General features: G+C 37.5%; 1 protein-coding gene across 3 annotated transcripts; it reads left to right on the forward strand.

The window, feature by feature from the left end:
* The first annotated feature begins 3166 nt into the window (after positions 1 to 3166).
* On the forward strand, positions 3167 to 91633 carry GKAP1 (G kinase anchoring protein 1). Of its 3 annotated transcripts, XM_082611959.1 has the most exons (14): positions 3170 to 3493; positions 3941 to 4074; positions 5204 to 5335; positions 12334 to 12586; positions 14894 to 15037; positions 24089 to 24166; positions 27433 to 27556; positions 29957 to 29979; positions 72730 to 72886; positions 80514 to 80611; positions 84120 to 84183; positions 87892 to 87962; positions 88466 to 88543; positions 91298 to 91631. In XM_082611959.1, the coding sequence occupies exons 4-14, from the start codon at positions 12377 to 12379 to the stop codon at positions 91343 to 91345; spliced, it is 1095 nt and encodes a 364-aa protein (XP_082468085.1). In that variant the 5' UTR covers positions 3170 to 3493; positions 3941 to 4074; positions 5204 to 5335; positions 12334 to 12376; the 3' UTR covers positions 91346 to 91631. The 3 variants fall into 3 exon arrangements, with proteins under 3 accessions (XP_082468086.1, XP_082468085.1, XP_082468084.1); XM_082611958.1 differs by lacking the exon at positions 5204 to 5335; XM_082611960.1 differs by lacking the exons at positions 5204 to 5335; positions 72730 to 72886 and having other exon boundaries at positions 3167 to 3493; positions 80510 to 80611; positions 91298 to 91633.
* The last annotated feature ends 46800 nt before the right edge of the window (positions 91634 to 138433 follow it).

Consider the following 138433-nt stretch of genomic DNA (forward strand, 5'->3'; position numbering starts at 1 on the left):
TCTTTTCAGGTCATTCTCTATGGTACCTAAACTCCAACAATTCTTCGACCTGATCAGAAACACCATTCCATTCACCCTCCCATCTTTTCACAGTTCCCCATCCCTCTCAAAGCCTTATTTCCTACCACATCTGAAATTATAATGCCTCCTTTGCATCTACCCTCAACTACCCTTTGCCAATCTCTCCCCATCCTACTTGCCCAGCCAAATCTCAGTCCTGGGTAATCCAAAACTGCCTACTCAGTGCTTGCGCATCACATGAGCAACTAAATCTGTCTGGAGAAAAATGCACAACCATACTGACTGGTCTCTATAAATTCATGCCCACTGACTCAGGTGGGCTCTTATTAGTGCCTGGAAACCTTACCATGTTTCCCTCATCAATTCCCTCTCCCACACTGACAGACTAGTATTTCATCTCTCTTCTTCTCTCCCTCCCCCGCTAACTCCCCCCTCATTACTTTCAGTTCATAACTACATGAGCCACAGTAGGCTAAACTGTTATAACAAACAAAAATGTTATGGCTCCCACTCAATAGAAATTTATACCTTGCTCACAAAATAATCCAGCGTGGGTGTTCCAGGTCAATGGGCAGCTCTCCTTCATCCCTGCACGTTCTTTCTTGTGGTTCTGCCAACCCCAGGGACTTGTAGTCATCTGCATAATCCAGCTGTCAGGAAGGAAAAACGCATGAAGGAGGCACACTAGCCTGGCAGTGGCCGACATCATCTCTGCCCCCATTCCAGTAGCAATAACTTCACATTTGACCATACCCAACTGAAAGAAAGGCTGAGAAAAATAGTCTCTGTGGTCAGGAAGAAAGAGAGAATACATTGTGATGGACAATTAGCAGTCTCCCAAAATGATCTTGTTTCTTATTTCACTGAGAAAATAGAAGCAACTAGAAAAGAACTTCTACTTTGTCCCACTATCAAATCCACAAGCCTACTTTGATATGTCCCATATATGTGGGGACTGGAGGGATTATATTTCTAGGCTGTCCCCAATCACAAAGGGGCAGTTTCCAAGCTTTCAGTTAGAACAACATGGTCATAATGACCACACCACCTAATCACAAAGTTCAAAAGTTCCTTGCACTTTTCGACCTCTGTGGTTTTGGATATTGTGATCAACCCTCCTTCCTGCCCCTGTCTTTGTGAAACTCCAATGTATCTTGCTTTGGTGATTCTGCGTTTCTCTGGTTCTCCTCCCACTTCCTCCTCTCTTTCTTTGCTGGCTTCTCTATCTAGATTAGATCCCTTCTTTATTTGTTGGCTTTTCTCATCCAGGCCTGAGCTTCTTAAACTTTAACGTGATACAAATCACTTGGGGTTCTTGTTAAACTGAAGACCTGATTCAGCAGGTCTGGGGTGGGGAGGGCTGAGATTCCACCTTCCCAACAAACCCCCTGGTGATGAGCCAATGCGGGGCCAATGCAGCTGGGCCATTGACCATGCTTTGAGTAGCAAGGTTCTAAAGATGTTCTCCAAGATTCTGCCCTTTGTTTTCTTCTTTTCTCTCACAGTGATATCACTGCTAGGCTGATAACTTCCCAATCTATTTTCTAGTTCAACCCTCTTACTCTTACTTCAAAACCTTTACATCTAACTTCTCAGTGTCCACCTCTATCTGGCTGTCTCAACAATCTTTTAAACCCTTAAAATGTACAAGTCTAAATTGATTTCTCAAGAAGCAGTTCCTATTCCTATCTCTAATTTTCTTTTTTCTATCTTCTATAATTATCTCCAAACTCAAAACCTCCATTACCTTTTATTCTTCTCTTCCTCCTTCATGTATGTTCTCAAGCAATCCCCTCTTACTGGAAAACCAAGTAATCAAATGCCAAATTCAGTAGATTCTGCTTCCACATCATCTTTTAGCCAAGCTCTTTTAAATTCCTCCTGCCTTACCTTTAGTTCAGATTTATCATTACCTTTTACCTGGCCTATCGCAAGTCTATCTGACCATTTTCCCACCTCTGATTTCTGTATCCATTCACAGAGAGATCAAAGAAAAGCAAGGTTTTTAAACCCCCAAACTTTTAAACCACAAAAACTAAGTAATGATTTGAATACAAATTCTTCCACTTGGCATCCCAGGCCCTATTCTCCTGTGTCTGCCACTTCTCAACATGCCCTAGAGCCTTACCATTTGCTTTTCCTGAACACAATTTCCATTGATTCACCTTCATATATGTTCTCATGCTGTCTCTTCTTGCTGTAAAACCATACCCCATCTCCTTCAAGGTCAATCCCAAATGCCTTCTCCTCCTTACTGTCTTTCTTTCCTGATTCCCCAGACAGGTCTGAGCAGTTCCCTGATATTCTGCTGTACTCTGTATTTTTCACATGGCATCTGTCATGGTTTGTTTTTTAACTGTTTTTTCCTTGTTTTATTTCTCAGTTTGAAGGCAAGGATAACAGCTTTAACTCCCCTCTGTAACCCTGCAGCGTCTTACCTATGGGGGCGTCTACTATTAGTTGTAACAAAGTGATTTAGGAAGATAATGTGACGCAACGGTAAGCAGCACAGAATTTGAAGTCAGGACAGCTGTGTTCCGGCTGTGCCGTTTATGAGATGTGAGGCTTTGGGTAAGTCACTTAACTTGGCTTGTAAAATAAGACTCCTACTACCTGGTGGAGCACCAAGGGAGGTAACGTAAAAGTGCTGTAACTCTACAGACAACTGAGCAATGTTCATTACTCTCCTTACAGAGAACTGATGCAGTCTTTCTATTCATATCTTGTTTGCAGGACCAACCCTACTTCACTAACTGGAGGTAGAGCCCGGAGGGGCTGGGAATTCGGGCCCCCACGTTCCACTGGCCCTTTTCCACTGCAGGGCTCTCTAACTGCTCTCCGCGATGCAGGTGAAGCCGCCGAACTGCGGGGGAATAGCCTGGAGTCCTATTCCCTCGGGAGGCCTCCGTCCTTCCACCTACTCCGGGTAAGTCCTTCTCTTCCCGGTAACCCCGAAGACCGCGGCGCCGCCGCCTACGTGAGACGTTTGGACCCTGCCCGGCCCCCGTAGCTCCCCTTCTCCAGCAGGTGGGTCTGGTCTTTTCCCCCAACTCCGGGCGCTCAAGTCACCCGCGAACCCCTACCCACGCGACAGCGCCGCAACCAACCTAGAAAATAAACAAACCCCCGCGCGCGGCGGCTGGCGCTCCAGGCCCCTCCCCCGCTCCGCCCCGCGGCTCTCACGCCGCCCCCTCCGCTGGGACTTCCCTCCCGCCCTCAGCTCGCGGCCGCGTTTTCCCCGCCCCTCACCGCAGCCCGCAGCCGCGCTCCCCGCCGCGGTCCGCCCGGCCCGGCGCCCCGGGGCCCGTTAGTGCTCCGCGCCCTCTCGCGGGGCCGCCTGCGACCCTCACCCGGCGCTAGCCCGCCCCTGCCCCCCGACACTTGACCCAGTGCGGCCGCCCCAGGAGCCGCGGAGCGGCGGCGGCGGGGGGAGGAGGGAGAGGAGGGCCGTGCCGGCGGCCGGGGAGGCCCGGTGAGTACACGGAGGGCGGGCCGCCTCGCGGGGGACCGCTCCGGGGCCCCTGAGGCGGTCGTGGAGGCTCGGCCGCGCCGCTCCGTGCGCCCCGGTCTCGGCAGTTGGGGACTCGGCCTGAGGCGATGGGCCCCGCTGTCCGGAGCCGCTGGGCAGAGTGCGCGGGAGGGCCGCTCCTTGGGAAGGGCCGCGGCCCCGACGCTCGGCGCTGGTCTCGGGGGCGGCGGAGAGAGACCCGCGCCGACCTCAGGCCCAGGCGCCCGGGCGGTGCCTGCGGCTCCCGAGACCCCGCGGGGGCCGGGGCCGGGGTCGACCGCGGTCGCTGGGCCGTCGAGTGACAGGTGCCGCCGCCCCCTCCCCGCCGCGGGCATCGCGCTCCCGCCCGGGGAGCCAGGCGCTCGGAAATTTCTGGAGCTTCGACCTGACTCGCTGTTTTCTCCCTTTCAGGTTTTGAAGCCGCTTCTCTGCCCGAGTTAGGTCTCGCCCAGCTCTGTTTCCTTCTCTATGTACTTTGCACGAATAAGTTTTGGAGCATCGGTTAACAGCCTGTGGGTGAAATTTGGCTTTCATTCGTGAATGAGGTATAGTGAATTACTTTTTGAGTAACGTGCTCCTCCTCCTCTCCGCTAACTATTGAAGAGTAAAAGGGAGAAGGATTTTGAATTTTGTTTGTTTTTTGTAGTTATTGTTTGGAACAAGAAGTCTTCCAGAATTTTTGTCATCTCTAGCACTTTGGGTGCTTGGTAGATATTGAACAATGATAAAAAATGACTTATTAAATTGTTTTTTCTCTCCGCCTTGTTTTAGATTTTTCATTCTTACCTTAGCTAGATTCTACAATTGAGTAGGTGCTATGGCTTTCATTAGAAGCACTAATGAAAGATCGTCTTTCCTCTACTGAAAAGCCAGTGAAATTTTCTCTGCACTGTTCAGTACTATTTCTTTACATAGTAAACGTGCTTGTGATTGTAACCTGAATCATCAGTTTAATAAATTTGACTTGCAGCCTTAAGAATATTGAACTTTGTGGCAATTAAAAAGTTTTTAAATCTTTAATCTGTGGAAACGTAGATTTTTTTTCTCAACAGGTTCATAACACTTAAGTTCTCATCAGTCAAATCCTAATTAATGGAAGGTATTGTCATAAATGGTTACAACAAACTTATCTATAAGATAATCAGTCAGGTGGCTTCACTCTTTAAGAGTGAAGAACTCAGAAGTTGACCAAGAGATCACTGGGGCAAATGAAAATACATGTGCTTTATTCATGGGCGAATCCCTTAGGTCCTCAACCGGTACCTGCTTGTACTTTTTGCCTAGGTTTTTCAACCCACAGAAATTAGGTGATGCAGATTGGAGAGGGGAGGCAGTATTTAACTATGAAGAAAAAAAATGGAATTTAGGGCATACCCATTAAGTTTATATGGTTTGTTTGCATTGTTTGTTGCGAGCAAAGTTTTGGTAGGCTCTTGGCACTTACTGGTTGTGAACCTTACTTTATAAGAAGCCAAATTGAAAGATATTGTGTAGTTGTGTTATTTGAGGAACAGAACGTGAAATAATATGATAAAAAAATTTCACCAGGTATTAAGTCACTCATACTCAATGCCATTTCATTTTATGGTTTTTTGTTTTTTTTTAATCTAAGCTACATTTCAGTGAGACCACACTAGTTGGTATCTACATGGTATTCACTTCTTTTTTCATCAGGCTTACTGGTCGATAGTGTTAATGGAAGACGACTATCATTCCATTTTATAAAAGGGATATATTTGGTCTTGATTGAGGAACTTATACATATACCATTTTTGAAGTGCCCTAATTGAGGTTCCCTGGACTGAGGTATGGCTACTCCTACCATCTTTCTTGACCTTAGAGAGATCATAGTCTAAAGGGATTACATCATAGTGGCACTGGTCCTCAGAACCTTAGTAGAGGAGCCCAAGAGGATCAGCTGTTTATAAATCCTTCTGCTTGCAGTTTAGGCTATTCATTTTAAAAAGTAGTTTACTTAAGCTCCTCATGTATCCTAGTTCTTTTTAATCAATACTTTGAAACCAGTTGTGTTTCCTAAACGAATATGTTTCCTAAACAAAATTAGTTGTGTTGATAATCAGTTAGTAGAATGGCCCTTACAATGAAGCAACTTTGAACTGCTAATAATCACTGTTAACTCACATTTGCATTCTCGGAATTGGGGATTATCTCTAGCGCAATTTGCATTTTCTTTTGCTCCATTCTGTTTTAGAGCATGTCTTTGAATGCATAGATAGCTGTGTACTTGGGGAATGTAAATATTTTTTAAAAAACCAAATTCAATAAATGTATCTTCTGTGTGCCAGGTCCTGTGGTTTTGTTAGGGGTGGAAAGAAGAAGCTCTTGCCTTTCAGGATGTTGAAATCAGGATTATAAGGGGCTAGGCACAACAGAAAACAGATAATTTTAATTAAATCTATTCAGTAATAAAAGTAAATATAAACTACAGAAATATTACAAAGGAGGGAATGATTAAACAGGCAGGTCAGAGAAAGCGTTATAGAGATCCTAGCATTTGAGCAGGATTTTAAGGAACAAATACAAGTTGTAAGTGGAAGAGATGGAGGGCATTTTAGGCAAAAGGCACAGCAAAAAGATTTGAACAAGTAAAACTAAATGTGTGGTCAGGAAATTTTAAGTAGTTTGTTTTGCTGGAGTACAAAATCTGAGGAAGGACAGTTGCTATAGAAAGCCCTAACATATGCTCTAATATTTAATAAGTAATTGGCTTTTCTAGTATTGAGTATATATAAAGTGGAGACTTCACTATAATTTGATTTTGCTGCGATTTTAAGTATAGAGGAATTAATAGTTTTTACTGATGGATTCATTAAGAAATTATAGAATGTTGCACTTATATGTGATGAGCTGCCTGCATATTTATATTTGTAAACTTGTTTCTTGTGCATTTGACCTGAAACATTTGTTTTCAAATTATCTTTCAAATTTTCTTTTGTCTTCCTTCAACTACTTAAATTAGCCTTTAAATTATTTTTTATTTATTTATTTATTTATTTATTTATTTTTTTTGCGGTATGCGGGCCTCTCCCTGTTGTGGCCTCTCCCGTTGCGGAGCACAGGCTCCGGACGCGCAGGCTCAGCGGCCATGGCTCACGGGCCCAGCCGCTCCGCGGCACGTGGGATTTCCCCGGACTGGGGCACAAACCCGTGTCCCCTGCATCGGCAGGCGGACTCTCAACCACTACGCCACCAGGGAAGCCCCTAAATTATTTTTTAAAAGGAGACTCAGGATTTCCCTGGTGGTCCAGTGGTTAAGACTGCAGGTTTGATCCCTGGTCGGGGAACTAAGATCCCATATGCTGCGGGGCGTGGCCAAAAAATAAATAAATAAATAAATAAAATAAAAGGAGACTCAAAGGGAAGAGGGAGAAACATAGGAAATAATCATTAAATTTCTGGACTAAAAACCTAATTTGTGTAGTATTTTAGTAATTTGTAACTATTTAACATAGAGCACTAGCCACTGCATTCATAGACTGACCAATGTAGGTAGCTTGGATGTCCACTGTATTTTTGTTTTGTGTACCTTAATTATGTCCTTGTTATTTAAGTGTATGTTTATAAATGAGCATTTATATATACTCAAGTATCTGGATTTTAAAGACCATGTGATGGAGAAAGAAAGGGAAAATAACAGGGGGAGGGAGAAGAACTCTGAATCTATTTATCCAAGTATCTCTTAGATATGACCATAGGTGGAGATGCAGAAGTTTAGGACACAGGACCTCTAACCTTAGCCTCACAAGAATACTAACCCTAGCCTTTCCCTGAAATAGCATCTTTACAAGTCTAATGTTTTTGTGGTCTGCTTATTTATCTCTTTTTCTCTTCAAGATTTTAAAGCAGTTTCAAATGAATTCCTGGATTGTATAACATGATTATCTTTTTGCAAATTCTGAAAAATTTGTTAATGAAGGCAACGTTCTCTTAAAAACATGCACCATAATCAGTCTTTGACAATTGCTTTGTGTCATTTATCTTCTCAATCACTAACATAAAAGGACCTGAGGCATGTCATTGTTACTTCTGACCTGTAGTTGCCCTTTTTAAGTTTTAACACAGGGCAGAAAAATCAATATTGCATTGATTACATTATGTTTTTCTTTTTTGAATTTGGGTATAGATGACCATTTTTCCTTTTCACGATGAGAGTTTTTTCTTATAGAAGGAATATGGTCGTTACAGAATATTTGGGGAAATAGTGAAAACTATAGAAAGGAAAAGGAGTAGTCCCATGCATTTCCTTCTTTTGGTATGTAAATAAATAATACACATATTTACAAATTGGGGATTATTTTTATATTTTTATTCCCTTCTTTCATTTAAAATTTACATTTCCCCCCTCTTCCACCTCTGAAATACTGGTTAGTGTATGGTATATAGATTTTTGACATAGTATACAGATTTCTCTCATGGCTAATGAGGTAGTTGTGTTGGCTGTTTATCACTTTTTTTTTTTTAAGTACAGCATGAGTACAGATGATGAGCCCTTCCAGTTGTCCCATCTCCTTACTCCCTCAGCTGCTGAGTAGAGCTATTTTTGGCCTTTAATATTTACTATTATGTAGAGTATAGTGCAGGTGGCTACCAGTCTCCTATTCTCCTACCTGTACCCCCTACAGAACAAGGGATCATTGGAGGTGAGCATTTCCCCTTTCCATTTACCCTTTCATTAGTTAGAGAAAGTATTTTAACACATGGGTTGCTAAGATGTAACATAGGTAGCTGCCTCAGAAAAATAATTATTTTGAGTGTTTATCACTGATTCTTTTCTCAGTTAACAGTATTTGTTCTAATGCTTTCTTTTCACTTTGTCATTCTTTTATTCTTTTCATTCATTCAGGAAACATTTATTACTTGTTGTGTGTGTCCACTGTATAAGACATAGTCTCTACTATGATTCTTGGGTTTCAGGTAGATTGGTGTTTTCCTTATGCATTATGTTAGGTATAATCTTTAGGTCTCTGACTCTTCAGTGGCCGACTGCTCAACCACAAATTCTCAATGCCTAAAAACTTTTTTCTTTTCATTTCAAAGAAAAAAAAATTCTGTGAGCTTTGGAGACATGTTTAGAACAACTGTGAACATTTCACTCATGCAGAACAATCCAAATATGAAATTCACAGTTTTGTTATCAGTCCTGAAATGGAGAGGAAATGTATTTGTGTAAGCTATCAGTGATGATAAGGTTAGATTATATTGCAATAACAACCTGAAAACCTCAGCAGCTTAAAGCAGCAAAGTTGCTTTCTTGCTCAAGCTACATGTCCATTACAGGTTAGTAAGGAGATTTTGTTCATTGTAGTTTTAGACTCCATCGGACTTGACTGTAGGAGGCTTCATCTCAGCATACACTTCCACAATAACAGAAGCAGAGAAAAGAGAACACGGTGAACCATGTTCTGGCTTTTAAAGCTTTTTAAAGCTTATATTTCACTGGTAGTCACATGGCCAGCCTGCATTCAACATGAGAGTGATACGCAATTCTCTTTCAGGGAGGGGCAGTGAATATTTGTGAACAGCTATCATATGCAATTTATAGTTGCGACAGTTAAAATTAAATACAGTAGTTGTAGAACAACTGTGTAGGATTAGTGTACCGAAAGTGGTCAAAGCTACTAAAACTTACAGGATTTTAACATGGCATGTTGAAGTTGAAGCAGAATTAATGTTTTCCATAGTATTTTTGAGCCTGGAATTTCCTTTTCATTTTGTAATATTTTCTTCCTTATAGTAACTTACAGAGCCTTAATTCTCATGTCTGTGGGAAAGATTTAAGCCTAAAAATACGTCATAATTTTAATGGTGTGATGTCATCTCTGTGTGTTGTGGTATTTTATCTTAATCCATATGCTTCTGAACATAGGAGCAATAGGTATTAACGTGGTATTGTAATAAAAATACTTTTATTTCATAACTGTTAGATGACATCTTCAAATCTCAGTTCTTCTTTTGATTTTTTTTCATTGTTTAACAAACAATTGAAAGATTTCCAAATAACTTTCTAGATTCTTAGGTTAAGATGGAAGATTGAACGTATGCTTCTCATTTTTGTTCCCTCCTGAAAACATGCAAACTGTAGTGTGTGGTTAGCTTTCAAAATGGACCTCAGTGATCCTCACCTCTTAGTATTCGCACTTTTACACAGTCCCTTCCCACAATGAATAGGGTGGACCTGTGTAAACAGTAGGATATTGTGGAAATAACAGTAGCTAGTTCAGATATGAGCACTGTGACTCGAGACAGACATGATAAAACTATAAAGAAAAACAAAGGAATAAGTAACAAATCAGGATAATAATTATCTCTGGACAGAGTGGGAGTTGGGGGGTTGCTACTGGGGAGTGGCATGGGGTGGGTTAACATTTTGTTAATCTTAGTGCTAGGTACTTGGAGTGTTCCTTTTTTTAAAAATACTTAATAGTTTGTTCAGTTATGTACTCAATACATTTCAAAATAAAAATAAACAAGTTTCTCAGTTTCACAATTTATTAAGAGAATCTGTTTCTTTTGAATTGAGAGAGTACTTAGTCTTCTAGTAGTTACAAGGCTTCTTACTTAGAAATTGCAGAGTAAGGTTCAGCAAATCTAGTTTCAGGTCCTGACTTTGCCAGTAACTTGCAGAATGACCTAACCAGTCTAAGTACCAGTTGCCTCATCTGTAAAAAAAGGATTTGGGTTAGATATTACTAGAGTACCTTTTTTGTAAAAAAAGTTTTTAATTGGTGTATAGTTGATGTACAATGTTGTGTTAGTTTCTGGTGTACAGCAAAGTGATTCAGTTTTATATATATATATATATTTTACTAGAGGACCTTTGCTATCCTGTCTTAAGTTTAAAAGGCTCTTAAAAAGCTGAAAGGTACCAACAAGGGATTAATTTCCAAAATATACAAACAGCTCATATAGCTTAACATAAAAAAAACCCAATCAAAAAATAAGCAGAAGACCTCGGGCTTCCCTGGTGGCGCAGTGGTTGAGAGTCTGCCTGCCGATGCAGGGGACACGGGTTCGTGCCCCGGTCCGGGAAGATCCCACATGCCACGGAGTGGCTGGGCCCGTGAGCCATGGCCGCTGAGCCTGCGCATGCCACAACAGTGAGAGGCCCGCGTACTGCAAAAAAAAAAAAAAAAAAAAAAATAGGCAGAAGACCTAAATAGATATTTCTTCAAAGAAGACATACAGATGGCCAACAGGCGCATGAAAGATGCTCAATATTGCTAACTATTAGTGAAATGCAAATCTAAACTACAGTGAGGTATCACCTCACACCAGTCAGAATGGCCATCATTAAAAAGTACAAATGATAAATGCTGGGGAGGCTGTGGAGAAAAGGGAACCCTCCTGCACTGTTGGTGGGAATGTAAATTGGGGTAGCCACTATGGAGAACAGTATGGAGGCTCCTGAAAAAACTAAAAATAGAGTTGCCATATGATTTAGCAATCCCACTCCTAGGCATATATCCGGAGAAAACTCTAATTCAAAAAGATACATGCAACCCAATGTTCATATCAGCACTATTTACAATAGCCAAAACATGGAAGCAACCTAAATGTCTATCGACAGATGAATGGTTAAAGAAGATGTATATACATACAATGGAATATTACTGAGCCATAAAAAGAATGAAATAATGCCATTTGCAACAACACGGATGGACCTACATATGATCATATTAAGTGAAGTAAATCAGAGAAACTCAAATATCATATGATATCACTTACATGTGGAATCTAAAATAATGATACAAATAAACATTTACAAAACAGAAATAGATTCACAGACATAGAAAACAAAGTTACACTTACCAAGGGGGGATAGTGGGGGGAGATAAATTAGGAGTTTGGGATTAACATATACACACTACTATATATAAAATAGGTAAACAACAAGCACCTGCTGTATAGCAGAGGGAACTATAATCACTGTCTTGTAATAACATATGATGGAAAAGAATCTGAAAAAGAATATATATGTATATATATGTATATAAATAACTGAATCACTTTGCTGTACACTTGAAACTAACACAACATTGTAAATTAACTATACTTCAATAAAAGAAAAAAAAGCTAAGAGAGGTAGGGGACACTGAGACTAGTGAACTAAAAGATAATTGTGGAAGGTGATTTTGAAAAGTTTCCTTTGGTTGAGAGAATTTAAGTTCTCTATTTTGCTGTCACTTCTCTAGAATCAAACTTAAGGCAGAATTTGTACACGGTAAGAATGTTCTTTGTTTCCTACTCCTTTTCTCCTGTCTTGGAAGTTGGGGATAAGCATGTAGTTGGACCAGTGGTCTCTGTGTGCGGTGAAAAATGTTATTCTTACTCTTCCATTGTAAACCATATTGATTTAGGATGTTCTCCATAAATACGTATATATTAATCAGATTGAGGATGTTCTTCATAAATATGTATATATTAGGATATTCTCCATAAATATATAAATATACAGCAGTGTATTTAAAAGAAAGAGGAAAATCATTAATTTTTGGAAACTGTATATGGAAAATCAATACACTGTATTGGTGGTATTCTTGTAATAATTGTGAAATCTCAGTATATCATTTTTCTTTTTTATATTATACAATCTTATGTTGTTTACTTAAGTTTAAAAAGTATGTTACTGCCAATAGAACTGTGTGTATGAATCCAACTGTTACTAAATTCAGTGTCAGGAGAAGTGTATGCGTGTGTGTGTATATATATATATATATTTGTTCTAAAATCTGAAGCAAATTTTACTGTGTTTATTCATCTTCCTCCTTTCTCCCTTCCCACAGGAATTATTCTTGACAGAAGTATTTTAAAAGAAAAATCCTTACAATGGCCTCAGCGGTACTTAGTTCTGTTCCCACTACTGCTTCTCGTTTTGCCTTGTTGCAAGTGGATAGTGGCAGTGGCTCTGATTCTGAGCCTGGAAAAGGCAAAGGTCGGAATACTGGAAAGTCTCAAACAAATAAATCAACTACAAATGAGAAAAAAAGAGAGAAAAGAAGAAAAAAGAAGGAACAGCAACAGAGTGAAGCAAATGAGGTAGCAATTATAATTATTCATGTCTGCTTTCCCAGTAGATTGTATGCGTCATGAGGGCAGATACTATCTTGTTGACCTATGTATCCACAGTTCCTGGTCCATAGGTACTTGGTAAATACAGCTTGAATGAATGGATATAAATTTGTGTGTATTTGAAGTCAGATGTAATGAACATATTTTAAATTGCCTTTTTTTTTGTTGTTGTCTATGGAAGCTTATGTGCTCATTCCAAAAAGTTTCTGAAAAACAAGAAAGTCTGAAAAGGAAACAAAGGTCATTTGTAAATATAACTAGAGATATAAATTAATATTTTTGTATGTGTTTTCTGTATACATATATGTTTACTTGAATATATTTAGATACATTCATATATACATTCATATTTTACTTAAATGAAAATGAGACTATATAATAGACTTTCATAATTGGCTTTTTTAAAATTAGCATGAGCAGTTTTCCATATGAGTAAATAAAGATCTACATTATTTTATCCACATTATTTAAAATTATGTGGCTTTGTCATAGTTTACTTAATCAGATTGTTGTGATAAACATTTAGGTTGTTTCCCCTTTTCTTCTTTTTTTTTTTTTTTTTTTTTTTTTTTACTGTTACAGGCAATAATCCTATGACTACACAATAAGCCTATGACTAGCCTTGAACATACATTTTTATGCATTTGATGGTCATCTGTTTCTTAAGGGTAGTAAACAGGCCCTTCTCCCCTAGACATGCCTAGCCTGAGTTACATGACCAACATTTAATGCGCCCATTTATTTTGAAAAGAAACGTTGAAAAACACCTCTAGCCTGTGTCTGTTTGTCTTTTAACAGAAGAAGCAGTCAGGTATTAAGGACTTTTCTCAATATCACTTAATGAGAGAAGTAGTAAAAGTGTTTTTTCCCCCCATATTCATTTTATAATATCCCAAGACTTAGAAAAAGCCTTTTCAATTTGTTTATTTCCATCACCATTGCTTTCTAAGTATCTCTTTAAAATGCTGCCACACAGAGTCACTTTAAAAGACATTTTTCTCACCATACAACCTTTCAGAAGTCCAGTCTTACAGAAGTTTTGATTGCCCACCATTTTCTTTTTGGTAATAGATGTGGGGAACAGAAAATAAGGTAATAGTGGGGTTTACATTACATTACTGAGAATGAGCCTGAGGATCCTCCCTTCCCACTTCCACAGCTATAGTTCTGTCAGTCTACTTTCTGTAATAAATCAGTAGTGTACCTGCCATGGCTTTGTCTCTAGCAGCATCCCCTCTACTCTGTCTTTTCCACAGCAGAAAACAGCTGCTTAAAGCGATGTTTGTATCTCATCACTCTTGCAGAACAGTCTATTGATTATCAGTTAAATTGTTGATCCTTGATATAAAGCCTCTTCATTGGTTTCCTAGGGCTGCTGTAACAAAGTACCACAAACCAGGTGGCTTAAAACAACAGAAATTTATTCTCTTAACAGTTTTAGAGGCTGGAAGTTCTACCCATGGTGTCAGCAGAGCCAGGCGCTCTCTGAGACTGAGTAGACTCCCTCCTTGCCTCATCCTAGTTTCTTATGGTAGCTGTCAGTCCTTGACATTCCTTGGCTAGTGGCTGCATCTTCCCAGTCTGCCTCTTCTGTTACATGGTGTTCTCTTTGTCTATACCCTTCATTGGATTAGGGGCCACCCTAATTCAATATAACCTTAATCTTAACTTGATTATATTTGCAAAGATCCTATTTCCAAATAAGGTCACATTCACAGACAGCAAGGGTTAGGCCTACAACATATTTTTTGAGAGAATACAGTTTAATCCATAGTAGCCTCTCAGTATTTTTCTCCCTGTTTCAACCTCTGTGACTAAGATTTTTCTTATTGTTGGAAGTGGCTTGGCCAGTACAGTTTTAGTTCATTATGTTACTTTGTGGACTAGGCTTTAATCTTTAATCTTAATCTTTAATCTTTAAACTTTAATCTTATTGAACCCTGTTGTTTTGCATTTTAAAAGCATACTTGTTATCCTGTTCTCTACTCCTATAAACTTCCCTTTAGTAAAGCAGACTCATTAAAATGGTGGTATAGTAGAGTATAATCCATTCTCACTTACTAATCTTTTCATCTGGAAATCCACCAAAATTATCTCAAATGCTGGTGAAATTAGCATTCTACAAAGACTACAAAAAATTCAAATAGTGACTTTGTGAGTTAGCATAATGAGTATTTAGAAGTATAAAAATATTGATTTCTTAACTTTCAGAAAAATCATTTGTATCCCAGGATTGGTAAACTGAATTTAATTTTTTGTTTGTTTGTTTCATAGCTCAGGAATCTTGCTTTTAAGAAAATTCCCCAGAAATCCTCCCATGCCATTTGTAATGCTCAGCATGAGCTATCATTACCAAACCCGGTACAGAAGGATTCACGGGAAGAAAATTGGCAAGAGTGGAGACAAAGAGATGAGCAGGTACGGCTAAGTAAATCAGATTGTTTTGCTTTGGTTTTCAGTGAATTTTTGCATTTTTAAGATAGCAGTGCATCTGACCATGACACCACTGTTCTGAGGAGCATTTTATATTGGATTAACTCATGTGTTTGCTACTTTTTATAAGAGGTTCTGTTTTTATCTACTAGGAAAGCAGATTGACACATTTATTATATTTGTTAGTTTTGGCAATTTCAAGCAGTTATTTTCTGAGTTTTAAATTCATCTGCCCTAGGGAGGGAGGGTGGAAAAAAAATTCATCTGCCTTTTTACAAATGAGGGAGAGATAGGGAAGGGAGAAAAACAGGATTAAATTATTTCAAGTAAAAAAATCACATTTGTAAGACCAGAGGTCTCATTAAAAGTAAGAGAAATCATTAGAGAAGTGCAAATCAAAACTACAATGAGGTATCACCTCACACCAGCCAGAATGATCATCATCAAAAAATCTACAAACAACAAATGCTGGAGAGGGTGTGGAGAAAAGGGAACCCTCTTGCACTGTTGGTGGGAATGTAAATTGATACAGCCACTATGTAGAACAGTATGGAGATTCCTTAAAAACTAAAAATAGAACTACCATACGACCCAGCAATCCCACTACTGGGCATATACCCTGAGAAAACCATAATTCAAAAGGAGTCATGTACCACAATGTTCATTGCAGCTCTATTTACAATAGCCAGGACATGGAAGCAACCTAAGTGTCCATCAACCGATAAATGGACAAAGAAGATGTGGCACATATATACAATGGAATATTACTCAGCCATAAAAAACAAGTTATTTGTAGTGAGGTGAATGAACCTAGAGACTCACACAGAGTGAAGTAAGTCAGAAAGAGAAAAACAAATACCATATGCTCACACATATATATGGAATCTAAAAAAAAAAAAAAAAGGGTTCTGAAGAACCTAGGGGCAGGACAGGAATAAAGACACAGATGTAGAGAATGGACTTGAGGACATGGGGAGGGAGAAGGGTAAGCTGGGATGAAGTGAGAGAGTGGCATGGACATATATACACTACCAAATGTAAAATAGATAGCTAGTGGGAAGCAGTGCATAGCACAGAGAGATCAGCTCGGTGCTTTGTGACGACCTAGAGGTGTGGGATAGGAAGGATGCGAGGGAGACGCAAGAGGGAGGAGATATGGGGATATATGTATATGTATAGCTGATTCACTTTGTTATAAAGCAGAAACTAACACACCATTGTAAAGCAATTATACTCCAATAAAAATATTAAAAAAAATACTCAGTGACAGTTTTACTTAAAGAAAGAAAGACTTTGAGGGGAAACTTTTCCTTTTCAACCTTGTTGTAAAATAGTTTATGACATTTGTTTGTTTTTTTTAACCTATTTATACAATGTTTTGTTCTTTTATGCCTCTATTAAATAAATGTCAATAATAACCAAATCAAAGAGATAATTTAATAAGACCAATTTCTTTTTGTGTGTTTGGTATCCAGGAAAATAACACACTAAGCCTGGAGTGTACTCTAGGAGGTGCTGTATGTATGGGAAATGAATAGTTATTTTCTTATCTGTTAAACTGCCATTTGATCTATTGGGAATAGGTATTGTCTTAGCAGATGTTTGGCTTAATGGAGTGGCTATACCTATCATACTTGGGTTACCAGTTTTAAAAGAATTAGACTAGGGACTTCCCTGGTGGTGCAGTGGTTAAGACTGCCTGCCAATGCAGGGGACATGGGTTCGATCCCTGGTCCAGGAAGATCCCACATGCCGTGGAGCAACTAAGCCCATGTGCCACAACTACTGAGCCTGTGCTCTAGAGCCCACGAGCCACAACTACTGAGGCTGTGTGCCACAACTACTGAAGCCCACACACCTAGAGCCTGTGCTCCACAAGAGGAGCCACCGCAAAGAGAAGCCCGCTCACTGCAATGAAGGGTAGCCCCTGCTCGCCACAACTAGAGAAAGTCTGTGTGCAGCAACAGAGACCCAACACAGCCAATAAATAAATAAGTAAATAAATGTTCCTGTAAAAAAAACAAAAAAAAGAATTAGACTTACTAAACTATGCTCTTAACATAAACTATGTTAATTATAACATTTTCTATAGAATTTTGTAGTGCCTCAGGCTCATCTTTACGAGCATCAGTTATTACACTAGGGCTGTGCAAAAATGATATTTCCGAGCATTGGTGAGCTGGATAAATCATCTTGTATTATTCTAGAGGGGTTATTTGATTCTTTTTTCCTTCTATAGCATTCATTATGACAAATTTTTTCTGGTTTACAAGTATTACTAACATAATGATCTACTTGTTTAGACAGTAATAGAATTTGCTAGTGACCTCACCAGAGAATTTCTCCCAGTGGCCCAAGAGGCACTGGAAAATTAATAAAGGAAAACTACTCAGTTTTGCACCAAAATAAATGCCACGTAATAGGGGAACTTAAGCACAGATATTTGATTGCCCTTCTTCCTGCTGCCATTGATTGCTGCCAAAATGACCAGGTAATTATGAGAAGGAAATAGTCAACTTGGCCCCAACCCTATATAAAAATATCATCCAAGGCTGAGGAACTTTGAGGAATTTCTGCTGGATATACTATTGATGGGTCACTTAGGAAAACCTGGTACCTTATTTGGAAGTCTCACTTGTAGGAAAATAATCAAGGTCATGAGAAGTAAAGTAGTTCTTGGGGTAATTACAGTGACAAGTGAAGAAGAGATAAGGGCAAGCTTTGGGACTGATGGACAGTATACCACCTGGAATCTATTTTACTGTGTGGAATAATTTTAAAAGTAGGGACCAGACAGTGACTGTACTAGGCAGAAGGTATACAGTTGTGGTGGGTGTTCTCCCTCACACAGGGAAACAGCACTATGAGAAACTCCACATGTTGAGGGCTGAGCCAGTCAAAAAGCTGGATATAGAAATCCTGTGTGTTATGTGGCTGCTTATTTTAAACACAAAAGAGAAATGCTAAGACAAAGTTTACTACTCCTAAATTATCAAAGAGATAATGTAAATTTACATTGGCTAAGCCTCAGCATAAAATCTGAGAGCTGGCGTTAAACAGCAACAAGATAGACAGTAAAGAAACATCCACTCCACTTACTTAGAAGCAAACACTGGATCTTAGTTGATCTCATGTCAGCTGAAGAAAAGTTTCTGCCACATAAAAGGAGAAGAACATTGTACTTAATGTCCAAAGTGAAAGTGTACTTTGAAAAAGGTTTGCTACAGGGAACAGAGAAATTGATTTTAGACAGCACCTATTTTTTGCTTTAATAAAAACCAAGGAGCTAGAACATTTTGTAAAAGTCAAGGTGACGGTAATGTTATATAAAAGGGTGAAATAATAGACTGAGATGAAAAATCGGGTAAGAGAGATTGAAGATGAGCAGAATACAATATTTCTTTGCACAGTTGTATACATCAAAGGAGGTATATGTTTCACACTTGAAGTGGGTAGATTTTATGTGATATGTGATACATAAAATATGTGAATTATATCTCAGTAAAGCTGTTCATAAAAAAGTAGAATAGGCCATGACTTTGATTTGATTGTATTCAGAATTTTTACCATTTCTTTTTAATATTGAGTCAAGATCAAGAGACATATTGTTCACCATCACTTGTTGCCTGGGAATAAATCTCATTGTAGATGTTGTTCAGGTATAACCTCTTATATTTGTGGTGGTGCATTGATAATACTGATTCCAGTATTACCTTTTTAAAATTTTACATCATGGCTCAAAGATAATGAATGAATAGAAAAATCTCTTCTCGTGGATATTCAGTGATAAATAGATCAAATTTTATTGTGTATTTCTTACTCCTGTTGTATTGATTCAGACTCCACATATCACTGGTTTTGTCCAACTCTGAAGTTGAATACCTGCTAGCATGTGCATAGTTAATTGTTTTTTCACATTGTAGCCTCTAGTACATCTATCTGATAAAGGCATTTTGCCAATAGTTCTGTTTTTTGTTTGTTTGAGAGTGTGATATTTCTCATTAACCTTGTGGCTGGTATAATAAGTCTATTGTTTATAGTTTGACTTGCACCTGGTTTTACTATAAGCAGTACTCTTTGTTTTTTTGGCTTTTTCTTTAGCAACAAAATTCATCACTTTTGTTCTGGAAAGCATTACTTGGTACTTGTTCTGTTCTGGAAAGACTCATACAGGTCATTGTGCTTTGCAAGTGAAACAAAAACCATAATGTCTTTAGGCCACTGGTCTGACCATGTTTCATAGCAGGAAGCCAGGAACAAATAGATTGATGACTCAATAAATTGAAATTTCAAATATTCACTATGTTAATTTTCTATTTATAATTTTCCTTTTCATTTGCTTATGTGACAGTCACTCTTGTGCTGACACAGATTTATATTCTGTATTCACTGTATTAGAGTCCTCTTCATTTTAAAATTTATGTGTTTTTTTAAGTTGCATTATTTACTATTTTCATTACTACTTTTAATCCTTCAGTGAATCATTGAACCATTTTTATTACTTTGAGATATAATTAAAGCATACAACTTAATAAATGTAAACAGCACTCAAAAGATATGAAGATGCATTAATTGAGATGAACCGAACCTGATCATTAATATGAACACGTAGATACAGTTTTTGTAGAATATTTACAACCTTTATAATCATAATGTTCAATAAGACTACTGGAAGATTTCTGGGAAATGATTCTGCTTTCCAAATTAGTGAAGATATATGTTCCACACTTTGAAAATCACTGAGTTAGAGGACCAGAAGGTGCTACTGCTACTGTGGCTAAACACTTGGCTGCAAGTCTTAAATGTCCTCAGAATGTTGTTGTGTGTTGTTTTACAATAACCCTGTTCCCCTGAGAAATGAAGATTAATTCTTCATTTGGGATTTGTTTTACTTGGATTTAAAGTGGGTAAGATTTTTATGGTACTTCAATTTACAAATTTTTAAAAATCTAGTTACAAAATATTTACTGTCCTTCTCATTTTTCATTGGTTCTTCATACTCTTTAACTGATCATAAACCCTTGAGCTATAGGTTTAATTATTTAAATAGAAAAAAATGTTTTACTACTAGATGGGGATAGGAGGCAATGAAGGAAGCCAGGAGGAAGGGGATCTGAAGTACTCCATCTTGGGCACATGTAAGTATCTTCTCCAATCCTGTAGGTATTTTAGTGCCTACTATTTCCTCTTTTTCTTCCTTTCCTCCTCCTCCCATAAGTACAAAGAAAATGATGAGGAATTCTCAATTTGCAAACTTAACATATAAGATACTTTTTAAAAATCATGGTTCTATTTGCATTTTCATGTCCAGTGCCTGTCTTTCAGGCCCAGACTCTCTTTTTCCCTCCCAGTTCTACCTCTACATGTACTGATTAATTACATTGACAGCAGTCTTATGATTAACTAATTCTCTAATGAAGGCATGTTTAGGGAATTTGGAATCATGTTTTCTTTCTCTTTCCTGGTATTGTAGTCTTGTGTTAACCTTTCTCCCTGTTATCTGGAGTAAAAAATCTTATCTTTGATTCATTCCTCTTTCATTCTTCATATTTAATCAGTGTTCTGAAACTTGGTCATTCTTTGCTGAGAAAGAGCCTTCTTTGTTTCCTGCATTGCTATGTTCAGGTCCAGGTTCCTGTATGCTGAGACTACAGTGGTTTAGCCAGACCCATTGATTCTAAGTTCTCATTCTTCTAATATGACAGTTTATTTCTTTAAAATTACTCTTATCAGTGTTCCTCTTTCATCTATCCTGAATCTGTAATTTTTAGGGAGTGTCTGGAACCTAATTTTACCCTACCTAAGCAATCTTATTTTCTACTATTCTCCAGCATAGAGAAGGGGAATTCTAATTTATTGTGTGTAACTCTTGGGCCAGGTAGGCACTGTGCTAGGTACTTTACATATATTATAGCTTTAAAATTTCAAAACTACACTGCAAGGTTGATATTTCTATTTCCTTTTTATTATGAAGAAACTGAGATTCACAGAAGTTACATAACTTGCCCCAGATCACAGCTAGAATGGGTGGAATAGAAATTTAAATTATCCACCTGTGTGATCTCCCGAAGCCTGGGTTTTTTCCACATCTTTCTTGTATTGCATAGAATTTATCTTTTATCATTTATATTTATCATAATATATATATTCTTGATATCATACTTTTTGTTCACGTGACTCTTTCGTCCTAAAATTCTTCCATTCATTTTGCTACCTATCCAAATTATATCTCTCCTTTAAGGACCAACTTAGTTTCTTTTCCGTATGCTTTTTTGAATTCTATTTCTTGTTTACCTTTTTTCTGTCAACTTTTGTAGCACTTTTAATATCTTATTCTATTTTCTGTATGTCATGTGTGTTAGTTTTTTATTCCCAACTGGAATAGAAATTCTTTGAGGGCAAAAGCCAAATTTTTGCTGCTATTTTAAAGGACTAGAGGCAAAGCACATAGAGGATTCTCTGTGAATCCTTATAGGCTGAAAGATCATACAGTGACATTTGGGAAGTTTTTCCTAGTTTTCAAAGAGTTAAATTGAAATTTAAATCATTTTTGCCTAATTGTATTTCCTTGTATACTAGTTTTTGTTAATAATTAAAAGGTAAATGTAAGCTGTAAACTACTATATTTAGAATCAAATGCTGGGGAGAGCTGTATTTTTCACTTTTAAAAGTTCCATTTCATTCAGTTTTTATCATTTTCTTAGAATCAGCTGTCCTAATATCTAAGTTACTTGAGATAATTTGAAAAAAAAAAATGGCATCTTGCAAGACTCGCAACTTCGTCTCCTCTTCTCCTGCCCACTAATTTATTTTTGGAATATCAGTCAGAATATGTGACATATTGGAAATAATCTTAAATGTGTTTTCTGTAAATGTTAAATGTCATTAATATGGATTAAAAGCTTAGTGGTAAATTTAACCAACTTTTCAGAATAAACTTAAGTGTTTTTGTTACTTTTTCTATGTTGGGATGACTGCTATGCTCTAATTATATTGAAGTATTTTGTACTCAGTTTGCTTTGAGTTTAGGTGGAGAAATTGATGTAAACTTCCGTTTTTGTGTAACACTAACATGAATCCACTTCCTTTTTACCTTTTAACTGTATATTGTTTTTTAATATACATTTATATAATAAAGTATTTAAAAGGTTAACCTTTTAAAAAAGGTTACTTTTTCCTGATTGTTACTAATTTGGATTGAATTAATTCTTCAGTTCTTTTCAGTTACTCCATAGAAAAAGTATGTACAGCTTACTTGGGGCTTAACTAGAATTTCTAGTGCTATATGCCCTTATTTACCATTTTAATTCTAACTATTTTTCTCTGAGTTAGATTAATTTTTTTCTGTGATACACCTATTTTTCCCCCTCTTTTTGTTGTCTTAGTATAGAATTGGATGAAATGCTTTGATTAGAAGTAAAAGATTTATTAGTTCATGGTGTCCAGTGTTAACATTTTTCTACTTTTTAAGGTGTCCCTTTGAAACAGATGACTTCTTTTTGGAATTGGTTTCTGTTTTCGTTTAGTTTTTTTTTTTAATCGTTAAACAACAGAAACAATTCTGAATAACTTCGGCAAAAAATAATTTGACAAAAGGATACTGAGTGATTCACAGATTTGAATTAAAAACTAAACAATGAGACCTTGGGAAAGATGGAAATAAAGGAATTCTGGGGTGCTCAGAGGCATGAACTAGTACACTCACTTTTAGAGGCTATCATCAGCTGATTGAACCCCACTTACTTTGTGTTTGTTCTCAAATTTTAGTTCCTAGGAGAACAAAAAAGAGATAGGTCCTTTGCCCCCATCCTGTTGTTGGTGATACCATACACATATTTGTGTGGGTGTGGTAGTGGGTGGTATATAGAATTAGGTGATTGGCTGTCTTGCTAGAATCCTGGGACACTGGATTGAATTGTAGTTATTCAAAGGAATAAAGGAAGGGATTATGGACAGACAAAAACAAGCGATGCCTACTAAATTTATGCTTTTCTTACACAGTATGCATAGGTCGACACATACATGTAAACAAATCCAGGATGTTTACATGTGGCAGCTATCCTATTCAGCTGCAGATACACCTTATCCCCAAAGGTAGACAACCCAAAGTCCCATCCAGCCACTGTACCAATTCTGTTTGGCAATTAGGAAAAGTAATTCTTAGAGAGTAATTTGATTGGAGGGTGGCAGAAGCTAGATTATAAGAAGTTAAGGTGAGACTGAGTGGTGAGAAAGAGGAACCAAAAATACAGATCACAAAGAATCATTTTATTATAGTGTTAGAGGAGTTTAAAGGTAGGGAAGTCATACAAAAGGAATAAAAAGATAGCAGTAAAAAGATGCACTACAATTTTTCTGTAACATCAGGCATATACCAGGACAATTGGTCCCTTATTTATTTATTTATTTTTTTGTGGTATGTGGGCCTCTCTGTTGTGGCCTCTCCCGTTGCTGAGCACAGGCTCCGGATGCGCAGGCTCAGTGGCCATGGCTCACAGGCCCAGCCGCTCCGCGGCATGTGGGATCTTCCCGGACCGGGGCACGAACCCATGTCCCCTGCATTGGCAGGCGGACTCTCAACCACTGCGCCACCAGGGAATCCCGGTCCCTTATTTAAAGGTTCTATACCTGTGAATTAGTCTGTATTAAGTAAATGGTATGTTTTATAATGCTTATTGAGTTTTCAGTATTCTTATATTTTTGAGTAATAATCTGTTATATTTTCTGTGTCCAAAACTAGATACCATCTTTAATATCTATTACGGTGTCAATTCCTTTGTGAGATTTTGTTTATTACAGTAAAAAGATTATGTATTATACAACAGATAATTGACAATGAGGAAATAAAAATATCAAAATAGTAAGTTTTTGCTTTGGTATCTTCTATAAAACACAGAGTTCTCTACTTTGGCATGGATAGATAACTTTGGAGGACCCAGACTGTTTATTAAAGTATTTGTTTTCTTATCCTGTATGTATTGTCGTGTTGTATAATGCTATTATCTGTTTATCGTTAAACTTTCTTTTTATTTTTAGCTGACATCTGAAATGTTTGAAGCAGATCTTGAGAAGGCATTGTTGCTAAGTAAATTAGAATATGAAGAACACAAAAAGGTATTTACACATTTATGGATTTAGATGTTTTAGGTTTAAGTGGTCAAAAGTTAGAACCACCCTTCCTGAATTTTGTATAAAAGTTCTTTAAAGTTTGTCCTAAAAATTTATCCTTGTAACAAAATAATTAACATAAAGTTTTCATGAGATTTCTCCTCAAGTTCTTAGAGATAACAGAAACACAAGCACTAAGCTTTGTCTGGTGATTTGGAATGTTCAGTTAAGAAATTTCTCCAACCAAGATGAAGGGGAGAGAGGAAATGAGGCTAATAGCAGATGATTTATTTTAACTTATTTTAAATGAACATAGAAAATAGTTAAATTTTAAAAATTTAAGTAACTGTGAGTACAGGGGCATTAAGAGACCATCTGCTAGAGATACACTGCTAATTAACTGAAGTAAATAGAAGGACATTTCTGATAATTTGGTGTTGTGAATTCAGCATTTATCACTTTGATATTGGGCTGTATGTTGAAATGCATTCTACAGCTTGTAACTGTAGGGACATTTACGCAAAAAGTGTTTGTTTCCATTTTCTGTGTTTAAATTGAGCATTTATATCATCTCCATATTATTTAACATTTTAGTCCTTTACATATATTGGGAATTTTTTTTGGTCTGTAAAGTTTATTCAACTTGTGATTACTCAGTGGTTGATCATAAATGGCCTTTGATCATGCTTAAGGGCCTTTATACTATGTCATTGTACACTAGCTTTTTCACTCAAGAGGAAGGGAGGAGAGGAATTAACATTTACAGTAGATGATTTTGCTATTTATTTATAGCTCAAGGGAAGAGGATGAAGGTTGCCGTTAGACTGGACTTGGTCCACTATGTGTGTTAGTTTCATTTTCCATGTCCGTATTCCTTTTATCCAGAATTATCAAGAATAACTGTAATCCTTGTTGTTACTTGTCCGTTTAGACACAAAGCTGGCAATTACAAAAGTGGATACAGCTAGCTTTACTATGATTTAGTCATTTAAATGGACTTTCACATTACACTGGAAAAATCCTTCTGACTTGCCCAGTTTGAAGATAAAATTTATGAAAAAGAATATTATACAATGATGATTTGTTGTTGTTAGATATATGTCTACATTCTAAAGTTAAAAGGATTAGCTGTACCTATAGAGAAGGAGTAGAGTAGACGGTGTTGGTAAAACATGCTTGCAGCCAGTTTTCTTGGCGCATAGGCCTGGTACCTAAAAGCACAGGTTTTATCAGGCTATAATGACTCTCAGAGAATGGAGAAACTCCTTTTGTATGTGATGGCTAGTTTTGATGTGATTACATTCATGTAGTCATTGAGTTTTAAGTCAATATTCCAATAAAATAACTATAATTATTTTAGCCTAAGGATTTTTATTATAGCTAAAGTGTGGGATGGCATTTTCTATCCTGTCACTCATTCACCAATTATTTTTTTGACTAGCTAAAATTTGCTAGGCATACAGTACAAAGATAAAGACATGGTCCAAGCTATTGAGTTCAGTGGAGGGAGACACACCCATAATTGTAGTGTATAGTATTGAGAGATTTTATGTTTTCAGTGCAGTGGGAATTCAGGAAGATAGAAGAATTTTCTGTGCTTTTGATGGGGGTGGCTTTTAGGAAAGGATTCTTTTTTTTTTATTTGATAAATTTGAATGTTACAATTTGTAAATTTAAGGTGTACAGTGTGTTACTTTGATACATTTATATATTGTAATACGATTGCCAGTGAAGCAATATTTATCATATTACAGCATTGTAGTATAGTATTATTGACTATATTCATTATATTGTGTATTGGATCTCTATGGTTTATTTATTACTCATTATAAGTTTGCATACTTAAACACCATACCCCCATCCCCATCCCCGTCCCCATCCCCTGGTAACGCCATTTTACTCATTTTATTTTAACAAGTTTGACTTTTTTTTTTTTAAAGATTCCACATATAAGTGATATCATACAGTACTTGTCTTCCTCTGTCTAACTTATCTCGCTTAGCATAATGTGCTCAAGGTCTATCCATGTTGTCACAAATGGCAGGATATCTTAGGAAAGCATTCTTAAAGAGGAGTCTTACTCAATATATTAGAAGTTCAGCAGTAGGCAAGAGAAAGTAGGCATTCTCAGGGAAGGAGAGACAAGTATATAAGACACGTACACATGAAAGAGTAGCATTTTGAAAAACTATAATTTACGGACCTAGAGTTGCTGGAGATACTGCTACCAGAATAGAATATAAAGAACCTCGTGTACAGGCTAAGGAGATTGAGTTTTATACATTTGTTGGCAGAGAGCTATTGAATATTTTTAACTTTCAGATTGATTTCAGGTTTTCATTTTAGAAACTTATGCCGTAACAGTGTAGAAGATGAATGGAGGGGCTAAAATTAGAGAGTGTTGCAGTGTCAAGCTAGAGAAGACAGGGGAAGTGACAGAAGGTATGAATAAACGAGAATAGATATAAGAGATCTTTAGGAGATAAACTCAACAAGACCTAGGGACTTATTTGCATATGAAGTGTATAGGAAGAATAAGCAAGGATGACTGAGGTTTCTAGCCTAGACAATTGTGTAGATGATGGTGGCATTAAGCAAGGTACTTACTAGAAGATCAAGCAGGGAAGGCAGGGTGAACGTATTTAGTTTGCAGATGTTTATTGAACATTCTGTTTGAGTTGTCTGTACATACACAAATCATCAGGTAGAACTTTAAATTTTGAGTTTGAGGAACAACAGGTATAAAGCATAAGAAGAATGGGTTAAGAATGGAATAATGGTAAACAGCGGCTGCATTTTTAAGAATATAGTTGGGTAAAGAGAAACCAGTGAAGGAGACTTAAGAATAGAAGTGTATTGAGAAAACCAAGAGATGCTTGAAAAAATAATGTCTTTGGGTTTGGCATTGAAGAGGAGGTTGACTTTAATTTTAGTGTCAGAGACTAGCAGAATCCAGATTTCAGTGTGGTTAAGAAAGGAAATTGACTGTAGATTACTGTGTTAAGTTTGGTCCTGAAATGAAGAAGAGGGTGGCAACTGGGAGTTATAGACCAAGGAATAGCTTTTTATTTTTATTTTAGTGTTTAAGAGGGAAGAGATTGAGTGTATAAATAAACAGGTGTCTTTTTATACGGTTTGGCTAGCCTATGTTTTGATTTTCTTATTTGCCTCTTATCTTTAAAAAATAAAACTTTAAGAAACATATTGCCCATTGGTTAGTTGATTTTACTAGTGTTAAACCAAGCTTAATTATTGTTGGTAATTTTTTTTAGGAATATGAAAATGCTGAAAATGCATCAACTCAGTCAAGGGTTATGAATAAAAAAGACAAAAGAAAGACTCATCAGGGAAAAGACAAACCTCTCACAATATCACTAAAAGAGTTTCAATCTGAAGGTAATATACGTATGAAATCTACTATACTAGAGAAGCTATTCTTAGTCCTTGTATAATTTCATTTTAAGTACCTCTCTAATTTTTAAAATAAGCAAAGATTGTTTTATTAATATGTTACTTAGAATGTAAAAAATGTAAACCTGCTTGAAAATAAACTATTTGGGGGTTAAAGTAATCTAAAATCAGTCATTAAAACCTCATAAAATTTCAATAAGAATTTATGTATTTCTGAATTTGTTCCTTTTCTAAAACTCACTGAAAATAAAAATTGATATTTGTAGTTTTTGAGTCATCTTGAAACATATTGTCCTTATACATAAATTGATTTGGCTTACACTAGACCAGGAATAGTATTTTCAGATTTCATCCATTATTGGTCAACCTCTTCAAGTTATCTGGAACTATATCTTAGAAAATTAAAATGTAAATTTTTAGAATGAGACTTACTACCAGAAATCTCTTTATAATGTCATTTGTATTGGTTTTGTTGAACAAAGAAGACAGAAGGAAATTATACCATCCACTGAACTTTTGAAGACAGAGCACAAAGCACATTATTTTTGAATTGGGAAATGGTGAAAACTCTAAGGCTGTGCTGTATAATATGGTAACTACTATTCATGTGTGGCAGTTTAAAGATAAGTTAATTAAAATGAAGTAAAATTTAAAATTCCTTAGTTGCATTAGCCACATTTGGTGCTCAGTAGCCACATGTAACTAGTAGCTTCAATGTTAGACAGCACAGGTATAGAACATTACTGTCATCACAGAAAATTTTAATGAAGAGTGCTGTGCTTATACCAATCAGAATAGTTGCTAACCGGATAAACAACAAGGTCCTACTGTATAGCGCAAGGAACTGTATTCAAAAAGAAAAAAGAATAGTTGCTGACCAAATGAACAGCTGTTTCTTCATTGACCAAGAAGTCAGTTTGACTCATGAATTTAAGCTTAATACATGGGGCATCTGTTCCATGAGGATTAATAAGACCATAGCAATAATCTAAAAAAAACCAAAACCCCAAAATACTTTGTTTTCAGAAACAAGCCTACCTGTGAAGTTAGGAATAAATTTAGAGGATCGTGTTATTTTCATTTAAGGATGAGGAAACTTTTCCCTATAGTCTGCTTCTCTAAGTTGCTTTGTTTCGGGGTTAAAAAGAACAGATATATGCTAAATTTCCAACTTTAGTAAGAAAGATTTTAATATAAGAATTATGTCATTAAAAACTAGGCAGAGACATAAAAAGAATGCTTTTTAAAACTTCTTTATTTTTCATATGTTTAAGTACTATGTACATTTATTAGATGCATTGAGAAAGACATTAGTATGATACTGTTAAAGGGAAGCTGTACAACTATTTCAAAACATGATTAACACAGTCATAGTTCTTCCTTGGGTTTCTGGCATCACATTGTATACTACGTAGAACGTGCTAGAAGAATGACTGGATAACCCACCAGAATTTGGTAGTTTGACCTGAAACATGTGATTTTGACATTTACTGGGTTTAAAGATTCTATTCTGATCAACAGATGCTTTAGAGAACTGGACCAGCTTTTAGATTCTCAAATAGATTTCTCCTAAGAAGCTATGCTATTAAATTATTTTTAGTCCTTGAGAATGGAAAATTTCTGCTGTGCATGAGAAGCATTGTTAAATATTAGATATCCTGATCATCTCCAATTTAAGAACACTTGCTACCTATTTGTACTTTAGTTCAACCTTATATTTATGTGGATTCCCTATATCTTACTTGTAATCACTTCCCAGAAATACTGTGTTGTTACTAAGTCAATGATTTGTTTAATTTGGATATAGTTATGCCATCTTTTTTGTATTCATTTATAAACATACATTAATTTTTAGGATTTTTTTCACAGTATTGTCAAATCACTGATATGATATGTATTTTTAAAATTAAAAAAACTAGGTAATAGTTTTGAAGGACACAAATTACTGTTCTACCTTTTATTTTATTCCACAAAGGCAGTGATCTGTACAATTTTTACAGTAACAGTATCCTGTGATTGATTTTAGACATACTTACCCACCTGCAAGTTCTGCCCCCCCAAAATTATGTGAAACCACAAATCTAAAATATATGGGATTCAAATGTTTAAAATTTAATAATACCCCTTAGTATGGGTGGCATTTACTGGGATATAAGTCTTTTAAGCTGAGCAAATTAGTAATTATATGGTAAATTTTAACATCATATCCCTAGAAAAGTAAATTCTGATGTGAGTCCCAGACAACCCCCAAATGTCTTCTGTAACTCTTATTATAATTTTGAAATTCTTTTCAATAACTTTGTTTAAATATTTTTTACATACTGAAATATTTTATATGTTTATGTCATTCAGTGAAGTCTCACCATTTTTTTTTTCCATTTACAGATCACATTAGTAAAAAGACTGAGGTAAGTAGTAGTATAACCATCTTTATTCTAGAAAACACTTGGTGGTTTTTTTTCTTAATTAACTAATTTATTTATTTTTGGCTGCATTGGGTCTTCGCTGCTGCGCGGGGGCTTTCTCTAGTTGCAGTGAGTGGAGGCTACTCTTCATTGCAGTGTGCGGGCTTCTCATTGTGGTGGCTTATCTTGTTGCAGAGCACGGGCTGTAGGCGCACGGGCTTCAGTAGTTGTGGCTCGCAGGCTCTAGAGTGCAGGCTCAGTAGTTGTGGCGCACGGCCTTAGTTGCTACGCGGCATGTGGGATCTTCCCAGACTCGAACGCAGGTTCCCTGCGTTGGCAGGCAGATTCTTAACCACTGTGCCACCAGGGAAGCCCACTTGATGGTTTTAAGAATGATACTTTAGTGTTTAGCAGTAAGTCTGTTTTGAGACATAGCTATTTAACCCATTAGCTTGTCATGAATGAACTCAGTCCTGTCTCTGGCAATTAAAAGGATATAAAGTACATTACAGTAGAATAAAAATACTATTTGCATGCAGTATAATATCGTTTGACTTTAGCATCCTAATTGTTGTGTGTCCGAAGGTTACCACATGTAAGCTTAAAATTTTAGGGAAAAGTGGTGTAACACTTCAATCTTTACTAAAAAACATCCTGAAACCATGACTCAAGATATTTTGGAATTATGGAAATTGTGAGGTAAGCTGTGATTTTATAGTTTATATCTGTGGATAAGATAACCTGATCATATACTTCTCTTACCATTCACCATTAGAGGGTAGTGCAGCCTACACATAATTTCCTAGTGTTATTGGTTACTTTTTTTCTTTTAAGACTCTAATACAGCCTCTATAAACCTTTTAGAATTGGAAGATACTACTATAAAATCTCTTCTAATATTGAGGAAGGTACTAATAAAATGTTAGAGTTCTTTTGACTTCTTTAGGTAATAATTGAAAGTTTCATTATTCTTCTGTTACGTATTATTCTTGTTAGTAATTCCATTAATTGATTTTTTTTAATGGTCAGATGTTCCTTGATTTCACTTTAGAATGCATACATGGTTTTGAGCATTTTTTGTTGTTTTAGGTGTTTTCTTGACAGGTCAGGGAAATGAAATCCATCTCTAAGAAAACCACATCTAAATAACTCTTTGACTGTATTAATGATATAGTCCTCAACTGTGCACACAAGCACAAAATTGATTTGCTGTTAGACAGATGATAGAAATTTTTAAAGTTATTTAGAAACCACTGTCACTGTGTTTATTTTTATTTTTATTTTTTATTATTTATTTATTATTTTTTTTTGCGGTACGAAGGCCTCTCACTGTTGTGGCCTCTCCCATTGGGGAGCACAGGCTCCGGATGTGCAGGCTCAGCGGCCATGGCTCACGGGCCCAGCCGCTCTGTGGCATGTGGGATCTTCCTGGACCGGGGCACGAACCCGTGTCCCCTGCATCGGCAGGCGGACTCTCAACCACTGCGCCACCAGGGAAGCCCTGTCACTGTTTTTAGATTAAAATTTAAATGACTGCACATATAGGCTGAGTATTAATTATATGTTTGAAAGTGGAAAACATGTACTTTTGGACTGATTTCAATTTTTTTTTACCCATTGATTTATTTGGAGGATAGTTTTATGCAAATGAGAAAGCAGATACAAATGGTACACCCTGTTCTTAAGATACTACCAGCGACTGGTAGTGGAGGGAAAAATAATTTTTATAAACTATTCATGCTTGCTTTTTCTTCTTCACTGATTTGAAAGAAAAAAATGCAGACTGACAGGATCTCATCTATTTAGTATATTTAACCCAAGTTGTATTTAAACAAGCATAGGTTTGTGACATAGCATATGTTTTGTCTCTCATTATAGTTTTAGAGCTGTTTTCTATTATTAAATAATTTGATGTAATAAAATTCACTTTGAGTAATCCTGATGATTAAGACATTTTAAACATTTGTAAATGCATTCTAATTATAATTTATTTCCTACATAACTATTTTAATTAATTGGTCAAAAGAATATGTAATTCACATTATCCTATGACACTTGTTAAAGATATACCAAAGTTATGTTGTATTTCTGTTAGAATTATTACTCATTTTCTTGGGACTTGGATATTTAGACATGCAATGGTTATGCCATTGTTCTAGGAATTTAGAAAAACTTTTTTCTGGAGAGTTAAAATAAGTCTGAAAAAAATTCTCATTTCAACTCTAAAATGAGATATGTTTTCTACTCCTAAAAATGTACCAATTTTTGTCACCTTGTATGCTCAATAATTGACTTAGTTCTTTCCATATTTAATATGTCACTTATGCCAAGAGATTTTTTCCCATGGGTACTCTAAAATTCCTAACCTCTGTGGAGAGCAATATGCATGGTATCTTAGCCATCCCCTTTTAAGTCAGGAGTTTACTGTGTAAAATTCAAAAAAGAAGAGATATTTACTTTATTGCTTGGTGAGGATGAGTACTTGAACTGCCTGTATATTTCTGTAGCTGCTAGCTAAATGTGTTCTCAGGTTAATTTCGTCATTCCCCCTTTTCTTTCTCCATCCATCTTGGTTATGTGTTATTAATCTCACTGTTTTCTTTTCAGTCCCAGTTCTTTTTAATCTCTCTCACCCTAAAACAATTGGGATAAAAATGACACTTGTAGGAGTAGAAGGTGTGAACAATTAAATTTTCTTTGTTAGATGTCCAGGAGATGTTACACTGTTAAATCAGTACCCTCCCCATTATTTGCTGCAATAGTCAAGAAGATCCCAAGAGAATTCTAGACAAGCAGAGTGAATAATAGAATAGGTGCTCTTAAAAACCTCAACTAATCATGCCTTTAAGGAATATTGCTTGATCCTTAAAATTTTTTTGTTTTTAATTTTAACTTGTTGCTTTTTTAAATGTCAGTGCTTCTGGATAGAGTATCACATAGCTACTCCTTTCTCTTTAGCCCCACTTTTATCAGGCCTTCCCAACTCCAGTCCTTCTAATGCCACTGAATAACTTTAAAAACTTTAGTGATCATCATATGTCTTGCAGTCTAAAAGGTCAAGTCTTCAATAAGCCTAAATAGACTACTTCTAGAAGAGAATGTAAGAAGTTGTAACAGTGGTTGCCAAAGGGTGGGGAAGAAGGGGTTCCTGGGACAGGGATAGGAGAAAGGCTTACTTTTCACAATATAAGCTGTTGAATTTTCTATCTAGTCTATGTATTACCTATTAAAGTTTTATATTAAACAGAAAAAGCACTGGGTGAGAGAAAGAACCGGGGAAAAAACCCAGTCCTATGTGGCTCCACAGCCTATTTCTTTTTTATTGCACTGTGCTTTCAGCATGTCTGCCTTGGATATATGAGCTTGTATAAATAATTTATTCATTTTAGATCCTAATTATATTAGCTAAAAAGTAAGATGTGGGATCTGTTGATTTCTAAAATTATGATAAATGGTCAGTGTGTGATTGAAATTATTATATGCTAAAAAATGAACCCTGTAGTTAATACTACCAAAACACAGAATAGTAATAATAGATCATTAAATTCTAAAAACAAATAAATTCTCCCTAGCTTTAAAAATTCTCACCTAAAATCTGACTTTACCTAAGGAATTCAGCCTATATCCTACCCCTCTCAGTGTCCTGAATCCATTTTTCTTCCCATGCCTTTTGTTATTCATGTTTATTATATTTGTTAGCTCTCCTGGTTATAAGTAACAGAAGCTGAACTCAGCTGAGCATAAGCAAGAAAGGAGACACTTATTTGGTTCATATAGCCAAACCATGGAAGAATAGGGAAAGAACTGGCCTCATAGTTAATGGAGCCATGGATTTTATATAGCCTTAGGATAGTTCATTTTTCTCCCAAGTCTCAGTTGCCATTTATGGCCTCACCTCATGGCAGTTCACATGGTTACTGGGGGACCTCAGGGTTACATCTTTATAGGATTTCCTATAAACTATTAATTAGCTCTTGAGGCTCAATAGAGTGAAGTTCAGGTGTTTTTTGTTGTTGATGGTTTGTTTTTTGGAAAAGAAGGGAGCAAAAGTATTTCCTGGGCGGTACGTCACACTTCCTGTCATCTCAGCATCAGGAGGCATAGAATGTCTGGTTATTGTTATGTTAAAATTGATCAGTGGTTCTTTTATTCTCCAATATAAGGAACCACAATTTCTTGGAGAAATGGCTCTGCTTCTAGGGCTGCAACAGGGTATATATAAGATGAGCCCGGAGCATCTTGTAGTGCCAGAAAATAAGGAAGTGCTCAAAAAACAAAAGAATAGGCTTGGGGCATATTAGAGAGACATAGGAACCAACCTGAAATACTTTGCAATGGCCAGAGCTGGGACAATATGAGAAACAAAATAAAATCCCTGAGTTGATACTAATATAAATAAGTTATTTGAATAAATGAGAGACAAGAGACAAATCTCCCATACAGAAAATTTGCAGTAACTTATATGATTTATTCCCCCTCCAGGAGAGGGAGCTTAACTCCCTCCACTCCCCTTGAGTGTGGCCTGTATTTAGTAACTTGCTTGCAAAGATAGAGTACAGAAAGGGAGGGAAAATAACTACACTGGAGAAACCTGGCAAACACAGCCTTGACCAGGTGATCAATGTTATATCATTAGTGATAAATCATGTTGATAGCATCTACCCTTGATACGATGTGAAGAGAATGGCCTATTCCTCTGTGGGTTTCCCCTGAAAACACGTCTAATCATGAGAAAAACATCAAACAAACCCATATCAAGGGATGTTCTACAAAATACCTGACCAGTATACCAGTATGACTTGAAAGTATCAAGGTCATCTAAAACAAAGTCTGAGAAAATGTCATGGATCAGAGAAGGCTAAGGAGACAGGGTAACTAAATGTAACATCCTGGATGGGATCTTGGAACAGAAAAAAGACATTAGGGAAGAACTGTTTCTAGGGAAGTCCAGATAAAGTGTGGAGTCTAATTATAGTAATATACCAATGTTGGTTCCTTAGTTGTAACAAATGTACCATAATAATATAAGAAGTTATCAACAGGGGAAACTGGGTGAGAGAGATATATGGGAACTTTGTACTATGTGAAACTTATCTGTAAATCTAAGACTATTCTGCAATTAAAAGTTTATTTTAAAAATTAATTAGTGGGTTCAGGTTTGTGAGCCAATAAAAAGTTTCCCATCAGACTTTCACGTGATGCTTTTAGTGGCTATTAATGATTATTTGCTTGATCCGTTATTTCTTTAGAGCTTGTTCTTCATTAAATTTAAACTTATTACTTCAGGAATACATGCATACAGTAATAATTGAATGGTAGAGTTTATGAAACCAGTAGTATCCCAGCTATTGCCATTCCCTTACTACGTTTTAAAGTCCTTCTCATATTTCAAGATTGACTCTGTGTCAAGCCATTCAAGAGTATTTAGAGTTCTGAACGTGCTGTATTTTTTCATACTACTTTGCCTCCCATGCATTCTTCCCTTCCATCTTTCTCAGTGGTGTCTTGTCCGTGGATAGTTGTTAGTTCTTGTGAGGGGGAGTGAAATCAGGAACAACCTATGTCACCATCTTGGTGATGTCACACCCTTTGCATCTTTTTTTATTTGGCTAACTATGCGTCAGAACTTGGCCAAAGAGTCACTTTTTCCTGGAAGGGTTGGTTCACTTATCATGGTCTTATTTAGATGCCCAGACATCCTGTGTATTCTTAATATCACTCAACACCCTGTTTTATCATTGTTTTGTTTCTTCACTAGAATTTGAGTTCTTGGAAGTCTGCGACCGTATCTTACTGCTTTAATTTCTTTCGTAGTCCTAACTCCTTTCACATAATAGGTAATGTAAATGAATGTTGGTTGATGAGTGAATGTTCTGCTTTCTTTCTAAAACTTTCTCTAGCCTCTTTTGGTCTGCTGCTTCTGTGTATTTTTATCACACTATAACAGAAGCATATAGGTTTTAATTCCTCTGCCAGTTCAACTACATTGTTAGGGCCTTCATGGAGTTCTGCATTAAGAAGAATTTTAAGACTGCATCCTTGCTCAGCAAGAAAAAGTGCCACACTATCAGTTAATTATGTTTGCCATTTATAAAAGAGGAAGAAGTGGCTGCATGCTTTACAGGTATTTGCCATCCCTGACATGTATAGAAGAGTGCTTAATTATTGTGTTTATTATATCATGTGTTGGTTTTTGTCTTTCGCAGTAAATTGTGAGTTCCGTGAGAGTAGCTGATACATAGCATAGTACTAATTGCATAGTAAGGGTTTAACAAATAATTATTTCAAGTCAAATTCAAGACTTGAGTTCTTCAGGGTCTGTTCTAGGGGAGAGAAGAAAGTAGACTTATCCTATATATACTGTCATCTTTAATACTATGCTTATATAAAGAACACCATTATTTTGATTTCCTCTTGGAATAAAGTCAAAGCACCTGGGATAAATTCAAAGTGTGGCAAAAGAGGAATAACATACAGATGGAACATTCTGAGGTTTACATGTTACTGTATATTAAGGTATCTTAAAACTATTTTGGGGGGTTTTTTCTTTGTTTTTTTTAACTATAAAGCTGGGAGGCTATTCTTCTAAGAGTTGGCTTGGAGCCCTTAGAAATATGAAAAGAATTGTTAATCAGTGCATTTATACTTGTCAGTTTACTCTATAAATGATGTGTTCTTCAGATAGGAAAACAGGTACTCAGTGGGAAGCTAGGTTTGTTTATTAATTGAAGTATAATTTGCACACAATAGAATGTACTAGTCTTAAGTGTGCAGTTTGATGAGGTTTGACACATACATAAAGTTATATGACCTACATTTCTATCAAGATAAAGAACATTTTCATTACATTACAAAAAATTCCCTTCTGGCCCATCGCAGTCATTGTCTCATGCCCTCCCCTGCCCCCCACATGCAACCACTTTTGTGATTTCTACCATCATAGATTAGTATTGCCTCTTTATTTAAAATAAAGCATACAGTATGTTATTCTTTGGTCTGGCTCTTACCCTCAGCAAAATGTTTGAAGATTCATCCTTGTTGTTGTGTAGGAGTAGCTTTTTCCTTTTCATTGTTAAATTATATTCTGTGGTGTAAATGTATCACAATGTGTTTGTTTATTCATCCTGTTGATGAACATTTGGTTTGTTTCCATTTTTTGACAGTTATGAATAAGGCTGCTATGACATTTTAAAAAACAGCTTCATCAAGGTATAATTTATGGATACTATAAAAGCTATCCATTTTAAGTGTACTACTATTCAGTGGATTTTCGTATATTTACAGAGTTGTGCAGCCATTTCCACAATCTAATTTTGGATTATTTCCATCATCCCCAAAAGAAACCTCGTGCCCGTTACCTATACCCCTTTTGCCCTATCCTCCCCTCTCCCCTGGCCTAGGCAACCACTAATCTATGTTCTGTTTCTATATATTTGCCTATTCTGGACATTTTGTATGAATGGAATCATAAAATATGTAGTCTTTTGTGACTTCTTACACTTAGCATAATGGTTTTTAAGTTCATCCATGTTGTAGCATGTATCAGGACATGCTACACTTCCTTTTTATTGTTAATAGCATTCCATTGTATTTAATTTTATTTCTGTATTCATCAGTTGGACATTTGGGTTGTTTCCACTTTTTGGTTATTGTGAATAATGCTGCTATGAACATTTGTGTACAAGTTCTTTAGTGAACATGTGTTCAATTTCTCTTAGGTAAAAACCTAAGAATGCAATTGTTGTGTCATGGGGTAGGTGTAACTGTAAGAAACTACTAAAGAGCTTTCCAAAATGGCTCTGCCATTTTACACTTGTGGAAGTATAGGTGGGAGTTTGTGAAATAAAGAAAGTTATTTTCGCATTCCTTACAGGGAGGCTGACAAAAGGTTTTTTATGATGCTAGTCTTAGTTCCTTGCACTAACTTTAAATGAAAAAACATTTTCAATAATTATTTGTATTTCTCTGTGCCAGTAACAGCAGAAAGTGTAATTTAAAAGCAAAATGCGGGACTTCCCTGGTGGTCCAGTGGTTAAGACTCTGCGCTCCCACTGCAGGGGGCCCAGGGTGAATCCCTGGTCAGGGAACTAGATCCTGCGTGCTGCAACAAAGATCCTGCATGGGGCAACGAAGATCCCATGTGCCGCAACTAAGACCCAGTGCAGCAAAATAAATAAATAAGTAAATAAATACTTTTTTAAAAAGCAAAATGCTTTTTACAATAATAGATTATAATAATACTTAGAAATAAATCTAATAAATGATCTGTGAGACGTATATTGGGAAAATTATAAAACTTAATTGAAAGATAGTAAAGACTTAAATGGAGAAACATACCATATTCATGGATTGGCAGACTTATTATAAAGGGGTCACTTTTCCTCAAGTTAATCTATAAAATCAGTGTAATCCCAATCAAAATCACAATTTAGTTTTTAAAATAAAAATGAAATCACTTCTAAAAATTAATGTGAAAGTGCAAAGGACCAAAAATAGCCAAAATGCTCTTGAGGAAGAAAAAGATAGGAGGACTTGAGCAATCACATATCCAAGATTTTTCTTTATAAAACTAATAATTAATACTGTAAGGATTTGGCACAGTGATGGACAAATAGACCATTAGAACAAAATGGTCCATAAGCAGACCAACCATGTATGTACCCTTGATTTATAACAGAATCATGTGGAGTATTACTGGGAAAAGGATGTACTTTTTAGAATAAGTGGGTTTTGGGGACCAGGTGAATATATATATGGAAAAAAGGGATTGGATTATTACTTCACATGATACACAAAAATTCATCCACAGTGGATCAAAGACCTAAAAGTCAAAGGCCGTGTTCCAACTCTTTTAGGTGCAAATTTAAGAAGAATATGTTTATGATTTTAGGGTAAGGAAGACACAAAACCCACTAGATTTAAATTTATACACTGAATCAAGGACTTCTTTTCATCAAAGTATATTCGAAAAGTGAAAGGATGATCTCCAGAGTAGGAAAAGATTTTTTTCCAAAGAAGAATTCAATTGAAGAATGGGTGGAAAAACAAGTACTCACAAAAGAGGATATTTACATGTCCTTAAAAACATACAAAAAGATGTTCACACTCTTTTGTGATCAGGGAAATGCAAATTAAAACCACAGTGAGAATATTATTCTCCATGTTGGCAAAAATCAGAGTCTGATGATTTGAAGTGTTGCTGAGGATACAGCATAATGAATAGTACACTGCTTATGAAGAGGTAACCGGTTATAAACAGTTTGGTCCAACATAGTATTGGATGTCCTAGTCAGGGCAGTTAGTATGAAGAGGTAACCTGTTTATGGTTATGAAGAGGTAACCTGTTATAAACAATTTGGTCCAACATAGTATTGGATGTCCTAGTCAGGGCAGTTAGTCAAGAAGAAGAAATAATAGGCATCCAAATTGGAAAGGAATTTATAAAACTGTCATTGTTTGCAGATGACATGATATTACAGTTGACCCTTGACCAATGCAGGGGTCAGGGGTGACAATCCTCCGCGTAGTCAAAAATCCATGTATAATTTATAGTTGGCCCTGCATACACAGTTCCTCCATATCAGAGGTTCCTCTGTGTTCGGAGTTCCACATTCACAGATTCAGCCAACAGTAAATCATGTAGTACTATAGTATCTACTATTGAAAAAAAAATTCACATATAAGTGGACCCATGTGATTCAAACTCGGATTGTTCAAGGGTCAACTGTAATATAGAAAACCATAAAGACTTCACCAAAAAACTGTTAGAACTAATAAATGAACTTTGCAGGGTACAAAACCAAGATACAGAAATGTCTTTCATTTCTATGCGCTAATAACGAGCTATCAGAAAAATTAAGAAAACAATCCCATTTGCAATTGTATCAGAAAAATAAAATACCTAGGAATAAATTTAACCAAGGAGGTGAAAGACCTGTACACTGAAAACTACAGGAGTACCCCAGGAGCTACTGCTGGTTCGGTTCCAGACCACCACAATAAAGCAAATGCTGCAGTAAAATGAGTCACAAGAATTTTTGGTTTCCCAGTGCATATAAATTATGTTTACACTATACTGTAGTCTGTTAAGTGTGCAATAGCATTATGTCTTTTAAAATGTTCATACATTAATTAAAAATATTTTACTGATAGAAAATGCTAAACATCATCTGACAATACAGGATTGCTATTAACTTTCAGTTTGTCAAAAACGCAGTATATGTGAAGCGCAATAAAGCAAAGCACAATAAAACGAGGTATACCTGTATGCTATTACACGGGTCCATTTATTCCTGTGCTAATATTGCAATGTGCTCATCACATCATAATGTCTTATATATGAAAGAGCAAGGAACAGTTGCTAGTCATTAGAAAAATCAAATTGGATTTCTACCTTCCATCATACGTTAAAATCTGTTCCACACAGATTAAATACTTGTATATGAAATCCAAATTATACCACCCTTAGAACTATAAAATATAGGGGAATATGTTTCTGACCTGGGGGTAGGGGAAAACAACAAAAACACTATAAAATGAAAGATTGTTAAATTGGATGCTGTTCAAAATAAGTAACTTACTTTCCACAAAAATACTAAAAAGAATTTAAAAGACAAGGCACGAATTGAGAGAAGCTATTTTCAAAACACGGAACTGATCTCTCTCTATTAGTGTCCAGATACATAACAACTGTCACATGGTTAAAAAAGAGATTGTTGTCTTGTTTTCTTACTGTCTCATAGGATAAAAATTTTTTAAAATAGGTAAGAGACATCAGGCACTTTACAGAACAGGGAAAAATTAATAGCAAAAAACATGAAAAAAATGTCCAACTTTGCTACTCTTGGAGAAATGCACATTAAGACCACACTGAGATACCATTTTTTTCCCCACTCAACAGGTAGGCAAAAATTATGAAGTTTGGAAATACCGAGATTCAGAGGTTATAAATCAAGGGAGTTATGGATCAGTTTACATTGGTGGAAGTGTAAATTAGTACAAATATTTTGTATAAGTTTGGTGTTCTTGGAAATTTGGATATACATTATAACCCCAGAGTCAATAAACTTCTGTAAAGGGACAGGTAGCAAATATTTTAGGCTTTGGGGCATATCAAATCTTTTTCACAACTACTGAACTTTGCTACTGTAGTATAAAAGCAGCCATAGGCAATACATAAATGAGCATGGATGTGTTCCAATAAAATTTTATTTACAGAAAACTGCAACAGGCCCCTTTTGGGCCATAGTTTGCTGACCACTGATAAGACTTACCAGTTCTCATATAGGTATACATGACCTAGAGAAACTTTCCCATGTGTCCTGGGAACTGTACTTGAATGTTTATGAATGTGTAATAGCCCAGCAAAAAAAAAAAAAAAAAAAAAAAAACCATGGAAAGATCCAAATGTTAATCTTCAGTAGAATGAATAAATTTTAAATATAATCACACAATGGTTTATGCAGTAGTGAAAATTAATGTATAGCTCTAGGCAGCAAAATGGATGAATCCAAAAGAGAATGTTAAGTGAAAATGTCTTAGAACTATGTCAAAGTGATACCAATTTTATAAAATGTAAAATCAAGCAAAACTAAACACTCCTGCCAAAAATGTTTAAGCTATATATAAATCAAGCCTGAAGATCTGACTTCCATTTTACAGGAAATATAGGGATTAGACGTACAAGTTAACTGATACCTAATGGAAGCAATTAGGCAAATCTAGAAGATGGACATTTTGTAGGACAACTGGCCTGGTCTCTTCAGCAAGAAAGTATTATGGAGAAGAAAAGGTGGACTGTGCAGAGGAGAGGTTCTGGATTAAAGGAGATTTAAGAATGACCAATGTAATGTTTAGACCCAAATTAGATTAGTGATAGAAGACATTTTTATACAATTGAATAAATTTAAATATGAAGTAGGTATTAAGGAGTATTTTTGTTAGGTGTGATGACATTATGGTTAAATTAGAAAATTTATTTTTTGTAGCCAGCTGCATGTGAATTTTAAGATGAAATGTCGTGATGTCAATACTTTAAAATACCTAAGCAAAAAAGGGGGTGGGATAAATTGTTAAGGAAGATCTTAACAATTGTTAAAACTGGGTGTAGAGTATTGGGTGAAAAATTTCATAATAAAAAGTAAAACAAGCAAAATGAAAATATATTCTTTCCTGTTACATCTATAAGACAACAATAAAAGATGGAAATGATAAACACTAAATTTGTTACTCTTTTGGAGGGCACATGGTATGGGTAATAGTCTAGTTTTTAAGTAAAATAGTGGAATCATGGGTGTCCTTTTTAAAAAAAAAAGCTCTACTGAGTTATAATTTACATACTATAAGATTCACCCATCGTTAAGTATATAATTCAATAATTTATAATAAATTTAAAGAACTGTGCAACCATAACTATAGTCTAAATTTAGAACATTTCTATCATCCCTCAAAATTCCCTTATATCGATTTGTAGTCAATTTCTACTTCACCTTCAGCCCCTGGCAACTGCTGATCTACTTTGTGTCCCTATAGATTTGCTTATTCTGGTATCTAATGTGAATGGACTCATACAACATGTATTCTTTCATAGCTGGCTTTCACTTAGCATAATGTTTTTGAGGTTTGTCTGTGTTATAGGATGTGTCAGTAATTCATCTCACTTTATTGTTGAATAGCATTCCATTGTACACATGTTATTTATTCCCCAGTTGATGGACATTTGCCATCAACATTTGATACATGTCTTTGTGTGGAGGTGTTTTCATTTCTCCTAGGTGGATACTTAGGAGTGAAGTTGCTGGGTTGTATGGTAATTTATGTTTAACTTTTATTTAAGTGTCTTTTCAAGCTGTTTTCCAAAGTGGCTGTACTATTTATCATTCCCAACAATATATATGAGGGTTCTTCCAGTTTCTCCACATCCCTGTCAACACTTGATACTGTCTCTTGTTTTGATTATAGCCACACTAGTTGCTATGTGAGTGGCTGTCTCATTTTAACTTGCAATTCCATAATGACTAGAGATTTTGAACATCTTTTTTTTTTTTTGTGGTACGCGGGCCTCTCCTGTTGCGGAGCACAGGCTCCAGACGCGCAGGCTCAGCGGCCATGGCTCACGGACCCAGCCACTCCGCGGCATGTGGGATCCTCCCGGACTGGGACACGAACCCGTGTCCCCTGCATCGGCAGGCAGACTCAACCACTGTGCCACCAGGGAAGCCCCTGAACATCTTTTTATTTACTCATCAGCTATTCTTACATCTTATTTGGGGAAATGTCTATTCATACCTTCTGCCTATTTTTATATGTGTTGTCTTATTATTTTGTAAAATTCTGGATACAGGACCTCTATCAAATATATGACTTGCAAATATTCTCTTCCAGACTGTGACTTGCCTTCTTTTTTTTTTTAATTAGTTTCTGCATTATAACAAAGTGAATCAGTCATACATATACATCTGTTCCCCCATCCCTTCCCTCTTGCATCACCCTCCCTCCCACCCTCCCTATCCCACCCCTCCAGGCGGTCACAAAGCACCGAGCTGATCTCCCTGTGCTCTGCGGCTGCTTCCCACTATCTATCTACCTTACGTTTGCTACTATATATATGTCCATGCCTCTCTTTCGCTTTGTCACAACTTACCCTTCCCCCTCCCCATATCCTCAAGTCCATTCTCAAGTAGGTCTGTGTCTTTATTCCCGTATTACCCCTAGGTTCTTCATGACATTTTTTTTTCTTAAATTCCATATGTATGTGTTAGCATACGGTATTTGTCTTTCTCTTTCTGACTTATTTCACTCTGTATGACAAGCTCTAGGTCTATCCACCTCATTACAAATAGCTCAGTTTCGTTTCTTTTTATGGCTGAGTAATATTCCATTGTATATATGTGCCACATCTTCTTTATCCATTCATCCGATGATGGACACTTAGGTTGTTTCCGTCTCCGAGCTATTGTAAATAGAGCTGCAATGAACATTTTGGTACATGTCTCTTTTTGAATTATGGTGTTCTCAGGGTATATGCCTAGTAGTGGGATTGCTGGGTCATATGGTAGTTCTATTTGTAGTTTTTTAAGGAACCTCCATACTGTTCTCCATAGTGGCTGTACCAATTCACATTCCCACCAGCAGTGCAAGAGTGTTCCCTTTTCTCCACACCCTCTCCAGCATTTATTGTTTCTAGATTTCTTGATGATGGCCATTCTGACTGGTGTTAGATGATATCTCATTGTAGCTTTGATTTGCATTTCTCTAATGATTAATGATGTTGAGCATTCTTTCATGTGTTTGTTGGCAGTCTGTATATCTTCTTTGGAGAAATGCCGACTTAAGTCTTCTGCCCATTTTTGGATTGGGTTGTTTGTTTTTTTGTTATTGAGCTGCATGAGCTGCTTATAAATTTTGGAGATTAATCCTTTGTCAGTTGCTTCATTTGCAAATATTTTCTCCCATTCTGAGGGTTGTCTTTTGGTCTCGTTTATTAATTAATTAATTTAATAATTAAGTCCATCTTGTTTAATGTATCATTTAAAGCTTGTGTTTCCTTATTTATTTTCATTTTGGATGATCTGTCCATTGGTGAAAGTGGGGTGTTAAAGTCCCCTACTATGAATGTGTTACTGTCGATTTCCCCTTTTATGGCTGTTAGTATTTGCCTATGTATTGAGGTGCTCCTATGTTGGGTGCATAAATATTTACAATAGTTATGTCTTCCTCTTGGATCAATCCCTTGATCATCATGTAGTGTCCTTTTTTGTCTCTTCTAATAGTCTTTATTTTAAAGTCTATTTTGTCTGATATGAGAATTGCTACTCCAGCTTTCTTTTGGTTTCCATTTGCATGGAATATCTTTTTCCATCCCCTTTCAGTCTGTATGTGTCTCTAGGTCTGAAGTGGGTCTCTTGTAGACAGCATATATATGGGTCTTGTTTTTGTATCCATTCAGCCACTCTGTGTCTTTTGGTGGGAGCATTTAGTCCATTTACATTTAAGGTAATTATTGATATGTATGTTCCTATTCCCATTTCTTTAATTGTTTTGGGTTTGTTTTTGTAGGTATTTCCCTTCTCTTGTGTTTCTTGCCTAGAGAAGTTCCTTTAGCATTTGTTGTAAAGCTGGTTTGGTGGTGCTGAACTCTCTCAGCTTTTGCTTGTCTGTAAAGTTTTTAATTTCTCCATCAAATCTGAATGAGATCCTTGCTGGGTAGAGTAGTCTTGGTTGCAGGTTTTTCTCCTTCATCACTTTAATTATGTCCTGCCACTCCCTTCTGGCTTGTAGAGTTTCTGCTGAGAGATCAGCTGTTAACCTGATGGGGATTCCCTTGTGTGTTATTTGTTGTTTTTGCCTTGCTGCTTTTAATATGATTTCTTTGTGTTTAATTTTCGACAGTTTGATTAATATGTGTCTTGGCGTATTTCTCCTTTTATTTATTCTGTATGGGACTCTCTGTGCCTCCTGGACTTGATTAAGTATTTCCTTTCCTATATTAGGGAAGTTTTCAACTATAATCTCTTCAAATATTTTCTCAGTCCCTTTCTTTTTCTCTTCTTCTTCTGGAACCCCTATAATTCGAATGTTGGTGCATTTAATGTTGTCCCAGAGGTCTCTGAGACTGTCCTCTGTTCTTTTCATTCTTTTTTCTTTATTTTGCTCTGCATCAGTTATTTCCACTATTTTATCTTCCACCTCACTTATCCGTTCTTCTGCCTCAGTTATTCTGCTATTGATCCCATCTAGAGTATTTTTCGTTTCATTTATTGTGTTTTTAATCGATGCTTGATTCATCTTTAGTTCTTCTAGGTCCTTGTTAACTGTTTCTTGCATTTTGTCTATTCTATTTCCAAGATTTTGGATCTTGGAAATAGAATCTTGGATCATCTTTACTATCATTATTCTGAATTCTTTTTCAGGTAGACTGCCTATTACCTCTTCATTTGTTAGGTCTGGTGGGTTTTTATCTTGCTCCTTCTCCTGCTGTGTGTTTTTCTGTCTTCTCATTTTGCTTATCTTACTGTGTTTGGGGTCTCCTTTTTGCAGGCTGCACGTTCGTAGTTCCCGTTGTTTTTGGTGTCTGTCCCCAGTGGCTAAGGTTGGTTCAGTGGGTTGTGTAGGCTTCCTGGTGGAAGGGACTAGTGCCTGTGTTCTGGTGGATGAGGCTGGATCTTGTCTTTCTGGTGGACAGGTCCACGTCTGGTGGTGTATTTTGGGGTGTCTGTGGACTTTTTATGATTTTAGGCAGCCTCTCTGCTAATGGGTGGCGTTGTGTTCCTGTCTTGCTAGTTGTTTGGCACAGGGTGTCCAGCACTGTAGCTTGCTGGTCATTGAGTGAAGCTGGGTGTTGGTGTTGAGATGGAGATCTCTGGAAGATTTTCGCCGTTTGATATTATGTGGAGCTGGGAGGTCTCTTGTGGACCAGTGTCCTGTAGTTGGCTCTCCCACCTCAGAGGCACAGCACTGACTCCTGGCTCCTCAATTTGGGATGATTCGTTGTTTATTCATGTATTCCACAGATGCAGGGTACATCAAGTTGATTGTGGAGCTTTAATCTGCTGTTTCTGAGGCTGCTGGGAGAGATTTCCCTTTCTCTTCTTTGTTCTCACAGCTCCCGGGTCTCAGCTTTGGATTTGGCCCCACCTCTCCGTGTACGTCACCGGAGGGTGTCTGTTCTTCGCTCAGACAGGACAGGGTTAAAGGAGCAGCTGCTTCGGGGACTCTGGCTCACTCAGGCCGGGGGGCAGGGAGGGGCACGGAGTGCGGGTGGAGCCTGCAGCGGCAGAGGCTGGCGTGACGTTGCACCAGCCTGAGGCGCGCCGTGCGTTCTCCCAGGGAAGCCGTCCCTGGATCCCTGGACCCCGGCAGTGATGGGCTGCACAGGCTCCCCGTAAGGGGGGCGTGGACAGTGACCTGTGCTCGCACACAGGCCTCGCGGCGTCGGCAGCAGCCCCAGCGCCCCACGCCCGTCTCTGGGGTCCGCGCTTTCAGCCGCGGCTCGCGCCCGTCTCTGGAGCTCCTCCAAGCAGCGCTCTTAATCCCCTCTCCTTGCGCACCAGGAAACAGAGGGAAGAAAAAGTCTCTTGCCTCTTCGGCAGGTCCAAACTTTTTCCCGGACTCCCTCCCGGCTAGTTGTGGTGCATTAGCCCCTTCAGGCTGTGTTCATGTCGCTAACCCCAGTCCTCTCCCTGCGCTCCGACTGAAGCCCGAGCCTCAGCTCCCAGCGCCGCCCGCCCCAGCGGGCAAGCAGAGAAGCCTCTCGGGCTGGTGAGTGCCGGTTGGTACCGATCCTTTGTGCGGGAATCTCTCCGCTTTGCCCTACCCAGGTATGTGGGGAGTTTCTTGCCTTTTGGGAGGTCTGAGATCTTCTGCCAGCGTACAGTAGGTGTTCTGTAGGAGTTGTTCTACGTGTAGCTGTATTTCTGGTGTATCTGTGGGGAGGAAGGTGATCTCCGCATCTCACTCTTCCGCCATCTTCCCCGGAAGTCTCGTGACTTGCCTTCTTACTTTCTTAATGGTGTCTTTTGAAACAGAAAAATTTTTAATGTTGATGAAGTCTAGTTTGTCAGTTTTTTCTTTTATGGGTCATGATTTTGGTTAATAACTCTTTGCCTAACCCAAGGCCACAACAATTTATTCCAGAAGTTTTATGGTTTTAATTCTTCCTTTAAAGTCTATGATCCATTTTTTTCTTTTTTTCATTGTGGTAAAATGCACATAAAATTTACCATTTTAACCATTTTTAAGTGTACAGTTCAGCGGTATTAAGTACATTCACATTGTGCTGCCATCACCACCATTCATCCCAATAACTCTTTTCTTCTTGTAAAAGTGAAAAATCTGTACCTATTAAACAATACCTCATTCTCCCCTCCGCCCCAACCCCTGAAAACCACCATTGTACTTTCTATGCCTTTGAGTACTTTTAAGTACCTAATATAAGTGGAATCATACATAAATATTTGTCTTATTGTGACTGACTTATTTCACTTACCATAATGTCCTTAAGTTTCATCTGTGTTACAGCATATTGCAGAATTTCCTTTGTTTTTAAGGCTAATAGTCCATTTTTTGTATATACCACATTTTGCTTATTCATTCATCTGTTGTTGGTCACTTGGGTTGCTTCCATGTTTTAGCTGTTGGGAATAATGCTGTGAACGTGGGTGTACAAATACCTCTTTGATACACTGCTTTCAGTTCCTTTGGGAATATACCCAGAAGTAGAATTGCTGGATCATATGGTAATTCTATTTAAAAATTTTGAGGTACCCCATACTATTTTATACAGCAGCTATACCATTTTACATTCCCACCAACAGTGTGCAAGGGTTCCAGTTTTTCCACATCCTTGCAAACACTTGTTTTATTTATTTATTTATTTTTACAGTACCCATCCTAGAGGGTCTGAGGTAGCATCTCATTGTAATTTGATTTGCATTTCCCTAATGATTAGTGATGTTGATCATCTTTTCATGTGATTATTGGCCATTCGTATATCTTCTTTGGATAACTGTCTTTTCAAGTCCTTTGTTCATTTTTTAATTTGGTTGTTGTTGTTACTGAGTTTTAGAAGTCTCTATATATTCTGGATATTAATCCCTTATCAGATATATGATTCAAAGATACTTTTTTCCCATTCTGTGGGTTGACTTGGTCACAGTGTGTAATTTTTTCAGTATGCTGCTGAATCCTGTTTCCTAGTATTTTGTTGAGGATTTTTGCATTGATGTTCATAAGGGATATTAGTCCGTAGTTTTCTTGTAGTGTCTTTGTCTAGCTTGGATATCAGGGTTATGCTGGCCTCATAAAGTGAGTTAGGAAGTGTTTCTCCTCTCCAGTTTTTTAGAAGAGTTTGAGAAGGATTGATTTTAGTTCTTTAAATGTTTGGTAGGATTCACCAGTGACACCATCAGGTCCAGGGCTTTTCTTTGCTGTGAGATTTTTCATTACTGATTCAATCTCTGTACTAGTTTTAGGTCTATTTAGCTTTTCTGTTATTTGTGATTTAGTCTTGGTATGTTTTGTGTTTCTAGGAACTTGTCTATTTCATCTAGGTTATCCAATTTATTTGGTGTATACCTGTTTATAATGCTCTCTTATAATGTTCACTTCTATAGAATCAGTAGTAATGTCCCCATTTTCATTTCTGATTTTAGTAATTCGAGTCTTCTTTCTTTTTTTCATAGCTCATCTGGATGAAGATTTGTCAATTTTTAAAAATCTTTTTGAAGAACCAACTTTTGGTTTCATTGATTTTTCTCTATTATTTTTCTGTTCTCTGCTTTATATCTATGATTTCCTTCCTTCTGCTAGCTTTGAATTTAGTTTGTTCTTTTTCTAGTTCCTTAACTTGTAAAGTTAAGTTCTTGATTTGAGATCTTTCTTGTTTTTTAAGGTAAGCATTTATAGCTATAAATTTCTCTAGCACCATTTTCACTGTATCCCGTAAGTTTTGGTATGTTGTGTTTTGGTTTTCACTTGTCTCTACATGATTGTCCTTGTGATTTCTTCTTTGATCCTTTGGTTGGATAAAATTGTGTTGTTTAATTTCCACATTTTGTGAACTTTCCACTTTTCTTTATGTTGTTGATTTCTAACTTCATCCGACTGTAGTCAGAGAAAATACTTTGTATGATATCTGTCTTTTAAAATCTATGGAGACTTAATTTGTGGCCTAATGTGGGCTATCCTGGAAAATCTGTGTGCACTTAGAATGTGTATACTGTTGCTGGTTAGAGTGTTCTGCATGTATCTGTCAGAATTGGTTTATTGTGTTAAGTACTCTATTTCCTTACCCATGTCTGGTTGTTCTGTTCATTATTGTGAGTGGTGTATTGAAATCCCAAACTCTTATTGGAGAACTGTCTATTTCTCCCTTCAAACCTGTCAGTTTTTGCTTAATATATTTTTATGGTCTGTAGTTAGGTGTGTAAATGTTTATAATTATATTTTCTTGCTGTATTAAACCTTTTATTAATATATCCTGTCCTTCTTTATCTCTTGAAACTTTTTTTGATGTAAAGTCTGTTTTGTCTGATACTAGTATAGCCACTCTTGCTCTCTTTTGGTTATTATTTTCACATAATGTATTTTTTCATCCCTCACTTTCAACCTGTTTGTGTCTTTGGATCTCAAGTGAGTCTCTTGGAGAGAGCATATACTTGGATCATGTATCTTTATACATTCTACCAATCTCTGTCTTTTGATTGGAGAGCTTAATCATTTTCATTTGATGTAATTACTGATAAGGAGGTACTTCTTTTTTTAGTTATAATTAACATAAAATATTATGTTAGTTTCTCAGATTTAACATAGTGATTTGATATTTTTATGCATTGTGAAATGATCACTGCAATAAAACCAGTTACATCCATTATCACACAAAGTTGTTTTTACAGTATTTTTTTTAATTAATTAATTAATTAATTTTTGGCTGCATTGGGTCTTTGTTGCTGTGCACAGGCTTTCTCTAGTTGCAGTGAGTGGGGGCTACTCTTTGTTGCAGTGTGTGGGCTTCTTGTTGCAGTGGCTTCTCGTGGAGCACAGGCTCTAGGCATGTGGGCTTCAGTAGTTGTGGCATGTGGGCTCAGTAGTTGTGGCTCGCGGGCTCTAGAATGCAGGCTCAGAAATTGTGGGGCATGGGCTTAGTTGCTCTGTGGCATGTGGGATCTTCCTGGACCAGGGCTCAAACCCATGTCCCCTGCCTTGGGAGGCGGATTCTTAACCGCTGTGCCACCAGGGAAGTCCCCTGTTTTTACAGCATTATTGACTATATTCCCCATGTGTACATTACATCCCTGTGACTTATTTATCTTACCGTTAGAAGTTTGTACATCTTAATTCATTTAGCCTATTTCATCCGTCCCCCTCCCCTAATCTGGCAACTGCCACTTTGTTCCCTGTATCTGTAAGTATGTTTGTTTTGTTTTTTAGATTCCACTTATAAGTGAAATCATATGGTACTTGTTTTTCTCTGTAGGACTCATTTCACTTAGCATGATACAAGGAGGGACTTCTGTCATTGTGCTATTTATTTTTTATATGCCTTATAGATTTTTTGTCTCTCATTTCCTGCATTACTGTTTTCTTTTGTGTTTAGTTGATTTTTTATAGTGAAATATTTTAAATTCTTTCCTGTTTCCTTTTGTGTATATTCTCTAGCTATGTTCTTTGTGATTACCTTGGGGGTTACATTTAACATTCTAAAGTTATAACACTAATTTGAATTTATAGCAGCTTAACTTCAGTAACATACAAAAATTATTCCTTTACACTGCTGTCCCCACCCCTTTCGGTTTCTTTTAATTGAAGTATAGTTGATTTACAATGTTTCAGGTGTATAGCAAACTGATTCAGTTATATGTGTATATACATACACACACATGTATTTCAGATTCTTTTCCATTATAAGTTATTACAAGATACTGAATATAGTTTCCTGTGCTATACAGTAGGTCCTTACTGTTTTTTCTGTTTTATGTATAGTAGTGTGTATCTGTTAATCCCAAATCCCTAATTTATCCCTTTCTCCCTTTCCCCTTTGGTAGCCTTACGTTTGTTTTCTATGTGAGTCTATGTCTGTTCTGTAACTTCCTTTATATCATTTTTTTAAGATTCCACATATAAGTGATATCATTTGTCTTTCTCTGTCTGACTTCACTTAGTATAATAATCTCTGGGTCCATCCATGCTGCTGCAAATGGCATTATCTTATTGTTCTTTTATGGCTGAGTAATTTTCCTGTGTATATGTGTATGTGTGTATCTTCTTTATCCATTCATCCGAAGATGGACATTTAGGTTGCATCCATGTCTTGGCTATTGTAAATAGTACTGCTCTGCACGTTGGGGTGCATGTATGTATTCAAACTAGAGTTTTCATCTTTTCTGGATATATGCCTAGGGATGGGCTTGCTGGATCATATGATAATTCTATTTTTAGTTTTTTAAGGAACCTCCATACTGTTCTCCATAGTGGCTGCACCAGTTTGCATTCCCACCGTCAGTGTAGGAGGATTCCCTTTTCTTCATACCCTCTCCAGCATTTATTTGTAGACTTTTTGATGATGGCCATTCTGAACAGCATGAGGTGATAACTTATTGTAGTTTTGACATGCATTTCTCTAATAATTAGTGGTGTTCAGCATCTTTTCGTGTGCCTGTTGGCCATCTCTGTGTCTTGTTTGGAGAAATGTTTATTTAGGTCTTCTGCCCATTTTTTGATTTTTTTTTAAAATTGAGCTGTTTGTATATTTTGGAAATTAATACCTTTGTTGGTTACATCATTTGCAAATATTTTTACCCAGTCCACAGCTTGTCTTTTTGTTCTGTTTATGGTTTCCTTTGCTGTGCAAAGCTTATAAGTTTAATTAGGTCCCATTTGTTTATTTTTGTTTTTATTTCCATTACTGTAAGAGACGGATCCAAAAAGCTTTTGCTGTGATTTATGTCAGAGTGTTCTGCCTATGTTTTCCTCTAGGAGTTTTATAGCATCTGGTCTCACATTTAGGTCTTTAATCATTTTGAGTTTATTTTTGTGTATTGTGTTAGAGAATGTTCTAATTTCATTCTTTTATATGTAGATGTCCAGCTTTTCCAGCATGACTTATTGAAGAGACTGTCTTTTCTCCATTGTATATTCTTGCCTTCTTTGTCATAGATTAATTGACCATAGATGTGTGGGTTTATTTCTGGGCTTTCTATCCTGTTCCATTGATCTATATTTCTGTTTCTGTGCTAGTACTATACTGTTTTGATTACAGTAGCTTTGTAATATAGTTTGAAGTCAGGGAGACTGATTCCTCCCCATCTCCATTTTTCTTTCTCAAGATTGCCTTAATTATCCTGGGTCTTTTGTGTTTCCATAAAAAGTAAAAAAATTTTTGTTCCAGTTCTGTGAAAAATGCCATTGGTAACTTGATAGGAATTGAGTTGAATCTGTAGGTTGCCTTGGGTAGTATAGTCATTTTGACAATATTGATTCTCCCAATCCAAAAACACAGTATATCTTTCCATTTGTTTGTGTCATCTTTGATTTCTTTCATCAGCGTCTTATAGTTTCTGGAGTACAGGTCTTTTGCCTCCATAAGTAGGTTTATTTCTAGGTATTTTATTCTTTTTGATAGTGGTAAATGAGATTGTTTCCTTAATTTCTGTTTCTCACCTCTTGTTGTTAGTGTATAGAAATACAACAGATTTCTGTGTATTAATTTTGCATCCTGAAACTTTACTGAATTCATTGATAAGTTCTGGTAATATTTTGGTGGTATCTTTAGGATTTTCTATGTATAGTATCATAGCATCTGCAAACAATGACAGTTTGACTTCTTCTTTTCCCATTTGGATACTTTTTATTTATTTTTTTCCTCTGATTGTTGTGGCTAGCACTTCCAAAACTATGTTGAATAAAAGCGGTGAGAGTGGACATCTTTGTCTTGTTTCTGATCTTAGAGGAAAAGCTTTCAGCTTTTCACTGTTGAGTATGATGTTAGCTGTGTGTTCGTCATATATGATCTTTATTATGTTGAAGTGTGTTCCCATTGTGCCTACTTTCTGGAGAGTTTTTAATCATAAATGGATGTTGAATTTTATCAGAAGCTTTTTCTGCATCTGTTGAGGTGATCGTATGGTTTTTATTCTTCAAGTTGTTAATGTGGCTCATCAAACTGATTGATCTGTGGATATTGAAAAATCATTGCATCCCTGTGATAAATCCCACTTGATCATGGTGTACAACCCTTTAATGTGTTGTTGGATTCAGTTTAGTAGTATTTTGTTGAGGATTTTTGTGTCTACATTCATCAGTGATATTGGTCTGTAATTTTTTTTGTGATATCTTTGTCTGATTTTGGTATCAGGGTGATGGTGGCCTCATAGAACGAGTTTGAAAGTGTCCCTTCCTCTGCAGTTTTTTGGAATAGTTTCAGAAGGGTAGGTTTTAACTCTTCTCTAAATGTTTGGTAGAATTCGTCTGTGAAGCCATCTGGTCCTGAACTCTTTTTGTTGAGGGTTTTAAAATCTGTTTCCATTTCAGTACTTGTGATTGGTCTGTTCATATTTTCTATTTCTTCCTGTTTCAGTCTTGAAGATTGTATAACACCTTTCTAAGAATTTGTCCATTTCTTCTAAGGTGTCCATTTTTATTGGCATATAGTTGCTCATAGTAGTCTGTCATGGTCCTTTCTATTTCTGTGGTGTCGGTTGTAACTTCTTTTTCATTTCTGGTTTTATTGATTTGAGCTCTCTCTCTTTTTTGATCAATGAGTCTAGCTAAAGGTTTATCAATTTCATTTTTCTTTTCAAAGAACCAGTTTTAGTTTTGTTGATCTTTTCTACTGTGTTTTCAGTCTCTGTTTCATTTATTTCTGCTCTGATATTTATGATTTCTTCACTTACTTTGGGCTTTGTTTGTTCTTCTTTCTGTAGTTGCTTTAGATGTAATGTTAGGTTGTTTATTTGAGATTTTTCTTGTTTCCTGAGATAAGCTTGTATAGCTATAAATTTCCCTCTTAGAACTGCTTTTGCTGCATCCCATAGGTTTTGGATCATGTGTTTGTGTGTGTGTGTGTGTGTGTGTGTTTAATTTAATTAATTAATTTATTTATTTAGACTGTGTTGGGTATTTGTTGCTGTGCTCAGGCTTTCTCTAGTTGTGGAGAGCAGGGGCTGCTCTTTGTTGTGGTGCGTGGGCTTCTCATTGTGGTGGCTTCTCTTGTTGCGGAGCATGGGATCTAGGCATGCGGGCTTCAGTAGTTATGGCTCGCGGGCTCTAGAGCACAGGGTCAGTAGTTCTGGTGCACAGACTTAGTTGCTCCTTAGAATGTAGGATCTTCTCGAACCAGGGCTCGAACCCGTGTCCCCTGCATTGGCAGGCGGATTCTTAACCACTGCATCACCAGGGAAGTCCCTGGATCATTGTGTTTGCATTGTCATTTGTCTCTAGGTATTTTTTGATTTCCTCTGTGACTTCCTCTGTGACTTCTTCTGTGACCCATTGGTTGTTTAGTATCATATTGTTTAGCCTCCAAGTATTTGTGTTTTTTGCAGTTTTTTCTTATAGTTGATTTCTAATCTCATAGCGTCGTGGTCAGAAAACACACTTGATGCTATTTCAATTTTCTTAAAGGCTTGTTTTGTGACCCAGCATATGATCTATCCTGGTGAATGTTCCATGTGCACTTGAAAAGAATGTGTTTTCTGCTGCCTTTGGTTGGAATGCTCTATAAATAAAGTCCATTTGGTCTAAGGTATCATTTAAGGCCTATGTATCGTCATTAATTTTCTCTCTGGATGATCTGTCTATTGATGTAAGTGGGGTGTTAAAGTCCCCCACTATTATTGTGTTACTGTTAATTTCTTATTTTATTCCTGTTAACATTTGCCTTGTATATTGAGGTGCTCCTATGTTGGATGCATATATTTACAATTGTTATATCTTCTTCTTGGATTGATTCCTTGATCATTATGTAGTATCCTTCTTTGTCTCTTGTAACAGTCTTTATTTATTTTTTAACATGTTGATTGGAGTATAATTGCTTTACAACGGTGTGTTAGTTTCTGCTTTATAACAAAGTGAATCAGTTATACATATACATATGTCCCCATATCTCTTACCTCTTGCATCTCTCTCCCCCCTACCCTCCCTATCCCACCCCTCTAGGTGGTCACAAAGCACCAAGCTGATCTCCCTGTGCTATTATGCAGCTGCTTCCCACTAGCTATCTGTTTTACATTTGGTAGTGTATATATGTCAGTGCTACTCTCTCACTTCGTCCCAGCTTACCCTTCCCCATTCCTGTGTCCTCAAGTCCCTTCTCTACATCTGCATCTTTATTCCTGTCGTGCCACTAGGTTCATTAGAACCATTTTTCTTTTTAGATTCCATATATGTGTGTTAGCTTATGGTATTTGTTTTTCTCTTTCTGACTTACTTCATTCTGTATGACAGACTCTAGGTCCATCCACCTCAGTACAAATACCTCAATTTCATTTCTTTTTATGGCTGAGTAATATTCCACTATATATGTGCCACATCTTCTTTATCCATTCTTCCATCGATGGACACTTAGGTTGCTTCCATGTCCTGGCTATTGTAAATAGTGCTGCAGTGAACATTGTGGTACATGTCTCTTTTTGAATTATGGTTTTCTCAGGGTGTATGCCCAGTAGTGGGATTGTTGGGTCATATGGTAGTTCTATTTTTAGTTTTTTAAGGCACCTCCATACTGTTCTCCATAGTGGCTGTATTAATTTACATTCCCACCAACAGTGCAAGAGGGTTCCCTTTTCTCCACGCCCTCTCTAGCATTTATTGTTTGTAGATATTTTGATGATGGCCATTTTGACTGGTGTGAGGTGATACCACATTGTAGTTTTGATTTGCATTTCTCTAATGATTAGTGATGTTGAGCATCCTTTCGTATGTTTGTTGGAAATCTGTATATCTTCTTTGGAGAAATATCTATTTAAATCTTCCACCCATTTTTGGATTGGGTTGTTTGTTTTTTTGATGTTGAACTGCATGAGCTGGAGTTGTATATTTTGGATATATAGAAGCAACTTCGTCAGTTGCTTTGTTTGCAAATATTTTCTGCCATCCTGAGGGTTGTCTTTTCGTCTGTTTATGGTTTCCTTTACTGTGCAAAAGCTTTTAAGTTTCATTAGGTCCCATTTGTTTATTTTTTTATTTTTATTTTTTATTATTATTTTTTACATCTTTATTGGAGTATAATTGCTTTACAGTGGTGTGTTAGTTTCTGCTTTATAACAAAGTGAATCAGTTATACATATACATATGTCCCCATATCTCTTCCCTCTTGCATCTCCCTCCCTCCCACCCTCCCTATTGCACCCCTCTAGGTGGTCACAAAGCACCGAGCTGATCTCCCTGTGCTATGCGGCTGCTTCCCACTAGCTATCTATTTTACGTTTGGTAGTGTATATATGTCCATGCCTCTCTCTCGCTTAGTCACAGCTTACCCTTACCCCTCCCCACATCCTCAAGTCCATTCTCTAGTAAGCCTGTGTCTTTATTCCTGTCTTACCCCAAAGTTCTTTATGACATTTTTTTTCTTAAATTCCATATATATGTGTTAGCATACGGTATTTGTCTTTCTCTTTCTGACTTACTTCACTCTGTATGACAGACTCTAGGTCTATCCACCTCATTACAAATAGCCCAATTTCGTTTCTTTTTATGGCTGAGTAATATTCCATTGTATATATGTGCTACATCTTCTTTATCCATTCATCCAGTGATGGACATTTAGGTTGTTTCCATCTCCGAGCTATTGTAAATAGAGCTGCAATGAACATTTTGGTACATGGCTCTTTTTGAATTATGGTGTTCTCAGGGTATATGCCCAGTAGTGGGATTGCTGGGTCATATGGTAGTTCTATTTGTAGTTTTTTTTTTTTTTTCTTCTTTTTTTTTTTTTTTTTGCGGTATGCGGGCCTCTCACTGTTGTGGCCTCTCCCGTTGCGGAGCACAGGCTCCGGACGCGCAGGCCCAGCGGCCATGGCTCACGGGCTCAGCCGCTCCGCGGCATATGGGATCCTCCCAGACCGGGGCACGAACCCGCATCCCCTGCATGGCAGGCGGACTCTCCACCACTGCGCCACCAGGGAGGCCCCTATTTGTAGTTTTTTAAGGAACCTCCATATTGTTCTCCATAGTGGCTGTACCAATTCACATTCCCACCAGCAGTGCAAGAGCGTTCTCTTTTCTTCACACCCTCTCCAGCATTTATTGTTTCTAGATTTTTTGATGATGGCCATTCTGGACTGGTGTGAGATGATATCTCATTGTAGCTTTGATTTGCATTTCTCTAATGATTAATGATGTTGAGCATTCTTTCATGTGTTTGTTGGCAGTCTGTATATCTTCTTTGGGAGCCTGATTCCTCCAGCTCCGTTTTTCTTTCTCAAGATTGCTTTGGCTATTCAGGGTCTTTTGTGTTTCCATACATATTGTGAAATTTTTTGTTCTAGTTCTGTGAAATATGCCATTGGTCGTTTGATAGGGATTGCATTGAATCTGTAGATTGCTTTGGGTAGTATAGTCATTTTCACAATGTTGATTCTTCCAATCCAAGAACATGGTCTATCTCTCCATCTGTTTCTGTCATCTTTAATTTCTTTCATCAGTGTCTTATAGTTTTCTGCATACAAGTCTTTTGTCTCCTTAGGTAGGTTTATTCCTAGGTGTTTTATTCTTTTTGTTGCAATAGTAAATGGGAATGTTTCCTTAATTTCTCTCTCAGATTTTTCATCATTAGTGTATCGGAATGCAAGAGATTTCTGTGCATTAATGTTATATCCTGCTACTTCATTAAATTAATTGATTAGCTCTAGTAGTTTTCTGGTAGCATCTTTAGGATTCTCTAGGTATAGTATCATGTCATCGGCAAACAGTGACAGTTTTACTTCTTTTCTGATTTAGATTCCATTTGTTTCTTTTTCTTCTCTGATTGCTGTGGCTAAAACTTCCAAATCTGTGTTGAATAATAGTGGTGAGAGTGGGCAACCTTGTCTTCTTCTTGATCTTAGCGGAAAGGGTTTCAGTTTTTCACCATTGAGAATGATGTTGGCTGTGGTTTGTTATATTTGGCCTTTATTATGTTGAAGTAGGTTCCCTCTATGCCTACCTCTGGAGAGTCTTTCTCATAAATGGGTGTTGAATTTTGTCGAAAGCTTTTTCTGCATCTGTTGATTTTCATATGGTTTTTATACTTCAGTTTGTTAATATGGTGTATCACATTGATTGATTTGCATATATTGAAGAATCCTTGCAGTCCTGGGACAAACCCAAGTTGATCATGGTGTATGATCCTTTTAATGTGCTGTTGGATTCTGTTTGCTAGTATCTTGTTGAGGATTTTTGCATCTATGTTCATCAGTGATATTGGCCTGTAGTTTTCTTTTTTTGTGACATCTTTGTCTTGTTTTAGTGTCAGGGTGATGCTGGCCTCATAGAATGAGTTTGGGAGTGTTTCTCCCTCTGCTATATTCTGGAAGAGTTTGAGAAGGATAGGTATTAGCTGTTCTCTAAATGTTTGGTAGAATTCACCTGTGAAGCCATCTGGTCCTGGGCTTTTGTTTGTTGGAAGAGTTTTAATCACAGTTTCAATTTCAGTGCTTGTGATTGGTCTGTTCATATTTTCTGTTTTTTCTGGTTCAGTCTCGGAAGGTTGTGCTTTTCTAAGAATTTGTCCATTTCTTCCAGGTTGTCCATTTTATTGGCATAGAGTTGCTTGTAGTCATCTCATGATCCTTTGTATTTCATCAGTGTCAGTTGTTACTTCTCCTTTTTCATTTCTAATTCTGTTGATTTGAGTCTTCTCCCTTTCTTTTCTTGATGATTCTGGCTAATGGTTTATCAATTTTGTTTATCTTCTCAAAGAACCAGCTTTTAGTTTTATTAATCTTTGCTATTGTTTCCTTCATTTCTTTTTCATTTATTTCTGATCTGATCTTTATGATTTCTTTCCTTCTGCTAACTTCGGGGTTTTTTTTTTCTTCTTTCTCTAATTGCTTTAGGTGTAAGGTTAGGTGGTTTATTTGAGATTTTTCTTGTTTCTTGCAGTAGGATTGTAGTGCTATAAACTTCCCTCTTAGAACTGCTTTGCTGCATCCCACAGGTTTTGGGTCATTATGTTTTCATTGTCATTTGTTTCTAGGTATTTTTGGATTTCTTCTTTGATTTCTTCAGTGATCTCTTGGTTATTAAGTAGTCTATTGTTTAGCCTCCACGTGTTGGTATTTTTTACAGTTTTTTTCCTGTAATTGATATCTAGTCTCATAGTGTTGTGGTCAGAAAAGATTCTTGATACGATTTAAGTTTTCTTAAATTTACCAAGGCTTGATTTGTGACTGAAGATATAATCTATCCTGGAGAATGTTCCATGAGCACTGGAGAATTAAGTGTATTCTATTGTTTTTGGATGGAATGTCCTATAAATATCAATTAAGTCTTTCTTATTTAATGTATCATTTAAAGCTTGGGTTTCCTTATTTATTTTAATTTTGGATGATTTGTCCATTGGTGAAAGTGGGGTGTTAAAGTCCCCTACTATGATTGTGTTACTGTTGATTTCCCCTTTTATAGCTGTTAGCGTTTGCCTTATGTATTGAGGTCCTCCTATGTTAGGTGAATAAATGTTTACAATTTTTATATCTTCTCTTGGATTGATCCCTTGATCATTATGTGGTGTCCTTCTTTGTCTCTTTTAACAGTCTTTAAAGTCTATTTTGTCTGATATATTGTTATTCCAACTTTCTTTTGATTTGCATTAGTATGGAGTACCTTTTTCCATTTCCTCACTTTCAGTCTGTTTGTGTCTTGAGATCTGAAGTGGGTCTCTTATAGACAGCATATATATGGGTCTTGTTTTTGTATGTGTTCAGGAAGTGTATGTCTTTTGGTTGGAACATTTTATCCGTTTACATTTAAGGTAATTATCAATATGTATGTTCTTATTGCCATTTTGTTAATTGTTTTGGATTTGTTTTTGTAGGTATTTTCCCCCTTCTGTTCTCTTCTCTTGTGATTTGATGACTTTATATTTAGTATTTGTATTCCTTTTTCTTATTTGTGTGTATATCTGTCATAGATTTTTGGTTGGTGTTTACCGCAAGGTTTTTGTATAGCAGTGTTTGTATATACGTGATTGTTTTAAGTAGCTTAACCATTAATTTCAAATGTCTTTTAAATACCTTGCATTTGTATTCTCCTCCCCTCATGATTACTGTTTTTTATATCATATTTTATGTCTAATTGTTTTGCACATTCCTTAACTGCTTATTGTGGATACAGATGATTTTACTACTTTTGTCTTTAAATCTCCCTACATGCTTGGTGTGTGGATGATTTCTTACCTTTATCGTATGTTTGCCTTTACCAGTGAGCCTTTTCATTCTGTAATTTTCTTGTTTCTAGTTGTGGCCTTTTCATTTTTGCCTAGATAAGTTCCTTTAATGTTTGTTGTAAAGCTGGTTTGGTGGTACGGAATTCCTTCAGTTTTTGTTGGTCTGTAAAGCCTTTGATTTCTCTGTCAAATCTGAATGAGAGCCTTGCTGGGTAGAGTATTTTGGTTGTAGGTTTTTCCTTTTCATCACCTTAAATATATCATGCTACTCCCTTCTGTCCTGCAGAGTTTCTGCTGAAAAATCAGCTGATAACCTTATGGGAGTTCACTTGTATGTTATTTTTTGCTTTTCCTTTGCTGCTGTTAGTATACTCTCTTTATCTTTAATTTTTGTCATTTTAATTACAGTTTATCTTGGTGTATTCCTCTTTGGGTTAATCTTGTATGAGACTCTCTGTGCTTCCTGGACTTGGGTGACTGTTTACTTTTCAGGGGAGTTTTTTAGCTATTATCTCTTCAGATATTTTCTCGGGCCCTTTCTCTCTTCTTCTTCTGGGACCCCTGTAATGTGAATATTAGTGCTTTTGATGTTGTCTGGGAGGTCTCTTAAACTGTCTTCATTTCTTTTCATTCTTTTTTCTTTTTTGCTGTTCAGTGGCAGTGATTTCACTGATCCATTCTTCTGAAGTATTTAGTTTACTATTGAGTCATTCTAGTGTATTTTTCATTTCAGTTATTGTATTCTTCATCTTTCTTTGGTTGTTCTTTATGGTTTTGTAGCTGTTTGTTAAAAACTTCTGACTTCTTGCTCTGTGCGTCCATTCTCCTCCTGAGTTCTTGGATCTTCTTTATGATCCTTACTTTGAACTCTTTCTCGGGTAGATTACCTATCTTCAGTTCACTTAGTTCTTCTGGGGTTTTATTTTGTTCCTTTGTCTGGAACATATTCCTCTGCTGCCTCATTTTGTCTATGTTGCTATTCATCTCTGTATATGTGATCGGTCAGCTCTGATTCTTGACCTAGGAGAAGTGGCCTTCTGTATGAAGCATCCCGTGTGTCCCCACTGTGCACTCTCCTCTTGGCACCCAAGCTGTGTGCTCTAGGGCTTCCCACTAAGAGAGCTGTGTGGTCCTTCTTTTGCAGCAGGCTCACTATGTGAGCAGTCTGGTAGCCTTGATTGGCCCCTAGTCTGCTCAGCTGCTAGGCCCTGCCTTGTGCAGATGCTGTTGGCTGCTGTTTAGCAGGGCCTGGTCATAAAGTGACTGGATTGGATGCAGAGTCCTAGGGAGCCCGGGGGCTAATACTGGCTTACTGGTGGGCAGAGTCAGGGTCCTGAATACTCTGTGGCTGTTGCCAGTCCACCATTGCCAGATCCTGTGGTTAGTGCTGGGATACTGGCAGGCAGAGCTTGTCCTAGAGTCTGGCTGTAGGTCCCAGGGATCTCAGAGCTCATTTCAGATTGTTTGCGGGAGGCAATTCCTGATACAGTTTTTGGGTCCATGGTGTCCCAGAGGTTGCTTTGGCCAGCTAGTGGGCAGGATCAGGGCCTGGCTGGTCCCAGGGTTGGGTCTGGCCTGCATTGCAGGATCGTAGTTTTCTTACTTCTGGTGTCTTCCCGCAGTGGGTGAGGCTAATCTAGAGCTTGTGCAGGCTTGCTGGTGGGAGGGGCCGATGCCTGGCCACTGGTGAGTGGAGCTGGGTCTCGGCCCTCTGGTGGGAAGGGCCATATCTAGGGGCATGTTTAGAGTCAGCTGTGGGCTCAGGAAGTCTTCAGGCAGCCTGTTTGTTGATGCCAGGGGCTGTGTCCCTGCCCAATTAGTTGTTTGGCCTGAGGTGTCCTAGCACTGTAGCCTGCAGGCTCTTGGGTGGTGCCAGGTCTTGGAGCTAATAAGCCCAGATGTCAGCCCCCATAGCAGTGTTCACACAGCTGAATGTTCCCCAGTATGTCTGTCACCAGTGTCTGTGTCCCCAGGGTGAACTGCATCCACCCCTCACCTTTCCAGGAGACTCTCCAAGACCAGCAGGTAGATATACTCCAGTCAAATTACTGCTTTTGCCCTGGGCCCTGGTGTGCATGAGATTTTGTTTGCAACCTTTAAGAGTGAAGTCTCTATCACCCCCAGTCCTGTGGGGCTCCTGGAGTTAAGCCCCACTGACCTTCAAAGCTGAATGCTCTGGGGGCTTGTCTTCACAGTGCTGGACCCCTGGGCTGGGGGGCCTGACATGGGGCTCAGAATTATCATTCCTGTGGGAGAAGTTTTGCAGTGTAGTTATTCTCCAGTTTTTGGGTTGCCCACCTGGGGGGTATGGGTTTTGACTATGTCACGAGTCCACCCCTCCCACCCATCTCATTATGTCTTTAGTTGTAGAAGATCTTTCCTTGTAGGTTGTAGTCTTCTTCATCAGTGGTTGTTCTGCAGATAGTTGTGAAGTTGGTGTGCCTGTGAGAGGAGGTGAGCTCTTGGTCTCTGTACTCTGCCATCTTGACCACTCTTCCCTTTCAGTTGCTGATGTCACAAAATTACATCTTTATGCATTGCATGCCCCAAAACATAAACTGATAATTATTTTAAGTGCATTAGTCTTTCAAGTTATGTAGAAAACAAGATTTGGAGTTACAAATCAAAGTTATGTTAATGTTAGCATTTACAGTAATAATTGTTTTTGTTCCTTTAAACATATTAGTCTCTTAAATCATGTAGAAAACAAAAAGTACAGTCACATGCCATTGTTACAATAATACTTGCTTTTATAATTACCCTTTACTGAGATGTTTATTTCCCCACGTGGCTTTGAGTTACTGTCTAATGTTCGTTTTTTTTACCTTCCCAGCACTACCGTGAGTATTTCTTGCAGGGCAGGACTAGTGGTCACAAACTCCCTCAGATTTTGTTTTTCTGGGAATGTCTTGATTTATCACTCACTTTTGAAGAGAGTTTTGCCACATATAACATTCTTGGTTGAAAGGTTTTTTTCTTTTAGTATTTTTAATATTTCAGCCCATTGTCTTCTGGCCTTCAAAGTTTCTGATGAGAAAACTGCTTATGATCTTACAGAGGATTCCTTGTATATGATGATTTGCTTCCTTTTGCTGCTTTTATGATTTTATTTTGTCATTGTCTTTTTTTTTTTTTTTAATTGGCTGTGTCAGGTCTTCGTTGCAGTGCGCGGGCTTCTCTCTAGTTGTGGCATGCGGGTTTTTTCTCTCTAGTTGTGGCGCATGGGCTCTAGAGCACGTTGGCTCTGTAGTTGTGGTGTGCAGGCTCCAGATCATGTGGGCTCTGTATTTTATGGCACGTGAACTCTCTCTAGTTAAGGTGCATGGGCTCAGTAGTTGTGGTGCGTGGGCTTAATTGCCCCACAGCATGTGGTATCTTAGTTCCCCCAACCAGGGATTGAACCTGCATCCCCTGCAGTGGAAGGGGGATTCTTTACCACTGGGCCACTGGGGAAGCCCCTTGTCATTGTCTTTTGAAAATTTATTATAATGTGACTTGCTGTGGGTCTTTTTGAGTCCATCTTACTTGGAGTTCTTTAAGCTTCTTGGATGTTTATAGTCATGTCTTTCGTCAGATTTGGGAAGTTTTTAGCCATTATTTCTTCAGATATTCTCTCTGCCCCTTTCTATCTCTTTTCTTCTTCTAAGACTCCCACAATTTGTATGTTGGAGTGCTTGATGGTGTCCCACAGCTCCGTTAGGCTCTGTTTGCTTTTCTTCAATCTTTTTTTCTTTCTGTTCTTCAGCCTAGATAATTTCTGTTGTCCTATCTTTTTTTTTCAGTTTCTGCTTTATAACAAAGTGAATCAGTTATACATATACATCTGTTCCCATATCCCTTCCCTCTTGCGTCTCCTTCCCTCCCACCCTCCCTATCCCACCCCTCTAGGTGGACACAAAGCACCAAGCTGATCTCCCTGTGCTATGCACTGCTTCCCACTAGCTATTTATTTTACGTTTGGTAGTGTATATATGTCCATGCCACTCTCTCACTTCATCCCAGCTTACCCTTCCCCCTCCCCATATCCTCAAGTCCATTCTGTACATCTGCATCTTTATTGCTGTCCTGGCCCTAGGTTCTTCAGAAACTTTTTTTAGATTCCATATATATGTGTGAGCATACGGTATTTGTTTTTCTCTTTCTGACTTACTTCACTCTGTATGACAGACTCTAGGTCTATCCACCTCATTACAAATAGCTCAGTTTCGTTTCTTTTTATGGCTGAGTAATATTCCATTGTATATATGTGCCACATCTTCTTTATCCATTCATCCGATGATGGACACTTAGGTTGTTTCCGTCTCCGAGCTATTGTAAATAGAGCTGCAATGAACATTTTGGTACATGTCTCTTTTTGAATTATGGTGTTCTCAGGGTATATGCCTAGTAGTGGGATTGCTGGGTCATATGGTAGTTCTATTTGTAGTTTTTTAAGGAACCTCCATACTGTTCTCCACAGTGGCTGTACCAATTCACATTCCCACCAGCAGTGCAAGAGTGTTCCCTTTTCTCCACACCCTCTCCAGCATTTATTGTTTGTAGATTTTTTCATGATGGCCATTCTGACTGATGTGAGATGATATCTCATTGTAGTTTTGATTTGCATTTCTCTAATGATTAATGGTATTGAGTATTCTTTTATGGGTTTGTTGGCAGTCTGTATATCTTCTGTGGAGAAATGTCTATTTAGGTCTTCTGCCCATTTTTGGATTGGGTTGTTTGTTTTTTTGCTATTGAGCTGCATGAGCTGCTTATAAATTTTGGAGATTAATCCTTTGTCAGTTGCTTCATTTGCAAATATTTTCTCCCATTCTGAGGGTTGTCTTTTGGTCTTGTTTATGGTTTCCTTTGTTGTGCAAAAGCTTTGAAGTTTCATTAGGTCCCATTTGTTTATTTTTGTTTTTATTTCCATTTCTCTAGGACATGGGTCAAAAAGAATCTTGCTGTGATTTATGTCATAGAGTGTTCTGCCTATGTTTTCCACTAAGAGTTTGATAGTGTGTGGCCTTACATTTAGTTTTTTAATCCATTTTGAGCTTATTTTTATGTATGGTGTTAGGGAGTGATCTATTCTCATAGTTTTACATGTACCTGTCTAGTTTTCCCAGCACCACTTATTGAAGAGGCTGTCCTTTCTCCACTGTATATTCCTGCCTCCTTTATCAAAGATAAGTTGACCATATGTGCGTGGGTTTATCTCTGGGCTTTCTATCCTGTTCCATTGATCTATCTTTCTGTTTTTGTGCCAGTACCATACTGTCTTGATTACTGTAGCTTTGTAGTATAGTCTGAAGTCAGGGAGCCTGATTCCTCCAGCTCCATTTTTCGTTCTCAAGATTGCTTTGGCTATACGGAGTCTTTTGTTTTTCCAAACAAATGTTGAAATTTTTTGTTCTAGTTCTGTGAAAAATGCCAGTTGTAGTTTGATAGGGATTGCATTGAATCTGTAGATTGCTTTGGGTAGTAGAATCATTTTCACAATATTGATTCTTCCAATCCAGGAGCATGGTATATCTCTCCATCTATTTGTATCATCTTTAATTTCTTTCATCAGTGTCTTATAATTTTCTGCATACAGGTCTTTTGTCTCCTTAGGTAGCTTTATTCCTAGATATTTTATTCTTTTTGTTGCAGTGGTAAATGGGAGTGTTTCCTTGATTTAACTTTCAGATTTTTCATCACTAGTGTACAGGAATGCCAGAGATTTCTGTGCATTAATTTTGTATCCTGCTACTTTACCAAATTCATTGATTAGCTCTAGTAGTTTTCTGGTAGCATCTTTAGGATTCTCTATGTATAGTATCATGTCATGTGCAAACAGTGACAGCTTTACTTCTTCTTTTCCATTTTGGATTCCTTTTATTTCCTTTTCTTCTCTGATTGCTGTGGCTAAAACTTCCAAAACGAAGTTGAATAAGAGTGGTGAGAGTGGGCAGCCTTGTCTTGTTCCTGATCTTAGTGGAAATGGTATCAGTTTTTCCCCATTGAGGACGATGTTGGCTGTGGGTTTGTCATATATGGCCTTATGTTGAGGAAAGTTCCCTCTATGCATTCTTTCTGCAGGGTTTTTTATCATAAATGGGTGTTGAATTTTGTCGAAAGCTTTCTCTGCATCGATTGAGATGATCATGTGGTTTTTCTCCTTCAACTTGTTAATATGGTATATCACATTGATTGATTTGCATATATTGAAGAATTCTTGCATTCCTGGAATAAACCCCACTTGATCATGGTGTATGATCCTTTTAATGTGCTGTTGGATTCTGTTTGCTAGTATTTTGTTGAGGATTTTTGCATCTATGTTCATCAGTGATATTGGCCTGTAGTTTTCTTTCTTTGTGACATCCTTGTCTGGTTTTGGTATCAAGGTGATGGTGGCCTTGTAGAATGAGTTTGGGAGTGTTCTTCCCTCTGCTATATTTTGGAAGCGTTTGAGAAGGATAGGTGTTAGCTCTTCTCTAAATGTTTAATAGAATTTGCCTGTGAAGCCATCTAGTCCTGGGCTTTTGTTTGTTGGAAGATTTTTAATCACAGTTTCAATTTCAGTGCTTGCAATTGGTCTGTTCATATTTTCTATTTCTTCCTGATTCAATCTTGTCAGGTTGTGCATTTCTATGAATTTGTCCATTTCTTCCAGGTTGTCCATTTTATTGGCATAGAGTTTCTTGTAGTAATCTCTCATGATCTTTTGTATTTCTGCAGTGTCAGTTGTTACTTCTCCTTTTTCACTTCTAATTCTGTTGATCTGAATCTTCTCCCTTTTTTTCTTGACAAGTCTGGCTAATGGTTTATCAATTTTGTTTATCTTCTCAAAGAACCAGCTTTTAGTTTTATTGATCTTTGCTATCGTTTCCTTCATTTCTTTTTCATTTATTTCTGATCTCATCCTTATGATTTCTTTCCTTCTCCTAACTTTGGGGGATTTTTGTTCTTCTTTCTCTAATTGCTTTAGGTTCAAGGTTGTTTACTCGAGATGTTTCCTGTTTAAGGTGGGATTGTATTGCTATAAACTTCCCTCTTAGAACTGCTTTTGCTGCATCTCTGTTGTCCTGTCTTTAAGTTTACTGATTCTTTCTTCTGCCTGCTCAACTCTGCCTTTCAGTCACTCTAGTGAATGTGTTGTTTCAGTTATTGTACTTTTTAGCTCCAGAATTTCCTTTTGGCATCTCTTTAGGTTTCTTTTTTTAATCCCTAATTACATTTCCATTTTGTCCACACATTATTTTCTTGATTTTCTCCCCATCTTCCTTTAAATCTTTGAGCATCTTTAAGACAGTTGAGTTGTTTTAAAGTCTTTGTCTAATACAACTGCCATAAATAAGTCTTTTTCAGGAACAGTTTCTATTGATTTCTTTTTACTTTCCATGGGTTATACTTTCCTGTTTCTTTGTATGCCTTGTGATTTTTTGTTGAATATGAGATATTTGAGCCTAGTAATATGGTAACTCTGGAAATCAGATTCTCCTCCTGCTTCAGGGATTGGTGTTTTTTATTACTGTTTTGGGGTTTGTTTGTGTTGTTTTTTGATTGTCATAAACTTAATATCTTAGGTCGTTTCATAGCCTTTCCTTGGGCATTCATAGTCACTTTCTAATCTTCCCCTTATAGGCAGTTGTTTTTGAATGGCCTATTTTTTTTTAATAAGCTGGTCTTTATTTTATTTTTTCAAACATTAATATATATTTTTAATTTGTTATTTATTTAATTTTGGCTGCGTTGGGTCTTTGTTGCCGCGTGCAGGCTTTTTCTAGTTGTGGCAAGCAGGGGGCTACTCTTTGTTGAGGTGTACAGGCTTCTCACTGCAGTGGTTTCTCTTGTTGCAGAGCATGGGCTCTAGATGCGTGGGCTTCAGTAGTTGTGGCCTGCAGCTTTGGTAGTTGTGGCTCGCAGGCTGTAGAGCACAGGCTCAATAGTTGTGGCTTACAGGCTTAGTTGCTCTGTGGCATGTGGGATCTTCCCAGACCAGGGCTCAAACCTGTGTCTCCTGCATTGGCAGGTGGATTCTTAACCACTGTGCTACCAGGGAAGCCTATGAATGGCCTATTTTTTAAAGTCTGGCTCTCAAAAGTGGAAAAGCAAAATATGAAGGGGGAGGAGAAGGGCACTAGTTCTTTAAATCCACTGGAAGTTACTTCAGCTAGAGGGGGAGGGGCTTGCAACAATGAGGGGAGGTACAGCAGCAAGGGCTGCCTGCCTCTTTGTCTCTTGGTCTGCACCTCTGTAATCAGAAGCGGCAATTAGTGACCAGAACACAGATCCCCATTATTTGGAGGAGAGGCTCCTTGCTGCCCACCCTGGCTCCCATAAGCTGTGTACAAGCTGCTCCAGGAACATGTACACAGCTGCCTGCCACATCACTGAGGGTGGTGGATGGGTAGTTGCTACTGTGCTAAGAGCTGAAATTGACCAAAATTTACTGCAGTTTACCATCCAAGAGTTTCCCTGGAAGTTTCAAGCCTTCAACAGACTTCAGAGTTCCAAAATAGTTGTTCCAAAATCAGACAGATTCTGCCAGTGCGGTTATTGTCTGTGTGAGGACACAGGTTCCTGGTGCTTGCTACTCTGCCATCTTCACAGAATCTTCTCCATGATCTGATTTTGAGTTAATTTTTGTGCATAGTGTGAAGAAAGAGTTCAAATACACTTTTGCCATGTTTATATCCAGTTCTCCCAGCACCATTTGTTGAAAACAGTATTGTTTCTTTAATGAAGTAACTTGACACCTTCATAAAAAAATAAATTGACCATAAATGTGAAGGCTTATGTCTAGTCTCCTAATTATGTTCCAGTGATCTATAAGGCTATACTTACACAAACACCGTACTGTTTTTTTCATTATATTCCTGGCACATAATAGGTGCTCAGAATTTGTTAAATTGAAATTGAATTGGCTAGACTTATTAAAGAATCTGTGTTCTTAACACTTGGTGCATTTTAATCTTTTTTCTGTTGAGGTGTGTGTGTTGGGGGAGAGGGGCCTTGTTGGTTCATTTTTGTTTCATTTCTCTGTAGTTTCCTGTCAAGGTATTTTTTGAAAACTTCTATCCTTAGGCTGAAAAGAAATTTTATGCCTCACTAAAGAAAAAATATCAAGGACAGAATACCCTTTGGGATAGGCATGCTGGTAATGGTAGCAGCTATAAAAAAACAGAGGACAGGGCTTCCCTGGTGGCGCAGTGGTTGAGAGTCTGCCTGCCGATGCAGGGGACACGGGTTCGTGCGCCGGTCCAGGAAGATCCCACATGCCGCGGAGCGGCTGGGCCTGTGAGCCATGGCCGCTGAGCCTGCGCGTCCGGAGCCTGTGCTCCACAACGAGAGAGGCCACAACAGTGAGAAGCCCGCGTACTGAAAAAAAACCCCCCAAAACAGAGGACATTAGTTGGAACTGCACTATTTAAAGTAGTGAAATCCAGAGGTCATTAGTTGCCATCATCATGCTATACCTTCCATAGAAGCTCAGCAGTATTTTAAGCATTGTTGTATTCATTGCTTTAAAATGAAGTCTTATCAGAATATACTGGGAGTATTTTATGAAGCAGTAGACTTTGAGTTATAGCTGTAGCACTTGGCAGTAGAATCACTCATGAGCAAGTTATTTAACTTTCCTGTGACTATGATTACTTTGTGGGGAAAATATTCTTGCTCTATCAATTTCTTACAGTCTTACTGAGATTCAACTAAAGGGATGTTTCTGTAACTGCTTTGCAAAATATAAAGTGCTCTACAAACATTTTAAATATTATTTGTATATTAAGCACTGATACACACTTTTTTTTTCTTTCAAACACTTTCTAAGACAAGGTGAAAGGAAAAGGATGAACAGTCATTGAACTGTTGGGTCATTTGCTGACAAATACAGTTGAAATGGGTAAAATCGGGAATATTAAAGCTCAAGAATGTGGGACATAGGGAAAAGCTATGAGAGTGAGAGGAACATTTTCCTCAGTCTCTGTCTTGCGACAGGAAGTTGGAAAGGAAATGATACTTTTCTTGGAAAACATATAAAATCTCTAACTTTACATAATTGAGTAGATTGTGATACAGTCTTATCTCCTTATCATTTGTGTGTAGAATTTATGTAAAAATTGTTTTTAAATATACTGTAAAAGTTTGAGCAATACAAGGCTAGAGTAGTTAAGGCAGTGTGTTATGGCATAAGGGTAGACATATAGGTTGAAAGAATAAAATTGAGAGTCCAGAAAGAAGCCTTTATATTTATGTTCAGTTGATTTTGGACACGGGTGCCAAGACAATTCAATGGGAAAAGAATAATCTTTTAACAAATGATGCTGGATAGCCACATGTAAAAGAATGAACTTGGACCCCTTCTCACACCATATGCAAAAAATAACTCAAAATGGCTTATAAACTTAAATGTAAGAACTAAAACTATAAAGCTCTTAGAAGAAAATATAGGAGTAAATCTTGATGACCCTGAGTTAGGCAGTGATTTCTTGGATAAATTGGACTTTGTCAAGATTAAAACCTTTGTGATACTAAGGATACTGTCAAGAATGTGAAAAGACAACCCACAGAATGGGAGAAAATATTTGCAAATCATGTATTTGATAAGAGACTTGTTTCTAGAATTTCTAAAGAACTCCTACAACTCAAAAATAAAAAGTAACCTAATTAAAAATTGGGCAAAGTGGACTTCCCTGGCGGTCCAGTGGTTAAGACTTCATGCTTCCAATGCAGGGGGTACAGGTTCGATCCCTGGTTGGGGAACTAAGATTGCATGTGCTGTGTGGCGCGGCCAAAAAAATTTTTTTTAATAATAAATTCACATGTAGTTTAAAAAACAAAAAAACAACAAAAATTTGGGCAAGCTATCTGAATAAATGTTTTTTCACAAAGATATACAAATGTCCAGTAAGCACATGAAAAGATGCTTAGCACCATTAGACATCAGGTAAATGCAATTGAAAACCACAATGAATCTCATTCACACCCACTTCGCACCCACTAGGGTGTTTATAATTTGAAAAGATGTATAATAACAAGTGTTGGTGAGAATGTGGAGAAATTAGAAGCCTCATACACTGAATACGTTGACAGGTTGTAAAATAGTATGGTCACTTTGGAAAACTATTTGGCAATTTTTCAAAAGGTTACACATAGAGTTACCATATGTCCCAGCAATTCTACTTCCAGGTATATACCCAAGAGAACTGAAAACATGTCCACACAAGACCTTGTTGCATGAATGTTTACCGGAGCATTATTCATAATAACCAAAAGGTAGAAACAGCTCAAATGTCCATCAGCTGATGAATTGAGAAATAAAATATGGTGTATCCATCAGTGGGATATTATTTGGCAATAAGGATTGACGTGCTGATAGATGTTATAATATGGATGAATCTTGAAAACATTTTACAAAGTGAAAGAAGCCAGTCACAAAAGACCTTATACAGTATGATTCCATTTATATTAGATGTCCAGAATAGCCAAATCTATACAGACAGAAAGTAGATTGGTGTTGCCTAGGGAACATCTGAGGGGAGGGATTAGGAGGGAATGGGGAATGATGCTAATAAGTTCTGGGTTTCTTTTGGGGCTGATGTAACTTTATAAATGGGTTATGGTTGTACAACTCTGTGAATATATTAAAAATCATTTAAATGTGCAAATTAAATGGGTGAATTGTATGGTATATGGATAAAAAATAATTTAAAAATCAAGCAATACCCAACTCAAAAAATATGAAGTAAAGAAAAGGACATTTGCACATGTATCTCTACTGGTTATATTCTGGAGATAGAGAAGAATCAGATGGTTGATTGTCTCTATGTTATTTTTTTTTTCATTCTCTATCCTAGTGGCTGACCAGGTTTATTAAATGCATGCACTTTTGTGTTGATTGATAGTAAATCTTAATTCATTTTTGACAGGAATTGAGTTCTTCTCAGACTTTATCACATGATGGAGGATTCTTCAATAGACTGGAAGATGATGTTCATAAAATTCTTATTAGAGAAAAAAGAAGAGAACAGCTTACAGAATATAATGGAACAGATAATTGCACAGCTCATGAACACAACCAGGCATGTAAAATAGAAAATTCTCTTAAAATCACAGTGAAATTATTTTTCTTTTTTAAAAAACCTAAGCAGTGGAACCCAATTATGATTGTATAAAGTTACAGTTTTAGGATTTTATCTTAGTCATTATTACACATAGGTACTTATATTAAAAAGTATGAAGTACTTCTTTAGTTGATGAATATTTATTGAGCATGTACTATAACGCTAGGTATTGTTAGGCATCAATGTAGGGGAGTGGGAATATCAAGATAGATAAGACCATCCATGCCTTGGACAGAGTAGTGGGGATAGGAGGAGGGAGACTGTAAAAATATCATTCAGCATGATGAAGGCTTTAAGAGAGATACGAACAATATAAAAGAGGTTTTTGAATAGAAAAGGTAATAGATCACTCCTTGGGTGAATTGGGAAAGGTATATAAAGAAGTGACATTTGGGATGGATTTTGAATGGTGAATAACTGTATAAACTGAGAAATGGAGAAAACCTAAGGGAGCTGCAAGAGCAATAGCCCAGAGCTATGAAAAGCCTTAGACTGAATATTCAGGAAACTGAAAAATTCTGCATCTAAGAAGTATAGACTTAAGTGAGTGTGGGATAACATGACTAGAGAAATAGATTGTATTTAGATTATAAAGGTCTTTTTATGTGAAACTAAGAAGTTAGAATTTTATCCTGCAGACCAGGGGTTGCAAACTATGGCTGGTCAGCAGTCTGTTTTTGTAAGGCTCACAAGCTAAGAATGGTATTCACATTTTAAAATATTGTTTGGAGAAATACAGAAAGAAAGAAAAGATCTTATCCTATAGAGACCTCTAAGTCTGCGTTTATTTTTCTCACCACAACCACCAGTCTTCTCTTTTACTTCCTCTTAAACTGTGAATCTGTTCTTTACCTTATATTGACCTCCAATACTTAATGGTCAGTCATTCAACAAATTAAACACTTGCTGTGTTGTGTTATATAGGACACAAAAGAAGCCAGACTCTTACGAACTTGTCACTCCAATGCAGCAATAATATTGCTTTATAAAAACACTATACCACATGAAAATCTATTTTCAACTTAGTATGGGAAATCCTTGCCTGCCCTGAGGTACTTGTGAGCTTCTTCCTTTCTGGCATTGAATTAAATTTTGTGTTTTCCTGTCTTGTCTTGACTGTCAAATTTTATGTACAGTGCAAGCAACTGTGTTAACATTTATAGTTAGCATATTTGTTTCCCCTTTTTACATTGATTATGATTTTCCCCGTTGTGGTTCGTATCTTCTTATTTTTCTAAGTCATCTCAGATCATTGTTGGATAGTAAGAATGATATTAATATACTTGAGCAAATAGATGTTTCAGGGCAAAGTTGGGTACACATAAGTTTAATTAAATTATTAAGTAATGTTAATGATATTTTAAAACCAAAGTGACAGTGCAGTATAGTAGAAAGAGAACAGTCTTTGAAATCAAACCTAATAACACAAAATATAGCACTGCAGCTTATCAGCTGTGTTACACTGGAATGAAATTACCTGCCTTTCATGCACTGTTATTATGAAAATTAGCGATTATGATGTAAAATGTTTAGCAGAGCATGTTGTACACAGCATACACTTGATGATTGTTTTTGTACAAGGTGGAAAGTGGTAGATCCAGAAAAGGTAATTCATAGGAATGGAGATGAGAGATGGCTTTCTTAGGAGAAAATAGCTTTTGGTTTTTGTGGGGTTTTATTTATTTATTTATTTGGCTGTGCCAGGTCTTAGTTGTGGCGTGTGGGATCTTAGTTGCAGCATGTGCGATCTTTAGTTGCAGCATGTGGGCTCTTTTAGTTGTGGCATGTAGACTCTTAGTTGCAGCATGCAGGATCTATTTCCCTCACCAGGGGTCGAACCTGGGCCCCCTGCATTGGGAGAGTGGAGTCTTAACCACTGGACCACCAGGGAAGTTGGAAAATAGCTTTTGAATTGGAATTTAAGGGACAGTAGAATTTGAACGTGAAGAAGTGAGGGAGAAGAAACTGGAATGTCAGAGTAAAAGAATGGAGGCAGTAAAGAATAAACTAGTTTAATTAAGACAAAATTCAAAGAGGACCATAGTATAAATTTGGCACAGTGGGTTTGGAGGGATTGTGGAGGACTTAAAAGCCTGATTTATGATTTAGTCAGGAGATAATAAAGAATTTTTGAAAGTTTTTGAGCAGAGGACTAAGTTCTACATGGTAATACTAATTTCACTGCAGTGCCTAGGAAAAACTGAAGGAAGGTGAAGACTAGTGATAGGAATTGGACAGTATTCCATATGGTAAGGATGTAGAACAACAGTAACAAATTACTAGTCGTAATGTAATTTGGTATGACCATTTTGGAGAACAATTTGGCATTCACTTTTAAAGTTGAAGATGATGGGGAGACTGTGTTTTAGAAATTCTATGTTAGATTAAACCCTGAAGACATCTTCAACAAGAATGATTCAAACTCAGTTGTTTGTGACAACAAAATCAGTAGGAGAAATGAATGATCTACAGCAATACATAGCAACATGGATGAAAATCAAAAACATAATCTTTAATGAAAAAAGCAGGTCACCAAATAGTAATAGTTTGATGCCATTTTTATAAATTTCAAAAAATAGAAAATTTAATATATTACTCAGGGATATTGTTCTAAAAGACTAACAAAGGAAGAGAATAACAAACACAAAATTCATAATAGTGGATATTTTTTGGGGGGGAAGGGATGTATTGGGGAGAGGCACATGGGGGATGCCAAAATACTGGTAATGTTCACACAATCTGCATATTGGTTTATTTTTTTTACCTTACTTGTGTCATTCCTTTATATATTATTTTGCACGTGCAAAACTTTTCATCATTAAAAAAATTAGGATTTTTGTCATGTCATTGAGTGTAGTGGGGAAAAAAGAAAGATTGAGGCCATTAAAAATAATCTTTTTATCTACCTCCTTCCTCTCCCCCTTGCACTCCTTTTTCAGAGAAAGAAAGCCCTTCTTTTTGCAAAGGTTAAAATTCTTTTAAACTGTACATTAATATACCAGAAATTTTTAAAGGTGAAAAATAAATCCATCCTAGTTCAACCAGTCTTAACATTTGGTTTCATTTTTAAATAGTACTTTTCTAGGAAAATGCCACATGTATAGGTATTTAAAAAATAGCTAATGATAAGGACTATAGTTTTTGGTAGCCCCTTATGTAAACCATGGTTATAGTCTGTCAAATCAACATGCTGTAATTTGTTTAAGGTCATTACCCTAATATTGAACATTTAGGTTGTTTAGAATTGGTCACTTGATATTCACTGAATATATTCATATATTTAATTTTTTGATGAATTTCTCCTTGGAATACATTCTTAAAAATAAACATCTGTGTTGCTTTTGATGTGTTACCAACATTGTCTTATTGCAGCAGGATATGAGTTTACTAACTTTTCCACAGCTTCACTGGCATTCCCTCTAATGGCCTTCGGGGCTCTATTTTATCAATTGTCTTTGTGGCATATTTCACTCTCTTGTTCTGTGAATACCTTATACTTACTATGTCCAAACTCGAGGTCATCATTTACTCTCCAAACCAAGAATTTGGCTTGACTTCATCATTTCTGTTTTTGGTTTTATCATTTTATCCAGATATTCAGACTCTGAACCTCCTGTTTCACTTTTCTGTTTTTCAAGGTTTGGGAGTTTTTAATCTTTGAAATAGTTCTCAGATCTATCTTCTCTTCCATTCTTATTAACATTTCTCTAGTTTAGGCTCTCATTATCTTTTACTGGTATTATTTCAGTAACCTAATAAGTCTTTCTGCCTCCTGCCTTCTAGTTCTAGGTAATTTATCTTATACATTGCTAACAGATGACTTTAAAAAAATTTTTTTTGGCCGCACCACATGGCACATGGGATCTTAGTTCCCTGAGCAGGGATCGAACCTGTGCCCCCTGCACTGGAAGTGTGGAGTCTTAACCACTGGACTGCCAGGGAAGTCCCAACAGATGACTTTTTGAAAAGCAAGACTTCCATCCTGCCACACCATGTCCCTAAGCTTCAGTGTCTGTTGAATCAAGTGCAAATGTCCTTGACCTGACATTTAAAGCCCTCAAGCTTTTCAAACTGAGAGTCTCAACCCATTTAACCAGTCCTGAAATCAATTTAGTAGATTGCTACCAGCACTAACCAAAAAAAAAAGTTATCAGTGTATATGACATCTGTTCGTATTTTATGAAATTTGTTTCTGTGTATATATATATGTATATAACATACAAATATACGTACATACACTGACATGTATGTGCATTCTGGGTCATGATATAAAACATTCCTTAACATGGGTCACTGTCAAGTAAGTTTGAAAGCATTGTTCTACAGTGTAGCTTCGGCCTAAGTAACTTCAGCTGTACTCTTTCCAGTTTTTTCTCCTAGCTAGAGCAGAGCACTCCTATCACAGCGCTGGATCCTTTCCAGCTTTGCTCAAGGTTCATTTCACATGCCATCTCCTCCCTGAAGCTCTCTCATTGCCCTATCCCAATCCCAAACACAGAAAACCTGGATATGATCTTTCCTTCTTTTTCTATACCCCATAACATTTTGTTTTTCTTATGGCACATTTCACACAGCACATTTTTATTTGTTATTATTCTTAATAGATTACAAATCCCTTGTGGACATAGACTTATACACCCTTTTATCTTCATCTTAGTATAATGTCTTCTACTTAGAAGATAAGTTTAAAATTTATTTAATGAAATATAGGACTTCATAAAAATGGGTATACATTAAAACAATATGATTTTCTGTTTTAAAAAGTGATATTTGTTGTAGAAATTCTGGAAATAACTAATAAGAAGTGAAGAAATTTTAATACTGGCAAAAAATATTTGAGGGCTTAGTATATATTTGCCAGATATTCTATTAAGTACTTAAAATGATTATTTCATTCAGTTCTCACAGTTTACTGTGAAGTTGATAGGCACCTTTATGATGCCCAATTTGCAGATGCAGTGGAAAAGAATTGACCCTAATCTCATTCACTTGGAGAAAACTACCATTGATACTTTGTTGTGGTCCTACTTTTCTATGGATTTACACTTTTTCCCCAATAATGTAGAAACTTACATGGACCACTTTTCAGTTAAATACAGAGATGGTGAGCAATTCAGATCATTAAGTAATACATTGACCCTTGAACAACACAGGTTTGAACTGCTTGGGTTTACTTATACATGGATTTTTTTCAGTCGAGGTTGGTTGAATCTGCAGATGGAGGAGCCGCATATACAGAAGGCTGACTATATACGACTTTGTGTATTTTTGATTTCTCAGAGGGTTGGCGTCCCTAACCCCAACATTGTCCAAGGGTCAACTGTAATGTTTTTACATTAAATAATAATGTTTATAGCTAAATTGCTTTCAGTTACCCACACTGAGGAAAAAATTTAAATATACCAGTTTGATATAACATTGCTTACTACTGAGGTTGTACACTTTTTGATTTTTTATTGGTCATATGCCTACATATAGGTGCAACTGTTTTTTCTAGTTTTTTTCATTTACCTTTTGATTTTGTTTCAGTGTTTCTGGAGATTTTTCATCAAGTTAAATCTATCTTTTCCTTTTTGTTTTCTCCCTTTCATACTATGTTCAGAAGAGCTTTCCTATTCAAAGATGTTAGCTAGTAATATTATAAAGAGTTTATTTTAATGCTTAAGTGGTTTTATTTTTTAATTAAAATACTATTTTATATTATTCAATGATTATATACTCAGTATAAAACAATTTTGATGAAAGGAAATTTTTAAACAATAAAATCTTCCATAATAATTCTAAGAGAGTTATTAAAATGTTGGTGTATGTCCTTCCAGGATTTTTTCTTTGTATATAGTATTACAATTTTGGGATCATACAGATGTGTTTTATGGTTCTGTATCATCATTTTTAGTGATTTCAGAGTTTTCAGTTTTGTAAATTTGTCATATATTTAGCCTATATCCTTATTGTTGGGCATTTAAATTGATGTCCAATTTTTTGTTGTAACTGCAGTGAACACTTTCATACATACTCCCCCCTCGTGTATCTATTTAAGATAAATTCCCGGAAATGAGATTTTTGGGCCATGATAATAGTATGTATATTTCTAATTTTGATCCAAATTTTTTCTTCCGAAATCATCTTATACTATCATCTTCTTCACTAAGCTCCAACCGTGCTTGCCTCTTTACTATCCTTCAAATTCTCTAGGCTCTTTCCTGCCTCAGGGCCTTTATACCTACTGTTCTTTCTACCTGGAAAGCTCTTATCTCCCTCCACTTTTTACTTAGCCAATTCCTACCCAGTCACTCAAGGTTCATCTTAAGGGTCATGGCCTCAGAGCTTCCCTGATCCACCAGGGAATAATCCACATTATTCCCTTTATAGCACTGTGTTTCTTTTCGGCATTGCTTAAACCTTGGTTTCTAATTGCAGCATTTCTTTATGTAATATCTGCCTCCACCACTAGACAAGTCCCATGAGGGCAAGAATCTTTTCTGTTCTGTTCACCATTGTACACCCAGCACCCAGCATAGGTGCTCAGTGAGTATTTTTGGAATAAAATTGTTGCCACATTACACATTAGATATAGAGAACCAATATATATTCTTATGGAAAGTATGACTTTGGGTTGATTTTTTTGCATTTAAATTTATTTATTTTGGTGTCTGTTACAAGATGGCAGGCATTTAACTTGATTTTTCCAGTTAGCCATTTGTCCCATATACTACCATTATTCTGTAATTCAGCCTTTTCTCACTTCTTTAAAATACCATAGTTAGTTATATTATAATAAATTCTTGTGTCTTAAATCTTTCTGGACTTTCTTTTCTGTTACATCGCTGTGTCAACATAGGTGCCATGACATGCTGTTTTAATTATTTTTGCTGTATAATATATAATTATCTGGTAGGCAAATTCTACTGCATTAACTTTTTGTTTCTATCCTGTATTCTCCCAGGTAAAGTTTTGACTATCTCGCTAGGTTCCAAAGAACAAAACTCTATTGAAATTTCTATTGAAATTTTATTGAATGTTCAAATTAATATTTAGTAATACTTAGTTTTCCTATCTAAAAACATGCTTTGTTCTGTCCTTTTCAATATTTTATCATTTATTGATCCTGAAAATTACTGAATTTTATTCTTAGGGATATTTTTTATTGCTGTCTGGAGAAAATGTTTTTTCTAGTTATATCTTCTATGTGTTAATTGCTAATATAGAGAAAAACTTTATTTTTGTTTTTTTGCATTATTTATTTCATATTTTTCTCATAAGTTTTCAATTCTTTTAGGTTTTTAAGATAGACTAATAACAACTTGTCAGAGACCACTTTAGTATGTTTATTCCAGGATGGAAATATCATTTCAAAGCCCTGATATTGTTCTAGGTTACGTTTGTAGTTTGAGATTAGGCATAAATATCTTATTTGCTTGTACTGTACATAATTACATTTATAAAATTGAGTACAAGTGGAAATTTAGTCAACAGTTTAGGTTGCTTTAGAAAATGAATTAAAATTGGGACCTTTCAAAAAGGATATTGTAAATCAGAATTGGCAGAACTGTCTTAGTTCTAAAATGGTGTTTTCCCCCTTTAGGAAGTAGTTCTAAAAGATGGAAGAATTGAAAGACTAAAGTTGGAACTTGAAAGAAAAGATGCTGAAATCCAGAAGCTGAAAAATGTGATCACTCAGTGGGAGGTTTGTATATATTTACTGTTGTAAACCAAAATAATTCTATAAATTTGTCCATTTTCTGTTTTTATTATATTGAAATATGTTTAATATTTGATTGATAGAAATATTTCTGCTATTTAGGTTTTTTTAACTCATATATAATCTGAATGATAGTATATTCTTATCATAGTAAAATACATATAACATTAAATTTGCCATTTTAACCGTTTTAAGTGTACAATTCAGTGGCATTAAGTACTTTCTCAGTGTTGTGTAACCATCACCACTATTTCCAGAACTTTTTCATCATCCCAAACAGAAACTCTGTACCCATTAAACTCCCTATTTCCCCTTCTACTGCAATCCTTGATGACCTCTAATCTCTGTAAATTTGCCTATTCTAGGTACTTCCTATAAGTGGAATCATGATATTTGTCCTTTTGTGTCTGCCTTATTTCACTTGGCATGTTTTCAGCATGCATATCCATGTTGTAGCACGTATCAGAACTTAATTCCTTTTTACGGCTGAATAATACTCCACTGTATGTATATACCATATTTTTTGTTTGTCTGTTGATGGACACTTGCACTGTTTCCACCTTTTGGCTACTGTGAATAATACAGTTATGAACATTGGTGTACAAGTATCTGAGTCTCTGCTTTCAATTCTTTTGGTATATACCTAAGAGTGGAATTTCTGGATCATATGGTAATTCTATGTTTAACTTTTTAAGGAACCATCAAACTGTTTTCCATAGCAGCTGCACCATGTTACATTTCCACCAGCAATGAACAAGGGTACCGATTTCTTCACATCCTTGCCACTTGTCATTTATACAATTTTTTTTAACCACAAACCTATTACTCTCCTTTCTTAGGCTTTTTAAAAAATCTCTTATTCATCTCAAGTATCATTCTCTTTTTGAACTAATATTTATTCACTCAACAATTATTTGTTGAATGCCTGTAATAGGCCAGCTGCTTTTCTGGACCCTGTGTATGTAATAGTGAAAAAAAGTCAAGTTCCAGCCCTGCTGGTTCTTATATTTCCCTTCCTCGTCTACTCATACCTTTAAGAATTATCCCTGTTAAAACCTTTTTGAACTGCACCCACTTCTGCCTTAGCTTTTGCTTTGTCATTTATATTTTCTTTTGCTTTGAGCACTTACCATGTGTTAGGCACAGTGAATACAAAGATGAGTTAGTAAGAAGCTTACAGTCTAATGGAGAAGATAATCATGTAAATAATTGCAGTACAATGTGGAATTTGTGATTGAGATCTGACAGAGTGCCCCAGAAGCCCAGAAACAGGAATGAATCCGTTGCTGCTACTGAAAATTGGTAAAGGTTCCACCAAAAAAAAGATAGTTTTTCCAGATAGAACAGTGCATACAAGGCATGAGAATGGTAGGAAATGCATTGTTACTGACGTTTAGAGAAATGCGAAGTTGTAGAAGGTGAGATTGGGGGTGTTAGTTGAGGTCAGTATTTGAAGGCATTTGCATTTTAGACAAGGAGAGGGCAGTGAAGGCTTTAGAAGGGAACTGACATGAGAATTGTTTTGTGGAAGTTAATGCACGTAGCTGAGGCCTGGAGTGAAGACTGTCTGGTAACAAAATTAACAGGTACTGAGTGTAAGAGGAAGAACACATTTTGAACTGGTTTGGGGAAACGGAACTAATAGATCTCGTTTTGGACATGTTGAGTTTGAAATGGCTGTGGATGCAGGCATAGATGTTCAGGATGTTGAACATCTGTGTTGGGGACACATTGGAGTCACACCATATGTGCGTTTAACTTTGTGTTCTCTTTTTCATGAAGTTAAAAATACTAATGAGGGCACTGTATATTTCATATGTTCTTTATTATAAATTGCACAGTACTAGGATTTTATACTCTTATGTTTTCATAGATACATTTACTGTTCAGGATTGTAAGTGCAAAACTATATGTTATTTTTATTGCAGTATAAAGAATATTCAGGGTAATTTTGTTCATTTGCAATTTTTGCTTTATGAGCTGGCTTTAGGGCTTGAAGACTAACTAAAGACATGCTTCCATATACACTGATCTGAACCTTGGAGAAAAGGCTTGAGCTAAAGATAGAGTTTGATGAGATATTAACATTGATTGAAACCCTGAGAGTGAGAATTTCATAGTGGATACAGTTTTATATTCCCAGTAGATATATTTCTATATTCAGTGAATATAGTTGTAGTTGGCCGTATTTGTTTTCCCCCTTCATATTTTTATGTTTCCATCTGACTTATCTCCCTCTTTCATTACTTAGCTTCTCAAAAGTCCTACTCCCTTTTATGTTTACTTCTTCCATTCAATGTATTATTGTCTGCAGTATTACTCAGTAACATTATTGATTTATCCTCAGCAATTTACTGGACAGAGTATTTAGTAAAAGTCATCTATTGGACTTAATTTAAAATACATCAACTTTGTTTTACAAGAAAGATTTTTGAATCTGGTAACTTCTGTACGTATCTTTGTACATGTTGAGAGAAGAAATGACAAGTTTCTTATATTGATCTGTTTTCTTTCCCTGACCTCTTGTATTTCTATAGTTACTAAATATATTGTTTTCTCTTATTAATGTATTAAATATTTATAAATACTTCAGTGTGTGCTATAAGACATGTTGAATAAGAGTAGTGTAGGGGAAAAATTCCCTGGAATATGGATGTTAATGTGGGAACACAATTCCAAAATTGTTTGTAATGTATAATTGTGTCATTCATGTAGTTTGAAAAGAAGCTAAGCCATTTTTTTAAAGTTGAAAAATAATTGAAAGATATTTCCATAAATTACTAATTCATTTCAGCCAAAATGTAAGTAATTCAAAAATTACTTTAAAAATATTTAGTTAATGAAATAACAAAAGATTAGTAAAGCCTTAACTGAGCAAATATAAAACTGTGCTGTACGGTAACTACTACACGTGGTGTGAAATTAATACACTACATGGGTTTTAAATACATAAAAGTAAAATTTTAAATTTATATATATAAAAATTAAATAAAATAAAAATTTTAATTAAATAAAACTAAATACAGTTGAAAGTCATTTTCTCAGTAACACTGGCCACGTTTCCAGTAGTTAGCAGCCACATATTGCACAGTGGCTGATAAAGAACAGATACAGAGAGTTCTAGTATAGTACTGGTATAGAACTATGAATCATTTTTCTTTTTGTTTTCATATAATTATTTTGAATTGTATAAGGATTTTATTTGAGGAAGAAAAGAAAGACTCTTCAGGAAAATTTAGTTTTATTCTGAGTTTTCTCCACTTTTATTCTACTCTTCTTAAATACAGTCACCTATAATATTGATTTGTATTATTATACGAGGGCTTTAATTAAGTAGTAGACAGTTGTGAATACATTTTCCTCCATCTTTTTTCTTTCCGAAGTAATTTATGTCTTTGAGCAAGCCTAGATTCATAGCTCCATAAATTGGTAGTAAATCATTAACTATATCATTTACTTTTTAAAAATTAAATCTTTTTTCCTTGATTATTAGGCAAAGTATAAAGAAGTAAAGGCAAGAAATGCACAGTTATTGAAAATGCTTCAGGAAGGTGAAAGTAAGTGATTTCTGTGTTTTTAGAATTAAAAGTTAATCTTAAAAATATTTGAAGATAACTTTTCAAGATATATGATTTATTAATTCAACAAAATAAAAAGGTTTCCCAAAAGGATACAAACTGGATTATTGTTGATAATTTTATTATTACAAGTCTCTTTTGCAGCACCTTAGTATTGCACAAGTTTACAACTATTCAGCTAAGAAACTCTTGAAATTTCAATTCTTATAAATTATTGGAGTACATTTAGAGGGAAAACAAGAAAACATTTGCTTAAGGTTCTGTTTATTAATTATTAGAGGAGAAGGCCTGTCATGATTTTAGGTTTTCTTTCTACCCCTCCCCCCGCCCCCCCCCCCCGCCCCGACTCTTCATACTTTTGCTGCCACTCTAAACTTTTGGCAGTAGATTACCAGCAGGAAGCCAAGGAAATCAATCAAAAAAGATTAGAGAGGGCTTCCCTGGTGGCGCAGTGGTTGAGAGTCCCGCCTGCCGATGCAGGGGACAGGGGTTCGTGCCCCGGTCCGGGAAGATCCCACATGCTGCAGAGCCGCTAGGCCCATGAGCCATGGCCACGCCGCTGAGCCTGCGCTTCTGGAGCCTGTCCTCCGCAACGGGAGAGGCCACAGCAGTAAGAGGCCCGCGTACTGCAAAAAAAAAAAAAAAAAAAAAGATGAGAGAATAACATTAGTAAAGATGATGTTATATGAAACCCCCCAAATCAGTTGCATTCCTGAATATGAATACCTAGTGACGCTAACCTTGAAAGCTCTCTGAAAATTTTCCATTAATAACAGAAAGGGAAGCGTGTATTAAATTTGCAAAAGAAAAGGAACCATAAAAGACATAGAGAAAGACACGAATAGATGAGAAAGCCTTCTGAATAGACAAAATTAAGTGTAATAAACAATTTCCCTGGTTAACAAATGTTAATGAAATCCCAAATATAGCTCCTGTGAGTACCATATAGCACTTGAGAAGTTATGAAGCTCACCTTAAAGGATAAGTAAACAAGATACCCCAAATTGTTTCAAATATGAAGATACTGGGAGTGGAATTGTCCAACCAAATATTTAAACTATTAAATAACAGTTATAAAACCCAGAAATCATGTCCAGCTGAACAGAATATATATAGTCTTGAAGTAGAGTCAAACATTTTTTATAACTTTACGATTTTTATAATATAACTTCACTGTTACAAGCTTAACTATGATAAAGTAGAAGTTAAATAATAACGGGAAAAGGCATTATTTGAACAATTAGATATCAGTGTCCTGAGATTAATTTAGATATGCATGTCACTGAGCTCCATGTGGATCATTTAATGAATAAAATTATGAAAATAATTGTTTACAAGATATATTTCTGATTGAAGAAAGTAAGGGTATCATTGAACATTGGATGTATGATTTTTTTTTCTTTTGTTTTTTGCAGTACGCGGGCCTCTCGCTGTTGTGGCCTCTCCCGTTGCGGAGCACAGGCTCCGGATGCGCAGGCTCAGCAGCCATGGCTCACGGGCCCAGCCGCTCCATGGCATGTGGGATCTTCCCGGACCAGGGCACGAATCCGTGTCCCCTGCATCGGCAGGCGGGCTCTCAACCACTGCGCCACCAGGAAGCCCTGGATGTATGATTTTTAAATACCTAAAAATAAAGTAATATTCCTTAAGGAAACATTTGTGAAAAGTGAGAAAATTAACTGATAAAAACTCTCAAAAATAGATTAAAGGGGCTTACCTGGTGGCACAGAGGTTAAGAATCTGCCTGCCAATGCAGGGGACACAGGTTCGATCCCTGGTCCAGGAAAATCCCACATACCGGAGAGCAACTAAGCCCGTGCACCACAATTACTGAGCCAGTGGTCTAGAGCCCACGAGCCACAACTGCTGAGCCCGGGTGCCTAGAGCCCGTGCTCTGCCACAGAGAAGCCACTGTAGTGAGAAGCCCACGCACCGCAACGAAGAGTAGCCCCCGCTCGCAGAAACTAGAGAAAGCCCACGCGCAGCAATGAAGACCCAACAAACCAAAAATAAATTAATAAATTAAAAAAATAGATTAAAAATGGCTACCAGTAAATAATACCAGTGTCCATACTCCGTACTATAAGTAGTCCAAGTAGAACAATTTTATACAGGACCATGACATGAAAAATACAGTACGTTAGAGTTTACAAACTCTAGCATTTATAATATAAATGCAAATACAGTCAGTTATGTTATAGTACAACATGTGTTCCTAAAAATCACTAATCTCTATAAAATCATACAGTTAAAACCACAAAGTTTATGGGGAAAATGGAGTTAGGAGCATACAATACTCAAAAATTTCATCAGTGACACATTAAAAAAAAAAGGGAACCTAATAAAACAGTAACAGTTTTATACATGTTAAAATGGTTGAACACATAAATACTATAATAAATATGGCACTTTACTTTGAAGACAACGTAAAGTTTGCTGTAGAAGTAAGTTTCAGAAGGGTTTCAGCTTGTGTATGTTACTGTTAAGTGATGGAAGGATGGAAAGTTGGTGTGGTTCTTGACACAGTGTGCTGAAATAGCTGGTAGATATTTGAGGTGTGTGAGTGGGTGCAGTTTTCTTTGTTCATGAAATTGTGCTTAAGCATTAAGTACACAATTCATGTTATGTTCATGTTGTTCCCCGACGTATCAATCTCTTTGAAACACAAAACAGCATTATAGGAAAATTGACTGTAGTTAAAATATTACATAATTGTTAAAAAATCACTAGTTCTCAGTGAGTGCGTTTAATTCTGAGGATGGAGGAGTAGAAAGTATAATTTGTAAAAGTTCCCAAGTTGATTCTTAAGGGACTGTGATTTGTTTCTTGACACAGCATCTCACCTTAGTGCGTATCATATTAAACTGAAAAATAACTTCGAATGACAGAGTTATATTGGTGGAGCTGTGGTGATATCAGTACTCATATATTTGGACATTTCCTCCTTTACTCATTTTATTAGTTTTACCTCTTCAGTCTCTCCTAGCTTTTCAAAGTTGAAGAATTAGTTTTTCATGTATTAGCCTTTACCATAGGTTAAGTAAATTGTCAGCCATGTGGAAATTTTTAAAGCTTAGGGAACACAGAGGCCAAAGAATAGATCTCTTGCTTCCCCCAAGAGGGAAAAACCTCTAGACAAATGAACAGTTCTGAGACCAAAGATGTTATATGATTAACTGTGCTCATACGAGCTAACACTTATTTGGTATACCAGTGCTTTAATGGTATGAAAAGTCATATAAAAATAATTCTTGTGGGCCTTACGATATGCACACCTTGACAATTTAACAAAACAAAACAAACAAAAACACTCTACATTGTTTTTAAAATCTTGCTTTAAGATTAGTCGAGGCATTTTAAAGTTTTTTTCCCTATGTGAAATATTTTATTTTCTCTGTCCTTGTCCTTTTTAGTATAAATGGAAAAAATTAATCTTTTGTCATATCTGTACAATTAATATTTTAACACCACAGAAATGTAGAATTTCCAATAAAAGCTGCTGTGGTGATAATAATGATCAGAATTTACCAGTGGAAATTAAGAGGTATATACAGGGTCAAGGAATACATTAAGTATGAGGACAATTAATCTTTGCCTGACTGCATTGCTGTCTTGGTTCACTAAAAGTATTGTTAAAGTATCCGAGTGATTGACAAGATTATACTGCTGTTTTTCCTTTTTTGTCAGTGAAAGATAAAGCAGAAATACTTCTGCAAGTTGATGAATCACAAAGTATCAAGAATGAGCTAACGATACAGGTAAGAAAAACTATATATAGGACTGGTTATATTAAGCTGTTCTTTAGTCCTGAATTATGAAACATGACTAAACAAAAACACAGCCCATCAATACTGCAAACCATACTTCATTATTATTATGTAATAGCAAATGACTGAAAATTCTGTTTACTGAACTGAGGGAGGTATGTATGTCCTAAAGAATAGGAGAAGATAAGGTTGTATTTTAGTTGATGTGGGCTGAATATAGAGATAGAAAGGACAGACAGAACTTATCCTGTTCATGGACTTGATTTTCTCCCCTTCCCATCCTTATTCTTTGGTCTTGTCTTAGAACAACAGTGAGCTTGCCCTACGTATCTTTAATATACAGCTGAATAAAATGCCTAATTGAAATTGTTTGTGAGGAGAGAGGTTCTCTTCTAATGCTCATGAATCTCATAGTCAAAAATCATCGTGAATAACAAGAGTATTTACCAAAAAAGACCAAAAAAAGTCTTTTTTTATTGAATATTTGGTTATAGGTAACTTCACTCCATGCTGCGTTAGAACAAGAAAGATCTAAAGTGAAAGTGTTACAAGCAGAATTAGCCAAATATCAGGTATGCCTTTATAATTATGAAAGTGTTTTCATCACAAATAATACATTTGGAACAGGTATATACATGTGAGAATAAATGTACTATTTTATTCTTAGGCCAAAATTTATTCAGCAAACATATTGATAATTTTGTTATTATTGGTTATATAATTTACATCGTAGAAAATGTTAAGTTTATTCTAGACATTGGTATATACAGCAATAACTAAAGTAACTCAAAAGACCTTTGGTACTACATAGATGATGTGAGATATGTGCCAGTGAATCATATTGAGGGAAGGTACATAATGACATTTATCCCATTATATAATAAGTTTGATCACTTGCGTACAGCAGTCTCTCCTAGATATCTTCATTGTAAAGATATCTTTCCCTCTTTGTAATTAATAAATAATAAATAATATGTGAAGTTATAGTTTAAGATTGTGTGAATATCCTTTATTTTTACCCAATGATTTTAGCATCCAGATTAATGATATTTTTATCAGTTATTATTTTGGTAGTTGAAAAATAGTGATTTTTCTAATTCTATCATTTCTTCTGCATTTACAAGACGGCATTCAGCATTTTTTTCTGGGTGAAGCAGTAAACAATATCAGGGCTTTGTTTCAATATATGTGTATATGTATATGTGTGAATATACACACACATATATTTGTATATGAATACGTATGTGTGTCTATGTCATGATATAAAATGAGTTAACTGATGTGGGGTCAAAAAAGTTCGAAAGCCACCACTGGTGGCCTAGAGAATATAAAGTTGTTTAGCTCCAGCTTTGACATGTCATCAATCCAGGAAGGAAGATTCCCTTTGCCTGGGAAGCTTTGAAAAGGATCTTTGAATTATTATTATTTTTTTAAAACTCTTGTTTAGAAGAAAGGTAAGAGTTTTAAGCTATATAACATTGGTACCTCTGTATAGTGGGCATCTACCTTGTAGAAAGTTTTTTAGTAAATTTATTTTTTATTTCCCTGCTATCAGGAAATAAATCTTATTTTTAACACCTGTCATTATACATCTCAAGTTTCATATAACCTCTTCATACTTTTTTTTCTCTGAATGAATCTTTGCAAAACTTTTATTTGGTCAGGAATGAATGACAGCATTCTTATACTTGATTTTTTTTTTTTTAAAGAAGGTTGGTTGTAGACATGTTTTTGAACACCAAGAGGGAGGTTATGGGCAGAAAAAGGGTGAAACAAACAAAGAGAAACTGCCAACATTATTAAATGGGTCTGGGTTCCATGTGCCCTTGATATAACTGCCACTCTAAAAAACGTGCTTTCACAGACAAGTAGTTCCCAAACTTGGCTGATCATCAGAATTTCTTGGGAACTTTTTGATTGTTCAGCCCACTACTAATTATCATAAGTAAATAGGCTGGGACAAAGTCTAGACATCAGAATTTTAAAAATATTACTACTTAGGTGATTCTAGTAATTAACCAAGTTTGAGTATCATTGCCATAGTTTATAAAAATGTAGAAAAATTATAAAATTATTATAAATACATCAAACCATTATTTATGGTTAAAATGGAGGGTAGAATAGTTATGGATGATTAAATTTTTTTGTACTTTTGTGCTTTCCATATTTTTTAAATGATTATTTGCTTTTTGAATCAGAGTAAGGCAGAAAATGTTGTTAAAAGTAATTAATGAAAAATACTTCCTGGCTTTTAAGCCACCTTTCTCTTTCTTTGGCTCAAGTCAAATACCATTGATGGCATTTCATTTGGAGGAAATTAAATACAGATTTATATATGTCACGGAGCAAATATGAAAAGTATAATCTTTTCAACCCACTGATGAACAGAATCAGATTTCTAATGCTGTCTTATATGAACAAAACTATACAGAACTTGAATTAGAAATTGAATTACCCAAAAGGGTAATGAAGTGAATCACCAAATTTGCTGATCATATGGAGCAAATTGTCTATTTTGATCAATTTTTTTTTTTTTTTTTTTGGCTGCATTGAGTCTTTGTTGCTGCGCCCGGGCTTTCTTTAGTTGCAGTGAGCAGGGGCTACTCTTTGTTGTGGTGCACAGGCTTCTCATTGCAGTGGCTTCTCTTGTTGTGGAGCATGGGTTCTAGTCACGCGGGCTTCAGTAGTTGCAGCACGAAGGCTCAGTAGTTGTGGCACACAGGCCCTTGAGCACGCGGGCTTCAGTAGTTGCGGCGTGTGGGCTCAGTAGTTGCGCTGTGTGGGCTCAGTAGTTGCAGCGCGCGGGCTCTAGGGCACGTAGGCTTCAGTAGTTGTGGCGTGTGGGCTCAGTGGTGTGGCTCGCAGGCTCTAGAGCACAGGCTCAGAAGTTGTGGCTCACGGGCTTAGTTGCTCTGCGGCACGTGGGATCTTCCCAGACCAGGGATCGAACCCTGCATTGGCAGGCGGATTCTTAACCACTGCGCCACCAGGGAAGTCCTGATCAAAATTTTTATTTAAAAAAAAAATCTGGGACAGTGCAAATGAGCTCTAAAAAATAAGATACTGGTGATCAGACTAAGTCCAGACTAGTTCAAATAGATAACTGTTTTCTACAACCTATTTTAACCGTTTGTAAAAATAACAACGGTTATTGCTATTTAAAATACGTAAAAGTAATTTAGTGGTATGTTCATTCAAATTTGCAACAAACTCAGAAAAGAAGTTCCTTTTCATAGTCAAAAATGTTTTTGATCTCACTTATTCTTGAAAAGAAAATGCCCCCAAAATGTTATTTCCTAAATAATTTACCCTATTTTTCTTTACAGGGTGGCAGAAAAGGGAAAAGAAACTCTGAATCCGACCAGTGTAGGTGATTCTATTAGCCTTTGAGGTCAACACAAAAATTAAAACTTTCAGGGTTTTGCAAAAATGTATATATTTAATGCTGTGCAACTGCTGAACTATGCAGCTTTTGTTGAAGAAACTTAAAATGATTAGATCACTAATGGTTTAAAATTTTATGTCCTTTTGGCTTAAAGTGAAAAGAAGAAAAATAGAATTCCAGCACAACTCAATGATTATTGTTTACTATTCGTACTTCTTATCACTTTAGTTTTTCATCAGTCAATAAAATTAATTTACTCTTCCATTAATGTTTGATTTTTTTTAAATTTCAGAAACAGTGTGAAAGTATTGTTTTTGCTTATAGCACAGTCAATTTAATTGGATTTAAGCTCAGTGAATATTTACTCAGCACTTTGTGCATGCTAAACCCTATAGAACATACAAGATATCCTCAAATGGCTTATGCTCAGGGGAAGTAGAAGGTGGAGGTGGGTAATGACAACAGCAACAAAAAATTACCATACATATTAGAATGTGATATCACATTGTTTGGAAATTGAGAAAACTTGCATGAGATACTGGGTTGGCCAAAAAGTGCCTTTGGTTTTTAAGTAAAAAATAAAAGATGCATTTTTCATTTTCACCAAGAACTTTACTGAACAACGTATTCACCCTTTTGTTCCACTACCTTCTGCCATTTTTCAGGCAACTTCATAATTCCATCTGCCCAAAACTTTTTTATCTTTTTGAGCAAAGAACTGTTCCAGGTGCCTTTTACAGTCTTCCAGGGAATTGAAATTTTTTCCATTAAGAGTTTTGTAAAGACCTAAATAAATGGAAATCCAAAGGTGCAATGTCTGGTGAATACGGCAGATGAATCAGAACTTCCAGCTAAGCTGTAACAGTTTTTACCTGGTCATCAAAGAAACATGCGGTCTTGCGTTATCCTAATGGAAGATTATGCATTTTCTGTTGACTAATTCTGGATGCTTTTTGTCGAGTGCTGCTCTCAGTTGGTCTAATTGGGAACAGTACTTGTTGGAATTAATCGTTGGGTTTTCCAGAAGGAGTTTATAATAGAGGACTCCCTTCCAATCCCACCGTATACACAACATCACCTTCTTTGGATTGAAGACGGGCCTTTGGTGTGGTTGGTGGTGGTTCATTTCACTTGCCCCATGATGTCTTCTGTGCCACATTATTGTACAGTATCCACTTTTCATCACTCATCACAATTTGTTTTAAAAACGGAATGTTTTCATTACGTTTAAGTAGAGAATCGCATGCGGAAATAAGGTCAGGAAGGTTTTTTCGCTAAACTTACGTAGAACCCGAACATCTAAGCAACTAACATAACCAAGGTGGTGCAAATGATTTTCAGGGCTTGATTTGGATATTTTTGAGTATGTCGGCTATCTCCTGCGTGGCATAAAGTTGCTTGTTCTCAGTTAATGTCTCGATTTGAGCACTATCAACGTCAACTGGTCTACCCAACCGTGGAGCATTGTCCAGCGAGAAATCTCAGGCACGAAACTTTGCAAACCACTTTTTTTTTTTTTTTTTTGCGGTACGCGGGCCTCTCACTGTTGTGGCCTCTCCCGTTGCGGAGCACAGGCTCCGGATGCGCAGGCCCAGCGGCCATGGCTCATGGGCCCAGCCGCTCCGCGGCATGTGGGATCTTCCCGGACCGGGGCACGAACCCGTGTTCCCTGCATCGGCAGGCGGACTCTCAACCACTGCGCCACCAGGGAAGCCCTGCAAACCACTTTTTTTTTTTTTTTTGGCGGTATGTGGGCCTCGCGCTGTTGTGGCCTCTCCCGTTGCGGAGCACAGACTCCGGACGTGCAGGCTCAACGGCCATGGCTCACGGGCCCAGCCGCTCCGCGGCATGTGGGATCTTCCCGGACCGGGGCACGAACCCGCGTCCCCTGCATCGGCAGGCGGGCTCTCAACCACTGCGCCACCAGGGAAGCCCTGCAAACCACTTTTGACACGTTCAGTCAGTCACAGCACCTTCTCCATACACTACACAAATCTTTTTTTGCTTTTCGGTTGCGTTTTTACCTTTCTTGAAATAATACAGCATAATATGCTGAAAAAGTTGCTTTTTTCTTCCATCTTCAATATGAAAATGGCTACACAAAAATTCACCAATTTTGATGTCTTTTTTAAAATGCACACTGATATGACAGCTGTCACATACAATCTAACAAAATTGTTTTGAATGAAGTTAAAGACAACTAAGTGCTACTAGAGCCATCTTACGGAAAAAAACGAATGAACCTTTTGGCCAACCCAGTAGTTTTTTGGAGGGTGGATACCTTTTCTGTAAATTTTTTGAGAAGCATCCTAGGCAGAAGGAGCAAACTCTGGGCTGAAATATTTATTTAAAGGACAGTCTGGCTTGAGGACAAAAGTGTGACACACTGAGAATAGGAAGAGTGTTGATGTGGGGAAGGAATGAAGATAGATTTTTTTTATTCATATAATCAATTAGCAGTTTATGGGATTGATTTCTCTTAGTGTAGTCAGTGAAATACAAATATGATTTATTAAAATACAGAGAGTTTTTTGTTTTATAACAAAGGTAAACACAAATACTGGTATTGGCCTCCAAAACCAGCATTATATGAAAGACTCCACTTCATGACAGTCTTTAATAAGAAAAAATACTTAATGTCATCATTGTTTATATGTCTGGCTTCTTCCATGCGGTTACATGAACCTTGCAAAGAATTGTGGCTTATTATTCTCAACACTTAGTTCTCTATGTAGCACAGAGTAGATGTTAAATAATTATTTGTTTAATTAATTGATAAAGTGGTAAAGCTTTTTAAGATAGTTTTCCCCTAATTTTACCTTTGATTAAGAATCAGAACCTACTTAATTACTTAATATATTTGGTAATCCGTGGTACCATATTTTTCACTCCAGTGATGAACAAAATCAAATTTCTAATGTTGTCTTATAGGAACAAGCCAGACAGAACTTGAATAGTTTCAATTATAATTGAATTACCCAGGTAGTTAATGAACTGAATTACCAACGCCTATCACATTATTATCTGCTTTTGATTATTTACCTATACACTATCCATTTGGTACATTATCTAACATCTAACACAGTGCCTGGCACATGGTAGACACTCAACAGATACGCCATGTTCTACTAGTGTATATATATGGTTTAAAAATCTCCTGAGCACATAGAAAACTTCATTGATTATCCTGTTTTGTGTTGGGTATTCTCTGGAGTACTGCACTCATGACTTTGTTTTTCCCGCTGATTTTTTTTCATTGATTGATGTATCCAGTTCTGTGGGCTTAATCTATCTACTTCTAGGCCAATGTCTCAATTTCAACAGAGAAAGCTTTATCTAGTAAGAGATAGAAAAGACAATCAGTGATCAGTTGATTTCTTCTGTTAGATTGATTTATCAGGCATCCCCTTTTAATAAATATCTTTACTCAGATTCTTTTCTGCTTCCTGAATGTGCAATGAAATTATTGATAGCTTACTATGTGCTAGGCATTGTGCTAAGTCCTAGAGATGCAAATATCCGCAATCAATTGGAAGAACACAGAAATGTAAAGAAATATTCATAAAATATTCCAATAAATAATAATATTGATGTATTCAAATTGCTATTGGGGTACAGAAGAAAATACATCTTATTATTTTAAACATTTTAGACATCTTCTTTGGGATTTTTGACATTTTCTATGGTATGTTAGTAAAGCCAACACTCTTGAACTAGAGCTTTGTTCAAGTTCTATTACTTATTAGTTGTATGGCCTTGGCTCATAATAAATATTCAATAAATGACTGAACAGCATGAAATTTGGTATCTAATGAGAATAGTCAGTGAAAGTACTGGGTAAAAATTACGTAAGATGCCATTTTTACCTGCAAATTATTTTCAGTCTAATATGAATAAACAAGCATAGCACATAACTAAATGAAATTCAAGATAGAATACAGTGGATTCTGTAACAATTTTATGGAAGGAAGAGAGTATATTTGTTCAGGGGAGTCCAGTGTTACTTATTAAAAAGCTAATGTTTTAATTGATAAGTAGCTTTCCCAAAAAGTTTTAAAGGGTAGAGGTTGTTTGACAAGAAAGGAAAATTTAAAAAGAGAGGTGAAGGAAAAGCAACCTATGTGTTCAGGGAATAGAAAGATAATAAGGCATGTGTTGAGTATATCAAGCTAATATAATAATAATTTTTGAGTTTTTGAAAAAAAAGTTTATGGACAAAGAAATGACGCACTCAGAGTTGTCCTTTAAGAAGATTGAAATGGTAATGATGCAATAGAAAATTATAGAAGAATCAATTTGGAAATATCAAGGAAGCTTTTATAATAGTAGAAACAGAACATAAAAAGGATCTGAACTAGGGAGGTGGCAGTGGGATTCAGAATACAGAATAAAAAAATTCCCAGGGTGGAATTTAACAAACTTGTATAGAGTGAGGAAAAGAACAAGGGCATTAGACATGAAAAGCAAGATCTCTAGCCTAAATGAGAGTGAGGATGATAGTGCCATTAGTAAGGTACACTGATGGAGGAATTGATGTGGGGGAGATGGACAGAATTAACTTCTGACTTTTTAAACTGGATTTGCCTACAGAACATCTGAAAATAGTCCAAGAAGTTGGAAATATAGATCTGGTTCTTTGAGGGAAGGATGGATTTGGGATCCATCTACAGTTAAGTTGTATAAATAGTTGACATACCCAAAGGAAAAAGTTTTTGAAGAGAAATACTGCTGAGGACAGACTTTGGAAATGGTAGGAAACAAGAGAGGTTGGTGAGAAAGGTGGGAGGCATGGTTATGAATGTTGCATAGAGGTCTCAAGTTACGAGCCTGAGGAAAAACTACTGGTTTTAACAGAGAAATAACACATTGATGACTTTCAAAATAGCTTTTTCAGTGGCACAGAGCAAGGCACTGAGGAAAAAGTTAAACTTTGTAACACTTCTGGCAGTTATAAGAAAGGGCCCCCAAGGTGCTTTGAAGGGACTACATGGTTGAGTGAGGATTGGTTTGTTTAAATTTAGGACTCAGTAGACCTTTACTATGTTCATGAACAAAAAGGAGCCATTTAAGAAAACAATGAGACATTTTTAGCAGAGGGGACGGAGTCAAGATGGCGGAGTAAGAGGATGCAGAGTCCGTGTCTCCTCACAACTAGGGCACCTACCAGACACTGGTGGGGGACCTTGACACCCAAGGGGACAGGAGGAACCCCTGAGTGACTGGGTAGGACATGGGGGAGAGCAAGGGGGTAGGATAAGTGGAGGTGGGATGGGAGCAGCGCCCCTGAGGGGCGGCTGGGGCAGGGGAGAGGTGCCGACGCCTGGAGAGGCCCACTCACTGCAAGGGAATCAACAAGGATGGGGAGAGACCCTTGGGGGGATTGGAGGGGAATGTGGCTGGCATTTCCCCTGCCCAGTTGGGCCCCAGGGAGCCTGCTGCAGTCCCCAGGCCTGGTCCTCTGCCCTCTAAGGCCCCCTCTGGTCGCGTGGGTCCTGGGGACATAGGAGAGAGGGTAAAGAAAGAGTAGAGGCCAACGGGGAGGGACCTTTGGGAATCAAGAGGATCAGAGCGGGGGAATGCGGCTAGTGTTTCCCCTGCCCACTCGGTCCCTGGCGAGCCTGCTGAGGTCTCAGGCCTCATCCACCACACTTGGAGGCCAAAGGCACTCCAGGGACCCATCCCACCACGCTGAGCCTAAGCCCTGCTCCCAACCCCCCCAGGGCCTTTACTGGCCACGTGATTCTGGAGCCTAGACCCTGCTCCCCACCTAAACCCTGGCCCCCTAGGCTCCATTCCCATCTAAGCTCCTCACCCCCCCACAGCCAAGGCCTTTTCTGGCCCTTTATTTTTTTGTGGGGGGCTATTGTGGTTCTGTTTTACTTTCTGATTGTTTCATTTATATTTTTATTTTTTCTAATGTATCTGTTTTCTAATTTTGTTTTTTACACTGTTATTGTTCTGCTATTTTTTTTTTTTTTTTTTTGCCACACTGTGCGGCCTGCGGGATCTTGGTTCATGGGTCAGGGGGGCTGGCCTGAACTCTTGTGGTAGGAGCACTGCGTCCGAACTACTGGACTAACAGAGAACCTCAGACCCCAGGGAATATTAATCAGAGTAAGGTCTCCTAGAGGTCCTCATCTTGGTAGCAAGATCCGGATCTACCCAACTGCCTGCAAATTCCAGTGCTGGAAGCTTCAGGCCAAACAACCAGTAAGAGAGGAAACAGTCCCACCCATCAAAAAAAGTGAGATGATGAAAAAATATGTTAAACATGAAGAAGCAAGGTAAAAACCTACAAGACCAAATACATGAAGAGGAAATAGGCAACCTACCAGAAAAAGAATTCAGACTAATGATAGTAAAGATGATCCAAAATCTTTGGAAATAGAATAGAGGTACGGATCAAGAAAATACAAGAAATGTTGAACAAAGTCCTAGAAGAACTAAAGAACAAAGAGATGAGCAACACAATAACTGAAATGAAAAATACACCAGAAGGAATCAGTAGCAGAATAACTGAGGCAGAAGAATGAATAAATGAGCTGGAACTTAGAATGGTGTAAATAACTGCTGAGGAGCAGAATGAAGAAAAGAGAATGAAAAGAATTGAGGACAGTCTCAGAGACTTCTGGGACAATACTAAGTGCACCAACATTCGAATTATAGGGGTCCCAGAAGAAGAAGAGAGAAAGGTTCTAAGGAAATAGTCAAACAGATTATAGTTGAAAGCTTCCCTAACATGGGAAAGGAAATAGCCACACAAGTCCAGGAAGCACAGAGAGTCCCATACAGGATAATCCCTAGGGGAAACACACCAAGACACATATTAAACTAACAAAAATTAAATTCAAAGAAAAAATACTAAAAGCAGCAAGGGAAAAGCAAAAACTAACACACAAGGGAATCCCCATAAGGTTATCAGCTGATTTTTCAGCAGAAAATCTGCACGACAGAAGGGAGTGGCAGGATATATTTAAAGTGATGAAAGGGAAAAACCTACAACCAAGATTACTCAGCACGGATCTCATTCAGGTTTGATGAAGAAATCAAAAGCTTTACAGACAAACAAAAGCTAAGAGAATTCAGCACCACCACACCAGCTTTACAACAAATGCTAAAGGAACATCTCTAGGCGGGAAATGCAAGAGAAGAAAAAAACCCACAGAAACAAACCCAAAACAATTAAGAAAATACATATCAATAATTACCTTAAATGTAAATGGATTAAATGCTCCAACCAAAAGACACAGACTGGCTGAATGGATACAAAAACAAGACCCATATATGTGCTGTCTACAAGAGACCCACTTCAGACTTAGGGATACATACAGACAGAAAGTGAGGGGATGGAAAAAGATATTCCATGCAAATGGAAATCAAAAGAAAGCTGGAGTAGCAATACTCATATCAGATAAAATAGACTTTAAAATAAAGACTGTTACAAGAGATAAGGAGGGACACTACATAATGATCAAAGGGATCAATCCAAGAAGAAGATATAACAATTATAAGTATTTATGCACCCAACATAAGAGCACCTCAATACATAGGGAAAATGCTAATAGCCATAAAAGGGGAAATTGACAGTAACACAATAATAGTGGGGGACTTTAACACCCCACTTACACCAACGGACAGATCATCCAAACAAAATAAATAAGGAAACAAAATCTTTAAATGACACAATAGACCAGATAGATTTAATTGATATTTATAGGACATTCTACCCAGAAGTGGCAGAATACACTTTCTTCTCAAGTGCACATGGAACATTCTCCAGGATAGATCACATCTTGGGTCACAAATCAAGCCCTGGAAAATTTCAGAACATTGAAATCATATCAAGCATCTTTTCTGACCACAATGCTATGAGATTGGAAATCAATTACAGGAAAAAAACTGTAAAAAACACAAATACATGGAAGCTAAACAGTGTATTACTAAATAACCAAGAGATCACTGAAGAAATCAAAGAGGAAATAAAAAATTACATAGAAACAAATGACAATAAAAACACGATGACCCAAAACCTATGGGACACAGCAAAAACAGTTCTAAAAGGGAAGTTTATAGCAATTCAATCTTACCTCAAGAAACAAGAAAAATCTCAAACAATCTAACCTTACACCTAAAGCAACTAGAGAAAGAAGAACAAAGAAAACCCAGGCAGTAGAAGGAGAGAAATCATAAAGATCAGAGCAGAAATAAAAAATAGAAATGAAGGAAACAATAGCAAAGATGAATAAAACTAAAAGTTGGTTCTTTGAAAAGATAAACAAAATTGATAAATCTTTAGCCAGATTCATCAAGAAAAAAAGGAATAGGATGCAAGTCAATAAAATTAGAAATGAAAAAGGAGAAATCATAACTGACACTGCACAAATACAAAGGATTATAAAAGACTATGACAAACAATTATATGCCAATAAAATGGACAACGTAGAAGAAATGGACAAATTCTGGCAAAGGTACAATTTTCCAAGACTGAACCAGGAAGAATTAGAAAATATAAACAGACCTCTCACAAGTAATGAAATTGAAACTGTAATTTAAAATCTTCCAACAAACAAAAGTCCAGGACCAGATGGTTTCACAGGCGAATTCTATCAAACATATACAGAAGAGCTAACACCTATCCTTCTCAACTCTCAAAAAATTGCAGAGGGGGGAACACTCCCAAATTTGTTCTACAAGGCCACCATCACCCTGATACTAAAACCAGACAAAGATACCACAAAAAAGAAAACTGATTTTGAAAGATTGGTTCAAGATGGCAGAGCAAGAGGACGTGCTCTCACTCCCTCTTGTGATCGCACCAGAATCACAACTAACTGCTGAACAATCATCGACAGGAAGACACGAACTCACCAAAAAAGATACCCCATATCCAAAGACAAGCCACAATGAGAGGGTACGAGGGGTGCAATCACAATAAAATAAAATCCCATAACTGCTGGGTGGGTGACTCACAAACTGGAGAACACTCATACCACAGAAATCCACCCACTGGAGTGAAGGTTCTGAGCCCCACGTCAGGCTTCCCAACCTGGGGGTCCGGAAGCGGGAGGAGGAATTCCTAAAGAATCAGACTTTGAAAGCTAGCGGGATTTGATTGCAGGACTTTGACAGGACTGGGGTAAACAGAGACTCCACTCTTGGAAGGCACACACACAGTAGTGTGCACATTGAGACCCAGGGGAAGGAGCAGTGACCCCACAGAAGACTGAATCAGACTTACCTGCTAGTGTTGGAGGGTCTCCTGCAGAGGCGGGGGGTGGCTGTGCCTCACCGTGAGGATAAGGACAGTTCTGGGAAGTACTCCTTGGTGTGAGCCCTCCCAGAGTCCTCCATTAGCCCCGTCAAACAGCTGGGTAGGCTCCAATATTGGGTCACCTCAGGCCAAACAACCAACAGGGAGGGAACCCAGCCCCACCCATCAGCAGACAAGCAGATTAAAGTTTTACTGAGCTCTGCCCACCAGAGAAACACCCAGCTCTACCCACGACCAGTCCCTCCCATCAAGAAACTTGCACAAGCCTCTTAGATAGCCTCATCCACCAGAGGGCAGACAGCAGAAGCAAGAAGAACTAAAATCCTGCAGCCTGTGGAACAAAAACCACATTCACAGAAAGATAGACGAGATGAAAAGGCAGAGGGCTATGTACCAGATGAAGGAACAAGATAAAACCCCAGAAAAACAACTAAATGAAGTCGAGATAGGCAACCTTCCAGAAAAAGAATTCAGAATAATGATAGTGAAGATGATCTAGGACCTCGGGAAATGACTGGAGGCAAAGATCGAGAAGACTCAAGAAATGTTTAACAAAGAACTAGAAGAATTTAAGAACAAACACCTAGAAGAAATAAAGAACAAACGAACAGAGATGAACAATACAATAACTGAAATGAAAAATACACTAGAAGGAATCAATAGCAGAATAACTGAGGCAGAAGAACGAATAAGTGACCTTGAAGACAGAATGGTGGAATTCACTGCTGCGGAACAGAATAAAGAAAAAAGAATGAAAAGAAATGAAGACAACATAAGAGACCTCTGGGACAACATTAAACGCACCAATATTTGCATTATAGGGGTCGCAGAAGAAGAGAGAGAGAAAGGACCCAAGAAAATACTTGAAGAGATTATAGTCGAAAACTTCCCTAATATGGGAAAGGAAATAGCTACCCAAGTCCAGGAAGCACAGCGAGTCCCATACAGGATAAACCCAAGGAGAAACACGCCAAGACACATAGCAATCAAATTGACAAAAATTAAAGACAAAAAAAATTATTGAAAGCAACAAGGGAAAAATGACAACATACAAAGGAACTCCCATGAAGTTAACAGCTGATTTCTCAGCAGAAACTCGACAAGCCAGAAGGGAGTGGCGTGATACATTTAAAGTGATGAAAGGGAGGCCCGGAGGAAGATGGCAGAAGAGTAAGACGCGGAGATCACCTTCCTCCCCACAGATACATCAGAAATTCATCTACACGTGGAACAACTCCTACAGAACACCTACTGAACGCTGACAGAAGACCTCAGACCCCCCAAAAGGCAAGAAACCCCCCACATACCTGGGTAGGGCAAAAGAAAAAAAGAAAAAACAGAGACAATAGGATAGGGACGGGACCTGCACCAGTGGGAGGGAGCCGTGAAGGAGGGAAGGTTTCTACACACTACAAGCCCTTTCGGGGCGGAGACTGCAGGTGGCAGAGGGGGAAAGCTTCGGAGTAGCGGAGGAGAGCACAGCAACAGGGGTGCGGAGGGCAAAGCGGAGAGCTTCTGGCACAGAGGACCGGTGCCCTCAGGCACACACCAGCCCGAGAGGCTTGTCTGCTCGGCCGCCGGGGCGGGCGGGGCTGGGAGCTGAGGCTCGGGTATCGGCTTTCAGTCGGAGCACAGGGAGAGGACTGGGGCTGGCGGCAGGAAGAGAGCCTGAAGGGGTTAGTGCACCACGGCTAGCCCGGAGGGAGTCCGGGGAAAGGGTCTGGACCTGCCGAAGAGGCAAGAGACTTTTTTCCCTTTTGTTTCCTGGTGCGCGAGGAGAGGGCATTAAGAGGGCTGCTTGGGGAAGCGCCGGAGACAGGCACGAGCCACGGGTAAGGCGCGGACCTCGGAGACGGGCGTGGGACGCTGGGGCTGCCGCCGCTGCCGCCGCCACCGCCGCCGCAGGGCCTGTGTGCGAGCGCGGGTCACTGTCCGCCCCACCTTCCGGGGGGCCTGTGCACTCCACCACTGCCGGGGTCCCGGGACCCGGGGACGGCTTTCCCGGGAAAGCGTACAGAGCACCACAGGCTGCTGCAATGTCACGCTGGCCTCTGCTGCCGCAGGCCCGCCCCACACTGCGCGCCCCTCCCTCCCCTCTGCCTGAGTGAGCCAGAGCCCCCGAATCAGCGGCTCCATTAAACCCGTCCTGTCTGAGCGAAGAACGGACGCCCTCCGGCGACCTATGCGCAGAGGCGGGGCCAGGTCCAAGGCTGAGACCGGGGAGCTGTGAGAGCAGAGACAGGGAAATCTCTCTGTGCAGCCTCGGAGGCAGCGGATTAAAGCTCCACGGTCCATTTGATGTGCCCTACGTCTGTGGAGTGCATGAATGGACAGCGAATCATCCCAAATTGAGGAAGTGGACTTTGAGGACAAGATTTAAGACTTTCCCCCCTTTTCCTCTTTTTACAACGAATTATCCCAAATTAAGGAGGTGGACTTAGAGAGCAAGATTTCAGACTTCTCACCCTTTTCCTCTTTTTACAACGAATTATCCCAAATTGAGGAGGTGGACTTGGAGAGCAAGATTTTTGATTTTTCCCCCTGCTCTCTTTTTGTGAATGTGTATGTGTAATCTTCTGTGTAAGATTCTCTCTGTATAGCTTTGCTTCCACCATATGTCCCAGGGTTCTATCAGTCCGTTTTTTTTTCAATAATTACTTTTTAATTTTAATAACGCTACTATATTTCATACTTTATTCTATTTTACTTTACGTGCTCTTTTTTTCCTACCTTCCCTTCCTCCCTCCCTCCCTCCGCTCCTCCTTTCCTTCTTTCTTTTTCTTTCCTCCCTCCCTGCCTCCCACCCTTCTTTCCACTTCTTCTTTTCTTCCTCCCTCCCTCCCTCCTGTCTTTCTTTCTTTCTTTCCTTTCTCCCTCCCTCCCTTCTTCCATTCACTCTTCCTTTTGCTTTCATTCCTCCCTCCCTCCCTCCTTTCTTTCCTTCTTTCTTTCCATCCTTCCTCCCTCCCTCCCTTTCTTTCTTTCTTCCGTCCTTCCTTCCTTTCTTCCCTTCTTCCTTTCTTTCCCTCTCTCTTTCTTTCTTCTACTAATTCTTTCTACTTTTTCTCCCTGTTATTCTGAGCCGGGTGGATGAAAGGCTCTTGGTGCTGCAGCCAGGAGTCAGTGCTGTGCCTCTGAGGTGGGAGAGCCAACTTCAGGACACGGGTCCACAAGAGACCTCCCAGCTCCACAGAATATCAAGCAGCGAAAATCTCCCAGAGATCTCCATCTCAACACCAGCACCCAGCTTCAGTCAACGACCAGCAAGCTACAGTGCTGGTCACCCTATGCCAAGCAACTAGCAAGGCAGGAACACAACCCCACCCATTAGCAGAGAGGCTACCTAAAAACATAATAAGGCCATAGGCACCCCAAAACACACCACCAGATGTGGACCTGTCCACCAGAAAGACAAGATTGAGCATCAACCACCAGAACACAGGCATTAGTCCCCCCCACCAGGAAGCCTACACAACCTACTGAAACAACCTTAGCCACTGGGGACAGACACCAAAAACAACGGGAACTACGAACGTGCAGCCTGCAAAAAGGAGACCCCAAACACAGTAACGTAAGCAAAATGAGAAGACAGAAAAACACACAGCAGGTGAAGGAGCAAGATAAAAACCTACCAGACCTAACAAATGAAGAGGTAATAGGCAGTCTACCTGAAAAAGAATTCAGAATAATGATAGTAAAGATGATCCAAGATTCTATTTCCAAGATCCATAATCTTGGAAATAGAATAGACAAAATGCAAGAAACAGTTAACAAGGACCTAGAAGAACTAAAGATGAATCAAGCATCGATTAAAAACACAATAAATGAAACGAAAAATACTCTAGATGGGATCAATAGCAGAATAACTGAGGCAGAAGAACGGATAAGTGAGGTGGAAGATAAAATAGTGGAAATAACTGATGCAGAGCAAAATAAAGAAAAAAGAATGAAAAGAACAGAGGACAGTCTCAGAGACCTCTGGGACAACATTAAACGCACCAACATTCGAATTATAGGGGTTCCAGAAGAAGAAGAGAAAAAGAAAGGGACTGAGAAAATATTTGAAGAGATTATAGTTGAAAACTTCCCTAATATAGGAAAGGAAATACTTAATCAAGTCCAGGAGGCACAGAGAGTCCCATACAGAATAAATCCAAGGAGAAATACGCCAAGACACATTAATCAAACTGTCAAAAATTAAACACAAAGAAATCATATTAAAAGCAGCAAGGCAAAAACAACAAATAACACACAAGGGAATCCCCATCAGGTTAACAGCTGATCTCTCAGCAGAAACTCTACAAGCCAGAAGGGAGTGACAGGACATAATTAAAGTGATGAAGGAGAGAAACCTGCAACCAAGATTACTCTACCCAGCAAGGATCTCATTCAGATTTGATGGAGAAATTAAAACCTTTACAGACAAGCAAAAGCTGAGAGAGTTCAGCACCACCAAACCAGCTTTACAACAAATGCTAAAGGAACTTCTCTAGGCAAGAAACACAACAGAAGGAATATACCTACAATAACGAACCCAAAGCAATTAAGGAAATGGGAATAGGAACATACATATCGATAATTACCTTAAATGTAAATGGACTAAATGCTCCCACCAAAAGACACAGAGTGGCTGAATGGATACAAAAACAAGACCCTTATATATGCTGTCTACAAGAGACCCACTTCAGACCTAGAGACACATACAGATTGAAAGTAAGGGGATGGAAAAAGATATTCCATGCAAATGGAAATCAAAAGAAAGCTGGAGTAGCAATTCTTATATCAGACAAAATACACTTTAAAATAAAGACTATTAGAAGAGACAAAGAAGGACACTACATAACGATAAAGGGATCGATCCAAGAAGAAGATATAACAATTGTAAATATTTATGCACCCAACATAGGAGCACCTCAATACATAAGGCAAACACTAACAGCCTTAAAAGGGGAAATCGACAGTAACACAATCATAGTAGGGGACTTTAACACCCCACTTTCACCAATGGACAGATCATCCAAAATGAAAATAAATAAGTAAACACAAGCTTTAAATGATACATTAAACAAGATGGACTTAATTGATATTTATAGGACATTCCATCCAAAAACAACAGAATACACATTTTTCTAAGTGCTCATGGAACATTCTCCAGGATAGATCATATCTTGGGTCACAAATCAAGCCTTGGTAAATTTAAGAAAATTGAAGTTGTATCAAGTATCTTTTCCGACCACAATGCTATGAGACTAGACATCAATTACAGGAAAAGATCTGTAAAAAATACAAACACATGGAGGCTAAACAATACACTACTCAATAACGAGGTGATCACTGAAGAAATCAAAGAGAAAATTAAAAAATACCTAGAAACAAATGACAATGGAGACACGACGACCCAAAACCTATGGGACGCAGCAAAAGCAGTTCTAAGGGGGAAGTTTATAGCAATACAATCCCACCTTAAGAAACAGGAAACATTTCGAGTAAACAACCTGACCCTGCACCTAAAGCAATTAGAGAAAGAAGAACAAAAAACCCCCAAAGTTAGCAGAAGGAAAGAAATCATAAAGATCAGATCAGAAATAAATGAAAAAGAAATGAAGGAAACGATAGCAAAGATCAACCAAACTAAAAGCTGGTTCTTTGAGAAGATAAACAAAATTGACAAACCATTAGCCAGACTCATCAAGAAAAGAAGGGAGAAGACTCAAATCAATAGAATTAGAAATGAAAAACAAGAAGTAACAACTGACACTGCAGAAATACAAAAGATCATGAGAGATTACTATAAGCAACTCTATGCCAATAAAATGGACAACCTGGAAGAAATGGACAAATTCTTAGAAATGCACAACCTGCCAAGACTGAATCAGGAAGAAATAGAAAATATGAGTAGACCAATCACAAGCACTGAAATTGAAACTGTGATTAAAAATCTTCCATCAAACAAAAGCCCAGGACCAGATGGCTTCACAGGCGAATTCTATCAAACATTTAGAGAAGAGCTAACACCAATCCTTCTCAAACTCTTCCAAACAATTTCAGAGGAAGGAACACTCCCAAACTCATTCTACGAGGCCAACATCACCTTGATAGCAAAACCAGGCAAGGATGTCACAAAGAAAGAAAACTACAGGCCAATATCACTGATGAACATAGATGCAAAAATCCTCAACAAAATACTAGCAAACAGAATCCAACAGCACATTAAAAGGATCATACACCATGATCAAGTGGGGTTTATTCCAGGAATGCAAGGATTCTTCAATATACGCAAATCAATCAATGTGATACACCATATTAACAAGTTGAAGGAGAAAAACCACATGATCATCTCAATAGATGCAGAGAAAGCTTTTGACAAAATTCAACACCCATTTATGATAAAAACCCTGCAGAAAGTAGGCATAGAGGGAACTTTCCTCAACATAATAAAGGCCATATATGACAAACCCACAGCCAACATTGTCCTCAATGGTGAAAAACTGAAACCATTTCCACTAAGATCAGGAACAAGACAAGGCTGCCCACTCTCACCACTCTTATTCAACCTAGTTTTGGAAGTTTTAGCCACAGCAATCAGAGAAGAAAAGGAAATAAAAGGAATCCAAATTGGAAAAGAAGAAGTAAAGCTGTCACTGTTTGCAGATGACATGATACTATACATAGAGAATCCTAAAGATGCTACCGAAAAACTACTAGAGCTAATCAATGAATTTGGTAAAGTAGCAGGATACAAAATTAATGTACAGAAATCTCTGGCATTCCTGTACACTAGTGATGAAAAATCTGAAAGTTAAATCAAGGAAACACTCCCATTTACCATTGCAACAAAAAGAATAAAATATCTAGGAATAAACCTACCTAAGGAGACAAAAGACCTGTATGCAGAAAATTATAAGACACTGATGAAAGAAATTAAAGATGATACAAATAGATGGAGAGATATACCATGCTCCTGGATTGGAAGAATCAATATTGTGAAAATGACTCTACTACCCAAAGCAATCTACAGATTCAATGCAATCCCTATCAAACTACCACTGGCATTTTTCACAGAACTAGAACAAAAAATTTCAACATTTGTTTGGAAAAACAAAAGACCCCGAATAGCCAAAGCAATCTTGAGAACGAAAAATGGAGCTGGAGGAATCAGGCTCCCTGACTTCAGACTATACTACAAAGCTACAGTAATTAAGACAGTGGTACTGGCATAAAAACAGAAAGATAGATCAGTGGATCAGGATAGAAAGCCCAGAGATAAACCCACGCACATATGGCCAACTTATCTTTGATAAAGGAGGCAGGAATGTACAGTGGAGAAAGGACAGCCTCTTCAATAAGTGGTGCTGGGAAAACTGGACAGGGACATGTAAAAGTTTGAGATTAGATCATTCCCTAACACCATACACAAAAATAAGCTCAAAATGGATTAAAGACTTAAATGTAAAGCCAGAAACTATCAAACTCTTAGAGGAAAACATAGGTAGAACACTCTATGACATAAATCACAGCAAGATCCTTTTGGGCCCACCTCCTAGAGAAATGGAAATAAAAACAAAGATAAACTAATGGGACCTAATGAAACTTCAAAGCGTTTGCACAGCAAAGGAAACCATAAACAAGACCAAAAGACAACCCTCAGAAGGGGAGAAAATATTTGCAAATGAAGCAACTGACAAAGGATTAATCTCCAAAATCTATAAACAGCTCATGCAGCTCAATAGCAAAAAAACAAACAACCCAATCCAAAAATGGGCAGAAGACTTAAATAGGCATTTCTCCAAAGAAGATATACAGACTGCCAACAAACACATGAAAGAATGCTCAACATCATTAATCATTAGAGAAATGCAAATCAAAACTACAATGAGATATCATCTCACACCAGTCAGAATGGCCATCATCAAGAAATCTAGAAACAATAAATGCTGGAAAGGGTGTGGAGAAAAGGGAACCCTCTTGCACTGCTGGTGGGAATGTGAATTGGTACAGCCACTATGGAGAACAGTATGGAGGTTCCTTAAAAAACTACAAATAGAACTACCATATGACCCAGCAATCCCACTACTAGGCATATACCCTGAGAAAACCATAATTCAAAAAGAGCCATGTACCAAAATGTTCATTGCAGCTGTATTCACAATAGCCCGGAGCTGGAAACAACCTAAGTGTCCATCATCGGATGAATGGATAAAGAAGATGTGGCACATATATACAATGGAATATTACTCAGCCATAAAAAGAAACGAAACTGAGCTATTTGTAATGAGGTGGATAGACCTAGAGTCTGTCATACAGAGTGAAGTAAGTCAGAAAGAGATAGACAAATACCGTATCCTAACACATATATACGGAATTAAAGAAAAAAATGTCATGAAGAACCTAGGGGTAAAACGGGAATAAAGACACAGACCTACTTGAGAATGGACTTGAGGATATGGGGAGGGGGAAGGGTAAGCTGTGACAAAGCGAAAGAGAGGCATGGACGTATATACACTACCAAACGTAAGGTAGATAGCTAGTGGGAAGCAGCCGCAGAGCACAGGGAGATCAGCTCGGTGCTTTGTGACCGCCTGGAGGGGTGGGATGGGGAGGGTGGGAGGGAGGGAGATGCATGAGGGAAGGGATGTGGGAACAGATGTATATGTATGACTGATTCACTTTGTTATAAAGCAGAAACTAATAAAAAAAAATAAAGTGATGAAAGGGAAAAACCCACAACCAAGATTACTCTACCCAGCAAGGACCTCATTCAGATTTGACGAAGAAATCAAAAGCTGTAGAGACAAGCAAAAGCTAAGAGAATTCAGCACCACCAAACCAGCTCTACAACAAATGCTAAAGGAACTTCTCTAAGTGGGAAACACAAGAGAAGAAAAGGACCTACAAAAACCAGCCCGTAACAAGAAAATGGTCATAGGAACATACATATTGATAATTACCTTAAACATAAATGGATTAAATGCTCCAACCAAAAGACACAGGCTTGCTAAACAGATACAAAAACAAGACCCATATATATGCTGTCCACAAGAGACCCACTTCAGACCTAGGGACACATACAGACTGAAAGTGAGGGGATGGAAAAAGATATTCCATGCAAGTGGAAATCAAAAGAAAGCTGGAGTGGCAATACTCATATCAGATAAAATAGGCTTTAAAATAAAGAATGTTACAAGAGACAAGGAAGGACACTACATAGTGATCAAGGGATCAATCCAAGAAGAAGATATAACAGTTATAACTATATATGCACCCAACATAGGAGCACCTCAATACATAAGGCAACTGCGAACAGCTATAAAAGAGGAAATTGACAGTAACACAAAAATAGTGGGGGACTTTAACTCCTCACTTACATCAATGGACAGATCATCCAAACAGAAAATTACTAAGGAAACACAAGCTTTAAATGACACAATAGACCAGATAGATTTAATTGATATTTATAGGACATTCCATCCTAAAACAGCAGATTACACTTTCTTCTCAAGTGCGCACAGAACATTTTCCAGGATAGATCACATCTTGGGTTACAAATCAAGCCTCAGTAAATTTAAGAAAATTGAAATCATATCAAGGATCTTTTCTGACCACAACGCTATGAGATTAGAAATCAATTACAGGGAAAAAAACGTAAAAAACACAAACACATGGAGGCTAAACAATACACTACTAAATAACCGGGAGATCACTGAAGAAATCAAAGAGGAAATCAAAAAATACCTAGAGATAAATGAGAATGAAACACGACAATCCAAAACCTATGGGATGCAGCAAAAGCATTTCTAAGAGGGAAGTTTATAGCGATAGAACCCTACCTCAAGAAACAAGAAAAATCTCAAATAAAAAATGTAACTTTACCCCTAAAGGAAATAGAGCAAGAACAAACCAAACCCAAAGTTAGTAGAAGGATAGAAATCATAAAGATCAGAGCAGAAATAAATGAAATAGAAACAAAGAAAACAATAGCAAAGATCAATAAAACTAAAAGCTGGTTCTTTGAGAAGATAAACAAAATTGATAAAATTTTAGCCATTCTCACCAAGGAAAAAGAGGGAGAGGGCTCAAATCAATAAAATTAGAATTGGAAAAGCAGAAGTTCCAACGGACACTGCAAAATACAAAGCATCATAAGAGAGTACTACAAGGAACTCTATTCCCATAAAATGGACAACCTGGAAGAAATGGACAAACTCTTAGAAAGGTATAGCCTTCCGAGACTGAGGAAGAAACAGAAAATATGAACAGACCAATCACAAGCACTTAAATTGAAACCATGATTAAAAATCTTCCAACAAATGAAAGTCCAGGACCAGATGGCTTCACAGGTGAATTCTATCAAACATTTAGAGAAGAGCTAACACCCATCCTTCTCAAACTTCCAAAAAACTGCAGAGGAAGGAACACTCCCAAACTCATTCTATGAGGCCACCATCACCCTGATACCAAAACCAGACAAAGATACTACAAAAAAAGAAAATTACAGACCAATATCACTGATGAATATAGATGCAAAAATCCTCAACAAAATACTAGCAAACAAAATCCAAGAACACATTAAAAGGATCATACACCATGATCAACTGGGATTTATCCAAGGGGTGCAGGGATTCTTCAATATATGCAAATCAATCAATGTGATACACCATATTAACAAATTGAAGAATAAAAACCATATGATCATTTCAGTAGATGCAGAAAAAGCTTTTGACAAAATTCAACACCCATTTATGATAAAAAGCTCTCCAGAAAGTGGGCATAGAGGGAACCTACCTCAACAAAATAAAGGCCATACATGACAAACCCACAGCAAACATCATTCTCAATGGTGAAAAACTGAAAGCATTCCCTCTAAGATCAGGAACAAGACAAGGATGTCCACTCTCGCCACTGTTATTCAATATAGTTTTGGAAGTCCTAGCCACAGCAATCAGAGAAGGAAAAGAAATAAAAGGAATACAAACTGGAAAAGAAGTAAAACTGTCACTGTTTGTAGATGACATGATACTACACATAGAGAATCCTAAAGATGCCACTAGAAAACCACTGATGAGCTAATCAATGAATTTGGTAAAGTTGCAGGATACAAAGTTAATGCACAGAAATCTCTAGCATTCCTATACACTAATGATAAAAAATCTGAAGGCAAGATTAAGGAAACACTCCCATTTACCACTGCAACAAAACGAATAAAATACCTAGGAATAAACCTACCTAGGGAGACAAAAGACCTGTATGCAGAAAACTATAAGACACTGATGACAGAAATTAAAGATGTTACCAACAGATGGAGAGATATACCATGTTCTTGGATTAGAAGAATATTGTGAAAATGCCTATACTACCCAAAACAATCTACAAATTCAATACAATCCCTATCAAATTACCAATGGCATTTTTTTTTTACAGAACAAAAAATCTTAAAATTTGTATGGAGACACAAAAGACCCCGAATAGCCAAAGCAGTCTTTAGGGGAAAAAATGGAGCTGGAAGAATCAGACTCCCTGACTTCAAACTATACTACAAAGCTACAATAATCAAGACAGTATGGTACTGGCACAAAAACAGAAAGATAGATCAATGGAACAGGATAGAAAGCCCAGAGATAAATCACACACCTATGGTCAACTAATCTCTGACAAAGGAGGCAAGGATATACAATGGAGAAAAGACAGTCTCTTCAATAAGTGCTACTGGGAAAACTGGATAGCTACATGTAAAAGAATGAAATTAGAACACTCCCTAACACCATCAACAAAAATAAAATGGATTAGAGACCTAAATGTAAGACTGGACACTATAAAACTCTTAGAGGAAAATATAGGAAGAAAACTCTTTGACATCAATCACAGCAAGATATTTTTTTGATCCACCTCCTAGAGTAATGGAAATAAAAACAAAAATAAATGGGACCTAATGAAATTTAAAAGCTTTTGCAAAGCAAAGGAAACTACAAACCAGAGAAAAAGACAACCCTCAGAATGGGAGAAAATATTTGCAAACGAATCATGGACAAAGGATTAATCTCCAAAATATATAAACAGATCATGCAGCTCAATATTAAAAAACCAAACAACCCAATCCAAAAATGGGCAGAAGACCTAAATAGACATTTCTCCAAAGAAGACATATAGATGGCCAAGAAGCACATGAAAAGCTGCTCAATATGATGAATTATTAGAGAAATGCAAATCAAAACTACAGTGAGGTATCACCTCACACCAGTTAGAATGGGCATCATCAGAAAATCTACAAATGACAAATGCTGGAGAGGGTGTGGAGAAAAGGGAACCATCTTGCACTGTTGATGGTAGTGTAAATTGATACAGCCACTATGGAGAACAGTATGGAGGTTCCTTAAAAACGAAAAATCGAACTACCATATGACCCAGCAATCCCACTAATGGGCATATATACCCAGAGAAAACCATAATTCAAAAAGATACATGCACCCCAATGTTCACTGCAGCACTATTTACAATAGCCAGGTCATGGAAGCAACCTAAATGCCCACCAACAGACGAATGAATAAAGAAGATGTGGTACATATGTACAATGCAATATTACCCAGTCATAAAAAGGAACGAAATTGGGTCATTTGTAGAGGCGTGGATGGATCTAGAGACTGTCATACACAGTGAAGTAAGTCAGAAGGAGAAGAACAAATATCGTATATTAACGCGTATATGTGGAACCTAGAAAAATGGTACTGATGAACTGGTTTGCAGGGCAGAGGGGGCAGAGACACAGATGTAGAGAATGGACATGTGGACATGGAGGGGAAGGGGAGGGTGGGACGAATTGGGAGATTAGGATTGACATATATACACTACCATGTGTAAAACAGATAGCTAATGGGAACCTGCTATAAAGCACAGGACGCTCAGCTCAGCTCAGTGCTGTGTGATGACCTAGATGGGTGGGATGCCGGGGCATGGGAGGTCCAAGAGGGAGGGGATATATGTACCCATATTATCTGATTCTCTTCATTGTACAGCAGAAACTAACACAACATTGTAAAGCAATTATACCCCAATTAAAGAAAAAACAATGAGATTGGGGGAATGGGGGTGAGGAATTGACTTCAGAGCCCACCAATTAGGTATTTACTTGCCATTATGTAATTTGGTTTCCATGTCAACCCTCTCCAATTCATAGTTCAATTCTAAGTTAAGCTGCTCTCTGTTAATGGAATTATGTACTTTCCTTATAACAGTTTAAGAATGTTTAAGCAGGGCCTCCCTGGTGGCGCAGTGGTTGAGAGTCCGCCTGCCGATGCAGGGGATACGGGTTCGTGCCCCGGTCTGGGAGGATCCCATATGCCACGGAGCGGCTGGGCCCGTGAGCCATGGCCGCTGGGCCTGCGCATCCGGAGCCTGTGCTCCGCAACGGGAGAGGCCACAACAGTGAGAGGCCCGCATACCGCAAAAAAAAAAAAAAAAAAAAAAAAAAAAAAGAATGTTTAAGCAGAACTTAAGGATTTAAAAAAGAGATATAAAATGATTTCATGATCAGACATTAGTAAACTTCCATGAAGGAATAATTCCTGAAGCAACAGACAAGATGGTAAGTGAAAGATCCTCCAAAGTATGTAAATCATTGAAGGATTGTCCTGGGGTAAATTTTAATTGAATTTAAAATGTTATTTACTTAAAGTTAACACCCACTGCTAGTATGGTTGTTTTGAAGTGGACACCCATATGTACTATTAGCAATCTTGTACTTTGATTTCTGCCTTTTGGAAAAGCACTATGGTAATATATTTCAAGAGCCAGAAAAATGTTTATACCCACTCATTCCCAATATTGGATAATTTATCCTAAGGAAACAGTTTGAGAGAATAAACTTTAAAAGATCTATACAGGTATAACAGTAAGTGTAACAGGCAATCATGGAGTAACCCAAACATTTAGCTTCAGTGTCTAACCCAAATACCCAACTCGAATGACTAATTAACACATCAGTGGGAATTAGTATTTATGCAACCTTTAAGAAAAGTATAATTAGAACAACTCTGTAAAAACTTGCAATATATTGAACAAAGTTTAAATATAAAAACTTGTATACTCATTACGGGTAAAGTGAAAATCTATATGCATATGGACAAACTGGAAAGTAGTAATTCCAAAATAACACTGCTTGTGTTGGGATGGGGGATAATGGAGAATCATGGGTTGTTTTTCCCCCAAAATTTTATCTAATACACCATTTTTTGTAATTAAAAAAAAAAGAAAAAGTACTACTGCTTGGATTTGTGTTAAGTAATTTCCTGTTATGGAAGTAGGTTGTAGTAACTTATTTATTGACATGTTCAACTGAATTGTGTTAATTAATATAGAACATCTCCTGGACATGGAAGTTTTGCTTTTTAATCCAGAACACTTCACTATAATAGAACTGAACCAGGGAAGGTAGTTTTGTGAATCAAAATGACTGTGTGGCTGCAAGAAAACTTGTAAAATTGTAGTCAACCAGCTTGATGTTTCCCTCGTTTTATTTCTCATTCAAAAATATTTCAGAACTTTAGAAGTTTTACTATCATTAACCATATTATACTGTTCTGGTGACATCTATACAAATATTAGTTTTTTGATATTCATATTACAAACTAAAATTTGAATTATTTTATTGTATAACTTATATAGTATGCTCCCCATCCTGAATTTGTTAAGGAAGAGAGAATTTTCTTCTTGATATGTCAATATACATAATGGGTACTGACTGTACCATTTTATATAAAATTAATTTTTTATAACAACTTTATTGAGATATAATTGGCATACAACTGCACATGTTATATGGGATAAGTAAACATATTCTGTGATTTCAGTACTTTGAAACTTGTTAAGATTTGCTTCATGCACCAATATGTGATCTAACTAGTATATGTTATGTGTGGGCTTAAAAAGAATATGTGTTATGCAGTTGTTGGATGCAGCATTTAGTATTCTATACACGTCCGATTAGATTGAGTTTCTTCAAATCTAATATATCCTTAATTATTCTTTGTCCTCTTTTCTACCAGTTACTGAGAGAGAGAGAGATGTTCAAATCTGACAGTGATTGTGGATTTGTCTACTTTTTAAAAATGTGTGTGTGTGTGTGTGTATTTTATATATATAAAATGGAATATTAGCCATAAAGAATGAAATCTTGCCATTTGGACAACATGGATGGACCTAGAGGGTATTATGATAAGTGAAATAAGTCAGACAAAGACAAATATTGTATAATTTCACTTATATGTGGGATCCAAAAGATGAGTCATACTGGATTAGAGACTGATACTTCTATGAGAGAAAAGAGAGGAAAACTTGTACATACAAACATAGGGAAGAAAGCCACGTGGCAATAGAGGCAGAGATTGGAATGAAGGCAGGTATATAAGCCAAGGAACACTAAGGATTGCCAGGAGCAAACCAGAAGCTGAGAGAGGCAAAGAAGGATTCTTCCCAAGAAGAATGGAAGCATGACTTCAGTCAGTGGAAGCATGACTCTGCCAACACTTTGATTTCAGACTTCTAGCCTCCAGAACTGTGAGAGAATATATTTATGTTCTTTTAAGCCACCAATTTATAGCGATTTGTTATGACAGCATTTCTGACCTCTAAATATTGTGGTGCTCCATGACTTAGTTCTGGGATGTCTGCTTTTCTCACTCTACTCTACCACCCTAGGTGAGTTCATCCATTACCATGCTTTAAATACTAGCAATATGTTGATATCTCTCAAATTTATATTTCCATACCTGATTTCCCCCTTAAAGACAGGCTGGATGTAAATAGATAACATATCCAAGTACTTTATCCTCACTTGGATATTTAAGAGACATATCAAACTTATTTTATTCCCTCCCCTCCCAACTTTTCCTCTCTCAATAAATGATACTAATATCCATGCAGATACTTAAATCAAAAATCTATCATCATTGATCTCTCCCTCTCCATCATCCCATCTCTTAGCAAGTCCTCTCAAGTTTTCCTCCATACATATCTCAAATTTGCCCATATCTCTCCAGCTCCATTGCCAACAGCTCCATTGCCCTATTCCAAGTCATTGTTATCTCTACGTTGGACTAGTGCTAGCCTTCTAATTGGTACTTCCTGCCTTTGCTCATGCACCCACACCATTCACATACAACCATGTCAATTTTTAAAAAAATGTAAATCAGGCCATGCCACTCTTTGCAGAAAGTCACTAACTGGCTTTGCATTGCATGGAAAATAAAATTCAAACCTACCTCTGTGGCATACAAGACCCTGTAAGCATGGGCTGCCCTCTACTTCTCCCATCTTCTTGGACTATAATGCTCCAGACACACTGGACTCCTTTTTGATCCTTGAACACACTAAGTTCTTCCCTACTTCAGGCAGGCCTTTGCACTTTACCATGGACTGAATATTTGTGTCCCCCACTCCCTAAATTCATATACTGAAACCTAATCCCCAATGTGATGGTATTTGGAGGTGGGACTTTTGGATAGTGATTAGGTCATGAGGTTGGAGCCCTCATGAATAGAATTAGTGCCCTTATAAGAGTCACAAGAGAGTTTGCTTCCCCTCTGTGCTGCTGTGTAGGACACAGTGTGAAAGCCGTCTATGAACCAGAAAGTGGTCACCAGACGCTGAATCTACCAGCACATTAATCTTGGATTTCTTAGTCTACAGTACTATAAGAAATAAATTTCTGTTGTTTAAGCCACACAGGCTATGGTGTTTTTCTTATAGCAGCCAGAATGGACTAAGACACACTTGATGCTCTCTCTCCTTATGGTGCTCATTTCTCAATTCTCAATATCTAGCTCCTTCTCATACTTCAGGTTACAGTTCAAATGTCATCTCAGAGAGACCTTTCCTGACTATTCTGTTTGAAGTAACTCTTACTAGTTACTCCCTATTACATCTTAACACTAAAAAAATTTGGGCACTTAATATCTAAAATTATCTTATTTTTATAGTTCTGGGTTTTTTTGTTTTTTACTAGAATGTAAGTTCTATGAGAGCTAGGGTCACGTCTTTTGGTAATACTGTATCCACAGTACTTTGTGCGTGGTGTGTCATGGATTCTTAATACAAGTATCTTAATGATGATGAATGAATCTAGCAAGTCTTCAAGTCATGAAACATTCTAGGTATTTACAATGAGATATGAGTAATTATTTGAGGCTAATTTAAAATCTTTGTTATATAAAAAAGAAACCACCATAGCCAAGGCTTCATAATCTAGCAACCACTAGAACCAGAGACTACTAAAGGTTGAATAAATCTTAAGAACATATGCAACCTACTCAATTTACAGATGAGGAAACAGACCCAGAGTTATAGCATGTGTATTGGTAGAAATATATAGAATATTCCCCCTTTGGAGAACCTCTTTCTGCACAAACAAATGCCACTTTTAACAAAGACTATCTCTCCCTTTGCTCACTATGTTAGCCCATAAAAAGCTATAAGCTTTAGTAATTTAATAAGAAAGATGATACAAATTGCTTACATTATAGTGGTTTGAATTCAGAAAAACATACTATTAGATACATAAAGTTTGAGTGGCTTAACTGCACAGGGAGAATCAAGCCCATATATATAGTGGCTCTCACTATGAGTTACTAGTACATCCAGTTAGCCTGAAATGGAGGGTTCTATGGCCCTCTTCTGGGCAATTTGAATGAACAAAGCCACATACCTTGGTATGTATTAAACATGCTCTAACTCAGTGATTAAATGTCCCTCCCTGACTTCCTTAGATGCTCCTCCCTCACCTCTAGGTTGATGGTATGATACCTTTCCTCCAGCTCTTCCCACCATCCAAGTACACTGTATCTGCCTGGAGTGGTGAGAGCTTTCCTCCCCTTTACCCTGAGCTAGAGATATTCATCTTGACTGCCCACTGAGAAGACAGAAGACAAGATTATGGATAAGTTTATATTCTCTATGAAATGGCTCACTAGAAGAATGAAAAGGATCTGCTCTCACCTGTGGAACCAGGATATTACTAATTTTTAATTAGAATAAACAGTGACTTACATAAGATCTCTCAGTGACTAAATAATGGAGCCAGGTACTAGAATTCTGAATGCAGTTCCATTCTAATATATCTGTTTCTCAAACTGGTTTGCAGATCAAATGCATTAGACTTAACTGGTGGCACTTGTTAAAAAACATGTAATTTTGGAGGTGGGTCTGGGTATCTAAAGTTTTAATGAACTTCCCAAGAAATGCTTATGCGTGTTAAAATCTGATAATCACTATACTACCACTGCTTTTTCTGATATGTATATTAAAGTAGTCATTTCCATTTGAGCTTTCAAAGTACTTCTTAAGCATCATTAAGTTCACAAACTTCAATTTCACCTATAAAATTCATCTTGATTTCTTTATCTGTAAATTAAAGGTTTTATTAGATAATCTCTAAAATCCTTTTAAGGTGTAAAAGTAAATGTTCTGGGCTTCCCTGGTGGCACAGTGGTTGAGAGTCCACCTGCTGATGCAGGGGATGTGGGTTCGTGCCCCGGTCCGGGAAGATCCCACATTCCGCGGAGCGGCTAGGCCCGTGAGCCATGGCTGCTGAGCCTGCGCGTCCGGAGCCTGTGCTCCGCAATGGGAGAGGCCACAACAGTGAGAGGCCCGCGTACCGCAAAAAAAAAAAAAAAAAAGTAAATGTTCTTCACAGAGCTCTTGAAACTACAGAATGCACATTTAGTATTTAAACAGTGACTATCAAGATATACTGATAACAAATGATTGAAAATTACCATTATCAAGTGATAGAAAAGCACTTCAAAGTGTAAAGAATAAGTTATTTACAAAAGTTACCAGCTGTCCACAGATGTATCAGATGTATAACACTCTTTTGGATGAAGCAAATAGTATTGTTTGTTATAACATCTCTTAAGTAATGAACTTCATGTATAATAGAAGCCTATTTTAAAGGAGTCTCATTTGAGCTAGAACTGCTTTCAGTGGGGCATTGTGAATAAGGTGAACTCCAACTGAAGAACCACATTCCTGATATACAAAGGGGAAGAAAGATTTAAAACTATAGAAAGAAAATATTTAAAAAAATAAGTTACCACAAATACTTTCTTGTAAAAACTGACTTTTTTTTGCTTTCAGCAACTGACCTATTGTACCTTGTGTAGAAAATGTCAAGTATCTCTAGTGTGACTTTTTAAAAAAATTTGACCTCTGATTTTAAATTTTATTCATTTATTTTTCTTTTTGGCCACACTGTGCGGCATGCAGGATCTCAGTACCTCAACCAGGGATCGAACCCACACCCCCACCATGGAAGCCTGTAGTCTTAACTACTGGACCACCAGGGTAGTCCCTAGTCTGAATTTTTTTTTTGGTTGCGCTGGGTCTTAGTTGCAGCATATGGTTCCTTAGTTGTGGCAGGCGGACTCCTTAGTTGCAGTTCGAGGGCTCCTTAGTTGTGGCTCGCCAGCTCCTTAGTTGCCACACGTGGGCTCCTTAGTTGTGGCACACGGGGCTCCTTAGTTGTGACATGCGAACTCTTAGTTGTGGCATGCATGTGGGATCTAGTTCCCTGATCAGGAATCGAACCCAGGCCCCTTGCACTGGGAGCGCAGAGTCTTAACCACTGCGCCACCAGGGAACTCCCTAGTCTGACTTCTTAAATGTGATATTTATCACCTAAAAATGAAGCACTTTACTAATGTCACCAAGATTTATCTGAGAGAACATCAGGTACCAAATTTGCAGCAGTCAAGGCGACTCAAAGCAGAAATGTGTGGTTGATCCAGATCAAAAGAGCAAAATGAAATCCAAGTGCAGGAGTAATCATACTAATTTTCAAGCAATTTTAACCTCCTACAGCAAGGAGAACAAGGCTGGATATAACCTGTCAGTTCTTCTAAATGTCCTACAAATCTGTCAATTTATAGACGAGGAAAATTTTTTCTTCTCACTTCTAAGTAATAGTTGGAATTCAAAACTTATCTGAACTAATCAGCATTAACAATATCCAACATCCAATAAAAAAATCATTAGTCATGTTTAGGAAGCAGCAAAATGTTACACATAATTAAAAGGAAAATCAGTCAATAGAAACAGATTCAGAATGGCAAAGATAATGGAACTGGCAACAAGGATGTTAAAACAGCTATGATAAATATGTTTATTCAAAGAAAAACATGAACATAAGGAGAGAAATTGAAAACATAAAAAAAAGAACCAAATAGAATTTCTACAGATGAAAAGTATAATATCTGAAAAAAAATTTTAATTGACTGTATGGGATTAATGCAGATTAGACACTGCTAAAGAAAGTATTAGGACTTCCCTGATGGTGCAGTGGTTAAGAATCCACCTGCCAATGCAGGGGACACAGGTTCGGTCCCTAGTCCGGAAAAGATCCCACATGCCGCAGAGTAACTAAGCCCGTGCACCACAACTACTGATCCTGCACTCTAGAACCCCCCGAGCCACAACTACTGAGCCCTCGTGCCACAACTACTGTAGCCCACGTGCCTAGAGTCCGTGCTCCACACAAGAGAAGCCACCACAATGAGAAGCCCGTGCAACGCGACGAAGAGTAGCCCCTACTCACCATAACTAGAGAAAGCCTGCGTACAGCAACGAAAACCCAAAGCAGCCATAAATAAATAAATAAACAGGGACTTCCCTGGTGGTGCAATGATTAAGAATCTGCCTGCCAATTCAGGGGACATGGGTTTGAGCCCTGGTCTGGAAGATCCCACATGTCGCGGAGCAACTAAGCCTGTGCGCCACAATTACTGAGCCTGTGCTCTAGAGCCCCTGAGCCACAACTACTGAGCCCACGCGCAACAACCACTGAAGCCCACGTGCTCTAGGGCCTGTGCTTTGCAACAAGCCACTGCAATGAGAAGCACGCGCACTGCAACGAAGAGTAGCCCCAGCTCGCCGCAACTAGAGAAAGCCCGCATGCAGCAATGAAGACCCAATGCAGCCAAAAATAAATGAAAATAAATTTATAAAAAATAAAAATAAATCTATAAAATAAAAGAATTTATATAGACTTCTTGTCAGAAACATACAAACCAGAAGACAATAGAATGACATCTTTGAAATGTGAAAGGAAAAAGGAAACCGTCAATCCAGAATTCTATAACCAGTGAAAGTATTATTCAAAAATAGGTGAAACACATGAACCAAAGCTCAGGTAATTCATTGCCAGCAGGTGTGCACTACAAAGAAATCCTCTCTGCAGAAAGATAATACTACCAGATAGAAACCTAGAGCTACACAAAGGAATGAAGAGCAGCAGCAAAATGGAAATGTTGGGTAAATATAAAAAATACTTTTCCTCATGTTCTGATTTCTTAAAAAGATAACTAAGTATAAATCTAAGAAAGCATTGTAGGGCTTATTACATATATAATATAGAACAACATTATCTTGCACAAAGGACAGGAGAGGGGAATGAAGTATACACTCCCAAGATTCCTATGTTATATGTGAAGTGGCATATTATTATTATTTTTTTTTTTTTTTTTTTTTTTTTTTGCGGTATGCGGGCCTCTCACTGTTGTGGCCTCCCCCGTTGCGGAGCACAGGCTCCGGATGCGCAGGCCCAGCGGCCATGGCTCACGGGCCCAGCCGCTCCGCGGCATATGGGATCCTCCCAGACCGGGGCACGAACCCGTATCCCCTGCATCGGCAGGCGGACTCTCAACCACTGCGCCACCAGGGAGGCCCGTGAAGTGGCATATTATTATTTGAAGTTAAACTGTGATGAATTCAAATTCAGGGTTTCTTTTTTTTTTTTTTTTTTTTTTTTCTTTTTGCGGTATGCGGGCCTCTCACTGTTGTGGCCTCTCCCGTTGCGGAGCACAGGCTCCGGATGCGCAGGCCCAGCTGCCATGGCTCACGGGCCCAGCCGCTCCGCGGCATATGGGATCCTCCCAGACCGGGGCACGAACCCGTATCCCCTGCATCGGCAGGCGGACTCTCAACCACTGCGCCACCAGGGAGGCCCCAAATTCAGGGTTTCTTAATCTCAGCACTACTAACTTTTGGGACTGGATAATTCTTTGTTGTTGGGGGAGGGGGCACTATCCTGTGCATGATAGGTGGTTTAGCAGCATCCCTGGTCCCTACCTATTAGATGCTAACAGCAGCCCTACCCCCACCCCAGCTGTAACAACCAAAAATATCTTTGGACATTGCCCAAATGTCCCCTGAGGGGCAAAATCAACCCTGATTGAGAAACAATGCCTTAGAGCAATCACAAAAAGGGGGAAAAATTATACATATATGAAGCCAGTGGTGGAGATCAAATAGATACTCAAAAATTCTTTAAAAGAGGGCAGGAAAAGAGGATAAAAGCAACAAAGAACAGATGAAACAAACAGAAAACAATAATAAGATGTCAGATTTAAAACCTAACTATAGGGCCTCCCTGGTGGCGCAGTGGTTGAGAGTCCGCCTGCCGATGCAGGGGATACGGGTTCGTGCCCCGGTCTGGGAGGATCCCATATGCCGCGGAGCGGCTGGGCCCGTGAGCCATGGCCGCTGGGCCTGCGCATCCGGAGCCTGTGCTCCACAACGGGAGAGGCCACAACAGTGAGAGGCCCGCATACCGCAAAAAGAAAAAAAAAAAAAAAAAAAAAAAAAAACCTAACTATATTGACAAGTGCATTAAATGCAAGTGATTAAACAAACACTCCAACTGACAGGCAGAGACTGTCAGACTAGATTTTAAAAAAGTAATAGCCAGTGAATGACATGCTAGCTACAAGAAATCTCACATATAAATTAAAAGGATAGAGTAAGATATACTATGTTAAAAACACTCATCCTAATAAAGCTTCATCACCTAATAGCAAAATATACTTACTATATGATCCAGTCACAGCCATTCATTCCATCTACTCCTAGGTAGAAAAACATTTGCCCACACAAAGATGTGTACACGAGTTCATAGCAGCTTTATTCAGAATAGCCCCAAACTAGAAACTACATAAATGTCCATCAAGAGGTGAATGGAAACACAAACTGAGGTATATCCATACAATGGAATACTAAAAGAACCACTGATTTACACAATATGGATGACTCATAAAATAATTTTCCTGAATAAAACAAACCAGACACAAAAGATTACATACTGATTCAATTTATATGAAACTCTAGAGAAGACTAATCTTATAATGACAGTCAAGATTTCAGTATTTTCCTGGAGCCATGGTTGAGGGTAAGGATTGACTGGGAAAGGACAAAAGGGAATTTTTCCAAAAAAAAAATGGTCATAAAGAACCTAGGGGCAAGACAGGAATAAAGACGCAGACCTACTAGAAAATGGACTTGAGGACACAGGGAGGGGGAAGGGTAAGTTGGGACAGAGTGAGAGAGTGTAGTGTATATATGGACATATATACACTACCAAGTGTAAAATAGATAGCTAGTGGGAAGCAGTCGCATAGCACAGGGAGATCAGCTCTGTGCTTTGTGACCACCTAGAGGGGTGGGATAGGGAGGGTGGGAGGGAGGGAGATGGAAGAGGGAAGAGATATGGGGATATATGTATATGTATAACTGATTCACTTCGTTATAAAGCAGAAACTAACACACCACTGTAAAGCAATTATACTCCAATAAAAACGTTAAAAAAAAGGAATTTTTCAGACTGATAGAAATGTTTTATATCTTGATTGTGGTAGTGGTTACATAGATGAATACTTTATTAAGGTTCATGGAACTGTGCACTTAAAATTGAGTGTGCTTTATAGTATGTAAATTATATCTCCAAAAAGTAGATTTTAAAAATTCTTGCCATACATGTTCCACGTTAAAAAAAGATCGAGACAAGCAAAGAAAACAACAAAAAGTCATCTTTAGTCAAACACACAAAACAATTTGTATATTATTCCTATATATCCCATTAAATAATTAAAAATTAAAAAAATTTAAAGATATCATTTAAGATAACATAAAAATGTATAGCACCAATCCCAAAACAGGTGTGCAATACCGTTAACAGAAAAGTATAAAAGTTTATTGAGAGACAATAACAATCTAAATAGATATACAATGCTCCTGGATTAGAAGGTCTAATGTTTTAAAGATTTTAATTCTCTCCAAATGGATTTATAGATTTAAAGCAACCTCAATCATTCTCAACAGAATATTTGCTTTGTTTTGTGGTACTTGACTAGCTGAAGGAAAAGGCCAAGAAAAGCCAAGACACTCCTGAAGATGAAAAATCGTTTTGGAGGATCTGTTCTACCAGCTACCAAGAATTCTTACAACATTACATTAACTATGCCTATGACATTGCCTCAGAAGTAGACAAATAAACTGGTGGAATAGAGAGCTTATTTAGAGGACATTTGTATCAATACTTGGTTGAGGAGAAGAGTGTCACTGCAGACCACTTGGGAAAGGACTGTCTTTTCAATATGTTGTCCTGGTACAACTGGACAAAAAATGTTTACCTCATACCATACCAAAAAATTAATTATGGATAGACTGAACAGCTATTTGTGAATGGCAAAACCCTAAAGCTTTTAGGAGATAACTGTCATGGGTTGCATAGTGGCCCCTCCTTAAAAGATATGTTCATCTGGAACCCCACAATGTAAACTTATTTTGAAAAAGAGTCTTTGCAGATGCTTTTAAAATAAGGATCTCAAGACGAGATTATCTTGGATTAGGGTGGGCCCTAAATCCAATAATGAGTGTCTTTATAACAGAAAGAAAATAAGACACACAGGAGAAACACAAGGGAAAAGGCCATGTGAATAGAGGCAGAGACTGGAATTATGCAGCTACAAGGCAAAGAAGGTGAGGAGTTGCTGGCAGCCAGCAGAACTCTCACCAGGAGAGAGGCATAGAACAGGTTCTCTCTTCAGAGCCTCCAGAAGGAACCAACACTACTGATAACTATATTTCAGACTTCTGGCCTCCAGAACTGTATCAGAATAAATTTGTTGTTTTAAGCCACCAGGTTTGTGGTAATTTGTTATGGCAGCTCTAGGAACTAATAAAATAACAGGCGAATATCTTCATGACCTCAGGGTATCGAAAGTACAAAAAAAGCGCTAACTATAAAGGAAAAGATTAACTACCTTAAATTAAAACTTAAAAACCTCTTTTCATGAACAGATACAATGAAAGAATAAAAAGGCAATCAACAGAGTGGGGAAAGCTATTTGCAATGTATATAACTGGCAAAATAACAGAGTCGCAAAATGGGCAAAAACCTTGAAGAGACACTTCGCAAAAGAGGAAATCCAAATGGCTAGTAAACATATAAAAAGGTGATCAGCTTTATTAATAAAGGAAATAAAAATTAAAACCAAAGTGAAATACCATTACATACCCAGCAGACTGTTAAAACCAAACAGAAAAAAATATGCTCCCTGTATCAGGCTCTTTACATAAAGAGAAATCCAAATGGCCAATAAAAAGAGGAAAATGTGTTCAGCCTCATTTAAATTCAAACCACAGTGAGAAACTATTTATACCTCTAACCAAAATGACAAAATTTTAAAAGTCTGATAATACCAAAAGTTTGTAAAATTTGGGGTTAATCAAAATTCTCATACAGAGCTGATGGGGTGTAAATTGTTACAACTGTTTTGGAAAATATTTTGGCATTATCTTGAAAAGCTGAAGACCCACAGACCCCATAACCCAGCAATTCCACTCATAAGTATATATACTCTTATGCTTTATGTGTATAAGAATATTCATAAAAGCGTTGTTTGTAAAAGGGAAAAACGGGGGGAAAAAATCCATCTGAAATGGATTAAGCCCCACTCATACAAAACACCATGATGGATGGATATCCCAAATGTAATACTAAGTGAAAGAAGGAAGACAGAAAAGGATACAAATAGTGTGATTTTATACATATGAAATTTGAAAACAGACAAAATTAACTTAATTGCATTGATTATCCTGGAAGTCATTTTATTGTTTATCCATAGCAGATCATAGAGGATTATGGTAGGAAGAGACACAGTTAGGGGGTCTACTGGGATGCTGGGAATGTTCTATTTCTTGACCCTGGATATAGTTATATCTATATATAAAAATGTTTTTTTAAATGTATATATAATGCACTTTCTATATGTAACTGTGTATTACATATCACAAAATTAACTAGTATAAAAGGGGAACTGTTTGCAAGTATCTCGTTTTAATATTTCCCACAGGGCGATTCCATGCTACGTTAGAAAATGAAAAGGATCCTAGGATACCAGCCACTTAAATAAAAATAACTATTTAAATTCTTCTAGGGGGACTTCCCTGGTGCTCCAGTGGTTAAGACTCCACGCTCCCAATGCAGGGGGCCCGGGTTCCATCCCTGGTCAGTGAAATAGATCCCCCATGCCACAACTAAAGATCCTGCGTGTGGCAACGAAGATCCTGTGGGCTGCAACTAAAAGATCCCGTGTGCCGCAAAAAAAAAAAAAAAAAAAAAAAAAAAGATCCTGCACACAGCAATGAAGATCCTGCATGCTGTAACTAAGACCCCGCACAGCCAAATAAATAAATAAATAAATATTTTAAAAATAAGTAAATAAATTCTTCTAGGAAGAAACTAGGCACTTTTCTCTTAATGACTTATGTATATGTCAAGGATTCTAGAAGATTATAAATGTCCATTTTGCATTTTTGTGATTTTAAAAATATTATCAGGGAATTTTTTAACACCATGTAAGTTTTAAAGGTGTACTTTAAAAAATACAGATACCAAAAACAAGAATACTATATGTTGGGTAGTAATCTATGACTTAAGATCTCAGTGATGTGTTGGTCATGACTTTTACTGGCTCCTCAGAGTTGACTGTATGCATCTCTTCCAACTCCACAATTAATGATGTCACTTCACATTGATAGCCTAAAATTGGTTATATTAGTGGGAATATTTACACCTTGGAAACTGGCAACGGATAAATGCTACAAATCAGCACCCCTACCTTCACCCCAACTGGTTTATCAGCACACTACTGCTTAAAGACTAAGAGTTCTGAATATAAATTTAAACTTTTCTTCATTAGCTTTCTTATCTTTAGAGAGGCTTAACATGTTTACCAAACAATTCTATCAAGACAGTGAGGTACTTCCTAAGCCTTAAATAAGAAAGCTGCTCAAACAAGAGAACGTAACTGACGTAAAACTTAGATAATAAAAAATTGAAGAGTAGAAAAAAACGGAAGAATAGACAAAACTTGGCATGCATTAGACCGAGAACTTGGCATTTTCTAATAGTGCTGTTAACGGGAAAAAGAAAAATCATTGACACAGTCCCCTGTTGTTTAGGTACTTTGCTCAACAGTTGTTGTCTACTTCCAACTGCTCCATTCAGGAGAGAATAAAACTGTTCTGTTTCTTGGACTGTTTGGTGTATCATTATATTTGGGGCTAATGTCTTCAGTATTTAATGTAAATCATTTCTCTTTGTCCTGGTTCCCTCGAGCTGTTTAATAAAGCCCCCTACGGTTTATTGCTCTTGTATTAATCAGAGATTGAGAAGTATCAATTATTCAGTCTTTCCACTAGATGGAAAACATAGTAACTTTTCTGAGGTGAGATGTAGATACTGGTGAAATGCAGTACCCTTTAGTGAGCAAGGCACACTTGAGAACTCAGAAAACCCAAACTGTGCATTTCGTGTGTTGACCATTTGCCTGATAATAGTTATTTAGATGTTCATTGCCTTAGTCTCTCCTTTCTAAGTCTTAGGTTTTAAATACTGATCATATAATTCATAAGGGTTTGCATTTATCCTTTATAGCATTTTGGCATAAAGGCAATGTTGAAGAATAAAGTGGTAAGATGGATTTAATCCTCCAATGTAAACAAAAAAAAAAACCTTTTGTATTTCAGTGAAGCCTATATTCTCTTCCCATTTACTTCAATGTAACCTGTTTCTTTTCTTATGTGTGGTTAGTACACTAAATCCAATAGATTCAGTTACTACTTTGGAGTATTTTGAAATACTTGGTTTTTCCCCAAGTGACCAGTAGCCTACAAATCATGATTCCCCTCCTCCTCCCCCATCTCTCTTGCTCCTTCCATCTCCATCTCTTCCTCTCCCTTTACCTCTCCTTCTTCTTCTTCCTCTCGCTCTCTGTAATCCTTCCTCCTTCCTTGTACTTGCTTGTTTAGGTGATTTTACTTTATTTTTCATTCTTTCACATTTTGATTTTTTAAAATATCTTCATTGGAGTATAACTGCTTTACAATGTTGTGTTAGTTTCTGCTGTATAACAAAGTGAATCAGCTATATGTATACACATATCCCCATATGCCCTCCCTCTTGCATCTCCCTCCCACCCTCCCTATCCCACCCCTCTAGGTGGTCACAAAGCACCAAACTGATCTCCCTGTGCTACTGAGCTGCTTCCCACTAGCTATCTATTTTACATTTGGTAGTGTATATATGTCAATGCTACTCTCTCACTTTGTCCCATCTGATCCTTCCCCCTCCCCGTGTCCTCAAGTTCATTCTTTTTTTTTTTTTTTTGGTGGTCAGCAATATAATTTTTTATTGGGAATCAAGTTCATTCTTTATGTCTGCGTCTTTATTCCTGTCCCACCCCTAGGTTCACCAGAACCATTTTTTTTTTAGATTCCATATACATGTGTTAGCATACGGTATTTATTATTCTCTTTCCGACTTACTGCACTCTCTTTGACAGATTCTAGGTCCATCCACCTCACTACAAATAACTCAATTCCGTTTCTTTTTACAGCTAATATTCCACTGTATATATGTGTCACATCTTCTTTATCCATTCATCTGTCGATGGACACTTAGGTTGCTTCCATATCCTGGCTATTGTAAATAGTGCTGCAATGAACATTATGGTACATGACTCTTTTTGAATTATCATTTTCTCAGGGTATATGCCCAGTATTGGGATTGCTGGGTCATATGGTAGTTCTATTTTTAGTTCTTTAAGGAACCTCCATACTGTTCTCCATAGTGGCTATATCAGTTTACATTCCCACCAACAGTGCAAGAGGGTTCCATTTTCTCCACACCCTCTCCAGCATTTATTGTTTCTAGATTTTTTGATGATGGCCATTCTGACTGATATGAGGTGAAACCTCATTGTACTTTTGATTTGCAGTTCTCTAATGATTAGTGATGTTGAGCATCCTTTCATGAGTTTGTTGGAAATCTGTATATCTTCTTTGGAGAAATGTCTATTTAGGTCTTCTGCCCATTTTTGGATTGGGCTGTTTGTTATTTTGGTATTGAGCTGCATGAGCTGCTTGTATATTTTGGAGATTAATCCTTTGTCAGTTGCTTCTTTGCAAATATTTTCTCCCATTCTGAGTGTTGTTTTTTCATCTTGTTTATGGTTTCCTTTGCTGTGCAAAGCCTTTTAAGTTTCATTAGGTCCCATTTGTTTATTTTTGTTATTTCCATTTCTCTAGGAGGTGGATCAAAAAGGATCTTGTGATCTTGTGTTTTATTCCAAAGAGTGTTCTGCCTATGTTTTCCTCTAAGGGTTTTATAGTGTCTGGCCTTAAATTAAGGTCTTTAATCCATTTTGAGTTTAGTTTTGTGTATGGTGTTAGGAATTGTTCTAATTTCATTCTTTTACATGTAGCTGTCCAGTTTTCCCAGCACCACTTATTGAAGAGGCTGTCTTTTCTCCATTGTATATTCTTGCCGCCTTTATCAAAGGTGACCATATTAGGTGGGTTTATCTCTGGGCTTTCTATCCTGTTCCATTAATCTATATTTCTGTTTTTGTGCCAGTACCATACTGTCTTGATTACTGTAGCTTTGTAGTATAGTCTGAAGTCAGGGAGCCTGATTCCTCCAGGTCCGTTTTTCTTTCTCAAGATTGCTTTGGCTATTCAGGGGCCTTTGTGTTTTCATACAAATTGTGTAAGTTTTTGTTCTAATTCTGTGAAAAATGACATTGGTAGTTTGATAGGGATTGCATTGAATCTGTAGATTGTTTTGGGTAATAAAGTCATTTTCACAATGTTGATTCTTCCAATCCAAGAACATGGTATATCTTTCCATCTGTTTGTATCATCTTTAATATCATTCATTAGTGTCTTATAGTTTTCTGCATACAGTTCGCCTCCTTAAGTAGGTTTATTCCTAGTTATTTTATTCTTTTTGTTGCAATGGTAAATGGGAGTGTTTCCTTAATTTCTTTTGGATTTTTCATCATTCGTGTATAGGAATGAAAGAGATTTCTGTGCATTAATTTTATATCCTGCTACTCTACGAAATTCATTGATTAGCCCTAGTAGTTTTCTGGTAGAGTCTTTAGGATTCTCTATGTATAGTATCATGTCATCTGCATAGTATTATGTCATCTTCAAACAGTGACAGTTTTACTTCTTCTTTTCCAATTTGGATTCCTTTTATTTCTTTTTCTTCTCTGATTGCTGTGGCTAAAACTTCCAAAACCATGTTGAATAACAGCGGTGAGAGTGGGCAACCTTGTCTTGTTCCTGATCTTATAGGAAATGGTTTCAGGTTTTCACCATTGAGAATGATGTTGGCTGTGGGTTTGTCATATATGGCCTTTATTATGTTGAGGTAGGTTCCCTCTATGCCTACTTTCTAGAGAGTTTTTATCATAAATGGGTGTTGAATTTTGTCAAAAGTTTTTTCTGCATCTATTGAGATGATCATATGGTTTTTATGCTTCAATTTGTTAATATGGTGTATCACACTGACTTGCATATATTGAAGAATCCTTGCAGTCCTGGGATAAACCCCAGTTGATCATGGTGTATGATCCTTTTAATGTGCTGTTGGATTCTGTTTGCTAGTGTTCTGTTGAGGATTTTTGCATCTACGTTCATTAGTGATATTGGCCTATAGTTTTCTTTTGTGACGTCTTTGTCTGGTTTTGGTATCAGGGTGATGGTGGCCTCGTAGAATGAGTTTGGGAGTGTTCCTCCCTCTGCTATATTTTGGAAGAGTTTGAGAACGATAGGTGTTAACTCTTCTCTCAATGTTTGATAGAATTCACCTGTGAAGCCATCTGGTCCCAGGCTTTTGTTTGTTGGAAGAGTTTTAATCACAGTTTCAATTTAAGTGCTTGTGATTGGTCTGTTTATATTTTCTATTTCTTCCTGGTTCAGTCTCAGAATGTTGTGCTTTATGCTTGTAGTAATTTTATTGGCATACAGTTGCTTATAGTAATCTCTCATGATCCTTTGTATTTCTGCAGTGTCAGCTGTTACTTCTCCTTTTTCATTTCTAATTCTGTTGATTTGAGTCTTCTCTTTTTCTTTTGATGAGTCTGGCTAATTGTTTATCAATTTTGTTTATCTTCTCAAAGAACAAGCTTAGTTTTATTGATCTTTGCTATTGTTTCCTTCATTTCTTTTTCATTTATTTCTGGTCTGATCTTTATGATTTCTTTCCTTCTGCTAACTTTGGGGTTTTTTCTTTTTGTTCTTCTTTCCCCAGTTGCTTTCGGTGTAAGGTTAGTTTGTTCATTTGAGATTTTTCTTGTTTCTTGAGGTAGGATTGTATTGCTATAAACTTCCCTCATTGTCATTTGTTTCTAGGTATTTTTGGATTTCCTGTTTGATTTCTTCAGTGATCTCTTGGTTATTAAGTAGTCTATTGTTTAGCCTCCAAGTGTTTGCAATTTTTACAGTTTTTTTTCCTGTAATTGATATCTACTCTCATAGCGTTGTGGTCGGAAAAGATACCTGATACGATTTAAATTTTCTTAAATTTACGAGGGCCTGATTTCTAAACGAAGATATGATCCTGGAGAATGTTCCATGAGCACTTGAGAAGAGAGTGTATTCTGTTGTTTTTGGATGGAATGTCCTATAAATATCAATTATGTCCATCTTGTTTAATGTGTCATTTAAAGCTTGTGTTTCCTTATTTATTTTCATTTTGGATGATCTGTCCATTGGTGAAAGGGAATTGTTAAAGTCCCCTAATATTATTGTGTTACTGTCATTTTCCCCTCTTATGGCTGTTAGCATTTGCCTTATGTATTGAGGTGCTCCTATATTGGGTGCATAAATATTTACAATTGCTTTATCTTCTTGGATTGATCCCTTGATCATTGTGTAGTGTCCTTCTTTGTCTCTTTTAGTAGTCTTTATTTTAAAGTCTATTTTGTCGATATGAGAATTGCTACTTCAGCTTTCTTTTGATTTCCATTTGCATGGAATGTCTTTTTCCATTCTCTCACTTTCAGTCTGTATGTGTCCCTAGGTCTGAATTGGGTCTCTTGTAGACAGCATATGTATGGGTCTTTTTTTTGTATCCATTCAGCCAGTCTATGTCTTTTGGTTGGAGCATTTAATCCATTTACATTTAAGGTAATTATTGATATGTATGTTCCTATTATCATTTTCTTAATTTGGGGGAGTTTGTTATTGTAGGTCTTTTCTTTCTCTTGTGTTTCCTGCCTAGATAAGTTCATTTAGCATTTGTTGTAAAGCTGGTTTGGTGGTGCTGAATTCTCTTAGCTTTTGCTTGTCTGTAAAGGTTTTAATTTCTCCATCAAATATGAGTAAGTTCCCTCTAGAGAATTTTTAATTTCATTTATTGTGTTCATCATTGTTTGCTCTTTGGTTCTTCTAGGTCCTTGTTAAACATTTGTTGTATTTTCTCCATTCTCTTTCCAAGATTTTGGACATCTTTACTATCATTACTCTGAATTCTTTTTTGGGTAGACTGCCTATTTCCTCTTCATTTGTTTGGTCTGGTGGGTTTTTACCTTCCTCCTTCATCTGCTGCATATTTCTCTGTCTTCTCATTTTGTTTAACTTACTGTGTTTGCAGTCTCCTTTTCGCAGGCTGCAGGTTCATAGTTCCCATTGTTTTTGGTGTCTGCCCCCAGTGGGTAAGGTTGGTTCAGTGGGTTGTGTAGGCTTCCTGATTGAGTGGACTGATGCCTGTGTTCTGGTGGGTGGAGCTGGATCTTGTCTTTCTGGTGGGCAGGGCCACATCCAGTGGTGTGTTTTGGGGTGTCTGTGAACTTAGTATGATTTTAGGCAGCTTCTCTGTTAATGGGTGGGGTTGTGTTCCTGTCTTGCTAGTTGTTTGGCATGGGGCGTCCAGCACTGGAACTTGCCGGCCATTGGGTGGAGCTGGGTCTTAGCGCTGAGACAGAGATTTCTGGGAGAGCTCTTACCGACTGATATTACATGGGGCTGGGATGTCTCTGGTGGCCCAATGTCCTGAACTCAGCTCTCCCACCTCAGAGGCTCAGGCCTGACTCCAGGCCGGAGCACCAAGACCCTGTCAGCCACACAGCTCAGAAGAAAAGGGAGAAAAAAAAGAAAGGAAAAAATAATAAATTAAAAATTTTTTTAATTATTAAAATAAAAAATAAAAAAATTAATAATAATAATAAAAAAAGAGAGCAAGCAAACCAATAAACAAATCCACCAATGAGAACAAGTGCTAAAAACTATACTAAGATAAACATAAAAATCAGAAACAAGTCAGTCGCAGAGAGCAAACCCCAAGTCTACAGTTGCTCCCAAATTCCACCACCTCAATTTTGGGATGATTCGTTATCTATTCAGGTATTCCACAGATGCAGGGTACATCAAGTTGATTGTGGGGATTTAATCCGCTGCTCCTGAGGCTGCACGGAGAAAATTTCCCCTTCTCTTCTTTGTTCGCACAGCTCCTGGGGTTCATTCAGCTTTGGTTTTGGCCCCACCTCTGCGTGTAGGTCGCCCTCAGGCCTCTGTTTCTGCCCAGACAGGAAGGGGTTAAAGCAGCGGCTGGTTAGGGGGCTCTGGCTGACTCATGCTGGGAGTAGGGAAGGGATCGCTAGTTATAATTGGAATGCGGGTCAAGCCTGCGGGCCGGTAGAGGCCAGCATGACATTGCAACAGCCTGAGGCGCGCCATGTGTTCTCCTGGGGAAGTTGTCCCTGGATCACGGGACTCTGGCAGTGGCGGGCTGCACAGGCTCCTGGGGGATGGGAGGGGGGGGAGGTGTAGATAGTGCCCTGTGCTTGCACACAGGATTGTTGGTTGCTGCAGCAACAGCGTCAGCATTTCACGCCTGTCTCTGGGGTCTGAGCTGATAGCTGCGGTTCACGCCCGTCTCTGGAGTTGTTTAGGTGGTGCTCTGCCTGTTGTAGGCAGACGGGGAAGGAATTCCCTGTCCTTGTGCACCCTGAAACCATGGTCTCTTGCCTCTTAGGCAGTTCCAGACTTTATCCCAGACTCCCTCCTGGTTAGCTGTGGTGCACTAGCCCACTTCAGGCTGTGTTCGTGAAGCCAACCCCAGTCCTCTCCCTGGGATCTGACCTCCAAAGCTGGAGCCTCAGCTCCCAGCCCCCGCCCGTCCCAGCGGGTGAGCAGACAAGTCTCTTGGACTGGTGAGTGCTGGTCGGCACCAATCCTCTGTGCGGGAATCTCTGCTTTGCCCTCTGCACCACTGTTGCTGCGCTTTCCTCCGTGGCTCCGAAGCTTCCCCGCCCCCCGCCCCGTCTCTGCCAGTGAAGGGGCTTCCTAGTGTGTGGAAACATTTCCTCCTTCACAGCTCCCTCCCAGAGGTGCAGGTCCCATCCCTATTCTTTTGTCTCTGTTTTTTCTTTTTTCTTTTGCCCTACCCAGGTAGGTGGGGAGTTTCTTGCCTTTTTGGAAAGTCTGAGGTCTTCTGCCAGCATTCAATAGGTGTTCTGTAGGAATTTTCCACATGTAGTTGTATTTCTAATATATTTGTGGGGAGGAAGGTGATCTCCATGTCTTACTCCTCTGCCATCTTGAAGCCCCCCCGCCCCCCATTTAGGTGATTTTAAAGTTATACCACTCTAGGCCATTATTACAAAATCTACAAATAACAAATGCTGGAGAGGGTGTGGAGAAAAGGGAACCCTCCTACACTGTTGGTGGGAATGTAAATTGCTGCAGCCACTATGGAAAACAGTATGGAGGTTCCTCAAAAAACTAAAAATAGAATTGCCATATGATCCAGGAATCCCACTCCTGGGCATATATCCAGACAAAACTTTAATTCAAAAAGATACATGCACCCCTATGTTCATAGCAGCACTACTCACAATAGCTGAGACACGGAGACAACCTAAATGTCCATCAACAGATGAATGGATAAAAAGATGTGCCATATATATACAATGGAATACTACTCAGCCATATAAAAGAATGAAATAATGCCATTTGCAGCAACATGGATGGACCTAGAGATTATCATACTAAGTGAAGTAAGTCAGAAAGAGAAAGACAAGTACCACTTGATATCACTTATATGTGAAATCTAAAATATGACACAAAAGAACTTATCTACAAAACAGAAACAGACTCACAGAGAACCGACTTGTGGTTGCCAGTGGGGAGGTGGGTGTGGGAAAGAGGACTGGGAGTTTGGGATTAGCAAATGCAAACTATTATATATAGGATGGATAAACAACAAAGTTCTACTGTATAGCATAGGGAACTATATTCAATATCCTGTGATAAACCATAATGGAAAAGAATATGAAAAAGAATGTACATATATGTATAACTAACTCACTTTGCTATACAGCAGAAATTAACACAACATTGTAAATCAACTGTACTTCAATAAAACAAATTTAAAAATAAAGTTACAGCATTCTAAAAAACAGCTAGTTGTTACATAAGATATTTTATAGAATCTAAACTCCTACAAAAATAGGTCTAGACTCAATCTACCTATCCTGTATAGTTTTCATTTAATTATCAGTTCAGCTTGTAATTAGATAAAAATCTAATTACACTGTTCCCTTATATGCATTTTTAAAAATAAATTTATTTTATTTTATTTATTTATTTTTGGCTGCATTGGGTCTTCCTTGCTGTGTGGGCTTTTCTCCGGTTGTGGTGAGCGGGGCCTTCTCTTGTTGCAGAGCGTGGGCTCTAGGCCACGGGCTTCAGTAGTTGTGGCTCACGGCCTCTAGAGCACAGGTTCAGTAGTAGTGGTGCACCAGCTTAGTTGCTCCACAGCACGTGGGATCTTCCCACACCAGGGCTCGAACCCCTGTCCCCTGCATTGGCAGGTGGATTCTTAACCACTGCACCACCAGAGAAGCCCTATATGCTTTTTTTAATACTGTCTTTCTTTTTTTTAAATTCACACATACTTCCAGATACTAGGAATAAATACTACACAGACACAAGGGCACGTCTCAGCATATTTGGAAGTTGAAAAACAATATTTGGGCCGAAAATTCTTAGCTGTTTTTACCTCCACTGAATATTAAAGCAAGAAGTATATTGGTGGTTACCCGGCCCAGCCAATGCAAGACCCCTTCTGTAACATCTATGGTACCAGATTTTCATTTGGCTTCTACATGAACATTCACAAGTCAATTTTGGTCAATTGTAAGCACCTCTAATCATTAAAGACTCTTCTTTTAGAATGTACTGAATCCGCCTCCTTTTCATTTCCCCTCACTGGTCTTAATTCTGTTCTCAGGGACCACATGACTATTTAACATCTATTTGAAAACAACTACCATGTTCACAATGAAACTGTTTTCTCATCTACTACTTTTTCAAGGTAGTGCAGTAGAGTGGTTAAAAACACAGGCTTTAAAATCAGAACAGTTCTGGCTCATATCTTACATCCACCATTTACCAGCCATGTGACTTGACAAAAGATACCTAACCTCTTTAAGCCTCAATTTTCTTACCTGTAAAATAGGTGTAACAAAGCCCTCATAGAGTAAGCACTGAAAAACTAGCTATTTATACTCATCTGTCTTTCATGTAATTTATAGATCTTTCACTGAAATCACTTTCCTCTGGGTACACTCTGGTTGTCACTGTCCCTTTCAATAAGTAGCTTCCAGAACTTAATGTGGTCCTTTTAATGTGGTCTGAATAAGTTCATAGTACAAAAAACTCTCTTGTTATAGACAATAAACCTCTTTTAATGCAGCCTAAGCTTAAATTATTTTTTGGCAGTGAGGCTACTTAAGTTTGTGGTCATCTGAAACTTACAGGTCTTTTTTCATTTGAACTATTATTAAGCCAGGTCTTCCTTGGATTGTGTTTGTTAGTTTTATATACCTAAGTGAAGGGTTTTTATACATGTATCTATCATACATTTTTAAACTTTCTTCAGCCTGTCATTGCAGAGATTTTTTTTTAATGATTCTGCCATCCACTATATTAGCTAGTCTCCTAAATATTACCTTCTGTACATTTGATAAAGATGACTCATATCTTCCATGTTGACAAAAGTGTTGACCAGAATAGGACCAAGTACAAAGTCCTGTGGCATGCTGCTGGAAACTTTCTTTCAGGCTGACTTTTTTTTTTTTTTTTTAAAGGCATTATTTTGGTATAAATATTGAACCAGCTTTGAAGCCGCCTAACTTTCCTATTTTCCATCACACATTTCCCCCTTTTATTTACAGAGACATTGTATAAGGTTTTTGCCAAATATCTTGCTGAAATCAGGGTTACTATGCCTGATTATCAGCCCAGTAGAGCTATCAAAATCTATCAATAGGGGCTTCCCTGGTGGCGCAGTGGTTGAGAGTCCGCCTGCCGATGCAGGGGACACGGGTTCGTGCCCCGGTCCGGGAGGATCCCACATGCCGCGGAGCGGCTGGACCCGTGGGCCATGGCCGCTGAGCCTGTGCGTCTGGAGCCTGTGCTCCGCAACGGGAGAGGCCACAACAGTGGGAGGCCCGCGTACCGCAAAACAACAACAACAACAACAAAAAAAAACCCAAAATAAATTTTTAAAAAAAACAGAAAACCTATCAATAAAGTTACTCTGGCATAATATTCTCACCAAACCCATTCAGTCTTCTAGTGCACATTACTTAATTTTGTTTAATGTTAATGATTTAAAAAATTTTGGAGGGA

Source organism: Mesoplodon mirus, assembly GCF_964341445.2.
Source record: "Mesoplodon mirus genome assembly, chromosome: 1".
NCBI classification, from domain to species: Eukaryota; Metazoa; Chordata; class Mammalia; order Artiodactyla; family Ziphiidae; genus Mesoplodon; species Mesoplodon mirus.

Coding starts and splice junctions, on each gene's coding strand:
- GKAP1 (XM_082611959.1), top strand. CDS start 12,377: ATGGCCTCAGCGGTACTTAGTTCTGTTCCCACTACTGCTTCTCGTTTT. Junction 15,038..24,088: donor GGAGACAAAGAGATGAGCAG/GTACGGCTAAGT, acceptor TTTTATTTTTAG/CTGACATCTGAAATGTTTGA. Junction 80,612..84,119: donor ATGTGATCACTCAGTGGGAG/GTTTGTATATAT, acceptor CTTGATTATTAG/GCAAAGTATAAAGAAGTAAA.